This window comes from Copadichromis virginalis, linkage group LG5, assembly GCF_057382275.1.
Source record: "Copadichromis virginalis isolate Kocher_CV1m ecotype Utaka linkage group LG5, C_Virginalis_male_GT1.1, whole genome shotgun sequence".
Classification (NCBI taxonomy): Eukaryota; Metazoa; Chordata; class Actinopteri; order Cichliformes; family Cichlidae; genus Copadichromis; species Copadichromis virginalis.
The window spans coordinates 8,378,382-8,484,987 of NC_140622.1; the positions used below are offsets into that span (position 1 = coordinate 8,378,382).

General features: G+C 42.2%; 7 protein-coding genes across 12 annotated transcripts; 5 read left to right on the forward strand and 2 right to left on the reverse strand.

The window, feature by feature from the left end:
• Window positions 1–4,922: 4,922 nt before the first annotated feature.
• Window positions 4,923–65,101, reverse strand: phactr3b (phosphatase and actin regulator 3b). Of its 3 annotated transcripts, none has more exons than XM_085455725.1 (13): window positions 64,820–65,101; window positions 35,834–35,992; window positions 35,628–35,702; window positions 35,348–35,488; window positions 34,181–34,411; window positions 33,900–34,107; window positions 31,115–31,305; window positions 29,299–29,452; window positions 7,702–7,757; window positions 6,499–6,560; window positions 6,211–6,351; window positions 5,937–6,013; window positions 4,923–5,529 (listed from the first exon to the last, which is right to left on the reverse strand). In XM_085455725.1, the coding sequence occupies exons 1-13, from the start codon at window positions 64,926–64,928 to the stop codon at window positions 5,514–5,516; spliced, it is 1,620 nt and encodes a 539-aa protein (XP_085311851.1). In that variant the 5' UTR covers window positions 64,929–65,101; the 3' UTR covers window positions 4,923–5,513. The 3 variants fall into 3 exon arrangements, with proteins under 3 accessions (XP_085311851.1, XP_085311852.1, XP_085311853.1); XM_085455726.1 differs by lacking the exon at window positions 64,820–65,101 and adding an exon at window positions 39,703–39,790 and having other exon boundaries at window positions 4,924–5,529; XM_085455727.1 differs by lacking the exon at window positions 64,820–65,101 and adding an exon at window positions 40,884–41,146 and having other exon boundaries at window positions 4,925–5,529.
• Window positions 65,102–67,347: 2,246 nt separating this feature from the next.
• On the forward strand, window positions 67,348–71,175 carry acot8 (acyl-CoA thioesterase 8). Its single transcript, XM_085455730.1, has 6 exons — window positions 67,348–67,585; window positions 68,490–68,626; window positions 68,833–69,058; window positions 69,870–70,027; window positions 70,118–70,309; window positions 70,883–71,175. The coding sequence occupies exons 1-6, from the start codon at window positions 67,386–67,388 to the stop codon at window positions 70,999–71,001; spliced, it is 1,032 nt and encodes a 343-aa protein (XP_085311856.1). The 5' UTR covers window positions 67,348–67,385; the 3' UTR covers window positions 71,002–71,175.
• A 228-nt stretch (window positions 71,176–71,403) lies between these two features.
• On the forward strand, window positions 71,404–75,838 carry srsf6b (serine and arginine rich splicing factor 6b). 2 transcript variants are annotated; one of them, XM_085455731.1, is made up of 6 exons: window positions 71,404–71,616; window positions 72,332–72,474; window positions 73,758–73,879; window positions 74,188–74,390; window positions 74,562–74,624; window positions 74,995–75,838. In XM_085455731.1, exons 1-6 carry the CDS (start codon window positions 71,510–71,512, stop codon window positions 75,371–75,373), a joined length of 1,017 nt encoding a protein of 338 aa, XP_085311857.1. In that variant the 5' UTR covers window positions 71,404–71,509; the 3' UTR covers window positions 75,374–75,838. The 2 variants fall into 2 exon arrangements, with proteins under 2 accessions (XP_085311857.1, XP_085311858.1); XM_085455732.1 differs by having other exon boundaries at window positions 73,761–73,879.
• A 1,642-nt stretch (window positions 75,839–77,480) lies between these two features.
• ift52 (intraflagellar transport 52 homolog (Chlamydomonas)) lies at window positions 77,481–82,228 on the forward strand. 2 transcript variants are annotated; one of them, XM_085455729.1, is made up of 14 exons: window positions 77,481–77,540; window positions 78,065–78,232; window positions 78,571–78,658; window positions 78,809–78,938; window positions 79,035–79,110; window positions 79,264–79,335; window positions 79,418–79,544; window positions 79,633–79,716; window positions 79,815–79,883; window positions 80,120–80,274; window positions 80,354–80,441; window positions 80,563–80,671; window positions 81,782–81,927; window positions 82,002–82,228. In XM_085455729.1, the coding sequence occupies exons 2-14, from the start codon at window positions 78,114–78,116 to the stop codon at window positions 82,041–82,043; spliced, it is 1,305 nt and encodes a 434-aa protein (XP_085311855.1). In that variant the 5' UTR covers window positions 77,481–77,540; window positions 78,065–78,113; the 3' UTR covers window positions 82,044–82,228. The 2 variants fall into 2 exon arrangements, with proteins under 2 accessions (XP_085311855.1, XP_085311854.1); XM_085455728.1 differs by lacking the exon at window positions 77,481–77,540 and adding an exon at window positions 77,583–77,781.
• A 53-nt stretch (window positions 82,229–82,281) lies between these two features.
• LOC146708872 (uncharacterized) lies at window positions 82,282–83,074 on the reverse strand. Its single transcript, XM_085455734.1, has 2 exons — window positions 83,040–83,074; window positions 82,282–82,951 (listed from the first exon to the last, which is right to left on the reverse strand). The coding sequence occupies exons 1-2, from the start codon at window positions 83,071–83,073 to the stop codon at window positions 82,464–82,466; spliced, it is 522 nt and encodes a 173-aa protein (XP_085311860.1). The 5' UTR covers window position 83,074; the 3' UTR covers window positions 82,282–82,463.
• A 783-nt stretch (window positions 83,075–83,857) lies between these two features.
• mybl2b (MYB proto-oncogene like 2b) lies at window positions 83,858–92,641 on the forward strand. The gene is made up of 15 exons (XM_085455735.1): window positions 83,858–84,134; window positions 84,570–84,666; window positions 84,802–84,873; window positions 84,957–85,049; window positions 85,147–85,367; window positions 85,903–86,035; window positions 86,130–86,189; window positions 86,292–86,492; window positions 86,666–86,938; window positions 87,014–87,153; window positions 88,120–88,216; window positions 88,305–88,412; window positions 91,302–91,406; window positions 91,496–91,627; window positions 91,725–92,641. Exons 1-15 carry the CDS (start codon window positions 84,115–84,117, stop codon window positions 91,851–91,853), a joined length of 1,881 nt encoding a protein of 626 aa, XP_085311861.1. The 5' UTR covers window positions 83,858–84,114; the 3' UTR covers window positions 91,854–92,641.
• A 1,130-nt stretch (window positions 92,642–93,771) lies between these two features.
• On the forward strand, window positions 93,772–105,348 carry rpn2 (ribophorin II). Of its 2 annotated transcripts, XM_085455736.1 has the most exons (18): window positions 93,772–93,852; window positions 94,191–94,381; window positions 94,482–94,577; window positions 94,696–94,871; window positions 94,977–95,052; window positions 95,542–95,676; window positions 95,763–95,939; window positions 96,038–96,156; window positions 96,393–96,498; window positions 100,331–100,422; window positions 100,542–100,656; window positions 100,874–101,068; window positions 101,148–101,234; window positions 101,325–101,420; window positions 101,907–101,982; window positions 103,473–103,602; window positions 104,165–104,264; window positions 104,752–105,348. In XM_085455736.1, the coding sequence occupies exons 1-17, from the start codon at window positions 93,840–93,842 to the stop codon at window positions 104,214–104,216; spliced, it is 1,932 nt and encodes a 643-aa protein (XP_085311862.1). In that variant the 5' UTR covers window positions 93,772–93,839; the 3' UTR covers window positions 104,217–104,264; window positions 104,752–105,348. The 2 variants fall into 2 exon arrangements, with proteins under 2 accessions (XP_085311862.1, XP_085311863.1); XM_085455737.1 differs by lacking the exon at window positions 104,165–104,264.
• The last annotated feature ends 1,258 nt before the right edge of the window (window positions 105,349–106,606 follow it).

The window sequence follows — 106,606 nt, forward strand, 5'->3', positions numbered from 1 at the left end:
TAATGCTGTGAAGAAATATAAAATTATGATTTCATTTATTAAGGGATGAAAGCCATCCAAGCCTACCTGGCTCTATGTGAAAAACTAATTGTTCCCACTTATTAAATCATGAATCAACTTTGATCGACCACATTTTTGAAAACCTCAGTTCAGTGTCCCCGAGTACTGCCAATCAAGAAATCACTTAAATAGAAGCTGTCTGACAAAGAGAAGTAGGCTGAAAGATCTCAGTCAATCATGCCACAATAGAAAGAAACAGCTGAGAAACAAAGTCATTGACATCCATCAGCCTGGAAGGGTTACAAAGCTATTTCTTAGGCTTGGAGAGACGTTGGGACAGTGGCGGGCCTTCCCAGGAGTTGCCGGACTACCAGTTACTCCAAGAGCACATCGACGACATGGGGTGGGAAGTTGTAAGAATTTCTCCATTATTATTCCTTTATCAATATTACTTATTGATTACATTCCTTACCAATTTTCTTACCAGTTGCCGTTGGGTTCTCATTGACAATCACCACCAGAAGCAACATTTCAAAGACGTTTCATTCATCCAAATTGACTGCATGCTGTGTAGTTCAATGTTTGTACATGTTGTGATCAGTGTCGGGGTTGTTACTCAAAAAAACTGAAGTTTTACACATATTATACAGAACACTTTTTGTAAAAGTAATGCAGTATTATTTCCAGGAGAAAATCATTTTTATACTATTCAATACGTTACTTTCATGTTTCTCCTTAAAACAATGTGAAAACATTGTCTCATAATTTCCATTTAACAATATAAACTTGAAGGCTCCAGTCTACATAAAAAAAACATAAAACCATAAATTTCACACCCGAGCCTCAACTCTCGCGGCCCGCTACCAAACTGGTCCGTGGCTCGGGGGTTGGGGACCGCTGCTCTATGTTACCACTTTTTCATCGCTTTCCCCTTTCTCATTTATAGTCCATTAGCCGAAACCAGAGCACATCTTCATCCTGTCTTCATCTATTTATGCCCTCACCCCAACCAGTCAGGGCAGATGGCCACCCCTTCCTAAGCCTGGTTCTGCTGGAGGTTCCTTCCTGTTAAAAGGGAGTTTTTCCTTCCCACTGTCACCAAAGGGCTTGCTCATAGGGTCATATAATTGTTGGTTTTTTTTCTCTGTTTTCTTTGTTTACTGTAGGGGATTTACCTTACAGTATAAAGCGCCTTGAGGTGACAGTTGTGATTTAGCACTAAATAAATAAATTGAATTGAACTGAATTGAATAGCTGTTGTGCCAGTGTGGTGTTGCTGTTGTTGAGACACACTTGAATGCAGCCTTCCAGCGCTCTGGCTTTATTTTTGGGCCGTCATCTTGCGCTTGTTGTCGGTAGTTATATAAGAAGACACCATATTAGGAGCCTGCATGATGATCGGTGCTGACGTTCGCTTTGTAGACTGGCTTTGACTGAAATGTAAAAATTTATGGATTCGTTAGGATTCAAATAATTAATGTAACATCAAAAAGTCAGGAAGAAATGTATGTTTTCCGAGATAAAGGAGTTGTGTAACTTGTAATAGCAGTTTATTTTTAGTGTTCATCATGTGATTGATTTCCTCAGATTGCTTCTACAGACGCAACTGCGTGGTTGAAAATAGCAGCTTCCGGGTAAGCGAGCTCCAACACATGACAACATTTGACTGTTTCAGGAGCAGATAGTCGTCACGCTTACCCTTGGCTACAAGCTGCAAAGCATATGTTCACCATGTGTGTTTGCCGCTGGACTTCAGCCATCTGAGGGACACTCCGGAAGTCAGGATATCCCCACATGCCTACGAGAGCATCCCTTACTCCTCCCACGCACCTCCACAGGTTTGGACCGGACTGCACCACCATCAGTGTTTCATTACTACACACAGCGAGAGGTCCTTGAGTATAGTGCACCTGCCATCTGCTCCTCCCAGGAAAAAGCCGGTGACTCATAACGTGTATGTTTATGTCAGAGAGGTGAAAGACACGGATCACGGTGTGTATGAAAAATGTGCCCATAGCCACTGCTCGTGTTTTGAAGCCTCAGCGGAAACAATAAAGGAAAAAAAAGAAGGGAAAAACATTTTCTATGTCACAGTGACAGTGTTTTGATGCCGACATCTTGGCTTTTTGGAACCGGAAGTGTACCAGAAAAGCCCCAAGAGCCACAGCTTAAGTTAGCAAACTATATTTAGCTAGCTATATCTGTAAACTATAGGTGTGGGGTAAGTAACAGAAAATTGTGAAATAGAAATTCACTCACCTAAACTGCAGCAGAAACTTTGAGCTGGCGGACTGACCTCAGTAGTTCATAGGCTCCAGTTAGCAGACAGATTAGCACATCTGTCAGTCAAACTAGCCACGCCTCTAACGTTAACATTAAAGTTAGAAATTCATTACATTTAAAAATGGAGGGTATATCCAAAATAAAGTAAATACAGGGCCAGCGCTCTAAATACCGGTACCAATACTTTTACACTGTAAAGGCAGTTTAAGGGGAGAGCAGTGTCACGACTCATGACTTATGAGATGAATCATCATCAATTTGCAATTTCTTCACACGTTTAAATAACGACTAAATCGCTGGGATTTTTACTTTCTGCAACAATTAGTTAACACAACAAGCACATCTTTCAGCTCATCATTTATTCTTAAACTGGGTTTTGTTTTTGAGACCTGGGTCGTAAACATGCCTGTCTCTAAAGGACTGGGTCAGCTTCTGTTGTTTAAATGTACTATAGGCTAGGGCTGTTCATATATATCGGATGATGATATAAAAACATCTATCGTTTCATTTTATGCTATCGTTTCGTGGTGTCGCAAAATAAACTGTTTACGGCAATATTTTTTCATTATTTTGATGGTCACTGTAGTGGCTATATTAATTTCTTTAAGTTCTCTCTTTCTCTTATATTTAATATAACCACACTACAGACAGACAAGTGCTTGTTTTTATGTGTTGTCGTTAGCAACAAGGACGGTAACAGCATCGCGTTTCCGCTTGTTTATTTTCCACTTAAACCTTTCAAATTAAAGCTCAAGATCCTGTTGAGACTTTTCAAAATAAACTGAATCACGTGAAAGATGCAGAGTGTTTACGGATGAGAAGTAAAAAAGAGCCGCCAGGTGCTAAAAAATAAACCTTAGACTCAAACGTTAGAACAGGCTTTTCCCCGCAGCACGCCGTGTAATAAATACTCACAAAGAAAACTGTGGCCGTTACAACTTATGTCTAAAAATGTATCGTTTCATGCATCGGTTAAAACACTCGACTCCACGCAAGTCGAGCTGCCCGAGATTCACAGAATTTACAGAAAATGTTACATTTTTGTGATTTATATCGTTATCGGACGATAGATGTCTTATATCGGGATATGAGATTTTGGTCATATCGCACAGCCCTACTATAGGATATAAATTAAATTGACATGGCAGTCAACACAAGAAGATTCAGACATTTTTCATAGTGCATGTTTGTTGTGCGTCTTCTCACCCTCTCCCCGAAAAATAATTTAACACAATTCAGTGGTCTACATATTGACCTTAGATGATAGTAAAAGTATTGATCCTTTCACACTAGTATTGATTGAATATAAATACAAGAGTTGGCTTCGATACTATCGATTTTTGGATTGATCCATCCACCGCTTAAGGAGGGAAACTAACCACAGAGACCAGACATTTTGTGTAGCAGGTTGTGAGGTAGTGATTTAATAGCTGAAGATGGGCCTATGAACATGGTCGTCTGAAGACTTAAGAACCTCTGCTTTATAAACCCCCTGTTACATAAAGTATGTTAGTGAGATAGTTCTAAACGGTGAAAAAACATTTGTTTGGGTAAACCTCTTTCTTCTGGCAGTTCTAGCTCCATTTTTCAACTGTAGTGAAATACCATACTGTAAATATTAGGGACTTCATCGCAGCATCTGCCAGTTTGATTAAAGTCCCCCGATAGTCCCAACCACGGCAACCAGCTCCTAACAATAAATACTTTAACAACGCTTTTAACATCTAGTTTGGAAACGGAAATAGTTGTCATCAAGGGACAGTGTCCTCAAGTAAATCCTTAACTGACCAATCGGCACGCATTGCAGAATGATAGAGTAGAATGGGAAAAATTGGCTTTTGCAAGAAAAACAGCAGGAAATAGGTGGTATTTACATTTCGGACACATTAGCAATAATGTATTTGGGAAGAACTAAAACTCTAGACGCAGGTATAAATAATCGTTTTAGCCATTTAGCTTTTGTCTCTGTTCACTTCTATTACCTGAGAGTCAGTGAGAGGGTCAGCAGGAAGTGCTTTATTTTTCAGCCTCTGATATTTCCACTTGACTGAAATGTGACATTAGGAGGGTTAGTTTATTTTTTATTATTATTTTTTAATATCAGGTAAGAGGCTTCTAATCTCTGAAAGCGGCTTTTCACTCACCTCACTTGCACCTGCTTCGCCTACCATTTTAATGCGTTTGTCATGTAATATTCAGGTTTGACACAACGGTTCGTTCTTATTCCCGTTCCTGTGTCGCCGCATTAAAGCTCATTAGATCAGCAGCTCGCTGCAAATTGGACAAATGCAGTCAGGTGAGCTTGTTTTCACGAGGGAGTTTAAACCCACATGACGTCCCCGGCACAGAGAGCCATTTGTGCGAGGATGACAAAGCGTGAGGATAAGAAACAGGTCACTGCCTGCATTCTGCCAACTAATTGCTGCTTCATCTGATGTGACGAGACGAACTTCACTCAAATGTTATAAATCTAAAACTGACATAAATCTAGGGGATTACAACCCATTCATCAGCCGTAGCCAGCTATCATCCGTCAGCCTAATTCTGACCTCTGTGAGGAAAAAAACAACTTTGAATCACATTTCTAAAATATCCCACATATCTCTTGTGCTTTTTGATATTAAAATATGATCTGAAACACACACAATGTACACACAAGACCAGGAGAGTTTGTTTTTACAAATTTGAAAGCCTGTATTGTGCAGACAATAAATAGTGCTTACAAAGGGATTTTCATCTTGTACACAGACAAGGTTTCTGTTTAAGAACATGTACACTGTCGATATGAAAATCATCATCAACTGAATCAGCTCCGACACAGCTCGGGGATGTGACTACTGATACTGGAGTGGGATTGGTCGACTCGGTCACATGCACGTGCCCCCCCTCCCGTGTCAAAAAAAGAGCGTCTTTTAAAAGAGTCCGTTTACAAAAACAAAAAGAAGTCAATGCTTTGTTTATTATGGCGAATGCGCAACCTCAGCTCTTCCTGCTCCGCTGACGAGGTGAAGTGAGGGTTAAGGAGATGGTCTTCTGAGCAGAAGTGGAGCTTGCTGCATGCCCCCCCCCCTGTCCTTCTGCTGGCAGATCCATTTCTAGAGACATAGCCTCCAAAGGTTCAACGGACCCAAATATCAGGACACCCAGTGGCTGCAGGCCAATGGAAGACTTTGTGCAAGGTCTTCACTAAAGAAACCAGATTTAAGCAACTCTTCACAGAAGAAACCTTGCTAAGGCCGGTGGAACCTGCGAAGCAGAAAAGGGGGGAAAGAGTGAGCATGGTTTCATCAATCAACAGTCCTATTATTACCAAATGGACAGGGCACTTAAAAAAAATGGGGTCTTGCGTAAGCACAACCCCAGCTAATTCTTTTTTTTTTAGCTACAGACAGTCCTGACAGAAGCAAAACGTAAGCTGAATATGTGCGGACATTCATTATAGCCGAGAGGTGGTGCAAATTTTTCCCCCCCATCTCAAGGGCCCCGGCTGCAGCTAAATTTAAGCTCTACTCTGCAGGGTGTGCACTCATTGATGTTGAATAATGCACTTTCCATTCTTTGCACAATGTCAAACCGAACCCCGTCCGCTAACAGTAAAGCTAGCATAAATATAAAGAAAGGAAGCACCGGTGACGCCGTGCTCACACATTGACCTTGTCAGATGCTTGCTCGAAGAATGAACTTCCATCTCGTTGCTTTTGAACTCGTTCAGCTCCTTCCGTATCGCCGCCTGCGAAAACAAAAGCAACATCAAGCGTGAGCCCAGGTGTGCCCTCCCTCGAAACCCAAACGCGGTTGCTAAATCATCTTTTTTATAAATACCCTCCAAAAAAGGAGACAACACAACAATTAAACAACAACAAAAAAAAGAGACGTTTAAAGACTATGTGCTTTAAAAAAAAACAACAGTGAAGAAGTTTCAGCTACCTTGTCAGCAGCTGACAGTCTGGTCCAGGGCTTGTCGGCTCTCCTGTCATAGTCCTGAGCTTTGGCCACTTCCACATAGTCGCTGAAACGAATTAGGATCTTTCTGTCCCGCAACTCATCTACCGTCGGCCGCTGGTTCAACTGGAAAACAAAACAAAACAACCAAATGGTTTCAGCTTATTCATGCAATCAATGGAATTGGTGATAGAAGCTAAATATTTTTTATAAAGCAACAGTGAGTGTGCTGTTGGGGTTCCTGCGGTGAACCCAAACATGGGAAATTCTTACCTTTCTGTTCAGCCGCTGTTTGATCTCCCTCCTCTCCTCCTGCTCAGTCTGGTCATTTCTCTCTGTTGACACATGAAAGGACAAACATTAGATGTGAAAAATGAGGCAAAATGATAGACGCTCAGGTAATCTGTCTGTGATTAACAGAGCCAGTGTGTCTGATCCTCCTTGCAATCAATATCCCCTAGTGAGCCAGCGTGCAGCAGCGCTCAGGAGAAGGAATGCAAGTCAGTCAGAGAGCGAGACTGGAGCAGATTAGGTCTCTAATAGGATTGATCTTTATTATACAGCCCAGAGATCCCTCAATGTCACTTCATTTATTTTTAATCTCGTTTCATTTGAAATTTTGGTCAACTAGTCTGGCAGCTTAAAGCAGGGCTGGCACCTGAGCGCATTTCTTTCTTTTTCATTCAACAGGAAAACACGATTCCAAATATTAAAATTTTTTGAATGTTCTGTGCTAGACAGTGCGTGTCATGCCAAAGGGCTAGCTGTTTGGCTTAAACACATGCCCCTGTGTGGAGAGAGAAAGGGGCAGCTGTTGAGGGCTCACAGGTGGCTCAGAGACACACAGATGTACAAAATCTAGGTCTCCTCACACACTCTTTCATAAGCGTTCTGTTCTTTCAGGGCAGCGGGACTAATTCCACTGCTTGGAGCGCTACAATCAAACAATTTCTTGCTGCAAAAATGCAGTTAGAACCACAGTGAAGTATGTTCTTATTACTGGGACTGCACGGGAACAATTTCCACATAATACGTGGACACTGTGTAATCAGAGGGGGACCGTTATCTGCTGAAAAAAGAGAATTTGGCCATGATAACTACAGCCTCCTACAAACAAAAAGCAGAGCTGCCATTCTCAATTCAATTCAATTCAAAACTTTATTGATCCTGAAGGTTGACCCCGAAGGAAATTGGGTAATGACTGATTATGAAGCTTTCCGTCATTATCCACTTATTTAAAAATATTATCTATTTGTCCATGTGGCATGAGAGTCCAAAGTAACTTATTAAAGTAGTATTAAAGATATATGAAACGACCAAAGTCTGAAATAAATAAGAAGTGGACCATTAAGTCAATGTAAACTCCGGGAGCACCTGACTGTAATATTACAATTAGGATCAGAAACTTCGTTTTTTAAGACGCAGGCCTGCCATGAAGTGGGAGTGGAAAGCTCCGTGGATGCTCGCTTTACTTACGCTTCAAAATGTTCCGGCTCTCCAGCTCCTCCACTGCCGGCCTCTGGCTCAGTCTCCTGCGGAAAAACACCAGAATTACGTTCTGGACCATGTTTTCCTCCCACAGCACCCGTCAATAGTCTTTTCAGTCCTTTCACTGCTACTAGCACTTGGCGCGCTTGTGCCGGTGCGCAGAGCGCCGAGAGCTGCGCATCCAAAACGCGTTCCACCTCGAGTCCGACGCGCTGCTCGTTTTGGTCTTTGAAGTATTACAACTCCACATCGGGAACTCAAAGTCAGGCCCCGCGTTTCGCAGCTCCGTGGAAAGGAAATAATGTGAGATTGTCCCTGACTCTGCTCCGTTTGGAGGCTGCTCGAGCAGACGCTTAGTTTAGAGAGCGAGGAGCGCTGGTTGGCTGCTCGGTGGAGTCCCCGCGGACGTTCGGGGGATGAGGAGAGAGCTCTGCGATGCGCGCTGAGTGGACTGAGAGTGGTGCAGCACCGCCTGCCTCCTTTTTAGCTCACTACTAATGTGAAGGGGTGGGACTGAGGAGGAGATTCCCTGTGTACCCACTCACACGCAACACACGCACACACACAGACGGCTGCGATGAAGCGAGCTGTTCTGTATTGAAACACGTTTACAGGATCAGGGGCTTTTCCAGGAATTTAACATGGGGTGGTAGAGGAGCATCAACGAAAGAGGGGGATTAGAAGAAATATATAACAAAAGGGGAAAAAGAAAATTACTGCCTAAAATTTAGTGGACAATTTAGCAACTAACAATGCGGTTTTTTCTTTTATGGACAGACCAAATACGCGTTAGTAACGACATTTTAACGACAAAAAAAGCTATAAAATGCAGATCTGTTAGTTTATTCTCATTAACTGTTTTATTTTTTGTAAGGTAAAGATGCTACAGCCATACAGAGAAAATCCCTCTGAGCAATCACTTGGGAAGGAAAAACTCCCTTTTAGCAGGAAGAAACTTCCGGAACCAAATTCAGAGAGCGGTTGGGAGCGCAGGACAGGCCAGAAACATTTATTTAGCGCAAGAATTTCAGAAAACCGTGAAAGCTTAACCCCATTTGAAATCCTAAAATTATGCGTTCTGCCCACTTCTTAAGACTTTTTCATTTTCAGCAAAGAAATGTAAGACAAAGGAAACATCCCCACTGTTGACAACCTCCAAGCAATACATTTTTTGGCATTTTCTTTCCAATAAATTAATTAAATAAGTAACTGTTCTGCAATTGACTGGCCTAATCAGTCCAGCACTAACAATGCAGTCATGTGGGCAGATGCTCAGCCCTACATACAAGCTGTACTCATGTGTTAATTCCTTGCAGCTTTTGAGCGGTTTGACAGACTCAGATTTCTACACCATTCAACATCATCTGATGTTTATGATTCCCTTCTATCATACATTTCCGCCCTGCCACCTATACATATACAGATTCATAGAAAATGTTCATTTTTTATGATTCTGTTTACATTTAGTTCTTTCAAAATAGGCTCAAGGTATTAAAAAGAAATCCTTGTTGGCTTCTACTGCTCTTTGCATATGTAGGACAGCATTAACAGACTGTCCAGCTGCTCAGAGGGGAAAGATTCCAGCTGTAACAGCAGTTACAGCCACTAATGTGATGCAAAGTGATCCTGAACACTGCGCGGAGAAAAAGCACCTTCCCTCATTTAGCAAAAGGTTAAACTCTGCTGTCCCAACTTGTGTACAAAATAGTCCATCGCTGACCAAAGATTGTCTGAGGGAAGATAAGTCACCGTGTGGCACAGTCATAGCAAGCATTTACATACTGTACTCCTATCACCTCCAACAGACACATCGAAATCTAGCTGATGCAGTCAGTTTTCACGTCTCCTTAATCCAGTTCAACTGTCATTCATATCATATAACGATTAAAAGCAGCCAACTTAAGTCAAAGTTCAGTAAATACCAGGGATCTCTGGCATAAACATGAATCAGTGATTACTTTCAAATTCTGTTTTGAGTGCGTTGGGTAGCTGTTACTGTATCATGGTAAATGCATCATGTATGTATCAGAGTAGGACTGTGCAAAAATCCTTGTACTTGACCATTTTCAGAGGTTTTGTTTGTTTACCAACTTAACACTAACCTATGAGTCATTCAACCATAAAAAAAAGGCATCAGACTCAAGGAATGAATCGATGTTTGTCTACACATAACAGACAACTTAGCAAAGAATCAGTTTTAAACAGTATCTTTAGACACTTTGTAACCATCAGTCTGTCTCAAAAACATCATTCATTCTGTATTTCTGTACCTGAATCTATGGAAAATGCCGCAGATAACACAGTCTGACAGGCATAAACTAGTATTTTTTAACCCAATGAGATATTAGCTGAAAATGTGGTATATCTTAGCATGGTGTGCATTGAGTCTTTAAAAAATGTGAGGAAACTGGAAAAGTGGAGGCCAAAAAATGCACCGAGCAAATAACAGAAAAATTTCACAAGCTGCAGCATTTGTAGCGCAGGCCTAAAATAAGCCCGTCCTGTGATGGCGTCAGCTGTAACTGGGATCTCAGACGACTAGCAATACAGGACCACAGACGCGGCGGCACTGGAGGCCTGCAAGGAGTCAGCGTGCTAAATGGAGCGGAGCTGTACTTGGATGTGTGGCGTGCGGCACAAAACCGTTCAGGTCAGCAGCACTTCCCTTGGTTCGCGGAGCAAGTCATATGACTTGCAGGCGAAAGGGTATCAGATGTATTTTGCGTTAGAAAATTTAGGTGCAGTGGATTAAAATCAAATACTTAATGCAAGCTGCATAAAAGCACGAGTGAGTCAGCCTGTTTTTGTATTTTGCCAAAAAATCCTAATGGGCTATTAGTCACAGACTCCTGCAGCGATGTGCGCTTCACAAGTGCTCGCCCACTCTGTTTGGGCAGAGGTAAAAGTTCCTTGTTTGTTGAAGAACTCACAAGCATGCCAAAGCGATGTGCCGCCTGTAAGAGCAGGGGCTGATTAGAATGTCAGCCCATAAAAAGTGGAGGAGAATGGGATGAGTCAGGCGCCACGGGCCAGGCGGCGGCCTGCTACTGCCCACTGAGGTGTGTCCTAATCCCTCGCTCCTTCCCCTCAGTGAGAGAGCCCGAGGACAGCGGTGCCACGCTCGGATGTGGAGTCTGAGTGAGCCCAGGATGGCCCTGGGGACCGAGGAGGTGGGGGCTTGTTGCTAAAGGAACCTTCTTTGTACCAGAAGCTCAATATTTATGTAACGTGGTTGTGGAGGACTCTGTTGTGTTTAAATGTTGACCTGGATAACTCTCTCTCTGTTGCTAGGTCCATCAAATATGAACGACTTTGAGGTCGGTCCTAGTTTGGTCAACAGTATATTCCATTACTGAGATCACTTCAAACTGAAACTCTATAACCTCTTAATTCACGTTAGAGCAAAGCTCCAGTAAATAATTCAAACATCCACCAACTAGCTTGTAAAGTTATTTTTCTCCTCAAAGCCTTGCTGTGCTATTGATGATCTATGAATGGGAGGCATTCAAACACTCCAAGACCAAGAATCAATTCTTTATCTAGACAGTTGTTGATCTCCAAGGCTTTGCCCTTTTCTTCAGGTCCACAGATCAAGTGAAGGATGATTTCTCGCTTTTGAACAACCTGCTGGGAGCACAGTGTGCAAGAAACCATTTTATAATAGCTCAGTCTCTCTACAGGTTACTGTACATTGGCTATACACTTTTCACAATGAAGGCAGAACAGCATGAAATCAACCAAACCCTTCCAAACTAAATTCATTCTCAATCATTTCACTATCCCAGATCAGGTCCCGGGTGTGTAAACATGAAAACAAAGAGCCTTGTGATTCACACGGGACAAACTGATCCTTGTAGCAAAGCTTCCGTGTTGATACCAAAACTGATGGTGACAGGTACGCAACAACTTCTGTAGGTGTTCTTGATGATATTTTAGAGCTTGTCATTTCCTGTAAAATGACTAATCATCCTGCAGGATGTGTTGCATCCTGATTTGACACGAAACACATATGAACATGTGTCAGCAGATAGCCTTTACTTGTTTAAATTGTTGTACTCTGTTTGCAATAAACAACTCGTGGTAAATGCAGGAAGCTGCCATGACAATAGAAACATGAGCTTTTTTTGGTGGCATTCTGTGACCTGGTGTTGGCACAACAGATAAACTGACCATATATAGTAAAGTGTAATGTAGATGTTATGTAAAAGGGCAAAGAAATTAGGGTTAAACTAAGTGACTGAAGTGATTATCAGTTGAAGGAAAGAATACACTAGCTGACATGACCTTCTTAAGCCTGGAAAGTCCACATGTGATCAAAAGTTAATGCAGTTAATGTCGGCAAGTGAACATGCTCACAAAGCATGTTTAATGTTTACTTTGGTTTAAGACCAGATATCTGCAAAATCACATTCAAATCTGTGTTTTTCACTAATTAGCAAAGTTTAGCATGCTAAAATTAACAAAGTCCAGCCAATCAAAGACAAAGGTAAATATTGACATGAATGTGGTGCTAGATGAAAAGTTAAATAAGGCAAACACATTTAACCAACTTAAAAAGAAACATTTAAACATCACAGTTTAGACAATATAAATGTCTTTGCCAAGTTTTCACTGTCCATGAGACAAAATAATACTGACACAGCCATAGCAAGCCATGAAATAAGTGTAAAGGAACATCGAGACGAGTGGTGATAGAAAAACTAGCGCACCAACATCTTAACTACAAGCATGGTTAAAATTCTTTATCTGGTTTTCTTTAGCAATGGATATCCATTAGTCAACATAGCAGATGTAAAAATCTATTTCTGATTCTGTTTGCATATTGACCAGTCTAACGGTCAACTTGAGGACCACAATCAGTCCTAGATACTGCATGTACAAAGGCCAGACTGTAACAAAGCAACTACACTCTATTCTCTATGGCTGCAGTTGTAGCAGTGGGTGACAGGCAAATAAAAATAGCTGTATGTTACATCTTTGATCGTCAGCGATCTAACCCTAATTTGGCGTGAGGCTGAAAAGAAAATCAACCAGTGATCAGAGTGGGTGCAAAGGCTTTCAGACTTTTGGCATTTCAATGAGAGGGTTCTCACAGCTAGAACTCTAGAGGGGGGAAAAGCCATTGTATAACGTTAATTACTGCTTGTGGGACAGGGACGGTCTACAGTGGTGACAACATGTAATTTGAGGATTTCGCTTTATGCCATATATGTGCAGGCTGTGTCATCCGGTGCTTACGTCTACCCAACTGTTTTACAGTATCTGCCAACTCCAGCCCTGTAACTGGAGTGATGCCCGGCTGTGATGCTGCTCACTATAAAGACACAAATAGAAACCGGAGGGGCACATTCTGAGAAAAGAGTCCCTCGTGTGAAACCACAAAAACGAGAACTACACACTGGCTTCATTTTTTAACACCTCAGCTGACTACAAAACTAAAGCGATGGCTCCAGGAGGGTGGGTCAGCTGGCTTTTTACTCTGTAAAGTTGACCAGGGTTCTTTATTTTCAAACCATACACTGTGGTGTAATGTGGTAATGGGGTCTGATTTCTGGAGTTTGAGGAGAGGTCAAGTAGTCTGATTATGGGAGCGATGGTAGGAAGTGTTAATTATCACTGGCCAATTCACTAATCAACCTCCTCCAAATTTTTCATATTTTCCACAGCACTGATAAAAGTTGACGAGAGGGTTCCCGATGCTATAAACGGACCAAACTTCAGTCAGGAGAACAACTGAGATAATCCATCCACAATAAGAGGTTAGTCACTAATTTACTGCTGACAGACTGACAGTGATCACTGCCTTTAAAAAAAACAAAACAAAAAAAAATGTAATTAATTAATTTTTTTAGGGGGCTTGTTCAGATGAAATAGCATTAAAACATGTTAAAAAGACAACAACCTTAATAAACGCAGAGTAGTTTGGACCCAGAAGCAGAGTTCATACATCATCACTTAAACACCGGGTTGGCATCTCTGTCGCTGCTCTCAAACGGTTTTTACTCTACTGACATTCAGAAGCCATATTAATAAATATGTCGTCTTCTGCTCCTCTTGTATATGGGGTCCCTCATGTGTCGTTCTTTGGACCACTGCTTTTTTCATTTTATGTATTACTGCTGTCTTGTGTATTTATTCATATTATTTGTATAACTGGAGGGCCCTTACAATATAAAGCGCCTTGAGGCAACCACTGTTGTGATTTGGCGCTATATAAATAAAATTGAATTGAACTAAGAGCTTCGAAAGCATCTCCCACCATTGCTATGCTGAGGATACACAGCTCTATTTGTCTGTTAGGCCTAACAACACTTAGCAGCCTCTCCTACCTTAGAGAATGCTTTATTGCTATTACTAAATGAATGCCGTAAAATGGCCTCATTCTCAATCCTGTCAAAAATGAAGATCTTGTGTTTACTCCTGCTGTCGCGTCTACAGAGGTCAGTTATTACATCAAACTCCTTGCAATCAAGATAAATTCATCTGCTGTGAACCCAGGCTGCTGCTGAGATCTTATTCTACACCTTATTCATCTCCAGCCATCAGATCTGAGTCTGTGGATTGTTCTACGCCGTGAGGCTGTTGCATCTATATTTTAGAACAGCCTTCCTCAGTGCTTTCTTTAAACAGGTTCATGTTTCCCACATTATTTGCTGGCTAGAGTTCACATCTAATGTATGTATGGAAGTATGCACGTAGAAACAAATGTAAGGTACACTCCATGTATGTTTTCATCTAAACTGTGAAGCACTTGATAACTGTGTGCTTTAAAAACTGCTACACAAATAAAGTTATTATTATTGTCATCAGGAAACCCTGAGTTTCTGTGTGCTTCACCACGCAGGCCAACCTCCGGTAGATCACACGGGTTCTTGTTTAGTTTGTCATTTCTCCGTGCAGTGTAGAAATACGGCTGTTTGTCGTCTAAATTCCTTGAGCACTCTGTGCTGACTGGACGCATGGGCACCATAACACCTGCTACAATATTCTCTGCACGCACAACTGATGAAACAGGCAGGGTTATTCCTGCATAGAGGAATTTCTGGAACTCCACCATAACAGGTTGTAGCCAATATCCAAAAGTTACAGACTTCGGCCAAACAAAGAGACGTAGAGTCATTGAATCAATCGAGTGACTCAAGAATGCAACGTCCATTTTGGCCCAACGTCCACATGTTGCTGCAGAGTCTGAATTCTATGCAAATTCACTTTTTTAAGAAGCTGTTTTGTAAATTGAAAGTTTTTGGTATAACATTTGCACTCCCTTCATTTTGCTTCTACACCTTTATCTGCTTTACTATTATAACGATAACATGTGGCTAGCTAATGTTAGACACAGCTCTTTGGTGCCCTCCTGTATTTAGGCTTCGACTGAATCCTTACTTCTACTATCATACATGCAGTCCTGTGTTATGATAATATTAACAAGGAATTCATGTCATGACATAAAAACAGCTTGCTGTTTAAATATGAAACAGCTTGTTACAAAAACAACTATAGCATCATGTGATTTCTATACACCAACAAGGACAGGTCTAGAGGACAAAGGACACTTGATGACATTGTCTGCACAGTTCAGCAGAAAATTTGCTCCAGTGAATAAAACATCTTATCTTTTGCAGGTCAAACAGTCCCAAACGAGATAAGAGCAGATAAAAGAAGAGTGACTGGTCACACTTATTAGCAGTTATTACGTTGATTAGATACTCGTGTTATTTTTCTTTCCTGAGGTTTGGACATTTGGAACTGCTGGAAATGTTTTTTTTGCATCACGTACACTGCACAACAAAGCAGCAGGCCTTGCTTTTGTCGACTGCACTCTCCGCTGCTGTGAAAGTCCTCAAGACTCACACACTTCTGCTTCTGGGAAAGTAATCTTTTTACCAAGCAAACTTTTTTTTTTCTTGCCTGCAGGACAGAAAAAAAAAAAGAATAGGAGTGAGGGGGGAAACCCAAGGAAAGCAATCATTAATATTTCATGTCGGCTGAAACAGATTATAAAACTGAAAGTTTTCTCAGCTGCAAGGAAGAGCAGCCTGCTGCCATCTGACAGCCTCGGTTGCCTGGAAACTGCTATTGTGTCAAATGCAGCACATGGTGATATCATTTGAAAGGAAATCCTTTTATGTCAGTGGAATGATTAAATTAAGCCCAGCTTTCTCAGCTCTGGCACTCGAACGCTTGTCTTTCTTTACTTTGTGGACTCTAGCTCTGTCCGAGTGTAATGATTGCCCACTAAAGTGATCACAGATAGATAATAAATACACTGTGGAAATGAGGTGTACTTGAAACGCCCAGCACTGGGATTCCTGAATGATAACACTGTTGTCTTGCAGTCAGCTGCTGTGTGGCCAGTAGAGCTATTTATAGCAGTTCTGCACAGCAGCTGTGCTTAGTTACTCCATCCTACTTCACACAGTGAGATGTGGTGTCAGCAGAAATTGGTCTCTGTGCCACAAATATCCAATTATTGGTTTCTCTGTGGCTCTGCAGAAGGAGGCAGATACTGAGTGGGCTCCTGTCATCATCACCATTACTGCTACTGCTGTGTCTTCCTTCCTTCTGCCTTCCTCTTCCTTTAGCATAACTCTTAATTTGAAATACCCCAAAGAGAGCAGGCGTGCTGAGTGGAGTTTTATCTCCACAGACATTTTCACTGAGGATGACCCCACAGCAGAAATAATCCTGTTAGCTGAGCTAACGAGCATGGCTGAGGAGGTTAATACTGCTGTGCTAAATTATTTCAGCACAAATTTGAATTGCAAAGACAAGAAGTGTTTTTATAAGAAGCAGTCACGTTCATTGATATAATCTTGTTATGTCAGCTCATCTTGATAGTTTAACTAGTTGTACGCGTGTACACTGAACCCTGGAAGTCAGGAAGGCGAGAGCATCCAACAGTGATGGGGTCAGTCTGTTGTTTCAGATAGTGGTTTGTCTTCTTTGACCTTTGGATCTCGACACAGTAAATGACGTGTTCGAACTCACTGCAGCAGAAAGGCATTTTCTTATTGATTCCAGCTGGAGACACAAATCCCCTCTGAAGTTGCATCCGGTGTAAAACTGTGACAAATCAAACATGCCGCTGTGGCAACCCACCAACCTTCTGATTAATAGACCTGCGATCCCACACAGAGGGTAAAAGAACTTCCAGCCTTTTACGTTTAGAGTGATACAGAGTGCTAAATACATGTTTTTGCTAATAGTAAATCATCCTTATTCATAATCAAACAATATAATCAAAGTGCAAGTCTAATCGATATATTGAATGAATAAGAAAAATGGTTCTAATATCTGGATTGTATTGGAGGTGCCGGGTCAAAGCTCCGCAGAGTAAATAAAGCAGAGTATGGTTTGAAGGTAGGAGCCTGTGATGGGTAAGTTACTACCATATCTGTGCATCTGTGCAGTGGTTCTTAGTGAGATCCACCCCTCTCTTTTCACATCTGGATTAGGCAGATGAACGCAGTCCATCTGTTTATCCCCCATGAACATTATTGTGCACATATACATTACTGCCTTTTCCTGCATGGTCAGCTCCAGGGCCAGTCACATCACAGGTGCACACAAACAAACAATGGATGTAAAAACTCACCCTCCTAAAAGCAGCAAAACACTCCCGCAGGGAATTCAGGTCACTGACGCTTCAGGCACTTTTTACTAAGTCATCAGATGCATGATCACTACCCTCTCATGACCTTACACGGTCTGCAGAAGGGCTGCAGCACAATCTCAGCAGTATGATAAAAGAAGTGTTTACAGAGTCACATTTATGTAAGCAATGATGTCCTCAGCTGAGGGCACAGGCTGAGGGTGCCTGCATAAAAGCCTGCACAGGACACAGGACAGAGGTGCAGGTCATGCAGTAAACTGTGGTCTGCTCTCCAAAAATAGAACAACACAGAGGGCAATGGTGTCAGTTTGATCAGAGAGAAATGACCAGCAGAGAAAGCACAATCTATTTATCTGCGGGGCCCGGGTTAAAGGAAAGCGAAGCTGGGCTCTGACGTAGACAGGCCATTGATTATGGGTGCCGCTGCAGCATTTCGCCACTGAGAGCTAAATTTAGAAAGAGGGTTCCCTTCTGCTATCCTGGGCCAGCCTGCTGCTCTGCATTCTGCTGCAGAGCGCCGTGCTTAAGTAATGCAAATCAATGCAACATGGTCTGTGCGCTTCGGTGAATATCAGTGCATGTGTTGCATCACAGCGCACATGAAAATACAACAATGCTCTCACACATTCTGTGCTGACTGTCTTTAAAGACAACAATCCTGATTCAGGGTTGTCAGTCTGACACTGTTTCGTGACTTAATGAGCCTCCTACGATGCTTAACAGCAATGCAGAGTTTCTTAACTGGATTGAAACCGCCATAATGTAGTTAATGCATTCCTCCAAAAAGCATATGTGTAAAGGAACAGAGCTGTGAAGTGGGAGGAACTATTTCGGGAATCCCCGGGTCTATCCGTTTTCTCCCACAGATAGGTGACTCAAAGTTGCACCACTTCTACTGCTTGGATCTGCTTTACACTCTGCCTGTTTACAAAGCTGGTATGAAAACAATATATCAGTAATGACTTGCATGTTGGTAGGAAACATTCAAACACCAAGCTAGATTACTGACATAAGTTCTGCAGCCTGCTATTTGTTTAATCTTACAACATTTGCCAATGTATATATTTACAAAGCAGCTATAAAATTTTTAGTTATAAAAACAAAAACATTTTGAGGTGGTTTAATGTGACTCCAGTTAGATTAAACTGCATTTCAGCCCTGATGCTCGTGCTACTCAAATCAGATTTGTGCATCTTTTGCATCGGTTGCCAAGAAAAATTCAGCAATGGCGTCACAATCAGAGCAGGAGAATCCAAAGTGCTGCAAGTAAAACCTAAGGAGGGCGACACAGAGAACAGCAGTGTGTGGACAAATGCTAAAAGTATGAAAAGTATATTGTTAACACAGCAATGGCTACAGATAGGTTTCTGATATCTAGACACATTAATCCAACCTGAATATTTCCCAATAACAGTGTGAACAGTGTTTCCTAAAGAATCTGGCATGAGGAATTAGTCTGGTTTTGCCAAAGTGCTCTGAATTTCTTCACTAGGGTGGAAATCTTTAAGTGATAAACAAAGTGTCATGATATGAATGCTATAGCTACATCATGCATTTACATTTCCTAGCACACACAACAACAACAACAACAACACAAACCCAAACAAGTCTTAGAGCAGTGTGTCTGCCTCCAATGGCAATTTATGGTTCTATCACACCAGAGTAAAAATAGAACAGCTATGAAAAAAGAAAGCAAAAAACCTCAATGGTTGCCTGGTGATTGCATTTAATAACTGACAGCAAGTAGCTGCCTTCAACTCCAACTTCTGGGTGACCACTTTTGATCACAAACAGATTGCACAGTTCATGTGGCGAGAAGGAACCCGTCTCCAAACAATTACAATCTGAAGGCAGTCACTGTCAGACAGAGTGGTGAAGGTTTGCAAATACTTGCAGTTTCATTTGTAAACACAGCCTGCCAACAAATCGCAGTCAATCTGAGTCTGTCTGCGCCAATAAGTGCAACTGGTCTGCAACTGTTTGCAGCTGGGGTCTCAACTCAGCTGGTTGCTAACTGACCGCATTCTGGATATATTCCTATATTAAAGCAAAGCTGGCGAGTGCCTAAGTCATTTTGCAGTTAAACTCCGTCACTATTTGAGGAGGAATTTCTGAATTTACGAGGTTTAAATTGAAGATGTTTTGTCTGGACTCTGAATCTGATCTGAATCTACTGATCAACATCTCTGAAGCAACCGAGGGAACATGACTGCAAGTTAACTGCACACTGTTGCAAAACTTCACAGTCTTCAATCGCTGTTGTCCCTCATGTGACTGAAGCATTAGGATCTAAAAAGGGAAAAACTTCAACAGTGTGAAGGTGGTTTAAGTACAAGAGGTCAGGCCTCAAAGAGCAAACTGTTGAGAACAACCAGGCTGTGAAGGAATAAGGAGGTACTGATTTGTGATCCAAATGTAATCAAATTACTCAACAGAACCTCGCTGGAGCACTCGCCATTTTCACGTCATATATCAGGACATATAGTGTGTGGCCTATACGTAACCGCAGAAAAGCAGGGCTGCAATCGACTGGTTAGAAAGTTCGATCCAAGACTCAACGTTCCAGGTAAAAAGAATTTCATGGTTACTTTACTGTGGTTACAATAAAACTATTTCCAGGGAAAACACTAACTAGGCTACTTTTTTTACTAATGTCCTACCTTTGCAGTGTCACTGGATACAATGCTGTGTCCCTGCTATTACACTACAACGATGCTGCTGGAACCTTGTTTCTAAAGAGTCACGTTCATCAGGTAGTCTGTCACATGCAGCTGACTGAAAAGTTGAATCAAAAGATCTTTTATGTTGTTTCATTTTTCACTGTTAGCACTATTAAATGCTGCTGCTTGCACACTGCAGTCATGATAAAATGTTCCAGATTTATTTTTAATATCGTGTGAAATACTGTTATCACAAGTTTCCATGAAATATCGTGACGTAGTTTTAAGGCTATATTGCCGTCCTGGCTGAGCCTCTAGTATTTAGACCACAAACATGCCAAAACTGCAGGATTGCAGATAATTCAAACTTCTGTCTCTGTTGTAAATACTGATGAAACCATTAAATTCTCTCTGCAAACAGCTTAGCACATTGCTATCACCTCGGCTTCATCTATGCATTGCTGAATAATGTTTGCTTCTCAAACCTGTCAAAATGTGTAGTGCAGTTCTGCAGCACCTCCTTACTCCTTACATCCGTACTGTATTGCATTTCTGAAAATGCAGTGTTGACTTCTTGGATACGTCCCTTTTTACACAAGCAAAACCTACTTTATAAAAACAATTTGAAAAAAATATCTAAAAATCACATTTAAATTCGGGACAAAGCCACTTTAAAATGTTGACTGGATCAGCTCAGGGCAACGTGCAGCTGTCTGTCATGTGTGCTGCTGCTCTGCAGATGACTCAAGGTGAGAACAACTGATTGTTCTCTGTCCCTAACGAAGGCTGTTCTGTTCCTGATGTTGCACAAACAGCTGTGCCTCCCAAGGCCCTTCACAGCTTTAACCAGGACACGCAGTGCTCAGCCACCTCCACAAACACAGCTCTGTTTGATTCAGCACGACTCACTCAATGCGACACATTAAGTGTGATTCACTCATCGCGGACAAAATCACCGGTGCAGGATGGGTGTTTCAAGAGCAGGCACGGGAGAGGCCGAATCAGCGTTTGTTTACCGCTGTTGGGAGGGAGAGACTCATCACGTCCTGTGCCAGAAGCCCGTGGTCAGCGGGACGGAGACGCTCGCAGACAAACATACGGTTCTGTTAATCTAAACAATGGCACGCCTCAGCTGCCCGCAGCCCTGACTCAGTTCATGTAGATGAGTCTTGTTGACCAGCCAGTCTGGGTCAGAGCTGAGCGAGGCAGCACCTGTGAGAAAGCCTGCAAACACAGCAAAACTGCAGGCACTTAATGGCTTGGATGGGACACTTGTTACAGTCCATCTGGAATTGAAGATTACCTCAATCAATACATAAAGGGACATTTCAGCCAGGGTGCAGACAGTGCTTCCACTGTTTTTAACACCCAAGTCTCACTTTAGCTAGTTGAATGTTATAACTTCGCTCTCCTGTGAGGCTGGATGACAGAACAACAGCACAACTGAGCGTGGCCCACAGACTGGCTGGAACACTTTCTACACTGCCTCCATCGGCCAACAGAGCTCTCTGCAGGCAGACGGGCAAGCAGAGCGCACTCGACCATGAGTATGACACTGCTTAAGCAAGCAGTATCACCTTTGGGGAAAGTGCTTCTCTTTTTACCATAAAGCAGCTGCCTTTATTGGCTGTTTGTTACTGCAGTTGTGTAAGACCTTCCAGGTTTGTCACTGATAAAAGCTGAGGTTGCATTGGTATGTGTTAAATCACTGTCTGTCTGTCTGTAAATCAGAGGTCAGCCACTGAGATCAGAGAAATCCTCAGTACATAAGCAGACACAACACATGAGTACGTCTCTGAATGCTGCCGTTAGGCTCAGCTAGTCCCAAAAGCAGCAAAATAACATGTAAATTTTATGGAGTCTGGATGGCGGCACCCACATAAAGCTTTCCTCTAATATTCGGCAAATTCCACTTTGTGAGTTGGACTCTCTCTGCTCGACCTCGAGCTGTACATCTTTGGATATTTTCTGAAATTTTGCTGCTTAAGTCTTCTAAAACCTGTGAACTGTGACACATACCACAACAGCTCTACAGACTGGCAGCGAAGTCGCCGTTTTGGTGTCCGTCTTCACAGCTCAAAGGATTTTTCTGTCATCGTCTTGTGCTCTATTTATTTTTCAAGTACACCAGTGGCTTCCCCTTTCTTCTCGATGCGTGCACTTCCTGCGCTTTGACTCTTTTTTTCATGGATGATCTGTTTTGAGGTCACAGCCAGCTCTCTGATCTTCATGTCAGTATAATTCAACTGCAGATTTTTACCCGCAGATAACTTTTGCACATCTGAAAAAGAAGGCTTTACACCCAGCTGGCTCTTTGTTTAAAATGACACGATGTACTTTACTATGCCTGCTTTTGGCTCAATGTCTCATTTGAATCATAAACTGCATATAAAAGATTGATGTAGCCAATTGTGACGTCACCCACTGGTTTTTGCACATTGCAAATTAAAGGTGCAATTTTATTTTCATGGTCATCAACTTGTTAGTTTTGCTCAGCCAGAACTAGCTGAGCTAGATGAGGGTTTCAGCTATCTTGGGTATGCTTCTATTAAGGCCTGACTTGGACTTCTGCAGGGAAGCTTTGTAGATCCTGCTGATGTAACCTACACAAGTGCCAGGTCTCTCTTGGAAATGAGATTTTTAATCTCAATGAGATTTTTTACCTGGATAAATAAAGGATTAATAAAAAAGTGGCTGATGTCATTTAAGGCACTGCCGGTTAATTATGTGTTAATTAGTATGTGGCCGCTCTGAGTGTTTATAGCTATGCCAGCCATGACAGAAATTAATAAAATGCTGGGAGGTTTTTCCCCGGTCTTTCGTACATTCCCTCACATCTATTCCGACTGTTACATTTGTGATTCCTTTCAATTCAATTCAACTTTATTTACATCACAAATCACAACAACAGTTGCCTCAAGGTGCTCATATTGACATTTTATCGATTATTATTCCTTATGCTGAGAGGATGATTGTTATACTGATAAATTTAAAAAAGGTGGTGAAAAAGTATCGAGGGCGCTGAACAGGCGAATCACAGCAGACGCGTGCGGCGTCGACTGAGGTGTAGTTACACTTCGAGGGTTCAGATGTGGGTCACAGTTTGGGGTTTCAGACACCACTCCGGCATAAATTTCCCCACTCCGCAGTCGTGTGTAACTTAAGTCCTAATACAAGTACAACAGGTTAGTTACAATAAAATGTACCTATAAGGAGAAATTATTCCTACGATAAAGAGAAGCATTTTAACAGGACAGTCTATGGAACCGACTCACTTTTGGATGAACTGAACTTGGCCACAGGTTGCTGCTTGTTTCAGAAACATAATTAGTACCTTTGGTGTATGTGGAGGCTTATATACTGTATAGAGCTGCAGTCACAAAACTAATCGCTGCAGTAATGTAGCACACAGTGAACTGGGTTTTATCAGCAGGAACCTTGGCTCACAACAGAGCAGCTGACCTCTGTCCTTACCTAACACAGTGCACACACTGTTCATACCCAGAGCCCCACTGTTACACTGTGCACTTATGACACACAATTGATCGCTTTCTGTTTTCATTATGCAAGAGTGATCAGGAGTTGACTTTATATAAGTGTTGCTTGGGGTCAAGCTGGGTCTCACTGCACTGCCCCCTGCAGAATAAAGATAAGTAAGTTTAGGGAAAAAACCCACGAAGCCTTTTTTTTTTCTATTTTGCAGTTACTTGCTGAAATGTGTCTGTGCACATGGAAGGAGGCGTGCTTGGAACTAGTTTGGATTTGTGATAATTTCGCGTATACTGCATGCAGGCATAGGAACGGTGCCTATCCAGACTAGCACGCAGCTGTGAAATGCCTCTGGTGAAAGCGCAGGAAAAAGGCACATTAAAAAGCATGATGCCTGGTTCAAAGGAGCTCATGAGAAGCATTATGTAGCCTGTCTGAATGTCTCCCTGCTTTACTCATCTCTCACAGTTACAAAGTTACAAAGCGGGGAGCAAAAGGCTTAGCTGTAAATTAATTAGGCTTCATCAAACACTCAGCGCCTTGTTTCCCGTCTCAGTGTGGGGAGACGGGAATGGAAAGCACCTCTCTCTCAGCTCAGACTCTTCATCTCTCTCATTAACTGCTCTGACCTGTGATGTGTTTGGATACGGAAGGAAATTACATCCAGGACATCAAGGGAGTTCACTGACTCCATGTGACGTTTCAGTTGCCAAAGCCTCTTGACTGTTAGTCTAATGACCATTTCTAGAGAAACATTCAGACGGCAGGGTCAGAACTTGGCACAAACAACATGGCAGGATGGATCCAACCTTTCCTGTATCAATGGTTCATGGTTGGTGATGGCGTAATGGCGTAGAGGAAATCTTCTCCACATTACGCTCACACAGTATTGTTGCCATCCATCCCTTTAGCACCACAGTGCAGCCATCTCCTGACACGACAGCGAGTTCTCTGTACTCAAATACCCTCCACAGTCACCAGACGTCAATCCAACAGACCACCTTTAAGCCCCTAAACACATATTATTATACAATAGGATATAATGCAACACATCCAGATCATACTTTACACCCGTGTTTCTCAACCTTTTAGAGCCACTGCACATATTTCACATTAGAAAAGTCACACGGCATGTTCCCGCACACCAGGCTCGTTTGTCCCCAGTTATACCTCTTTTGCTTTCTTCTGACCACTACTCATGCTAGGGCCTTCATCTGGGTCCGAATTTTCTCCAGGACTTCTGTTAAACTGGCAGTTTGCAACCCAATCAATTAGAGCAGGTATGTAATTGTTCTGCGCGTTACTCCAGCCGATCGCTCGAGTACTAATCAGGTGGAACCAGATAACTGATCATTTCTCACGGCACACCTGTGGGCCGCGGCACACCAGTTGGGAAACACTGGTTTAAAGTATGAAGTATTCATATTTAGAAAGCATCTTTATTGTATAAGACTTGAAATGCCCCTCATGTATGACAAACAACATTTTATTGCTTATTCAACATTTTAATCAATGGTGATCTTATCTAACCTAAGATTAAAAAAAAAACGTCTGTGTGAACATGAAAGACCCAATGACGGAAACCACCTGACTCTGGTAAAAAATAGTTCCAACAACACTTTAGACACACTAGAGTCACATTGGTATCCGCCGCTTAACTTCCCATTTATTGTCTGTGGTTTGGTTCACGGGCAGACTCCACAGTGAGAATCACCACAGTGTCTCTCATATCCTCCACAGATGAACCTCCAGTGATTTAGTCTTAGTCTTTCTCATAGAAAGCCAAGAATGTGGCATGGGAACTGAGCAGCCCTTATAGTCAGTCTATAACAGCACAGTGTTACATTCAGTAAAGTAAACAAGTGCTTTTAAGAGAAATTTGTTGGATTGTAGCATTACAAATCAAGCGAAACTGCAACCACAAAGATTCCCGATCATCTCATAGAGGAACATACAACAACTTCGTTATGAAACACAGCAAACACAGAACAGCAGAGGCATTTATCTGAAGTACAATTAAAGCCTCCTTTCAGCAGTTTCTTTGTTCTGCTGAGAAATATGAATAAAATCAAAACAAAAAGCTCAAAGAAGCTAAAACTCTCCATAGAGCTGAGAGGACCTGTAAAGCGGCAGGATCCTCTGCATCATCATCTTCATCATCATCATCATCATCACAATGCATATTGCACATCACACGCAGTGGTCCGACCCACGGTTACTACAAACTGACTGATTACAGCAGTAGACTGCTCTTAAAGGAGCCTGTTCAACAAAAGCAAACAGCATTACAGTATAACGCAGGTGCTTTATTAACTATTGCATTATTTAGAGGCTTTCATATGCACATATAATAAGCTATCACTGAAGAAAATGTCACAGCATTCTGCACTGCAACATGATTTGAAGCTGTTCAGCTGAGAAAACACGTTTACTGTAATTCAGTCTTCAGAGCTGAGAGCCGTAGCGATGCATTTGGAGAAGCTAATTAGAAACTTGCACTTGTTTGTCACTCTCTGAGAACAATAGCTTCTATTTCAGCTCGCTGAAAGCGGGTCAACGTCGAATTACAGCACTTAGCAGCCTCGGAAGCACAAGTGAGGTGTGAACACTTTGCTAACAGGCTATTATCACAGCTGCCCGTATCAACAAAGGTATGAAAAACAACTCAATGTGTTAATAGTCCTCTGAGAGAAAAGTGCAAACAGCTCTAAAATCAGCATCGACTCTGTGTGAGTCCTCAAAGTCGGAGTCGCTCACTGTGGAGAGAGCCTGTGTTACTGTCCAACGCCCACACTTGATCTCACCGTGGTATGAAAGTGTTCCAAAGAACTCATTTATTTTGGGGACTCGGAGAAATATGAACTTTCCTTCTCAATTCTGACGCTGCAGAAGCATACCAGAACACCCTGTCGCTGTGTTATTCACACACACAAAAGAAAATCTAATTTTATAGTCACTATAATCTGAACCCCGATGCATCCACCAGTTAGTGTTTGCTTAGGTATAGGAAAAAACTGCTTGTATGAATGCGGGTCTATAACTGGGTGAATGAGGCTTGTAGCAAAAATCACTTGGTGCTCAATACTCATTAGAAAAGCGCTATAAGAACCAAAACCCACGTTAGCACAGAAACTCTCAAATAACCTAGCATTCATTCTGCCTGCTCACATATACACTCATTGAAAGGTGTCTCCTTCTTTTTTCAAACCTGCATAATACATAATACATTTCCACTGTGTAAAATTCACACAGGTGTGCATTACAACAAAAATGAATGAGCTTTATAAAGGTAGGACTCGACTGCACTATTTACATGGAACTACACGCAACAGAGCAACTTAGGCTACGTTCACACTGCAGGCGAAAGCGCATCAAATCCAACTTTTTTGACCCTCTGCGACCCATATCTGATCATGGTTTGACAGTGTGAACAGCACAAATCCCATATTTTCAAATCCGATCTGGGTCACTTTCGTATGTGGTACTGAATCCGATACATATCTGATGTTTTAGAAAGCGACTGCTGTCTCCGTCTTTTACGTCACTGACACAAGACAGACACCAATTATCAGCGCCGGAGAAGACATCGTGAACACTTGTTGGCCATCCAGTGAAACTGTTGGGAAGACAACGTTGGAGGAATGTGAACATTTTATTTGTACTGTATAATCTGCAGATTCTGACAGAAATCTGCAACTATCCTTTGAAGCACCGCTCCTCTAAAACAGCAATAAGGATCATTATTAGGCCATATGTAAAGAACAAAATAACTTTATAACTTAAAGCAAAATTGGGAAACGTAAAGTCCGAAACAAGTCTTTATATTAAGGCCCATCAGTCAAACAATACTGTTTGCTCTGGGTCTAAACAGAGCGCGTTGTGTGTGACGTCTTCTTTTGCGCATGCTGGCCGCTTTGAGGGTTCACACTAGAGCGCGTTTGCTGTCACATTTTATTTGTAGAGTGAACGAGCAGACAAAAAAAAAAATCGTATTTGATCAAAAAAAAAAATCGGGATTGAGCATTAAGACCTGCAGTGTGAACGTAGCTGTTGTGAGCATGGTTATGGAGGCATTACACCATTTCTTTAGGCGACTGTATCTGTATGATGTGGATGGCTGGTACACTTGACGTGATCTATGTCAAAGTGATCCAAGATCATCACAGATGTATAAAATGAGGAGAAGGCACATGTAGGGAGGTGCAGGAATTTTGGGAAAGGACTCATAAAATTCTAGATCCCACTGCCATTTAGCTCAGATTCATTGTTTTAGGAGACAAGTGGCAACAAACACATTCGACGTCATGTTCAATCAAGTATCATGGCCTATTTTTAATTTTTAGGTTTATTAAGAGTGATGGCGCTTATATGACGATGATGGCTTCTTAGGGGTGTTTAAAGGGGAGAGATGTTTTATATTTTGCATAATAAAAAAAAATATTCAAGAAAACTGGTAATCACTAAAACATGACGTGAAAGTTTAGTACTAGATTAGATTAGACCCCTGCTGTAGACACCTGAAAATAAAAGCGTTAGGTTGACTTGTAGTGTGTTCGGTCACTGCCTGGTTCCAGCAGCAAATACTGGGGTTGAAAAATGCTAATCAAGCTGATAACTCAGCACTCCAACCTCTTGCACAAATACGGTTATTTCTGGGCCAGAAAAAAACAACATGGCACCAGCCAAAGGGCTACATTTGAATGAAATTTGAATGAATGAATAAATAAATATATAAAGGGTGACATCACAGTGGCTAAATCCATCTTTTAAACACAATCTAGGCTCACTGTCACCAACTGTTCTCACCGGCAGCAGCGAATCTCAGTGAACGTTTCACTGACATGCTCTGATAAACACACATGGGATGATTTTCAGAATAAAAGTCTCCTTCTGGATTATATGTCCTGCTTTTAAAATTCTCTGGCTGTGATGGGAAAACGTGTAAAGGACAGAGTGAAGCTACGTCAGAGATACCCGGTGTATTTCAGAAATAAGAGGGAAAACGACCTTTCCTGGAAAGTTTCACAAGGAGCTGAACTGTAACCCACAAAATTAACATTCCTGGGATGTCTGGAACTTTTCATTAAGCTCCATATAGAAAAGGCTCAGTTTTGACACAGGTAGTTACAGTATTTGTGAGCAGAGAACTTCTAGCAGGATCTGCCTGACAACAGCCACCTCAGCCTGATGCTTCTTTTATACACGTTTCTGTTTCAAACAATCGAGCATATATTAGCAGGATTCTAGTAATTATGTGATAACAGCAATGTAACATTAATGTTGTTATACTTCAACTCTGATAAATGGAAATATTGCATTCAATGAAATATTTGCAAAAACCAAGTTGATGTTTGCTTTTTGTCTTGGAGCAGGTATAAATAAATCTTTTAGCTCCATTCCCTCCTTTCATTGACGGCCATCTGCCCTCTTGGTGAACTTTCTGTGCACAGTCATAGGAAGTGCATCTGCTTGTCTGTAAATGGTTTCTGTCTCATTTACCGCATCGGATGTGATTAAAGTGTTGTGTGTAAAAACAATGTTCTGCTGTACTTGTTACACTGTGCAGAGATTTACACATCTCAGTTTGAGGGCACAAACTGAATGTGCATTAAAAGCCTCTGTGTTGCATTCAAGGACATCTATCATTCATATTATTATAATCATTATAATTATTATTTACATATGGGAAATAGACAAGCAGGCAAAGTGCAGTCAACAGCGATGATGAGAGATGAAACGGACATACATGAGACAGAGCACGATGAGGGGGTGGGGGTCAGACAGGGGTGGGATGCTGGTCTGGCTCCACACACAGCGACTCACTTGGCCAGCTTCATCTCTATCTGTTGGCGGATTTCTTGCCGCTCCTGATCGCTGCGGACGGGGAAGATGTTGCGGTCCTCCAGCTCCTGCTTGCTGGGCCTGTTCCGAAGCTTCACAGCCAGCAGCTCCTTCTTCATTCTGCGTGGGAGGGTCCCTGTCGTCGTCGAACACAAGTTAACGTCAGTGGCTGTACAGTGGCTGTACAGTGGCTTTCTAGCTGCTGCACATAGTTTTCCAGCTTAACCTGCTAAACTGATTCTAATCATCTAAGAATTAGCCTGTGAACTTTCACACATTCCTCGCAACAGCTACACATTTGATTAGAGCCCGAGTCTGAGTGGACAGGTCTGAACCCTCGTTCTCTTACATAAAACACCTTCCACAAACTCGGGATTAAGTTCGGGTCTGCTCCGGGGTATTAACGGGTTTTTTTAAGCCAGTGTGAAGCTTTGATTTCATGTTTGCTGAGTTGGCTTGATTAAAAAAATACAGAAAATCTTCACCCAGGCTTGCACGTCTCTTGCAGACTGAAGCATGTTGAAGTATTTCCATAAAATTCCCTCCCTTCACAGATGCCCAGTGCTGTAGTTGTTTCCTGGGAAATTAGCTGGTATTTTTGTCTTTACCAGGAAAACTGATCGGACTGAGCAGATCAGATGTCACACCTTGACTGAGTGCTCGTCTCCATCAAACCTTTCATGTTTTAAATATTTTGAGTTTATGTTCAATTTAAAAGAACACAGACTGCATATAAAAGATGAAAGTATCAACTGTGACATGCCTGCTGTGCACAAACACGGATACCTGCCAATTACTTAGACTAATGTTAGAACTTGGCTGAGGTCACCACAGCAGATGGATCCACATGTTTGATTTGGCACAGATTTTGTGGTGGATGCCCTTCCTGACACAAACATTCATGAGGCAGAGTTTGTGTCTGGAATCATTGGTAAAAGCAAATGCCCATCCCAGCATCCGCATATTTTCTGCCATTCCAGGTCGCAAGGGCAGCGGACCTCCCCTCTCCCCTGACCACCTCCTCCAACACTTCTGAGGGGACACCAAGATGTTCCCAAGCCAGCCAAGATGCCCAGAAGGCATCCTGGGCCTCAACTGGCTCTTTTTGATGCGGAGGAGTGTCAACTAAACCCAACTTTAGGCATCAAAAATATTCAAATTATTACCGAGCCTCGCTCGTCCACTGAAAGAACTGCCATTTTTGGGCTCTAAGTTTTAACACCACATGTTTCTGCTTGACAAAAGAGGCCATTAAAGGCATTCATAGTATCCAAAAATATCTGATTTGTGCAAAGATGCACTGCTACCATTCTTAAATCTGAGCTGTGACTCCCTTTGATTCATTGTTTTTTTTCCTGCTTTCATCCTGTTAGCATCTCCTTCACCACACATTAGCATCACGATCTCTGCGACTAACCCTTTCTGGGTAAGAGTAAACCTTTGTGGCAGTGCTATTTAAGTCTCCAGTGAGCTCCACAGTTCACCCTTTTAACATTTTTTCCCCCAGAATCGCAGACATGCTAACGGCAGGAGTCCGAGCACCACTGACCCAAATGAACAGCTAAGAATTAGGCCACCAGAGCAGATGTTGACAGGCTCTGAAACTTAACACCAGCAAGTATGCCATTCATCATCCATGTAAATCTCCCCGTCAGGCTGCGAGTATAAACAAACATCACCACAGATTATGCAGCTTCATTATCCACTGTCAGGGTGCCCAGATTTGGGCTCTGTACAGAACGTGGGCGATAACAGTAAAGCAAACATCATACCACAAGTCGGCTGTCGGCACACATACCGGAGATCACAGACTCGTTCCAGCTGTCCTGGTCGCTCAAGTATTCATCCAGACGCCAGTTCTCCTTGTTCTCGTCAGACTCCTTCTTGCTCTCGGACTCTCCGGCCGGGTCCTTCTCTGTGCTGGACGTGCGAGACAGGCGGCCCTCCGGACGGCGTTTCGGAGACGAGCGCGCCTCCTTCATCTGAAAACTGAGGTCACATGTCACGAAATGTCTGTCAGTTACAGCTGTGGTGGATTGTTGTGTTTGAGCGACTGAGATGCTGCACGGCTCATCTTTCAGAGAGCAGCTGAAATGTTAGTTTACCACCGAACGTGGTCGAGCAGCAGTCACTGAAGTGATTAAAGAGTTCAGGTTGTGTCTGCAGCCCAGGCAGAAATCGCACAACTAAAGCATCACAATGTAACAATCCTGTGACCAAGACACTGGAACAACAGACTGATTTATCTTCATGAGCTGACTGTAAACTATAAAACAGAGCACTAAACAGTCGTTAAACTGCATAAAGCTTCAGTTTGGGTTCCAAAGGCAAAATAAGAGATGAAAAGCTTTGAATACACCGGGAATCCCTCTCTGTTGTTTTCTGCTTCACTAACAGGTTTACAGATCTAAAAAAAAAAACAACAACAACACTCAAAATACCAATAATACTATAGGTCTGTGAAGCATTTACTTGCACGTCCTTGTTCAAGCTCCAACATCAAAGCAAATCTAGAGAAAACTAAACACAATCAATCGTCCATTCTAGAGATGGACCGATCCGATATTACGTATCGGTATCGGTCCGATACTGACCTAAATTACTGGATCGGATATCGGAGAAAAATAAAAAATGTAATCCGATCCATTAAATATCACGAAAGCACCTCACAAAACTTGCAACACGCCGTAACTCACCTCAGAACGTTAGCACGTCGGAGCAGTATGCATCACGTGATAGAGCGGCTGTGGCATGCGGGACCTGTCGGTGGTCTGGATAGCATGTGGAGCTTCGCTAGAAACCCGGCATTTCATCTCCGACAAAGTTATCCCCGAGAGAAGTAAAGCAAGTGTGTAAGTCCATCTCTGAATGTTTGTAAAGCATTCCCACGTTAAGCTTAACAAACGACTGCCTCTCCTGCTGCTACTTCGATCATGAAACTGCTTAATGATCAGCTGATCGGCTTTTCTGTCGCGAGTCCGTGTCTCTAGTTTGCTTTTGGCCCACTTTGCACCAGAAAGAGGAAACCAGCGGCTGAACAACAGCAGCACGTTTAAGCTTGATCAGCTGTTGTTAGAATGTATTTAATATTACTTTCTACACCAGGATCTTTTTCTACGTAGCTGACGCTGGTAACTGTGCAGGGGCGGATCTAGCAAAGTTTAGCCAGGGGGGCCGATAGGGCATTAACAGGGAAAAGGGGGCACAAAGACATACTTTTCTTTCTTATTCTCATTTAAAATGTCTAGCTTTTAATAAATAATTATCTGACAGCCAAAGTTTTAATTTGATGCAAAATGAATAGAAGTCAATTACTGTATATAGTAACTATTAAGTCTAATATATATACCCTAGTAAGCTATAGTGCTTTTTCCTTTGGGAAGGTACCATCTGTGCAGTCTGCAATTTTGTTGAAGAAAGATGTTGAATCTATTTAATATTTCTTGAAAAATAATTGATTTCTGTGCATTTTTTTTTTCACACTGCATCAAATTAAGGTTGATTACGTCAATTAAGCATCATGAGGTGGAGCGTGAGGGGTGGTTCCCTATTTTTTATTTATTTATTTTTGTTGCTGGGAGTTGGAACCCTATTAGTTAGGTTGCTTAATATTTACGCCAAGTACTCTTTAAAATACCAGAATAGGGAGGATGGTGCAGGTTTAAGTTTATTAGATTGATCAGTATTGCTGAACTATGAAATATTTTTTTTTGCATACAGGTATAACAGAATAGCTTTAGTGTAGTTGTTGTTTTAAACTTGAGTATGAACTTATACAAAATGCAGCAAGATATTTAAAAAACAGTTTTGTTGATTAAAAAAAACACTATATCGGATTCATATCGGTATCGGCAGATATCCAAATTTATGATATCGGTATCAGTATCGGACATAAAAAAGTGGTATCGTGCCATCTCTAGTCCATTCATTCATTTTTTTTAAACACTTGTTCACATTTTGTTGGTTTCTGCACTAGAATACAAAAAAAGTTCATATTTTATCCTCATTTCATTCATTTTTAGCACTTGAAGATTAGCATCTTTGTCCACGTGCACACACTGTCTGGGTCAGCATTAACGGGAGGCAAACTCAAACAGAAGGCTGCTTCTTTAAATCTAATCAACAGCCTGCTGGCCTGCAGCTCCAGTCTGTGAGTAACGCTCACATATGACTCCAACCCTTCCACTATGTCCTTGAAGGACGAGCGTGAAGCATATCCTCACACAGCACAGCTGCCCCTGAAGGTCAGAGGGGGTCAGACGTGGCTGCTCCTTGTTAAAAAGAAACTGTCCCAATATGTTGCTGGTGAGATTAAGCTGATTATAAGTTGGATTCTGTTCTGAAGGGGTCATCATTTAAAACAGGTCTTTAAAATCCATACATGAAATATATTTAGAAATACTTCCTCTTTTTACACGACGCCTGTGGTCTTTTTTTTGGCTCCACATTGGTTACATTTTTGTCGTGGGAGTTTCTGTCTAACAGGACTAATGCAAATCCATTCACTGACCAAAATGCTGTTTGTGTTCTTTGGCAACTACACAAACAGAGACGTGGTGGAAATGCTGCACATCAAGCCTGACCTGTCCTGTCTGTGTTTGGTAGCCAGGGCGCGGTGCAGCTCCTCAATGATGCAGCTGGGGGGCAGCTGTGGGTGCAGCGCCCCGAGGTGAGGGGACCCGGTGGGTGTGGAGATCCTGCCTCTCAACAGAGAGCCATGAGGGTCTTTGGGCAGAGTGAAGTTCCTGGGTAAGGTGGCAGGGGACTTCTTCACCGGCACTGGAGGAGCACCTGGAGAAGCGAAACACATCGAGTCAGATACCGAACGCTGGTTTTACATCAGTGTGAGTCCTGCTGGACGCACCTTCTAAGCTGCCCAGCCTGGTGAGCAGTTTGACAGGCAGGCTGGGTGGAGGAGGGGTGCTGGCTCGTCTCTGAGGCTTGGTCGCCGCCGCCTCCTGCTTCCCCTCGATACCCTCGGCTTTGCCCTGCATCTGCTCTTCGCTGGGGTCACTGATTGAGGTGCTTTCATCTTCTCCATCTTCACTCTGACTCTGATCACCTGCTGTCTTTGCCACTTCAGTCACATCTTGTACTGAAAGCACACAGCGAAGGTAAGCCGAAAGGTTTAGTGAGTTTCTGAAGCCTTTGGCTCCACCTAGTGGACAATCAGAGACATAGCGCAACTGCACTCGGAAAACCCATTTTATAATCAATATCACTTATTTTAAATCAGGTGATGAAAATAGAAACTAAAGTAAGGAAGAGTCTGTATCCATATTTGGCGATTTAAACATTGGCGGATGTTTTTACATTTTCTTTCAGACACGTGAAACACAAACAGATTTCTGACATTTGTTGTGTGTTGTTATTTATGAGCCCTTAAAATAATTGTTGCACTGTTACAACAAGTCATGGATTATTTGTTTATACTCTGACTCGCATCAGGTGGTTGTTTTCTTTGTTTTGTGAACACATGTCAACAAGGAAGTTGCAGAAACTTTTATAACATATTTGAAATGTTTTTCATCTCTTCCTTTCTTTTGAATTTCTATTTAATTTTAATATATATACCAAAATAATGGCAAATATAGCTGGCTGAGATACTGGCGGGGCCAGTATTAGCTAAGCGCTAAGAGCCATACTTTTGGTCAAGTCGTGACCTTTATTTACTCTCCAGTATTTTTTATATTTGTTATAAACCAACTGTTTTGGGAAATTCCCATCTTTACACGATAAATGCTTCCCTGTGTCCCCCAGCGTGGTGTGGGTCTGTTGTTTGCTGTGATGAATTTACATATGTGAGACTATCCAGTAAAAAACAGATGAGCTATAAAATCAAAACAATGAGCTAAAAGATGCTAAAAACAGTTTTCCTAAAGTTTCTTAGAGATGTGACAAATATGTTTAGCAGTTTTGCACAACTGATGCAATAAAGCAGCATTTTTGTGAGGCAGTTACAGGATATGTATAAAAAGAAAATAGTGCTAGCAACAAGGTGAACACAAAGCCTGAGCCTACATCGCTGTACCTGTTGAGCTTTCTAAATCACTGCCCAGGTCTTCATTAGTGTTGGCCAGCGGTGCCACCGGCTCCTCGTCTCTGTCCTCACCGTCAGAGTGAGGGGGGGTGTCCAGGTCCTCACTGTTACCCCCACAAGCAAGATCTGACTCTGCACATAGCACACAGAGGCGACAGGAATGAGTCTGCGTGGCAGTTTAGGCCTCATGCGGCTGAGCAAGTGAACCGTGCAAAGCCTGGAGTCATATGTGTGCTAGTGCGCTAACGTGTGTTCATCTGTGGTTCTGCACCTGTCTCGGTCTCCCCGGGGTTCCTCCTGACGAGGTCATCTCTCTTCTGCCGTACAGCTGCCTTCTTCTCCACCGCTACACGAACACAAACATTAATCAAACCGGTCCTCAGACTGCATAAGGAAATGAGAGCGCGTGGGACTATTTGCATGTTATGGCTTTCAGCGTTTAACGCCACCCGTGGAAGTGCACGGCGTCACACTCACCTCCTGTGGGCTTCAGCTTCTCGTTTTTCTTTTTCCTCCACTTCCAGGGCTTGAAGATGCGTCCCAGACTGGCCAGCTTGCTGTTGCGGCGAACGGGAGGCGTACGGACCCCTGAGACCAGGCAACCTGAATGCAGAGCCCTCTGCTGGTCCATCACATCTGCAATACAGAACACAGCTGCCTTTAACACGGGCTGAGAAAACAAAATCCACCCAGGCGTTCACGACATCCGTCACGAGCACGGTGAGGACTGGAGGAATTTCTTGAATCCCTCGTTTACCGATAACCTCTCATCATCTGAGAGCAGTAAATGTGGGTCACTGGCTGCAAACACCTTATTGATTCCAGCCTCATTTCTGAGGAGAAGCGGTGCTGAGGGGAGAGGACAGAGAATCGCATTGTTGCCATGTGACTCACATGGTTCGACGGCAGCCAGACCTCGCCGGCCCCAAAACACGCACACAATGGAAGGCTTTTAAACGACGTCTTGAAACACACGCAGGAAATAAATAAAATCAGCTTCAGCTCGAATGCCTCTCCTTAGGTCATCAGAGCAGACATCTGCAGCCTGACTTCACACTGATTTTACACCATTTCAGCCTGCACTCTTCTCTCAGTGAAGTAAACATCAGCGTGCGAAACATCGTGCATTAGTGACAGAGTCGTACAAATCCTGCATGCAGCTACTGACAGCCCTTTAGAACCTCCTGCCCGCCTCCGAGCCCCCACTGTTTATTTTCGTTGTCTCTTTTAGTCCGGCGTTTGTTTTTATTTTTGGATACTGATGAGCGCGTGTTGGAAGGCCTGCTTTTGAAAAGAGGTGATTCAAGTTTTTACAATTCATGTTCTGTCAGTGGTTGAATAATTACTCCATTAATGCAAGACTGCAAGGAAACACTGCATATTATTTCCCTTTTCCCCTCAATAAAAGATCAGAAAATAGTTTAAAATAGTTTAGATGCTGACCAAGATTTCCCAGAGCTCAAGCTGACACTGTTAAAAACAAGAAACCTTCATAACACACTATAAAGATGTATGTCTACCATATACGATATTATCACAGAATTTCACTCACGATACGATGTTATTGCAAAATGTTAAAAATCGCAATAAGCTGAGCATTGCAATAACATTACCTTCAGCTGCAGATGATCTCCCCAAAGTTCAGCTTTGTCATTTTTATTTTATCCAATATGCTAAAGTTATCAGTGAAGATGCTCAAGTTTGCAATTATGTACTCTGTCAAGAAAAGTAAGACCAGAGGGTTTTTTTCCTTTAAACTAATTTATTGTCAGTATTTTCATTTATTTATTATTTATTTGTATTAACTGCCCACCAGAGTTAAGTGGCTCCACAAACAAAAAGAAAATCCTCTGATATTGGACAGTTACGAGGGCTGGATTGAAAATGAGTGATAAAGAGAAAAACTTTGAAAGAGCTTCAGAAAGCCTGGAGAAAAATCACAGGACTGTAAATCCTGGACAAACTTGTGTTTGGAAGGAATCCTTATGAGCCGATGTGGTTTCTCTGTTCCTGCGGTTCCTAAATATGTCCACTTTGAATTAACACCACTCACAATTAATGAGGAATATCAGAGTTATTATATTATATTACTTTTTAAAAATGACCAATATAATATCATCGCTGCGTGATGACTAATCACTTGTATTAGTGGCTTCTAGTCTTCACTGAGGGCAAGCAGGGCAAGGAAATCTTTACATCTGCAAAGCAAAAATTAAAAATATTTCACTGCTTCAGAGCAACAATCTAAACAGCTGCAGATTCACATTTTGCATATAGACTAATTTTGCACTGAAGCTTTGATCTCTTGCCACAGACAAACTCAATCAATGGCTCTCCCTCTTAGCAGGTACTCTGACTCCTTCGAGTGCTCTTAAGTCTGCACGCTAAGCTGCATACGAGGGTTCACATTGACAGGCAGAGAAGCAAAGAGGCTGACCGTGCTGACTTCAGTCATGATGCACCGAGTGGCAGAGAGACACACACAGAGAGAGGAGGACAGAAATAGGCACTCCTACACAGTCTGGCTCCGACAACAAGCTGACACCTCGGGGATCTTACAGCTGAGCCGTGGGCTGCGCAGCGACGGATCTATGAACACTTCCATTTTCTGTCAAAGGCGACTAAATCCACAACATCTGCTCACTTATCCCTCCAGAAATGAATTACATATACACTCGAATTACACAGTAAGAGGAAGATATTGAATGTGCCGCTATTTATACAGGGAAATTCCACAGGTGGGCGGGTGTGTGTCTGTGTGGAGGCAAGGCAAGCAAATGTAACACAAAAAAGGTCAAAAATCAGCTGATATTTGAAACTAAGGATGTGCAGAAATATCGACTGAATATCTGCAGCCGGTCCCAGTGACATCAGCGTGAGCAAACACACTGACATTTTAATACAGTTATATGTAGCCGATATTTATCTGCAGTTTTGTGCTAGCTAGATATTAAACACTGTGTGGTCACTTTGCTTATCAGGAATTCTGTGTTTCCCTGGAACAAAGAGGGAATAAATAGTAAAAAAAAAAACTCAATTTAAAAAGCAGGAAAAAGTGTATCTGCCAAACAGGTGCATATCAGGAACATATCTTCCACATCCAACGGAACAATGTTGCTAAAGTTGTTTAGAAATTGGCTGATTCTTCACTCATTTTCAGTCCAGTCCTTGCTACTTAACACTGTGAATCGTGAATCGTTCAAGTAGAAAAAAGGCACCAAGTTCATGGGATGAAACCGAGGTGTGCCAAATTACACAAGACCTGAAAGTTAGTGACAACAGGTCTCATGAAGTGATGAATCCAAATTTGAAAATTGTGGTTAAATCAATAACCACTATGGAAATGAGGAGAGGGGTACAACTGTGAGTGCCTCCTGTCTCTAAAACATGGTGGAAGCTCAGTCATGGTTCGCTCAACATTACTGAAGCAGCGTGAGATCGTGTCCAAAGAAGAGCGTTTAATGTCCTTCAAGAAGCCTGGAGAACTGTTCCTTAAGACAACTTGAAGAAAGGATAAGAAAGATGCACAAGAGACTTCAAGCTGTGTTGAAGAATAAAGGTGCTCGTACCAAATATTGACTTTCAAGCTTGTTAGAAATGAATAAACTCAGTTTTTTTCTTATTTTTTGTATTTGCATATTTTAATAAATCAATGCACCTATGTCCCATTTCCTACCAAAATATGATCAAATGAGGGGTGGCTCACGACTTTTGCACAGTACTGTGCATTTAATTCTGGCGCAGCAGGCAACTACACTAACATTTTCATTTAAAACACTGCCATCTTGTGGTCAAAGTTTTAACTGTAGTTTATAGAAGTTTTTTACAAAAAGTACCTTTAACACAGTCATTTTTGACAAAGATTGCTTTGTTTCCCTGGAATGAAGAGAAGTAAATAGTTAAAAGTAAAAAAAATAAGGACAGAATTTCGTAATAAATTAATTTCTCTCTCTTCCACTTATCCAATTCAGGGTTGCCGGGGTGACAGGCTGCCCCTGTCACAGGGTTTACACAGAGAGACAAACAAGCATTTACACTCAAAATTTGCAGCAAGGGGAATTTAGCATTTAGAATCACCCATTAACCTAACCCCACTAACTGCATGTCTCTGTACTCTGGGAGGAAGCCGGAGTACCCAGAGAGAACCCACGCAAACACAGGAAGAACGTGCAAACTCCACACAGAAACCAGCCAGGTGGTGGATATGAAACCAGGCATGTGACGCAAAAGTGCTAAACAAAAATTAATTTTAGAAAATTTTTAAATATGTAATTAAAAATAATTCATTATTAAGCTCAAATCCTCCAAAACCAAGCAACAAGAAGCCAGAGATCATCTTAACTTACACGGATTAGAAATCATCTTCAGATGTCTTTTTTTCCCCAAGCATTAGTGCACAATCCAAAACGATTAAACCTACTGGCACATTAGATTAATTAAAAAAAAAAAGAAAAAGAAAAGAAAGAAAAGCCAGTCTTCATCCTAGAAAAACTGGCAAAGCACCCGTCTCGTCTCCCAGAACAGCATTACCAAATGTGTTAACATTACAAACACATTACTCAGACACCCAGTGACACAAAGCCAATCACAAGTGAGTTCATTGATTCGTTGAACAAGCAGCGTATCGTCGCCTCTGATCTCACTGCTCGACAGCCAATCAATGTGAGAAGCGGGTCAGTTGCCCAAGTCATGCGCCCCTGCCTGGCATGTAGAGAGAAATCCAGGTCAAGCCTGTAGTAAGCATGCCCAGGGTCAGGCTCCGTTGCCATGGTTACCACGTCGGATGCTGCAGAAAGGGCCCTCAGAGGCAGAGAGACTCACCACAGCATGAGGAATAGGGAGTTGCTGGGTGGATGGGGAAGGCTTGTTGCCACACGGAGAGACGCTGAGCTGCAGCCAATCGCGTCTCAGCGTGCAAGTGTGCATAATGTAAGTCAGGGAGATGCTGCATGTTTCATTTGTACAACTAATGCTAAAATATTTATTGAAGTGGTAAGGGCGTCAGCATGGCTTTCTGCAAATGCAGGACACTTGTTTGGTGGAGGGTTTTGGAGCAAAGGGGGAAAAAAACAAGTGGTGAAAGTCAGATTCTGTAGTGTGTGCACAGTAACCTAGAGAAAAGCTGTGCACATAATGAGGCTGCTGAGGATGGGAAACACAGAGCTCCTGGAAATGTTACAACAGCCTCATCACTTACACTACAAATGATCTGTCATGAGTTTAGTGCTGCAGATAACATAAAAACAGTCAGTCAGCAGGGAGAGGTCGTTTCCAGTAATGTTACACCTAAAGTCCCCAAAGAGTCGTTCATCTGTAGAGTCATAGCAGTGAAAGAACAACAATATTAGGTACAGGCTAGCTGCTGAACGCTACGGGTCACAATAAGATTATCAGAGGAAAATGATATCCACGGTAGGCAAGCAGCGTATGACCCCCGCGCAAAAAAAGGTAAAAGAGCAGCACTATGTTAGGGGTTATTAATCTCCACGAGCCATAAATCCGTGCCGGTGAGGCGTGAAGCACTTACTTAAAGGATGCGCGGTTATCCAGTCCTCCTGCAGCTTCGGTGCTCACATCATATCTTCCCAAAGAGCGGAGCGGCTGAACCAGAGACTGATGGTTTCTCTTCCTCTTCTTTTTCTTTCTTGAATTACCACACAATGATAATAATTTAAAAAATACTTTATGTTCAAATTTCCTCTTCCTAAAAGTTGCGGAAACGTTGTTTAAACAGCGACGGGAACGCCGGGAGTGAGCTGAAAGTGGAGAAAGTGTGAGCGACCGAGTTGCGTCTGCAGCTAGCCGTGAGTGTTGATGTGCAATCATATGGACCCCGCCCCTCCGCCGGGAGGAGGAGGGCAAATACACCAATACACTCTGACACACTGTACTGTGCATGTAGTACAGTAGCAAACATACACGCTGCTAACAGCTGCTTAGCCGCGACTACAGGTTTAACATTAACAGGGTTTAATGTATAATATACGTCATATATGCATTACTATATATAATAATTAATGTAAAGGGATTTTAATGCTTTTTGTACATGTTTTTTTTTGTATCCTAAAATAGCCTTTAATAACCCGCCCAAATACATGAGATATCAATGGAAAGTCCAGGATGTTCTCTATTAAGGTCATTTGGACTAGCTCAAATAAGTCAAAAGATATAGACCAAAAACAAATGTCCATTAGAGAGGACATAAAGGAATAGGCTGCTTTAAATGAATGGGATTAAATTGTATGGGTTTAAATTTGCTCTTGGGGATTTAAAAATGAATTGAAAACGGACTGTAAATGGTAAATGGCCTGTATTTATATAGCGCTTTACTAGTCCCTAAGGACCCCAAAGCGCTTTACATATCCAGTCATCCACCCATTCACACACTGGTGATGGCAGCTACATTGTAGCCACAGCCACCCTGGGGCGCACTGACAGAGGCGAGGCTGCCGGACACTGGCACCACTGCGCCCTCTGACCACCACCAGTAGGCAACAGGTGAAGTGTCTTGCCCAAGGACACAACGACCGAGACTGTCCAAGCCGGGCTCAAACCGGCAACCTTCCGATTACAAGGCGAACTCACAACTCTTGAGCCACGATCGCCCCTGTAGATAAAGACCACATATAAAGACTGCATATAAAAGATGGACAAAGCCACCATGACATCACTTATTGGTGTTGGACTCTATAGCAGCAGAGCAGCTTAGTGTCTTTTTTAGTAGACCAGAAGCTGAAGTGCTGAGCAAGCTGCATCCACAACTTAGACACTAACATGAACTTCTGAGTCTTTCTCACAATAAAAAGAAGCCAATGGAAATGCCTTAAACCAGGGGTGTCTAACTCCAGGCCTCGAGGGCCGGTGTCCTGCAGATTTTAGATCTCACCCTGGGTCAACACACCTGAATAAAATGATTAGTTCATTACCAGGTCTCTGGAGAACTTCAAGACATGTTGAGGTGGTAATTTAACCATTTAAATCAGCTGCGTTGGATCAAGGACACATCTAAAACCTGCAGGACACCCCTGCCTTAAACCTTTACTGTTTCAAAACAAAGACTGGAAACACTCATTTCAAGGCTTCAAAATGGGATGTCACAGTAGCTACTCCTATCTTTCATGTAGGGATCCAAAGAATACACCTCTGCTAATTAACAGACTGATAACATTTTAGAATTTAATTCACCAAAAATGAAGCACAAACCTCTTAGACGGGGTGTTCTTGGAACCAAAGAGCAAGCAATACTCTTAAACCCATTAAAATACTCCAAAAAGAGGTGAGGTGTAATAATTGAGGCCTAGCAGACCGTAATGGGCAACAGCTGTCTGGGTAAACCAACCTGTCAAGCCAAACAACCACACCCCTAACTTTGAACCTCACCAGTATCCATGTAAATGAGTTTTTTCCCCCTTTTAAAACTTGTTTATCATTATAAGGGGACACTTATGTTTAAGTAACCACAGACGCCCAAACTATCTTGTACAATGCTGCAAAAATGCTTGATAAAAGAATTAAAATGGGCGCGTTTTCGTGGACTGACTCACCATTGGAAGCAGCCTCAAGGGGCCATTTGAGGAACTGCAATCTTTTAAAATCACTTTCATATTTGTTTGATTTTTCAGCTCTTGAGGTTGGTGCTTTGTTTCAGCTAACCATTATGATTATCATGAAAGCTAATATCTCAGTTTCATTAACCACAAAGTCTATATGATGTATAAAAATAGTAAAAATTCCCATCACCAAATGTTTAAGTGCTCAGTTAAGTTTAAAGAGGTGCTTTAATGCTTAATGGTCATAAATTACACAATTTGTTAAATGGCCACAATGATGCTAGACAAAGAGTCAAGAAGTCACCAAAGTTCAACCTAATGTGAACATGTGTTGAAAAAGTTAAGTGACGTCACTCAAAGCCCTCAAAGTCAGCCTGGTGTTTGGGCTAGAGGAAAGAAAATCACCGGTTCACAAGTTTGTCCTTTAGTCAAACAGACAATAGCAAGTAAATATAAAAAGATCAGGCACCTACTTGAGGACAGATATTTATACCACAGGAAAAATGACTGGTGATAAAGAGATAAATATGTCCACACTAGTAACTGCAAGCCTCTTGTTCAGACAGTACAGCTGCCACTGCAAGAACACAGGGTTACCACTTTCAATTTTTCCTGTGCATATTTTTAAATAGGCAACCTTTCTTGTTAGATCTATTCTTAAAGATACGTTTCCTCGACTTCCGTAAAGTCTGCTTGAAACACAGATGATTTAATAATTTATCAAACAACATCACTTATGTGTAAATAAAGTCTTTTGTGATTTCTCATCGATCCTTCAGAGGGCCCCTCATACATTAACAGCAGGAAGAGCCGAGTTACATCAGAGATGATGAAAGTCCGTGGCTGGATATCTCCTTAGGGACACACTAGCAGTCAGCGAAGAATATAAACAAGGATGTAGGGTACTCACCGAATAGCGTCTCATTCAATATTTACAAGGCTTCATTTAATATGGCCAAAAGGTTGCGCGAGCACATTTTGACCAGTTAATAAGGAACTGACACATGACCTCAAGCTGGCTAACTTGAAGATGAAAAAACAAGACTATACCCCATTATGTAAGCGCACATGTAGAAATATTAAAGGCACTGCTTCAGTAGTTACAGCTAAAGATTATTATTATTATTATTATTACTAAAGACAATTTTTAGCATTCATATTAAACAAATCGCTTGTTGTCACAGCTGGAAAAAGTCACGACGTGTCATTAATAGTTTCAGTGATGGCTGCTTCCCACTGTGGAGTGTCAGTGTGGGCTCTGATATCGTGCACGGGGACATTTTAATAGGAAATTGCACCTTTGTACATTTATAGATACAAACTGTCCAATTTTAAAGCCAGAGACATAAAGAGAAAGACAGCACTGGGAGAACACTGAATTTAAATCTGTGGTGCAGAAAGATTTCTTATAATCTTGTTTTAAGGGAAAGTCATCAGATTTGACTTATGATTCTATATGTTGTCTTTATCTCAGTTTCATGAAGATATGCTTCAACATAACCACTTAAGTGCATGTAGGTATTTTTCAAGATGGGTGTCAGGTGACAGAATTTCCTCTAGAAGGACTTTAATATATTACTGTACATCTTGTGTGCAGTTAAATATTGTTGATTATACTGCAAGACGTCGCACTAATGCTTTGTATTTTTGGAGTCTACAGCTTGTTATTATATTCAGGGGCCCATGCAGCCGTGTGAGGTGATGACATAATCAGAGTCATATTTTTGATAGAATTACCAATAGTTCATTTTAATTTAATAGGCTCTATATGTTGTATAAAGTACTATTATTTGTCAGAATTGCACATCTGTCAGGGTTGTGTTAGTACTTTAGTTGAAAAGGGGAAGTCAGACCTACACAAAGAAGAGAATGCAAAGAAATGCAGTGTGTACTTTGTAGTAGAGGCTCAAACAGGCCTATCTCCACCTACCACCACTTCCCCTGCCGGTGGCGGACTCCCTCAGGTGTCGGTGCGTTGGTGGTTCTTTGTGTCTGGGGGTGGGCGCCCAGGTACACACCAGCTCACTCCTTGGCGGCCGCTTATCGGGGCCTGGAGCCTGGGGCTCGCTCGGGCCCCTTCGGGGGTGGGGTGCCCCCGGCCTCTCGGCCTGGGGCTCGGTCACTCAGGCACAGCTGGCGGCCGGCGGAGCTCACGGGCGCGTCACTGCAACTCCCCCTGGCTTCTGCTCCGCGGCTGCTGAGTGAGCCCTCATCTGGGACTCTCCTCAGCTCTTACTGGAACAGTGGCGCGGCTGCCCCTCTGTTGGTCTTCCATGGTTTCTTGTGTTCTGGGGGCCTCTGGATGTCTGGAGTTTTGATCTCCTCCATACCTGCTTCACACCCTGGAGGACGGGGCTGTGGCCCCCCCACACTCCCTAGCAGATCGTTACATGGAGAAACCTTTGGAATACAAGCGCGCTGATCCACACAGGTATGCACACGGGTGTTCACTGCTCGTAGACCCAAATTACACCTTTCTTGGCTGCTACTTCGAAGCACATCTGTCCTGCGTGCTGCACAACAACATTGAATATTTAGTATTTACTGCTGTTTACACTTAGCTAGATTAATGCGATGGTGTTGTGTTTAGTATGTTGCTTTGTTTCTTTTTTTTTTTTTTGTCTTTTTTTGCTTGTTTTCTATTCTTCTCTCAACAGGTGATCCAGGAGATTTTTTTTCTCCCCCCCTTTCTCACTGTCCCTCTCCCCTTCTGTTTTTCCTTTCCTTCCTCTTTCTTTCTCCCTTTCCTATCTCTCACTCATGTCTGTCCCGTCTGTAACATCTGAAAATAAAATATAATAAATAATAAAAACAAAGATCGACCAAATGGACCAATACGGCAATGCCACGATGATCCATTTGGCAAAGTAAATCCATTGGGTATCCTTGTTGGTCTTCAGACAACAATTCTGATGGCTAAAGAACCAAATGGGACAGGCGGGAAAAAAAAAAAAAATGGAAAAAAAAAAAATGAAAAGGGGAAGTCAGACCTACACAAAGAAGAGAATGAAAAGAAATGCAGTGTGTACTTTGTAGTAGAGGCTCAAACAGGCAACATAGAGCACATTAAAACCTACTTTGCATGGGCATATGCATAAACTTCCTGTTTTATGATGATAGAAAGCCTGATCGTAACCGCCCTTCAGTGGAAACAAAGTCATTTGTATGTCTGCTTCTCCAGGATTCATAAACACCAGCCCTCTTTCCCAAATCATAGTTATGAGCGATACCTCTGCTGTAATCGCTGTGCACCTCCCAGAGGTTTCAACAAACTGCTAGTAACACGGCTGCAGAGCAGCTATCACTGGCAGTTAAAGCAACATTAAATCCAATATCAACACAGTTGAATTAATTCTGGTGAAAGGAAAGGGGGCTAAACACGGCTGCTGTGTTTCTGATTTCAACTGTAATGATTTTTAATGAATCACTTCAGATAAACTAAATTAAGCAATTTAAATTGTGTGACTACAAGGTCAGCAGTGGGTCTACCCATCTAGGAATAGACAAGAGAGTTAATATCCGCCTTAAAATATCTGTACCATGGGCCCTGAACTGGAGATGCCCAAAGGAAAAACAGCTATAATTACTTTGTTCATTCATTTCAAACCACAGGTCTTGAAGGAAGTTTCACACTGGGATATCACGAAGATGAATTTGCTAATTAGGTAACACAATTTGCAATAAGAGTGAGACAAGCACGAGTCGCATGTATGCAAACTGCTCCATTGTAAAGTTCAGTGTCAATTTTAACTCGTTTATGATATTTAAACTTTCCCTCAGTGCCAAAGTGAGCCTGTGTCAGTTGTCTGTTCACAAACAGGAGGAGCAAATATTTCTAATAATTCTGCATTTATTTAATGGTGTCATTTTACTGTTCAGTTAAATTTATGCTCAGCTCTGCAATGACACTGCCGTCATATCATGATAAAGACATAGCACCAACACGTGTTGACGTTCCTTTGCACGATCAATCTGCTGCTGCAGATGATGTAAAACTGCATAACATAAGATGTCACATCATTAGGGCACTTTTGCATTTTTACTGTTGATGACTGTAAATGATCACTGGCAGCGACGTGTAGATGTATGCACTTTTTTATGTTTGTGTGTATCTGTAGAGTGAATTTAACTGTGGTGCAGTCACAGGGGGGATGAGGGAGATGGAGAAACGTGCTGTACATCAGCAGTATAAATGCTCAAACCTGCAGTTATGGACTGTCCATTTGTGGAGCAATTTGCACCAAAGCACTTTAAAATTGATTGCAAGCCTCAGCAGCAGCATGGTCACATTCTCTTTGGAGTGAGAGCTTCTGAGCATCAGAGATAAGCCACAAAGTAACCGAATCAGAAGGCACATGAGGGTTAACGAAAAGTAATGTTGAATAATCAAATTAGTCTGATATTCGTATTCAGATTTCTCATTTCTATTTAAACTACACATTTAACTACACTTTTTTTTATTATTTTTTTTTAAAGCTGCGTATCATTCAAATATGTGCTCACAAAGACACAAATGATACATGAACTGCTTACAAACTCTACATTAAGGCAGCGATTCACGAGGCAAACCATGCCAGGCTGGAAGCAGCTCCACAGGCCGTAGGAGACTGACTCTGTGGCATTTCACTCCAAAGCAGGCTTTGCACCGTGGCAGTGCAGCCACATTTAAAAGGTAAGTGCTCCTAAAGGCCTCTGCTGCTGCTACTCCACTTCTGCCCTGGCCCCCTTTAAATCTGCTTAATCATTCATCAGGTACAACCACAGCCTGCGTAGCCTTGGAGCCAGTGCAGTGTCACAGTGACAGATGGGGGGACTGTAGCAGTGGGGAAGACACAGTCTTGAGTGCGTAGAGTGTGTGAGCTGCAAACAAAACAGTCTCTGGGATTCCTCTGAAGGAGAGGTTTCAAGGTTGGGAGGAGGCCAGGATGCTGCCTGGGCAGAGCAAGAGCGTACTTTATCGATTTTTTACATTTTATTTTAATTTATTGGTTTAATCGTCTTCCCAGAACACTAGCTGATGTCTTCAAAACTGGTCTTGGGGTTTTTTTTGTCTGATCAACACATTTTCCCGTTAGAGAGCTCTATGGCAGGAGGCCATTAATCAGTGCCGTCTTCAATTATTGCTTAATATTGTTATGCAACCAAACAATTAACATTAGGTGACCACTTTTATTACTATGTTTCATCTGCCTCTGCTGTGATTAAAGTTTAATAAGGCTGGAGCACAAAAGCAGTGGTGTAGCACAGATATCCGTGGCCTCTAATTAGCAATATCAGTGGGCCCCCTTTCCCCATTCAATAAACTGTAAAGCATGCACAAATACTTAAAACAGGACTACATTAGATCCACAAGCCTGTCTGTATAAGTGTAAAGTAGATTTTAAAATTAGAAGCATCAAGATTTACTTACATGTTATACCATCGGGGTCACACACTATTTTGGCCAGTTCAGTAAACCTGCATGTTTTTAAAAGACAATATTAGTGTCCTTTTGGCTTGTTTAGAATGAAAATGCCTGTATTATACACCTTTTGGAGATCAGTTCATCTTACGAAGCCTTTCACAGCAGCCCGAGCTTCTGCATACAAGGGTAAGACAAAAGAGCTTATTTGTATAGCGCTTTTACTAGTCCCCCCTTAGGGACCCCAAAGCGCTTTACACATCCAGTCATCCACCCATTCACACACTGGTGGAGGCAAGCTACAGTTGTAGCCACAGCTGCAGACTGACAGAAGCGAGGCTGCCATATCACGCCATCGGCCCTTCTGGCCAACACCAGTAGGCGGCAGGTGAAGTGTCTTGCCCAAGGACACAATGACCGAGACTTTCCGAGCCGGGGCTCGAACCAGCAACCTTCCGATTACAAGGTGAACTCCCAACTCTTGAGCCACGATCGCAGGTATCAAACCTCACATCCTTCCAGTAAGGGTTTTTTACTATTGTACTGTTAGAAAAGAGAGGCCACTACATCAGAACAATGATCCTAAACAAACCTGAACATCTAACGGACTACCGTCGGAAGCTTCCTCAGTTGTACAGCTGAAAGTTTTGTTGTGGTCCTCAGTGCCTCCTGGCACGACAATCATTGAAAAGATTGATGAAACCAAAAGACCCTTCTATCAAACCTGACATGCTCCCTACAAGGCCTTTGCATTTCTTACTACAAGGATCATAAATGTGATGTCTGCTTCCAGTTAGGTGAACGTAAACACAAACTGAATTTGCTCATTTACTTGTGAAGACAGCCTCCGGTATCGCGTCCATCAGTGATGCGACTAATTGCTCTCGCGGTAGTCTGGCAAGCTCATGAAATCAAACAGGTTTGTCACTGTAATCACATAACGTGACACATCTGTGTTTTGAGACGACTCTGAGCAGCCACACTTTTTCCCTGCATGAATTTCTTTGGGTTAGCTCTCGTCACATTGGAACAGCAGTTTGATTTTACTTAATTCTAGATGGAGTTCAGCAACAGCACCCACACTGATTTCTGCAGCTGCAGCACCCCCTCCTCCCCCTCCTCTTCCTGATCCTCGTCCTTGTTTAACACTGCTGAAACATTCAAGTCTGTCAGAGTGATCAGTCTCTTAACTCTAGGCTTAAGCGCGCGGTTTAATTACACGTAAGGCGGAGAGCAAAGTACAGTATCTGCTTGTGTGTCTGTTTTATTCCCCATCTCTGTGGGATGCAGTGTAGATTTTGTAGAAACAAATGGCTGAAAATAACTCTGCCGGGGCGGTCTACAGCCTCTATTCTCGACTTTCACATCGCAGCTCTGTTTCCATTTGGCCGACCCTTCCTATCCCCTCGTCGTGGGCCGAGGATGTCAAAAGGATCAGCTGGATGCTCTGGTGTCTTCTCATGTGCAACATATTGCTTTTACGCGGCTCTGAAAGGAATTAGGTCAGCACATGAAACATTCATAAAAGATACATTATGTGTAAATGGCTGACAGCTTAACTCGAATCGCTTCCCCCAGCATGTCTGGCCCAGTCGCAGGGTACATCTCTGTCTCCGTTACACATATAGCAAACGGTAAGCTCACGTTAAGACACGAGATGCATAAACTATTACTACAAACATGCAGTAAAGCCAGGGTTGCTCCATTGCAGTGCAGATCAGAGGCAGAGAGATCACAGTAAGGCACAAAAGTGAAGCTCTGTTTGGTGTGAAAACATTAAGCTTACTGTGGGCAGCATGCAGAGCAATAAATACAAGCCACAAGCCATTCATCTCTCTGGGCACGGCTTCACCGCCACTCTGTTTTTAATTTTGCAGATACTGTCGAGGACTCAAACGCACCAGAGAAGCATGTTAAAGTCCCAGTGTACGGGAGACATCCTTGTTTTTGTAGAGATTTTGTTTTGTAGCTGGGGGGAGGGGAGACAGTAGCGTGTGTGTGCGTGCAGCGGGGAGGGGATGGTACATCCATACCAGTCGTGTTTGTGCTGCCGTTCAATCAAGTGTGTACTCGGAGACAAAGAGACAAAGACTATCAGCCTATTTATATTCATCTTTTCTATGAGAGGGGAAAAACCTGCCCTGAAAAAGAATTAGCACATCATCACATGTTATTGCTTTGATGTTAATTACATCCTTATGCCAGACAGCTCCCGCTTCATTCACCGAGATGGTCAAATTGCTCGGGAAGTTTCTCGGGTTTCAGTTTCAAAGTCAGAAGCCTTACCAGTCCACTGTGTCAGTTTGCTAAAGCTTTTTAACCTTAACCACTCTGATTAGGAAATTATGTTTCTGCCCTGAAGTTTAAAAACAGCAAATTGTGAGGACAAAACATAGAATTATCACCAGCTCTGCAGTCCTTCCTTTCCATTCGTTATCAAATAGGCCCTAAGTACTTTGTACGTGGTGATAGTACGGAGAGCATAATTCACATTTCTGAGAATTTAAGCTGATTACCTTTTACTGTTTAAGTCCACATTGCATATTTTATAAAACACTATGCTCCAAAAACTGCACAAGAAATCCAAGTCCAGGCACTTTAGATAGGTTTGAAAAAGTAATCAGAGGATTTTATTTTGAAGACATTAACAATATACATTGATGTATTTTTTTCTAAACCTTCCCAAGTGCCTGAACTGATATTTTAAGCATAATATTTCGATTTCTCTATTGTTTTGCAATCATTTCAAACCATGAAATGATTGTGGTGTTTGAGGGGCTCCAGTAGCACTTCTTTTATTTACTCATATTGCTTATTTTATGTTTGTAATGCCTAATTTTGATATTTTGTAACTAATATAAACAAAAAAAACTCAGTGTTTTGATTTTTGAATGCGATGCAGCGTATCAGCAATACATACAGCACATTACGGGAAGAACTGGTCCACTCACTTAACAGCACAGGGCCAGGTCTGGGGATAAAATTGAGGAGACAGCTGCTGGCTACCTTGAACCTTAAGCCTGAGCCCAAACAAAAGCTAAACATGTGAGCTATAAACAAAAATATATATAATGGTAAATAGTTATAGAGCCCAAAACTGCTCCTTGTACAGACTCTAAACGTGTTTATTTGTGCTCTTAAATTGTGTCTGTGAAGACTGACTCAAGTCGCCACACAAGGAACTGCAGATTTTGGAACTTCTCCCATTGGCTTAAATTTTCAGGCCGCAAGGTTGTTGCTCAAAACCAGAACCAGAGACCTTTTCTTATTTCTTATTTGTTTCCGTTGACAAACCCAAGTGCTTACATCACCCATTATGCAACGTACACATTTTATAGCCCCTAACAGTTTAACCCCGCTGTGTTATGCTAAAATGACTTGAAGTACTCGGGAATACTATACACCTCTTTTTAAAATTTGAACTTGTAGCCTTCAGACCCAACTGACTCTTCTAAAGCGCTTTATAAAGTGCTTTTCAAATATGCACGGGTACTCACCACTAGAGCAGGGCGATATGACCAAAAATATTTATCACGATATACATTTGAAAATTTGCGATAACGATATAACTGACGATATAATTGACACTAGACAAAATACTTTACAACTCCACAACTTTATTAGTGCAAAAAAACCATCAATGTATTTTCACTTAAACAAGCAGCTGTTTTTTATGTGCATTAAAGTTATATAAAAACGTAACAGTGCAAATGCAAATTCCTTGCTGACAGTTTAACCAAAAGGCATTTCCAGTGGAAACTGGCTGACATATCCTCAGCATGTATAATACCCACAAAACTTAAAAAGAGGTTATACACACACAATACGGTAATATTATGTTGAAGCACAGTACGTATCACTCCGCGAGGCGCCTGCCTACGATAGCCGTAATGCTCCGACAATCCATCAAGCGGTGCGGGTTTGTAGCTTAGCAAAGTCGTACTAAAACATTTGACAGATTTTCGAGCGCCGTGTACCACATAAAATCGTTTCAAGGTCAGTAAACAACCAGAATTCATACATAAGGCGCACGGGATTATAAGGGGCACTCTCGATTTTCAGAAAAATCAAAGGATTGATTTTAAGTGTGCCGTATTTTCCAAACAACACGGTAATAACGACGGCCCGCTAGCATGCGCTACCAAAAATAGTGCTTTGTTGTGTATATGACGGACGAAAGCTAAACCAGTTCCACACCACTGAAGTTGCAGCATTTTTACAAACCAATTCTGGTTCACCCGTTTCATTCAACGATCCGCTTTAGCCCTTCTCATTCTCTGTCGCTGTCATGCTTTTTCCGCCATGTGCGTATGAAAACAAAGCTACCGTGCATGCGCATTTTACCCATATTCTATCGTGATATTTCATTTTCTTATCGTTGCCCAACATTATACCGATATTACCATGAACGGTATGATATGGCCCAGCCCTACTCACCAAGACCTTGATGTTTATTTATTCATATATATACACACATATACACATACACATATACATATATATACATATATATATATATACACATATATATATATATATATATATATATACACATATATATATATATATATATATATATACATATATATATATATATACACACACATATACACATACATATCTATATATATATATATATCTATATTTATTAGGGGTGCAACGATACTCGTATCGATATTGAACCGTTCGATACAGTGCTTTCGGTTCGGTACGCATACGTATCGAACAATACAAAATTTTTCATTTATTTTATCAACTTTCCTTCTGACGATGCTGTCTGTGTTGAGCACTCAGTGGATCTGCGTTCGACTACTCCGCCTAGGCTGCACTGTCGAGCGCAGATCCACTGAGCGCAGCGCAAGCTAGCGAGACAGAAGCTAAGCTCGTTGCAACATGGCAAACTGAACCTCCCCCACCCTCATTCAGATCTGGCCTTTGGAACTATTTTGGTCTTCATGTGACGTATGACCCTGAAGGTAAGCGCGTCATGGACTAAAGTAAAACAGTATGTCGGATGTGCCACGCAATGCTCAATTACATGGGTGGGAACTAGTGTGTTAGCGCAGTTAGCTCGTTAACGTGTTGACGCTGTCCAGCCCCATGCACGGGGCGATCCGCGGTAACTTGTTAACGGAGATTTGCCGCGTTATGGCGTTTACGTCATTTTAACGAGATTAACGCCGACAGCACTAGTGGGAACAAAATGAATATGACTGCACATTTACGCTGACATCATTCTAGTGCAAAGACAAGTGGAAGCAGACAAAAACAACAAGCATGCATGCTACAAACTTTACCCGAGTCATTTAGACAGTGTTAGCACATGATTCTCCTTATGGGGACCTGATATGTTTAATGTGCTGCTGAGAATATAGCCCAGAAGAAGCGTATAGTATAGCTTTTATTTTAGAAAGAGCCATTTCTCTATAATAAACTCTTTTCCAAAGATGAGTGATTTCTCGATCAGATAGATTTATTTTTTTATTATTTTGTTGTTTCAGCAACATTACATTTAAAAACTGTACTTTTGAGTTAAAATATATATTTATAATTTTAATAAATGACAAATTAAAAAGGCATGAACATTTTCTTTGTATCGAAAAAATATCGAGCCGTGACACCAAAGTATCGAACCAAACCGAACCGCCAAATTGATCACTTCCTTTATATTATTTTGGACTGGTGACTTCAGTTTTTTTAATGACCTAGCTACAGCATTCTGCATAACAGTGTTTTGTCCTCTCATGGCATTGGCCAACAGTGACGTCATGTTTTTCCCTGCTTGCTGCGTTGCTCCCCAGGGCCCTGTAGTCAGTGGAACCCAGCGATGTCTCTGCATAGTGCACAAGGGTATGAGAGATGAGTTGGCACAAAAAAAACAGGGAGGGGAAAAAAGCGAAGTGCTTTTGAATTAGCCACTGTACTACTGAGCCTTGGCCAACCAATAAAAAAGAATCAATGCTGCACCAAAGACTCAAGGGTAACATTCACTCTGAACAACCCATTACTGTCTCAGCAAAGCCACATTTCATTTATAGTCCTACATTACAGTCACATCACTTCTGGAATGCTCCGCATTAATCATGGCCAAGCTGTCCATGTTAAATCCTTCATCACTGCTTTCAAGATGTTCCTCTTTTGAAACAGACATGAGATCACAAAAAAAGAGCTTGAGAGGAATTGCATCAGCTCTGAAAATAGAGGGGTGTGAAGATGAGCAAAGTTTCATTTCCCGTGTGCAGTTGTAACCACCTCTAATTGAATTTCAAAAGATTTCGAAACTTATTCTAATATTGCCTTCACTGCGCTCATCCCTGCGGTCTTTGACATGAAGTGAATATTGAGTTGAAGTGCCCCTCACTTCAATACCAGTTCAGACTCCTCTTAAAACATGGAGAGTAATGCTGATTAATCCTAGGAAGGAGTCTGCCCGCTCTCACCGTATGCAGCATGACCTTGAACAAACCATGTGCTGTCCCTCTTTTTTGAGAGAGACCTGGTGACTGCAGTGCTGGACTTGCCGTGACAGTGACTGCTCACTGCACTTATGCAACATTAAGCCATCTGCCGAGTAGAGCCCTCTTGTGGCTGTGTTTCACCTTTCAACTGCTCTTGAACCCACTTAGAAGCATATTCAGGGCTCTGCCACTATGTAAGTTATTAACAAGTCTTTCAAAATGTCTCAAATCTCATATCTACTCCAGCTGTAGATGTCACATTTTAGTGGTGGAAATGCATTTCTAAGCACATGTTAGGGAACCCCTTGGTTAATTATATAGTGAGTTTAGATTTTAAAAGAAGCAAATAAAACCCTGGAAGTATTTTTGCCTGTTAGCATGAAAATGAACCAAAGGAACTTTCTTCTGATAAAACGATGCAACAAATGATGACAGGACAGGACTGCCTTAAGGAGTCAGTAGCATCCGTGTAGTCTGTCCTAAAGTAGAACCTTTCAGGCTGAAAAATTAAGGTAACACTTAAAGCCTTTTTCCACTAGTACCTACTTGACACAGCTCGACTTGCCTCAACTGGATTTCACATGTTTTCCATTACAATTGAGTACCACCTAATGTGCGTGGGGTTGTTATAGCGTGATGGTATACCTGCTGCTGTGCATAAGGCTTTTTGTCAGAATTGGGGAATGCAGTGTGTTTTTTGTGTAGGGTGGAATGTCCACTCCGGGTCAGGGATAAGTTCCTGCACCAAGTGGAAGAGTTTAAGAATCTCGGGGTCTTGTTCACGAGTGACGGGAGAAGGGAGCGAGAGATCGACAGACGGATTGGTGCTCCGGCTGCAGTGATGTGGATGCTGTACCGGTCTGTTGCGGTGAAGCTCTCAGTTTACCGGTCGATCTACGTCCCTACCCTCACCTATGGTCACGAGCTGTGGTAGTGACCAAAAGAACGAGATCGCGGATACAAGCGGCGGAAATGGGCTTCCTCTGAAGCTCTCTCTGGGTGAAAAGGGTGAGAAGTTCGGCCATCTGGGAGGGGCTCAGAGTAGAGCTGCTGCTCCTTCACATCGAAAGGAGCTAGTTGAGGTGGTTTGGGCATCTGACAAGGATGCCTCCCTGGTGTTCTGAGCATGTCCCACCAGAAGGGAGACCCAGGACACACAGGAGAGATTATATCTCTCAGCTGGCCTGGGAACGCATCGGTGTTCCCCCGGACAAGCTGGAGGAGGAGGCTGGGGTCTAGGCTTCTCTGCTAGGGCTGCTGTCCCGGGTACCCGACCCCGGATAAGCGGAAGAAAATGAATGGATGGATGGATTTCCCTCTTTACTGGGTTTAAAAAAATGGCGGTTTAGATTTTTGTGAATGAGACACTCATGGAGTGATGCAACTGACTAGCCAATGCAGTCTGTTGATGTCACATTTTTGGATCGCCTCAGATCGCCTGAAACCCCAGCCAAATAGGCACTAAAAAGGTCTGGGTACCATGTACTACCACCTGTTGGAAAACCATAAACCTAATGTTGAGTTGAACTGAGAAGTTGAACTTCTCACAAAACAATCAAAATCAAGAAGCAGTCAAAATTCAGCACGGTAAAAAAATAATAGCAGATATTAGATGCTCTGAAAATGAGGTTTACGCCATGTAGACACAGGTCTACATGGCGTAAACCTGTATAGACATAGACTGGAAATACTGCTTTGCCAGCTAAGCCACCAGCTGTCTGTTTGCGTCCACTAATTCACTGAACTGGACCTTTCAATCATGTTTGTGGTGTTACCAGCATTTTATTTGCAACCTGTGGTTATTACTAATTAGATGGAAGGAAAGTACTGATTTCTGTTCAGCGCATCTTTCCAGCTAAGCTTACCGGCATTAGCTCTTAACTGAGCACGCCAACCTCTAAACCAAATGCAATCAGTACTAGTTTAAAGCAAAAGAAAAAAAGCCCAACATGGTGGTAGTCAATACATCAGCACTTTACAAACGTGTTATTAGGTGGTAGCTATGTCCATCTATTGATCTGCTAGCCTGTGCCACTTTTTCATATTCTTCCTTCCATATTTTGTGGTGAGTTGGAGATACAAATTTTGGTGACCACTAAGCCTAATAAGCACTGAACATTGCACGTGAATTGTGATTTATAATAAATCCTTTTTTTAAAACAACTAGATGGTAACAATCACTGTGTGTGACAAAGTTTCATTCATATATTATATTAGAATCATATTAGTGAAATAACATAAGGTAAGATACTGAGAATCTAAGTATCCTTTAACTAGCTGATAGACCTAGGGTAAACAGTCTGCAGCTGCATGCTTCTCTGTATCTCATGTTAAAATCTAAGCCGCATACCCATGGGTAATTCACACAGACTGTGAGAGGGGAAATTTAAGTATGCAGTGAAGACAAGAAAACGTCTTCCAGGTTCACAACATGGATTTCAGAAACCCAAAAACTTTATGACAAGGCTCTTGCCAAATGCTGTTACAGCTGACATTTCCACAGACACACATGAGGACAATGGAAGTGACATTGCTTTATTGTTTTCTATTTCCAGCTATGCACACCTTTTATTCTGTCTCATCTCCAACTGCAGCTGCTGTGCAGTGACTCATGTGGAGACATTTAGCACTCGTTCCTCGCTGAGCTCAACATGCATGTAGGAGTGAGCTGCCAGGTGCCAGGCTTGCTATTCTGTCCTCTCAATCACAGCAGTGAATATGGAATGAGACAAACCGGCTTATGTAAAGGCTTCCTGATTAATAAAACATGAGGAATTCAAATAAAAAGAATCCTAATCTTCTCATCAGGCTGCCGCCATCGCCTCTGACTGAATGCGAGGACTAAACTGAGGCCCATCAGTAACCGAGGGTTGCGGCGGTGTGATGGTGGTGGGGTGCAGTGTACGAGAACAGCAGAGGAGTCCAGGGAGAAAGCCTTTGATGTCGGAGCAGCATGTCAGATTAGTACAACAGCAGAGACTCAAATAGGGAGATGAGGGGAGCAAGGGAAGAGGCTCCTGCAGGCTAAAGGCAACAGCAGGGAGGGACAGGGCAATGTTACAGTGTCAGCAAGCTTCACATCACATTTGGCATAAATGAATACTTCGTTTAACTTAAAGAATTTTCTGTCTTAATACAGTTAATAAGATACGTTCAATTCTAACATTTAATGATAATACTGTATCATATATATTATCATTATCAATGTTGACATTATGTGTGTGTACTTGCTTGCAGCTTGCTTCATAATATTACAAAAATAAACCCTGTTGAGCAAAAAGCTTCAGCTGTTAGACTGCAGGTAGTAAATCTGGTAAACTGTAAAACACTGCTGACAATTGATCACAGCATTGGAAAACTATATGAGAACACTCTGTATTATTTTATTTATTGTTTTTCAGCCTGCATTTTGAACAATGCTACCTGCTTTAAGCTAGGCAGCTAGCAAACCTTTTCTTATCTATACACATTGCAAGTTTTGTCTCACTAAACTATTTTAGTTTTGTATTTCAAGGTTCAAGGTTCTTTATTTGTCACATGCATAGTTATACAAGTATAACACACAGTGAAATGTGGCCTGACACGCTCCTCGACATGTGCAAAAATTGGGGGGGGTGTAGAGGAAGAACATTATATATATATATATATATATATATATATATATATACATACATATAGTATATACACTGGGTGAATGTGCAGTAGTAGCAGCAAGCAGGTGAATTCTGTACATTAATATGAATAGCCTATTGTATGTAAGTCTGCATTATTTTATTTTAATTTACTGACTACCTTTTGAAATATGCAACATTTCGTGAGCTAGTCGGTTAGCAAGATTAGTTAAAAGCAATATAAACTGTAAAATGAAAATGTAGAGCTAAAGGGAAATTGAGAATTGCTAAAACTTTTAATGCATCCCCAAATGCAGTCGCAAAAACCATCAAGCGCTACGATGAAACTGGCTCACATGAGGACCGCACCAGGAAAGCAAGACCAAGAGCCACCTCTGCTGCTGAGGATACATTCATCCGAGTCATCACGTGGCACGAATGAGAACCCACACACACAGTGTTGCACGTTGCTATGCGTTTTCTTGTGTATACGTTTAGGCACTTTCTGTCTGAGCAGCTTACCAGCTGCCACACCGCTCTCCCCTCCTGTCTGGCAACATCCTTTAAAGAGGAGTCATGATTCGATGATGGAGGTCAGGTGTGCAAGTCAGCCTCCCCCCTAACACCACACTGGGACCTCACTCCACACGTCCTCTGCAGCCGAGCCACAAACCACACCCCTCCACACACCAGCCTCAGGAACCGCATCTCAGATTAGAGCACAGATAAATGCCACACAGAGTTCCAGTAGCAGACACATCCCTACATCAACTGTTCAGAGGAGACTGTGAATCAGGCCTTTATAGTCAAATAGCTGCTAAGAAACCACTACTAAGAAAAAAACACAAGCAGAAGAGATTTGTTTGGGTCAAGAAACAAAGAGTGGACACCACCAGTGGAAATCTGTGCTTTGGTCTGATGAGTCCAAATTTGAGATCTTTGGTTCCACCTGCCGTGTCTTTGTGCGACGCAGAAAAGGTGAACGGATGGTCTCCACATGCATGGATCCCACCGTGAAGCATGGTGGAGGAGGTGTGATGGTGTGGGGTGCTTTGCTGGTGACACTGTTGGGGATTTATTCAAAACTGAAGGCACACTGAACCAGCATGGCTACCACAGCATCCTGCATTTAGTTAGACCATCATTAATTTTTCAACAGGACAACGACCCCAAACACACCTCCAGGCTGTGTAAGGGCTATCTGACCAAGAAGAAGAGTGATGGAGTGCTGCACCAGATGGCCTGGCCTCCACAGTCACCTGACCTTAACCCAATATAGATGGTTTGGGATGAGATGGAGCGCAGAGTGAAGGCAAAAGAACCAACAAGTGCTGACCATCTCTGGGAACTCCTTCAAGACTGTTGGAAAACCATTTCAGATGACGACCTCATGAAGTTCATCGAGAGAATGCCGAGTGTCCAAAGCAGGAATCAAAGCTAAGGGTGGCTGTTTTACTACATAATTCCATATGTGTTCATTCATAGTTTTGATGCCTTCAGTGAGAATCTACAATATGGAATAAAGAAAAAACATTAAATGAGAAGGTATGTCCAAACTTTTGACTCTTAGTGTAAATGCCAAAATGTGAATTTCAAATCAAATCAAATCAAATCACTTTTATTGTCACATCACATGTGTAGGCACACTGGCACAGCACATGCGAGTGAAATTCTTGTGTGCGAGCCCCACAAGCAACAGAGATGTGCAAACACAACAACACAAACGAGCAAAATACAAGAATGGCCAACCTGAAACTAATAAATATATGTACAATATATAATAGTGTATGCATTTCTGGATGTGTATACTAAATATTTTCCTACGTGTGTGTGTGTGTGTGTGTGTATACACATTTTTACAAATTAAATAGTAAAAAAAAAAAAATAATAATAATAATAATAATAATAATAATAATAATAAAATATATAAAATATACAGAGTTGAATATGTGCAAAACAAGTGGCATTTATATACAGTGTGGAGTGCATAATGTTGAAGTTCCAGTAGTGAAGCTGAGGTGTCTATGACATGTTCAGCAGTCTGATGGCCTGATGGAAGAAGCTGTCTCTCAGTCTGCTGGTACGGGACCGGATGCTGCAGAACCTCCTTCCTGATGGAAGCAGTCTGAACAGTTTATGGCTGGGGTGACTGGAGTCCTTGATGATCCTCCCCGCTTTCCTCAGGCACCGCTTCCTGTAGATGTCTTGGAGGGAGGGAAGCTCACCTCCAATTATCCGTTCAGAGCACCGCACTACTCGCTGGAGAGCTTTGCAGTTGTAGGCGGTGCTGTTGCCATACCAGGTGGTGATGCATCCAGTGAGGATGCTCTCAATAGCACAGTGATAGAAGGTCCTGAGGATGCGGGGGCTCATGCCGAATCTTTTCAGTCTCCTGAGAAAGAAGAGGCGCTGCTGCGCCTTCTTCACTGTTTTGTTTGTGTGTACTGACCACGTAAGATCCTCAGCCAGATGTACTCCAAGGAACCGGAAGCTGCTCACTCTCTCCACAGCAGCGCCGTTGATGGTGATGGGGGTGTGTACTTCTCTGCACCTCCGGAAGTCCACTATCAACTCCTTTGTCTTTGCGACGTTGAGGGTGAGATGGTTGTCTTGACACCAGTGGGTCAGGGCGCTGACCTCCTCCCTGTAAGCAGTCTCATCACCGTTGGTGATAAGACCCACCACTGTAGTGTCGTCCGCAAACTTCACAATGATGTTGGAGCTGTTAGTGGCCGTGCAGTCGTAGGTGTAGAGTGAGTATAGGAGAGGGCTCAGTACACACCCCTGTGGAGCACCAGTGTTCAGTGTGATGGGGGATGAGGTGATGCTGCCCAGTCTGACCACCTGGCGTCTGTCAGACAGGAAGCTAAGGATCCAGCTGCAGAGGGAGCTGCTCAGTCCTAGATCCTGCAGTTTCCTGTCCAGCTTCGAGGGAACGATGGTATTGAATGCTGAGCTGTAATCTACAAACAGCATCCTCACATACGTGTCTCTCTTCTCCAGGTGTGACAGGGCAGTGTGTAGTGTCAGGGCTATGGCATCATCAGTGGACCTGTTGTGGCGGTATGCAAACTGTAGAGGGTCCAGTGAGTCGGGTAGTGCAGAGCAGATGAAGTCCCTGACCAGCTTCTCGAAGCATTTGCTTACGATGGGGGTCAGGGCTACAGGTCGCCAGTCGTTCAATGAGGAGATGGTGGAGGATTTGGGTACAGGGACGATGGTGGCCATTTTGAAGCAGGCTGGGACTACAGACAGAGAGAGGGAAAGGTTGAAGATGTGTGTGAACACTCCAGCCAGCTGAGCCGCGCATGACCTGAGGACGCGGCCGGGAATCCCGTCCGGACCAGTAGCTTTGCGTGCGTTCACCTTCCCGAAGCACTTCCACACATCCTCCTCAGACACAGTGTGCGCACTGACGTCATCCGCGGTGCGCACACTGTCCGGTCTCATGGTGTTCGCTGTGTCGAATCTAGCGTAGAATACGTTTAGATCCTCACACAGAGAGGCCGTGGTCTGCGGTGTGCTGGTTTTCCCTCTAAAGTCTGTGATCGTGTTTAGTCCCTGCCACATACTCCGAGGGTTGTCAAACTGTTGCTCCACCCTGTCCCTGTACACCCTGAATTTGAATCCACCTTTGGGCTACAATGTTTTTGGCGGCACATATTGTTCTGCACCATCTCTAGCAGAGACAATGATGTAACCTCTATGGGCTGATCAAGGCGGCTGCTTATCACCACTTAACGAAGTCCATAGGGAGAGATTTTAATACATGGCATGCTGTTCTGTTCTCAGCCTGCTGACTAGTTGGTAAAGCAAAGACCTGTCTGACAACCTTTAAACTTCAGGGTAACAAGTATTTGGGTTAAATCAGTCTTCAGTGCTTAGCAGATGCTAAAAGCACTGAGTGAGGACTAAGCACAAATGGCAAGTGATTTTCCATTTCTGGTTACAACCTTGTAATTCAGAGGAAATGTTTACATTGTAAGAAGTCATTTGTATTAAGTCCGGTCGATTGTGCAGCTGATTCAGTTTGACATTGCCCAGCTGGGTGCTGTGATAATACCACCATCAGTGATCTGTCACTCCCCTTTCCCTCCCCTCTAATGGATAGGATTCTTCAAGTAGAAGGATCAAAGCCGCAGTAGGGGGCTCGGAAAGGGTTAGCACCGATCTGAGGGGATGGAGAAGTGGGGGAGGAACAGGACAGGCAGGTTTGCACTTGCTGCATTGCCTGAGCTCTGTCTGTCTAATGCTGCACTGGAAATGTCCAGCTTTTGGGGAGAAATCTGCCACAGTGCTTCAGAGATGAGATGAAATGAGATCTGAGCCTATTTGACATTTAGATAAAAATGGTAATAAGCGGCATATGACAGGACAACCCTGCCAGTGATGCCTTAGAGTTTCACATATACACCAACGCTGTTACGTAACTATAACAACCACAACAACGTGACAAGCAGTAGAAACCGAAGGCATGAACACAACGGTATTCGCCGCCAGCGAGAGAACTTGAACATCCTTTTCTGCAGCATTGCTGTGGCTCTCCTTCTCTAAAGACAGCCAGCTGAAGGAGTCCAATGTTCAAACAGACTGTAACATCACACACTGGTGAAAATGAAAGTGTGGCATGCATGCCACAAGATGAATGAATCCTGTCATGTGCATTATACTGCAACCCCCACACTTGTGATTCAGTAACTGAGCCTCTTATTTGTAGAGATACAGCAGCATCAATGCCTGCACTCATCACTTTGGCTGTGAAACCATGGACCGTATATAAAAGATGGGTGTATGTAGGCACGCATTGCTTTTGGAATTTGTATTTCCAAGTCCCAACATTGCCATTTTGAATGATGCCATGCAATATTTCTGGATTTTTGGAGCCGCTGAGCAACAGCCTCTGGAATGAAGCCAACGCAGAACATACAAAGACAGCATTTCATCTAATGGCAACTTGATGCTGACTCCAAAAGCAAGTCAAACCCCAAGGACTCCCTCATTGAAATGCCCAACTTCACAGCATTAAAAGCCATGTTCATGGCCTGGTGCAGGAAAAAAATGGTTTAAACCTCTATGCATAATCACTGTGGAGTGGTGGAGGGGTTAGGGGCAAGGTACCACCATAAATATGGCCAAGAGTTCATTTCAGTAACCAGCTAGCTGCCCATGTTAGCAAACAATCAAAATGGCCACACCCTTAACTTTAAGCATTAACAGTATCGAGATGGATGACTCTTTTTTTTTTTAAAGAAAAATCACCCTCCACACAGCTGTTACAAAGGGGAAATATTCATAACGGCCAAAAGCTTTTAAGTGTGAGGCTGTAAACATGTAAAGTTGTACATTTTATCATCTGAGGATTGACTCATTCCAGAAGCCAGCCTCTAGTGGCCATTAGAGGAAGTGTAGTGTTTGGCACTTCCGTGTTGGCTTCAGTTTTCGGACCTTGAGGTTGCCGTTTACCTGAAACCAGTTGAATGTACTGCTGGCAAACAAACAGCATTGTGCTTCCAGCCTGCAAATAATCATCCAACACACTTTCACATGAGTCTGTCGCTCAGTACCTTTGAAAGCAGAACATTTTTATGACTCCTGCTTCACATCTACACAGCAACAGTGAACGCCTTCCCACAGACTCCCGGTGGAACTGCGAATCCCACCTCACGAATAAGCACAACTCACGGCCTAAGTGGCATTTCGCTTTGAATTGCTGGCTGCTGTACATCACCAGTGTGGAGCAGACAGACAAACACCATGTCGTCTCACAGTTGGAGAGCCAAGCGCTGCCTTCTGCCATTTAGATCACCATGGAAACAGCCAAATACACAACCAGCACTCTCGTCAGCTTCGGCTCAACACACTGCAGTCCATGTGTGATAGCAACTTGTGTGCCCCCATGCTGCAAGCACACACCTCGTTCACAAATGCAGAAATAAGAGAGCGAGAATAGTGAGGGGGAGGACAGAGAGAACACCCAGTTCTACATCATGACATCGTGTTTATTCAAAGATGTCACAGCCTGATGATGTGAAGGAGATTTGGGCAATGAGGAGCTGATGTTACAAGTCTGGATGCCATTATTGGGATAAAATCAGTGCAATGCTTAAAAAGGGGGACTCTACATATGACCTGCATGACACTAGTGGGGGAAAAAACCCATCATAGCCTGCTTCATTACGGTGTGGTTGATATTTTAAAGGCAGCCACACAGAAGGCCTACTTCTCACAGCCAGAGCGAGCACTGGGTAGTAAATGACGCACGTTTACAACACAAGCACACAAATGAAGTGGGACCACCACGGGTGCAGTCTGCGTGACTGGATGCGGGCGAGCCCGGACTCCGTGATGTCACGCCTACCCAGTCGACCGCGTGAAGCAGCAGTAAATGAGACAGCTGACACATGTCCAACAAGCAGTCGGATTACCGCCCCCCCTCCTCTTACCTGCTCTGTGCGCTTCACCCAGGCGGACCTCGGTGATGCTGCTCGGGTCACTCTGAGATCTTCCCCGCTGCAACACACAGTCCTCCTCCAGCCCATCCGATGATGCCATGGTGAAAACAAGACGGCGACACGAGACTGAAAGGGGCGATCTCCGTCAGCCAAGGTCACCGGCATCAAGAGGTGGTGCGGATTAAATGTGGTCGGAGTGCTGCAGCTGCAGCTCCTGGTCCCCGAAAAGCAGCAGCGCTGGGGAAATCCATTACGCGCGCAGCATCATGGCGCCTTCAGGTGTTGCTCGCAAAATCAGCAACGTTAACAGGTAGTAAGTGAATTTGAGTGGTAAATAAAACTAGGAAAGCGCAATATTGATTCAAATTCATATAATAAAGAACTCCATTTAAATCTGTCCTCTGTTGCAGTCCCGGTTTGTGCAATTTGGTAAGAAAGGCTTGTGCCTTTTAGTGTTTTTTCTTTGCCCTTTAATGTCTTAAATATCAGGCCACATTTGAAAGCAATAGATCCTACAGCCTCTGAAGGCAGCATCAGAGTCATGGCCTGCTTGGTATCAGCTGAAAATGGGCAGCCTCTTAATGGAGTCTTCGTCTGAATCCATGCTTTGGTTTCAGCCTTCTGTCCAGTTCATGCAAACCATGTCAATGTTGGTTAAATTCATAGTTTGTGCTGCTCGATCCCTCTGAAGTCTGCTGCGCTGTTCTCTCCTTAATACTTCAGATCAACGCTTGAATCACTTTAAGCACCAAATACATCTGAATATAAGGAGGAGAGGCAGTGCATAGCAGTCAGAATTTGACATCAGTGCCAGAGACATCGTTTTCAGTTCACTGCCATGGCCAAAGTCATTAACACAGACGTAACACTATTACATGTGAGATACTTCAGCTTTGGGTTTGAAATGGCAGTTATCACTGGTGATTATGTATTAAAAAGGTTGGTCTTATGAGTATAACATGTTATCAACACATTTCCATCAACAAAGCAAAGTAAAAAAAAAACAAAAACATAACATGCAGGTATAATGTAAAGTACATTTGGGAAAATGTTTCTCCCAAATGACACACTGAAAACTGTAGTTTATAGACTTGACTCAGTCATGGTTCCTGCAGTGAACAAATTTTTTTTTTTCAACAAAAACAGTCAACCTTAAACAATCAGTCACTTTAAAGTCAAAGTCAACAGCAACATAAAAAAAAATCAGTTTCAACTCAAGATTGCAACAGTGCACAAAGTCTTCACATTTAGCAAGAACCTTTTTGTTTTTTACAAATCGTTTTTGAAAAGATTAAATATCAGGTTAACTGCACACACACAGAAAATTGTTCTTTTGGTACAGCTTTTGAAGAGTTGTGGATACATGTCGCTGACTCAACACAGATGATGCACATTTCCTGATAGTCATCTCTGCGTCTCTGGCCTGCTGCTCGATTTCTGTATATACGATATTTAATTAATGATGACAGTTTTATGGAATTTCTAAACTAAAATTTAACTAATAATTTAATTTTAATTTAAAACCACAAACAGACGACAAATTTTAATAAAAAGCTGATAGTTGGATTTATTGAGTTGATGAAAGGTACAAAGACACTGCACACTGTAAAATGTAAATAAAAACAATGCAATAATTTGCAAATCTTAAAAACTCATATTTTATTCACAATACAAAGTATGTCAAGTGTTTAAATAATTTTTGTTAAAGACTATTTGGAATTTGATGGCAGTCTCAAATCCCTCTAGAGAGGGTAACACTGTGTAGTCTCTCATTTATCTAATTTTCTTTAACAACAGTCTGTAAAGGTCTGGAAACTGTTTGCGAATGTATACTAAAACCTACTATCTTGTGACTGCTTACCAAATTTAGAAATGAAAACAGTAAACCAACTGTAAATACTTTAAACTGTCCACGAGTGTCCCTAACGCCATCCCTGTAAATGCCATAATATGACCAGAATGACTGGTAAAGGAAAATCATTATTCTGCTCTGACTGTTTCAAGCACAGCTAAGAAGACTGATAACTCCTCGACAAGTAAGAGACGTATTGTTTCCTCCTTATTAAGACGTTCCCTTCAAAATGCCGTCAGAGTAAAACTCAAATCAATAAACATGTTGTTCTCAGACACTCATTTACATATTTTGCCATATGCCAATGATAACACACTACAACATTAACAATGTAAAGGAAGACCTGCTATATAAACGCTGCACAAATATGCAGTGAACCAGTCAGGTGGTTAATTTTCTAATCACAATATAGACACCTTAGTGTTGATACGACAGCACACCTTCAGGGGTCTAGAGGAGTCCATGCCTCGATGGGTCAGGGCAAAAAGAGGGAACCAACACAATATTAGTCAGGCGTTCATAATGTTATACCCGATCCGTGTCTTTGCAAAAGTGCAAAATAAATGGATCCAATTCAAGTGCTGAGAAACTTTGGTACTTTAATGGTAGTAGTAAATGTCTGTGTTTTGTCCCAACGCTAGGTGGCAGTTATGAACTTTTCACCATTTTTTCCTTTTACAGTGTAGAAGAAGTTTCCAAACAAACATGGCGGAGAAAGAACTCGGCGGATGTCATGAAAATAGCGGTTTAATCGATAAAAACAAAATTCTGGAAGCTAATGAGGCACTGAAATCAGAACAAGATGAAGTTTCGCAGAGCCGTAACTCTCAGTATCAGCAGGACCTGAAAAGCGTCCTCCTCACCAGCGTTTTAAACCTGGAGAAGCTGGATGTCGACCTGTACCGGTAAGTTTCCACTGCAGCTCGCTGTTTGATGTGCACTGGTCCCCGCTCGGTATACAACAGGAAGGTAATATTTAAAACACGTCATTGTAGGCAGCGACCTCCCAAACCTTCTCTATCTGCTGCTGACTCTTTTTGAGCTTCTGGTACCACAGGTGTTGACAACCAGGGACCTGATTGGCTCCTGATTAGCAAGCAGCACCTGTGAGCATGGACCCTCCTACAGCGGTCAGCAGGTGTCTGCTCTAAGCACGCCACGTTTGACTGATTAGGAATCAATGGAATAGGCATTTGTTGTCATTGTACATGTACAACGAAATTATGGCCTTTATTGAAAGTATGCATAGGACAACTTCAAGCCTGTTTTCCACAAAACCAAGCTGCCGCATTATCTGGATGGAGCCCTAGTACCAACTCCAAATTTAAGGCCAAATATTCCATATAACAGGGGATGCGCGCCCTGTTATGTGGAATATTTGGCTCTCATGCCGACGATTTGGCACATTGCGTCGGTATGTTAGACATTGGGATGAGAACGTGTTGGGAGGAAAGTTATGTTCAGCAATGAGTTCATATTCTGCGACAGCAACGGGATCATAGGGTCAAAGTGTGGAGAAGATGTAGAGAACACTACACTGATTGCTGCACCAGCTTTTGGTGGAGGCAGTATGATGGTGTGGGGCAGCGTCTCCCTCACTGGAAAAGCTAGGCTTGTCATCAACGGAGGCGAAAGATGATAGATCCAAATGTGGCACCATTTAAGGGGAAATAAACAGGATTTCAAATGGTATATAAATAAAATAATCCACCAAACACAAATTTTCTTTACGTCCTGTGGTAAGTTCAGTTCACCTTTTATAAGCATTTGCCTGATTACCTTTCAGCAGTGTATCCTCTGTTCCCACAGGGGGACCCACCACTGGGTGCCCCGCACTCAGCGTCTGTTTGGAGGTCAGATAGTTGGCCAGGCCCTGGTGGCTGCGGCCAAGTCTGTGAGCGACAGCCTGTACGCCCACTCCCTGCACTGCTACTTTGTCCGAGCAGGTAAGATGAGCTGAACTTCCTCGGTGATGAAAGAATAACATTACAAAGAATCCATTTGGAAGTCAGCAAAGACAGAGAGAAAGAGACAGCATACAGATGGGCTTAAATAGCTTCATCTCCTCTTCTTTTCCTGTACAAGCAAATGTGCACCTGTTTTCATTTTCAGTCAGTTATGATAGCACTTTACTGTTCTTGGTGTTTTCCAGGTGATCCAAAGGTTCCGGTGCTTTACCAGGTGGACCGCACGCGAGACGGCCGCAGCTTCACCGTGCGCTCTGTGAAGGCCATCCAGCATGGACAGCCCATACTAATCTGCCAAGCCTCCTTCCAAACACTGCAGCCCAGCCCCCTGCAGCACCAGTTCCCCATGCCAGTGGTCCCTCCGCCTGAAGACCTCCTCACCGTGGAGGAACTTATTCACCATTACCTCAGGTAGCATTGACTTTATTTATTATTGTGGATTAGACTGTGCCTTCGTCTGATCCACATTGTGCTTAAAGTTATATAAAATAACATTCCAAGTCACTGTTTTCTGTAAATTTTAGGCACCTTTGAGGCTTCCTCAGGCAGAATGGCCTCTAAAGTCACACTGACCAAAACTTTGTGTCAAGGAGCAGTCTTGTAAACGACACTATTGCAGATCGCTTTAGTTTCTATTTTTTTTTTTTTTAACTTATATAATCATCTATAATCATGTTTCCAGCTTCACTGTTTTCTTTCTGCATTGTGTCTTTGTTTGCAGGTGTATACAGTAAGGAGCTGAGAGGAAGTGCTAACAAGAGCTTTTTCGCTTGGACAAGTCCAGATTGTGTTGTTTCTCCTACGACACATATCAGCTGATTAAAACTTAGATTTAACTGTTGGTTAAGCTGTTGTTTACAACACTAATATCTCAGTCCAGCTATAAAGTCTGCTAAATTTGTCATTATCCATCTGTCTAGTTTCAGGTACCCTGTGGGGTTTTTTGTATTCACTTTAGTTATAATCATATAAAACTTCACTTTATTTATTATGCAAACTTCATGGATTAGGATCATTAATCAGGAGAAACCACACTAGCATTTTATTTTTGAAGTCAAAAATCTTGAAGTTCATAGACATCAAAAAATGTAAAACTTATTATTATTGTTTAAAACAACAGTTTTGCTAACACTGCTATTATGCATTACTAAAGAACTGCAGTTAGAATAAATAAAGCAAACATATAACTGTGTTTTCTCTCTGTCTGTGGGTTGTTTTGCAGTAAACCTGACCTGGCAGAGGAGGCAAAGAAAGGCCTGAAAAAACTGCTGGCTAATGAAGTCCCCATTGAGATAAAACCAGTCAACCCAGCACACTTTTACAGACTGGGTCCAGAGCAACCAAGAAGGCTGTTTTGGGGGCGAGCACGAGGACATATTGGTAAAATATCATTGTCATCCTGCCTCGTGTTTGAGATCAGAGTAAGACGTATGGTACATGCTAAGCTGTTTTTGTTGTGTGTTTGCGTAGGGGAAGGTAACATGAAGCTACACTGCTGTGTTGCTGCTTATGTGTCAGACTTTGCTCTGCTGGGCACAGTGCTGCTGCCTTACCCAGAGTACAGGGCCAAGTTCGCCGCCTCGCTCGACCACTCCATGTGGTTCCACAGCACGTTCCGCAGTGATGAGTGGATGCTGTACGAGTGTGAGAGCCCATGGGCAGGTCAGTATGTTGGTCACATCTCAAGAACGAATGCAGAACACAGTAAAGCATATGTTTTTAACATCAGAATATGACCGGTCATGTTTCCAGCTTCACTGTTTTCTTAGGTAAGCACTTTGTTTTTATTTTGAAACAAAGTCCACAAGTAATGTCCTGCATTATTCAAACTAGTAGCTTGAACTCGTTTGAAAAGCAGTCTTTGTTTTTCTGTCCCTGGGAACACATGGTATGTGTTTCATTTTTATTAGATTAAATATTGTTTTTAGCTTTTCTTTGTTATAATTTGTTGTCATGGGAGATAGATAGATAGTTCATCAGTGCATGATTATTGTTACACCCCATAACTATGCATGTGACGAATAAAGAACCTTGAACCTTGAAATTTCCCCGTTGTGGAACCAATAAAATCTTATCTTAAGTAGTATTAATGTAACAGTAGTATTTTTGAGTACCATCATCAGTGATGATGATTGTTGTGTATTTGGTTCTAACTTTCAAAGACTTTGTATTTGTTTATGCTTTGCTTGTCCTTTTGTCCATTCCTGAAATGACTTTCTGTTTTGTGCCCTACAGGGAGCAGCAGGGGACTGGTGCAGGGCCGAATGTGGAGAAGAGATGGGATGCTGGCTGCCTCATGTTCCCAGGAGGGTGTCCTGAGAGTGAAACCAGTCACTGAGCCCAGCAAATTATAGGGATACTTTATGTGTTTCCTTTTGAAACCCTAATTTATTTGTATAATCTAATTATATGATTAGCAAAAGAATTCTAAACGTTTAAAAATTAATATATGAAAGCATGATTTTTTTTTTTTTTTTTTTTAATAAATGTATTTTCCGTCAATAAAGACTAAAATAGTTGTAATGGATGCACGCTTGTCATTTGTTTGAGAAATGCCTTCATTCTCACACATAAACATGATTCAATCCTTCATTCATATTCCTACAGGAAATTCTCCTTATCAAGGCAAAGACTTGAATATTCACATAAGTCAAAAGAGACATGTACAGTGTGAAGGTACCGCACAGGTCTTATGTACAAGCTTCACACACACAAAACTGAAGTGTGTACTTTGTGCCTACATTTTCGTCAGCTTTTATTCTGAAGTTGTTTTTTCCGGAAGTCTAACCTCGAGCGTCGCCTAGGCCTGTGTGTAGCTCCAAACAAGTTGTGTTTAACTTGTTCTGCCCAATATTTTCAGGCATGCCTCGGGTCTATGTTGGCAAACTTAGCTACCATGTTCGAGAGAAAGATATTCAAAGGTTTTTTAGTGGCTATGGCAAATTATTAGAGATCGACCTGAAAAATGGGTAAGACCGTCTCATCTTTCTTAGCTGCTAGCTAGTGAGCTAGCTTGATGTTATTTTAATGTTAACCCCGAGAGTTGATGCCCTAGTAGGGACAGTGTGCGGTGCTAACCGCGCTAATGTCAGCTAAAAGTTGAATTTGCGGTACAGTGTCCTGTCTTTTGTCATTTAAGTTTTACAAAGCTCTGCTTTTGGTACTTTTAGCTAATTTTTCTTCGCTAACATTACACTAGCTGCTTGGGAAACGCTACAGGGTCAATCATCAGTTTAAATGAGAATTTGTCAGTGAGCGCAAACAAGGGGACTCTATCAGCTGGCTGCCAGCTGGTTGTATTCTGGTTATATGCCTACAAAACAGAAAGGCTGCTGAGCACAAATATAATAGTTAAGTGTAAGTTTTAGATAATTGCTGTATTAGAGAAATAGATTGCATATAATTACCAAATCAGATCAGATAGAGTCAGAGTCTATGATAAACTTTACAGAAATATTCCTAGATTAATTGCCATAGCTTCCCAAATCCCTTTATTCCCATGCTTGTAAAGTTTGACAGGAGCACCAGGATTTTTAAATTGGAAAGCAGTTCTCTTAGCCGCTGATTAAAAGTTTACCATATTAGACAGTCTTTAGAGTTAATTATGAATCATTTGCATTAATTGGTAATGATATTAATGGCTAGTGTTTGCCATTGTTTTGACTCCTGCACACTGATTCTTAGGTACGGCTTTGTCGAGTTTGAGGACATGCGAGATGCTGATGATGCTGTGTATGAGCTGAATGGAAAGGAACTTTGTGGAGAGCGGGTCGTTATCGAGCATGCCCGTGGACCCAGGAGAGACGGATATGGCTATGGGGGACGTAGTAAGTTGAACACGTCTGATTGAGAGCAAAGCATGATTGTCATACAGACGTGGGGTTCTTACACGTTTGTGCTAACTAACGTGAGCTACACTTGCACTGACTCTTGAAGCAAAGAATTAAATGAGTTTCACTGAAGCTGCCTGTACACATGTGACATGCCCTGCCATACACATTGCTAATTTACACGTCTATTCCCATTAGCACTCAAATCCATTGTGCCTTTGTGTAAAGAGAACTGTATTAAAATCCAATGAGTAACAGTGATTAAAGAAAAGGTAAGACTTGTGAAGCTACGATGTATTCAATTTGAAGTCGACATTAACACAGTGCTTGATGTTTCAATTTGAAAGAGTCCACTGCGGGCTGGGTCCGAGTCCAATGAGGGTAACGATGACTGCCTGACCTGTTTGGCCTGGGTTTTCTCCCTTGAAATGTGTGTGTGACCTTTGCCCTTTGACCATTGGTTGACATAACCGGAAGCCGTGATGACAGCACCCTTTTCCAATAGACCAGGGTGATGGTGAGGAATCCTGTTGGTTTTACTGACGCAAGACATGTCGCAGAGGATCGAGCCAACACGCGTTTGAGCCTGTGAATTGGCTCCCTGTACTCTGTAGTAAAAGAGTTTGGTAGGTTTCATGTTTGTGTCATTGAGTTTCAAGTGGATAGAGTTCAGAACAAGGCATATTTTATTGTACAGTAAGACTAGAAAATAAGAAATTTAGAAAGAGCCTTACCTTATATTTAAACTGTAGACTCTAAAACAGCTTCAACAGCAAGAATCAAGCATCACATTATTCCCAGTATATAAAGAGAAAAAAAGAGGCGTTAGATGTGTCTTATAAGGACAGAATAAAAAATCCTTTTTTTTGTATATTTAGGCAAATCTGTAGCTGTTTAATAAATACAACTAAAGGAGAAGAACTGCTGTGTAATTCTTAATAAAGTGGTTTTTATTCCTTGTCCACAGGGCATAGGGTGCTGCACATTTTCTCTGTTCTTTAAATGCTAAATTAAGCGATCCCTGTCTACATATAAAACAATCAATAGGACTCTGGGATTTATACTAAAAACCACTGGCATCTTTAATCCCCTTCACTTACACAATTAAGACAGGTTCACAGGTATTAGTTGATGGTATAATTAATAGTTGAAGGAGGTTTAAGAACAAAAACAAGAGAGGTTCAGTCTGCAGTGATCTAGTAAATCTTTTTAGGCCAGTTTGGTCCTTTTTTTGAGGTTTTCTGGCCTTGAATGAAATGTTAGTCTCTCTGTCTTTGTTGAAGGTGGAGGCTACAGCAGTTGGAATCGCACCGGCAGGGATAAGTACGGGCCACCTGTTCGCACTGAACACCGCCTCATTGTGGAGAACCTGTCCAGCAGGTGCAGCTGGCAGGACCTTAAGGTGAGACTTTGTATCTCCTGTCTCCTTTTCCTGACCACCTCTGCATGTCAGCAGAGGATGGCAGTTGCCCTTGCAAGAAAGAAAAATTAGCCTGGACCTAACCACCTACAGGATGAATCTGTTTTGAGATTTGATTGGCTGCTACACGAACAACCAAACTTCAGTTTCAAATCGATGTGCAACAAGCAAATTGCTTCCTGTGTGGGAACAGCTTAATAATGTCCAGTGGTAGATAGAGCTAACGTGCCACATGTCATCCACAACTAGCCACAGTCATTTTCAGAGTCATGTTTTTATTTGTGTCATAGGACTTTATGAGGCAGGCGGGTGAAGTAACCTATGCTGACGCTCATAAAGGACGGGCCAACGAGGGCGTCATCGAATTTCGTTCCCGTTCAGACATGAAACGAGCTCTGGAAAAACTGGACGGCACTGATATTAATGGAAGGAAGATTCGTCTGGTGGAAGACAAACCTCGCCGCCGACGCTCATATTCTGGCAGCAGATCCAGGTAAGTGAGGCTTATATTTTTTTCATGCTTATTGTTTGTTCACTTTTCTTATGTTTTATCTGTAATTGCTGTACAGCATAATTAAGGATTATTTTAAACTTAACACGTAATGTTGGTGGTGAGCAGATTTCCACGTCCACTTTAAAGTTATTTTTACTTTCGAACCCACAGGTCTCGTAGCAGACGGCGCTCTCACAGCCGCAGAAGTAGAAGCTCGTCCAGGTCCCGCTCACGGTCAGTTACGTTTGAATGGCTTTGTCTCATGCTTTAAGCATATTTAGCTTTTTGTCTTTTCAGCAGCCGTTTTAATTTTAGTGGTTCCACTTTGACGAAGACGGCAAACCCATTTGTCATTTTCATGTGGACTGCTTCTTCATCTGTTCAGTTTTTTTAACTTTTCAGCAGCAGGAAGTCATGTTTTTGTCATGTTATTAAGGAAATATGGTGTCAGAGAAAGCCAAAGTACCCAGTTACTGTGATTGTTTACTACATCTCAGTCCTGAAACCTGGTAGTTGATGGTGTGCAGGGACCAGACCAAGTTGGTGATGAATTATTCCTCTCCCTCTCTCTGTGTGTGTGTGTGTGTGTGTGTGTGTGTTGCAGGTCTCGGTCACGCAGCAAAGGGCGATCTCGCTCCAGGTCAGAGGGGAAGTCGCATTCCAGATCCAAGAGGAACTCCCGTTCTAAATCTCCAGAGAAGTCTCGCACTCGCAAATCTCACAGTCCCTCCAAGAGCAGCACTCGGAAGTCTCGCTCCAAGAGCTCATCCAAAGTCAAAGCCACGCGCAAATCCCGGAGTCGTTCCAAGGAGAAGTCGTCCAGTAAGAAGTCACGAAGCCGATCAAGGTCCCGTTCAGAGAGTAGGGGAGAGAAACATACCTCCAAATCACCCCCGAGCAAGGAGGCATCCAAGTCCCCTGCCAAGCACTCCGCCTCCCGCTCCAAGTCTCGCTCTCGATCCAGATCGGCCTCGCAGGATTGATTGGATCTCTGACAATCTCAGGCCTGTCTGAGGTGTTTACAGAAGCAGAAAGGTTTCAATCTTCTGGCACAAACTGGGAGGCTGTGGAATCTATAAATCTGTCTTTTCTTGACAGTCTTTTTTTTTTTTTTTTTTTTTTGTTTCTTCGTTTGTATTTTCTGTTAAATTAAATAGTTATTAGATGAAACTCTTTACGTGACAGTATTTCTCTCTTTAGTGAAGTCCAAATGTACAATTTGAGTCGAACCGCTGACAGCAGCAGCGAAAGTTGCTTCATATTTTTTCAGTCCCAACTAATACTTTTGTAATGAATACATTTGCATGGTTTGTGATGGTTGTTTTTTTTTAGCTGTTTGCCTTTTAAAGTCCCCAGTCCTTTTTAAACAGTCTACATCATTTATTTGTAATGTTATATTGTAATAAAATAACAGAATAAAAAGAACAAGCTCTGCTGTTTTTTGTTAATGTTTAACAATATTTATTTAATTTTTTTATTTACTAATATTCATTCATTTGAAGCTAGTTTGTGTAAAAAAAAAAAAAAAAAAAAAAAGAGAAATCCTCACAGATAAATCTGTCTCTTGTTTTACCACGAATAAGGCACCTGGAGTCTACCTCCAAATCTGCTAGAGGCTATCACATAGCAATAAGCAACTGCTTTATAAAATGAACTTTTATATAGCACTTTTCTACTCATGCACTCAAAGCACTTTATACAACATGCGTCATTCACACACATTCATACAAGCACCCTTCCTACATCTAAGGGCTTTCTATCTAACGTTTTCCTTCTCTAACTTTCTTTCCCACATTCAACTTGTGTTCAGTATTGTGCCCAAGGATACTTTGGGATACAGACTGGAGCAGCCAGGGATGGAACGGCCAACATTTCCATCAGTAGATGATTTGTATGAAATGTATTCATTACTTAGGGGCGAATGTGACTCACCTCATAGGCCACAACCACCCAGTAACACAGTTGTTCCCAAAGTGTGTGTGTGTGTGGGGGGGCTCCCACAAACGCAAAGCAGAAGATGAAGTAACGCCAAATATGTTTCCAAGCCAAAGACTAGAAAATATGATGAAGCCTATCTTGTCTTTGGCTTCACCTGCACAACAGTGATGCCAAGGTAAGTATCCACGGCAGAATTTGTTTCCCCAGCGTCGGGAGCACGCTCTGGGCTTTCCAAATCATGGACAAACAGCACCCCACATTCTTGATTTTTAGTTCATAAACACTTCTTATAATGACTAACTACTCCTGAAATTTTGGAGATGTTAGCTCTTTATACAGTAAAGTTACAGTGGGATACAAATAATATCAGGCTGATCCTGCTACAGTTTGTTCCCCCTGTCCAAGTCACGAACAGACAGTATCCCACAGTTGTGTGATGTTCGTACGTCAGATTTTCATCACAAACTTGAGGAACCATCCTTTAAACAGCAGCCATTTGGACTCTATGAACAATCTATTCCTCTCCCTTTACCCTGACCTGGTTACGGGGTCCAAGGAGTTTCCTCATATCGCAGTCAGGGGATTGTTTCACTCAGAGCAGCTGATGACACCTTTTTTTACCCCTGTGCAGCAGAGTCCGAGGGGGAACACCACTCCATCTCCTCCTACAGACTCACCAGCTGGCCTCCAGGGTCCCACACACATTCTCAGATCCTGACTCCAGTTCTTCCAGAAAAGGCAGATATTTTTGTGCTGAAGGCAGACTGGAGGAACAGATATCATAACTACGATCGTGGCTCAAGAGTTGGGAGTTCGCCTTGTAATCGGAAGGTTGCCGGTTCGAGCCCCGGCTTGGACAGTCTCGGTCGTTGTGTCCTTGGGCAAGACACTTCACCCGTTGCCTACTGGTGGTGGTCAGAGGGCCCGGTGGCGCCAGTGTCCGGCAGCCTCGCCTCTGTCAGTGCGCCCCAGGGTGGCTGTGGCTACAATGTAGCTGCCATCACCAGTGTGTGAATGGGTGGATGACTGGATATGTAAAGCGCTTTGGGGTCCTTAGGGACTAGAAAAGCGCTATATAAATACAGGCCATTTACCACACCTCATCTGAACCACATACTTGGTTGGTTATTGGGATCAGCCGCACTAGTGTATGCACCGTGATGGCACTAATAGACAGGGATGAAATAATACCTTTAAAGTTTTGACTTGTTTGTAAGTTTTTCTGTTTATAAAAACCATCGTTAAACCACAGAACATTCCTTTAACTTTATCTAGCACTTCAAAGTGCAAATATTTTGACCTTGGAGTGATGCTTACTGAACAAACGCGCTGAAAAGCTGTTTTAACCGTACGTTGCTTTGACACAATGCTCTGCGCTATCCAGTTGCTATGCTGTTAGCGCCCTTGGTTACCATTATTTCCCATAATGCACCGCTTCTAAGAGCGCTTTGAGGTAATTAACATTTAATAATGTAAACCTGGGCTTTAACATAAGGGGAAAACAGAGTGCTACAGTTGACAGGTTACCATAGCAGTCTTTAGTGAAACGAAGCGAAAACACCTCGCTATTAGCTTCACGGCTAACCATAATGTTAGCGAGCTTCTTGGCTGTTTTTTGCTAACACCATTTTAGCACACGACGGTGGATGCAAACCCAAAACTATGCTAATTACAGCTGGCGAATAGCAGCCCTGGACTAATGGTAAAGTCTGACTTGGGCTTTTAACGTCTTTTAGGTGTGTGGATGATAAGAGCACTAACTTTGGTGACTGAAGCTGGTAAATAATGGAGAAGGAACAGTGCAACAGCGTGGTCTTCAATGCTTCAAAAAGAGAGCTTTTTACTACGAACAATGGCTACAAATCCATGCAGAAGAGACTAAAAGCTCAGTGGAAAATCCAAAGGTAAGGTGTTTGGGGACGATTAAATACAAGAGAGAAATAGTACCAAGTCCTCTAGTTATCAGCTAAGACATGCTCTTAAATGTAAATGTGATACAGTGGACCTGGTAAACAAAGCAAGCATATAGACATAGGAGGCTAGAATATTCGTCTCTGTAAGTAAGTATAGTAAAGTAAAATAATAAAATGGGACGTATTGGTAATAATCTTAATAAAGCACTTTAGTATGTTTACTGAGTTATATTTTACTTTGTCATTTTTCTCAAGCTTAACCAACATTTTCGCATAGTTCCGCAGCAATTTCAAAACCTCAAATGCAAAATCTGTGCTGTCTCCTGTAGCATAAAAGAAGAGCTGTCCTTGGATAAGCTGAAGAGTGTCAAGTTGTGGATAACTGCAGGTCCAAGGGAGAGGTTCACAGGGTCAGAGGTGATGTATGGGTGAAAAGATGTTATTTGAAGGCTAATTTCCAAGCAGTCTAAAATTCTACAAGGCTTAGGGCCACCCAAAATATTTAAGCTTCTTTCATTTGTTCAACCGCAAACACATTTTCACATTAGTTATTTCCTTTTATTTCAGATGGAGGCGCTGAAAGTCTACCTGGATGGAGGAGGGAATATCTTGGTCATGCTCGGTGAAGGAGGAGAAATGAAGTATGACACAAACATCAATTTTCTCCTGGAGGACTTCGGAGTAATGGTCAACAATGGTGCGTATTGAAACCTTGTTGGGAAAACAGCTATGCAAACATTGCCCATGCTGTTTTTAAAATGCTTTGTATTTGTTTTCATCTTGTTTATCCAAGATGCTGTGGTGAGGAATGTGTACTACAAATACTTCCATCCTAAGGAGGCGCTTGTGTCCAATGGTGTACTGAACAGGTTCACCAGTGTTTTTCTCTTTTTATGTATATTTCACAGAGTCCCAGATTGTTCTAGCCTAAATTTATGCTGGCATAATCTAAGACTTATCTAATTTCATCTGTATGCTGATACATGCCAAACTATCAATTCAGTTGCCTGTTTCCTGTGCAGGGAGATCAGCCGTGCTGCTGGAAAAGTGGTCACGGGAATCATTGAAGATGAAAATGTTGGAAACAATGCACAGTGAGTCTCAATCTTGTACACCTCCATCTTCTGTATTAAAGAGAAAGACTTCACATTTGAGCTGTTGTCTTTCTTTGTGCAGGGCGCTCACATTTGTGTACCCATACGGTGCCACACTGACCGTGATGAAGCCGGCCGTGGCTGTTCTTTCAACGGGCTCCGTCTGCTTCCCCCTCAACAGGCCTGTCGTGGCTTTCTATCATGGCAAGGTCAGAGGCACAGTGTAGTAACAACTTTGTTTTTCTAACCATATGGTCAGAAATGTGGTAAGATGGAGATTACTTTTTTTTAATGTAGAATTCTGGCAAACTGGCTGTCTTGGGTTCCTGCCACATGTTCAGTGATCAATACATAGACAAAGAGGAGAACAGTAAAATCATGGTAAGTCCACTTTTTTTGTGTAATTTATTATGTAAAGGTAGAAGCATGATCCTTCTAGAATAAAGCTCCTTTAAATGAAACTTTTTCTTTTATCACAGGACGTTGTGCTTCAGTGGCTCATGACCGATAACATTCAGCTGAATCAGATTGATGCCGAAGACCCAGAGGTGAGGAAGAAGAGTGCATGGCAGAATGGCTTTCCTAGCCATTCCTATTCTTAGTTAGCGTATTGTCTGTCTTGTCTTAATGTTGGTTTATAATGGAGCACTGTAACAAAAAAATAATTTCCCCCAGGGATCAATAAAGTATTCTGATTCTAATTGTGTTCTCTCCCTCTCTCTTTTTTTTTTTTTTAATGAGCCAAGGTTCTTCTTTTCTTCTTGTCCTTTTTTTTGTCCCCCAGATCACAGATTACACGATGCTGCCAGACACTGGCTGTTTGTCTGAACAGCTCAGAGTGTGCTTACAAGAAGGAGACGAAAACCCACGGGACTTCACCTCTCTCTTTGATATGTCTTTGTTCAATCTGTCGACTGACACCTTACCCCAAGTCATCAGGTGAGAAATCGGTCACCCTCCCCTGAGTCCAAACGCTGTTGTTTCCCTTCGAAGCTAAAAACAGATCTTTGGTTTGCAGTGCTTACAAGCAGCTTAATGTGAAAGCTGAGCCGCTGCAGCTGATTGCACCGCAGTTTGAAACTCCTCTGCCTCAGCTTCAGCCTGCTGTGAGTTTATTTTCCCCTGGGGTTTTTCTGTACAAAGGATTTCACTGAAATCTTAAGATAACATTTTTGCTTAAAGTCCCACAAGTTTGAAGCCAAAAGTAGGTGCTGCCCTGTCTTTCAGGTCTTTCCGCCTGCCTTAAACGATTTGCCTCCACCCATGCTGGATCTGTTCGATCTAGACGAAACATTCTCGTCAGAGAAAGTGCGTCTGGCACAGCTCACCAATAAGTGTAAGTTCAGAATTGCTAATGGAGCATTCAAACATGCACTGCAGCCCTCTAGATATCATTTGATGGAGGCGTATGTGAGGACTTACATGTCCAGGGCAGTGAGATTCCACATTAAACTGACTTTCATTTGCTACTTATCACGTATAAGACTAATGATGTGTGATAAGCTAATGTGAGAAGCTTGGTGGTTATTTTCACAGCAGTTCAGTAGTCATCCTGTATCTCATATAGGTTGATCAGGTGTCCCTCTTTACGTGGGACTGCACAGCAGTTTCAGCTCTTGCATCACATATTAAGACTTAACCTATGTCTTATCTTTTAATTGGACCTAGTTTTAAAAGTCAACATATATATTATATATAAGACAGGACACTTAAAAAGTCAGCCAATTCCTCCACAGTTGTTATCTTTAGTGTCATGTGGCAACACGAAGCAGAGCAGCTACCTAACTCTACTTCCACAGTGTCCTCCCCTCACCCCATCTAATCGTGGCAGATGGCTGCCCCTCCGTGAGCCTGGTTCTGTTGGCTTCTTCCTGTTAAAAGGGAGTTTTTCCTTCCCACTGTCACCAGTTGCTTGCTCATAGGGAGCATCTGATTGCTGGGGTTTTGTCTCTATTATTGTAGGGTATTTACAATAAAATATAGGGGACTGTGAATTGGCACTATATAAATAAAATTTAATCGAATTATTGAATGTCTGAAGAATGTTGTCATAATTCTCCTGCAGGTTAGCATTTCATGATATTTTTCTGTTTACTTAAAGTTTAAATTTACAAATCACCAAAAGTGAATGAAATGTTCATGGAATATGAATAAAAGTACTACAAATAACAGGAAATGCAGTGTTTTGTTTTTGTTTTTGTAAACAAGTCTAAAAAGGCCTGTTGATACCTCCCGTCAGGTAGGATGCAACTTTCAATCCTCCTGCTACAGATATTCTTTACATGTTAAATGTTTGCTCATGAGTCTAAATCTGATCATCCTAGTCCCACCTCTTGTACACTTTACCCAGACATCTCCCTTAAACTAAGTTTATTTCTGAACTTGCCGGTTTTGAAGCAGGCAGTTAATCGTACTCATCCTGATATTAAACTGGTTGTGTTCACAGGTACAGACGATGACCTTGAATTCTACGTCCGGAAATGTGGTGAAATTCTCGGAGTGACTTCTAAGTTGGATAAAGAGCAGAGGGATGCCAAGCACATCTTGGAACACATTTTCTTCCAGGTTGTAGAGTTCAAGAAACTAAATCAGGTGAGTGTGTTCATAACTACATCTTCCTGTATCTAAAGGCTTTGTCCAATAATGACTTTCCTCACTTTTGGCAGGAACACGATGTGGACCCGGAGGCCCGGTTCACTCCGCTGTGATTGGATTCAAGAAACCTGAACATTCGATACGTCCCTGTTGAAATTAGAAAGCTTATGAGCACACAGTTACAATGGAGGGACTGCGGTAACCACACTTTTCAGAACATGTACAGCTACATTTTATAACTTTGTATTGTCTTTCATTGTAAGAATATACCAGAGCAAATAAAGTTCTATACCCTTTATTTAACAGTGCTTTGAAAATATTTTTGTAGTTAAAACATTGATATGATTATTAAAAAGGCAAACTGTTCTGCATCAGTCCTCACATGGATCCCTTAAAAACAGAACATGATGTCAAACTACAGATTTGAGGGCGGGGCAGGGGGTAACTTGGACATAGTGTGTTAAGAGGCTGGGAGTACACATCACACTTGACATCTAACGTTTTTCCCTTGTAAAGTGTTAATTTTAGCCACATCAGGGCGAAACATCAGCTAGTGACTCTTGTTGTGAGGGTTTTGGACTCCACGTTTGCTCCAGAGTGCAGGACTCCACGTAGAATCTGGGGCTATTGCTCTCCGACTTGATCACAGACACGTCCCATGACATTTGCGAGGCGGTGAGATCGTTGTATGACTGATCAAAACAAGCTGGCTGCTTTGGCTTCTGAAGGAGCATATGGGGAGTGGAGGACTTCCCCAGTAATGGGACGGCCAGGTAGCAGCCGTCAGCTTCATGAGTGTTCATGGTGTTCACTGAAAACCCTGAATAGGGGGAGGCGGTGTCAGAGGACAGGCAGAGAGAGGCTCCAACAGACGGCCTGGTGTCCAATCCATCAGCTGTCGTGTCATTCAACACCCTCGATGTGGACAGTTGTTCCACTGACAGTGCAGACAGCAGACTCTGTTCCCCATAAAACTTCCTGTCAAGCTCTGATGGAGATGAGCACTCAAAGCTTTTCATATCTAAAAGGTAAAACATGTTGGACAGAATTCAGAAACAAATCACCTGATGAGGCAAATGAACACGTCTAATTCAGTCCAGTTTTCTTACCTTTGACCACAAACACTTTCTCCATTGTCTCCATGTTTAATCAGCTGAGCTCCAGCTGGCTTTTAAGCTGTTGGAGCTACTTGCTAATTGACCCAGCTGCAGATCATCAGTGGGAGAAGGAGGTGGACCTGTCAGCCCTGTACAGATTCAGGCCCTTTAATTTACTTGTGGTTTATTGAGCACTAATCTGTTAGGTTATATCTAAGGCTGTAATTTTAACAAAATCACTAAACTTTTTAAAAACTATTTTTTTTGTATGCTGTTTAAAAAAATCTTTTAGCATAAAAATATAATTTTTATTAAAGAGCTCACACATACTGGTGGCCTAACCAATACAGAAACATAAAAAAATACTTTTTGAATACTAGTACTATCAATTTAAGGCAGCTGTGGCATAAACCTTACACTGGGTGGTGGTCTAATAAGCACTGTATTATTTAAAAGCTGTTCACAAACATACTATAGATTTTCTGGGAAGGAAATGGTAGAAAGTATATTTAGTTAAAAGTGTAAATATGAAAAAACAAACAAAAAATAAATTAAAATGACTTCATAAGTAAAAATATTTATGTGAAAGTGTCTGAAATTTTCTAGTAGAAAAATCGTGTTTTTTCAAACTAAATTTACTGTTTTACTGTTTTATTATGTAACAATATCTAAACATCTCCTCTGAGCAATTGGGTGTTTACAGTGTTTGACTAGGACACACAAATGACAGCAAAAAACATTATTTTACGATAATAAAACAAAATTTACACCGCTGGGACAAACCGGAAGCGTTCTTTGTGGCTACGCGCAGCTCCAATGCGCAGCTACGTCACTATCCGGTTCCTACGACAGAGAAGAGCGCGAGATAGAAATCCAAGAGCGCGGACAACTCTGGCGCTCCGCACCAGCTGGTTGTATAGGCTGTAACATTAGAAAAGTGCCGAGCCTCCATCACCAACACTGGCTACAGCATAGAGACATTAATCACGGGTATTACGACGACATAATACCGAGTACGTATGTACATGACGTGCAACGGCCGCCGGAGAAATCGCTTTCGGACCGTAAACAACAGAAATAGAGGGAAATGTCCCGGTGGCCGCGCGGGTAAGATGTTAATATTTATTACCTAAATTAGCTGTGCTTATTTTATTTTTTTTAACACGGGGGATAATGTGAGTATTTAACGTCTTCTGTTTAATACAGTCAGTTGGAAACTGCAGTCTTTACTGTTTGACCTAACCCTGCTATGCCTGGGAGCTCGCTTGTGTCTGTGCCGCCCTTTTTCCGGACACGGAAAACAGGCTTAGGGTTAAACTTGAGGCCAAACACGGTTTCTCTTAGATCTCACTAGATAAATAAATCACTGCTCAACACAGACATAATTGGCAAACAGTATGTTATTTCTGCGAGCTGTTGTCCGCGCAGTTGCTAGAAAAATAAGAACGATAATCTAGCTGTCTTCCGGACATCACCAGGGCCGGTCAGTAGTGAGTTGTCTGTCAGCTATGTTCGTCCACATCACAGTTGTTTGTCTCTCAGTGAGGATGGAGAGGAGGCCATGCATCAGGACACTGATTCTGATGTGGCAGAGCAGAGGGATGGAGGGAAAGTGAAGGTGAAATGGACTCAAGAGGAGGTATTTGTTTATTTTTATTTTTTGATATATATAATGTAAACCAGACCTTCATTTAAACATTGAAGTAAACCGACTATTTAGATGGCTTTAGAGGACAGGGATCATAAAAATGCTCATTTTTGGGTGTGTATACAGGATGAGAAGCTTAAAACGCTGGTTCAGAAACTGGGACCAAATGACTGGAAAACCATAGCCAGCTACATACCTGTGAGTCTGAACATCTTTTCTGTAAGAATGTATGTCAACAGAAATCTTTTTCAGTATTTTGAGTTTGCTTTTTTGTTTTTTAGAATCATACTGAACATCAGTGTCAGCACCGCTGGTTTAAAGTCTTGGACCCAGAATTAGTGAAAGGCCCCTGGACTAAAGAGGAAGATGAGAAGGTAGGTAGTTTAGAGGTGTTAACGGAGTAAATATGTTGTGAATAAAAGCATGCTGGTGATCTTCTTTTTTTTTAAACTTTTCTTTTTTGTCCTCTAGGTTATAGAGCTTGTCAATCTTTATGGCAACAAACAGTGGGCACTGGTAGCCAAGCACCTGAAAGGCAGACTGGGGAAGCAGTGCAGAGAGCGCTGGCACAACCACCTCAATCCCAGTGTCAAGAAGTCTTCATGGACGGCTGAGGAGGACCTCATCATCTATAAGGCTCACTGCCTGCTTGGCAATCGCTGGGCTGAGATCGCAAAACTGCTCCCTGGAAGGCAAGTAGCTACTCTGCCAGAAACAGAATTTGGCTGATACGAGCTTTTACATGCAAACTCCTGCTCTTTTCTGAATTGAATTCTTAAATTTTTAACTTAGAAAAGTTTGATACTTTGCTGTGCTTGTCAGATACTTTGTAACAACTGATGAACAATTTAATCAGCTGCCTATCTGGTGGGTCACTTGTCCTGCAATGGACTGCATGGACTCCTACACCACAGTCTTAAACTTAAACAGTAGTCCTTGTTCTGTTCTCAGCCACAAGGGACTTGTTCCAGCTAGACTGAGCCTGTAGGTCACAGCAGATCTTCGCAGCAGAGTATTGTCTACTGTTGTTTGTTGGAATCCTTTCATCCACAGGGTGTGAGACACACTTAAGAGGTAGTGTATTACATTGTTGGATGTCTCAGGAGAAGGGCCAGGTTGTTAGCAATAAGTCAACTTTCAAAACAAGTGCAAGGATTACTTTGTGTTGCCAAATAAAGTCAGTATGTGGGGAAACACTGCAATTCATGTCCTGATATATATTGACAGGACGGACAATGCAGTGAAGAATCACTGGAATTCGACCATCAAACGGAAGTTAGAGATGGGCTTCTACTCCGGGGAGGTCTTCAGGCCCAATGAGCTGGAGGAGCTGTGGGCTCGTGTTAACAAGGATGGTCAGGTGGGCTGTGTTTCCATGATGTCCTCCTCTATGATACAAGATACAAAAGATATGTATGGTGAGATACAGAAATTGGGTTCTTCTCATTACACAGGTGCCCAGTTGCTCTCAAGACAGTTCAGACAAGGACTCTGAGCAGAAGATCCCTCCTTCAGTAAGTGACTGTTCGCATTCATTAAAGAAAATAACACAGTTATCTTAAGTATCAGAAACTAGTCTATGCTAGTGTTGTTATAGAATCTCCTTTTTCCAATAGCTGCAAGAAACGTCAGCTAAAGCTGGCACCAGCAAAGCTGGGCCGTCAAAGTCTGTTCCCTCTCCAACCAACAGTCTGAGTCCCAAGAGTGAGGTGGACAGCACAGGAGCGCTGAACAGCACCAGCTGGGTGGTGGACAGCTCCGGATTTCTGTCTCCCACTGGCCCAGCTCTGAAGGAAGTGTTAGACATGGTGGATGGGGTGAATATCTACAATACTACGGGGTTATTTAAAAAAAAAAAAAAAACTGTCCTGGTTTTATATTGTCTATAATGTATTCTCTATACAGTTTGTCCTGCACCTGTTCAGTCTTGGCTATTTCACAGTCGTGGTTGCATGCTGACCTAACAAATAAATGTCTCTTCTGCACTAAGGATCTTGATGGCTGGTGCAACCTCGCAGCCTTTGACCTCCCCGAGGACAGTCCCAGCCCAGAGCGACATCAGTTTCGTCTGGAAGGCAGCGCCCTGCAGGAACTAAGCAAAGGCAGCAAAGGAGAACTCATCCCCATCTCTCCTGGGGGCGTCACACCCCCCTCCATACTGAGCCACCGGAGCCGAAGGTGCATCGCTTTGTCTCCCGACGCCAACAAGTCCATGACTCCTAAGAGCACCCCTGTCAAAATCTTGCCCTTTTCTCCATCTCAAGTAAGTCCCTTGTTCAGTGGTACTCGCAGTCATGTCCTATTAATGCACTCTACTGACAAATGTGTGTTTTTGCAGTTTCTCAACATGTGGACTAAGCAGGACACTCATGACTTAGAGTCGCCTCTCACATCCACACCCGTGTGCAGCCAGAAAGCCATAGTTACCACTCCACTGCAGCGAGACAAGACGCCTCTCACTCAAAAGGAAAACTCAGTGTAAGAGTCCTCTAATTGGTGGAGGCATCTGATGGCTTCGTTTTTCATGGGTTCATCTAAAAACAGACAAATTTCTGAAGATCTGATGCCATCAAAGCATCTCCACCAACTTATAATAATGATTCTTGCACATTTTAATCTCATGTAATGTTCTTAGAATTATTAGAGTGCGTTTTTCTACAAGTACAAAGGGTTGTGGATTGAATATGTCAGATTCAATGGATTAACATTTATTACTAGTATTTTTTACATCAATTCAGTTTATTCATTTATTATATAGAACCAAATCACAACAAAAGTCACCTAAGGCACTTTATATTGTAAGGTAAAGACACTACAACAATAGAGAGAAAACCCCAACAATCAGGCGACCCCCCCCCCCCCCCCCCCCCCCCCATGAGCAAGCACTTGGCAGCAGTGGGAAGGAAAAACTCCCTTTTAACAGGAAGAAGCCTCAGGCAGAGGTTTGGAAACAGGACAAAAGAGACACTGTGAAAGAGAGTGAGAGATTAATAATAACTAATCATTAATTGTAAAGTGGTGTAAAAATCAGATATCGGTTTGATGCTGATTCAAGTTTGGAGAGATTAGATATTGGTGACGATGGGCTAATCGAGTCCTATGTTCAGTGTTTAATGCAGCACTTGCACTAACATAATATCTCGCCAGCACCTCGATTACTGTAACTATTCAGCCTGCTTGTGTCTTATCTGCTCAAAGCCACACGTATTAGTGAGGCGGTACACCCACCAGTGAGGGTGATCATAAGTGACGTAACACTGAGCTGAAATGAGTGGATAAAATTGGAAGTAGGATTTTTATTTTTGTCATTAACATAGTTTAAGCAGGGCCTGATGTTAATCTGAACAATGACTTCTAGTGTCTTTCTCACAGTAAGAATTATACGTTGTTAATCTAACACAGTGTATATGAACTTCTCTGTGTTCTCCTTTTTGTTTTCTCTAGTTTTGTTACACCCAACCACAAGTCTGAGCTGTGTACCCCACGAACTCCAACACCGTTTAAAAATGCCATGGAGAAGTACGGGCCTCTGCAGCCTCTGGTGAGCATCAGCATGTGCTGTCTGGGAAAACATGCTAGCTCTCGTCTTTCTCCTGTGCTGTTAACAGCCTTTTCTGCTCTTTTGTCAGCCTCAGACTCCCAACCTCGAGGACGACATAAATGAGGTCATCTTGAGAGATGCGGGGATCGACTTAATGATGCGCTTAACTCCACCCGAACAGAGGCGCAAAACTGTGGTAACTAAAAGCCGATTTTAATACATTGCACAGATTTTTAGTCATTTCAGTCAGAGGCTGGTGTCAGACTCACTTTCTGCCCAACATTTGATTCCAAGTAGGCCAGACTGGTAGATTTACTAACCTAATACACCTGCATATTGTTCCCCTTTCTTTTAGTATAAAGAAATATAATAAGATAAGATAAGATAGAACTTTATTAATCCCTCGGGTGGGTTCCTCTGGGAAATTCGACTTCCAAAAAGCACAGCAACGACCGAAGTTACAGTTACAGAATTGTTATATATATATATATAAAATACAGAGACAAATATAAATAAAATATACAAAGGGGATAAATAGAATAAATAGGAATAAAAAATAAAAATACAAGTGAATTGCACATTTCAAGTATTGAGTCTATTGCACTGTTGACTATTTACAAAAAGTATTGCACAAGGTATTGTACAGTGAGGTAAAGAGGCACTACAGCTTAGTTGTTCCCCCCTCCTTTGTCCACCTGTTTCCCCTCCCTCTCCCCTCCAGAGAGGAGTTAAACAGTTTGATGGCGTGTGGGACAAAGGAGTTTTTAAGTCTGTTAGTTCTTGTCTTGGGGAGAAGCAACCTGTCACTGAACAGACTCTTCTGGTTGTTAATGGCCGTGTGCAGAGGATGCCCAGCATTGTCCATAATGTCCAGCAGTTTTTTTTAGTGTGCTTTTCTCTGCCACTGTCACCAGAGTGTCCAGCTTCATGCCGACCACAGAGCTAGCCTTCCTGATCAGTTTCTCCAGCCTGCATGAGTCCCTCTTTGCTGTGCTGCTCCCCCAGCACACCACAGCATAGAAAAGTACTCCAGCAACCACCGACTGGTAAAACATCCTCAGGAGCTTCCTGCAGATGTTAAAAGACCTCAGCCTCCTGAGGAAGTACAGTCGGCTTTGGGCTTTTTTATACAGGTGCTCTGTGTTGCATGACCAGTCCAGTTTATTGTCCACCCACAGCCCGAGGTACTTGTACTTGTTGACCACCTCCACCTCCTCCCCCTCTATCTGAACCGGCAGTGGACCTTCTCTGGACCTCCCGAAGTCCACAACCAGTTCCTTAGTCTTTGAGGTGTTGAGTTGCAGGTGGTTTGTGTGACTCCATGCGACAAAGTTCCTCACCAGACTTCTGTACTCCTCTTCCTGATCATCCCAGATACACCCCATGATGGCTGTGTCATCTGCAAACTTCTGAATATGGCATAGTTCAGAGTTGTAGCAGAAGTCAGAGGTGTACAGGGTGAAGAGAAGAGGGGACAGCACAGTTCCCTGTGGTGCTCCTGTGCTGCTGACCACAGTGTCAGACGTGATGTCCTTCAGCCTGACGTACTGTGGCCTGTCGGTGAGGTAGTCGGAGATCCAAGCCACCAGGCAGGGGTCCACCTCCATCCTGTTCAGTTTTTCCTGAAGCATACAGGGCCGGATGGTATTAAAGGCACTGGAAAAGTCAAGAAACAGGATCCTGACCGTGCCTTTTCCCCCATCCAGGTGTGAGTGGGCTCTATGCAGGAGGTACAGGATGGCATCCTCCACTCCGACACCCGCCTTGTATGCAAACTGTAGTGGGTCCTGGGCATGTTGTACCTGTGGTCGGAGGAGGTTGAGGAAGAGCCGCTCTAGAGTCTTCATAAGATGTGACGTCAGTGCCACCGGTCGGATACCCCATCCATTAATATGAGGCTGAGATGTATTATAAAAATAAACACAATTTTGAGTTTGTCCACTTTAGGAAGATGCTACTACAGTAAATTAAAGAAAGTCGTCATCATCATGGCTCATTAGGCTTACACTGGAAAAAATAAATAAAATAACATCATAAAATTAAAAAAATTCTGGCTAGCAGCTCAATATCTAGAATTTAATTTAAAAATCATTAGTGTTCTCTTAATTCACAAAAACTGTCTCTTTTTTTTTCATCCCCATGGACCCGCTATACTAATATAGTAGTAGTGCGGGTGCTCTGACATCTTGATACTCCTGATCATAACATCCATAGTATACATATTGTGCACTAAATATCTAAAACCTGGAGTGAAACTGATCCTAGGAAAACTACTAAAAGTCTCACTAGCAGTTGTAAGTAGATGTAAGTTGCTAAAATCATCAAACTTTACAGTTCAGTTACATGTGCTGTCATGCTCTGTCAGTGATAGCAGTGTGTTTCTGCTCACATGCATCAGGTCCCTTCACTTTTGTACACTTATACTGTGGGCAGTATAACACAGTGCTAATCCTACACTGAATATTCGAGTTTAAGACACAAATGCCAAAAAACACTAATACCTGGGGCAGGGAAAGGATCTACCGCTGTTTATGACATATCCTTCCCCTACTGGCTGAATAGTCTTAGGTGGTCTTCTTTCCACTATATAGGCTGCACGGTTTTGCACTCTTTTTGTTCTGCTATGTTCCACATAATTTAAAGAAAAAATCATTCTGAGTGCAACATGTATGAGTATAATACACCTAGAGCCGTAGCTGCAAACTGACAAATGTTAGTACGGAGGAATTCTGTTTAAAAGGGTTTTTGTAATGGTGCATGCAGGGGATGCTATTTTATTCTGTTAATGACCTTCAGCTACACAAACACTGAGCCTTTTGTAACTTGTAAAGTTTTGGAACATAGCACCTCCTTTCTTCACACTCAGGAGTTCCCACCTCGGGGCTGTCAATCACAGTTGTCACACACAGAAAGCAGCCTTGTTCAGTCGCTGTACCCAAAGCAGGCTCTTACTGCCACCACTCTGTGAGAATGCTTTGAGCTAAGAGCTGCTGACAGCTCATTGCTACCTTCCTTCCATTCTTCACTCAGATATTTTTAACAGACCTTGTTTCTCTTTGCCGATTTGATCGTCTTTTATTGCCAGCATCGCCCTCCTATGAAGAAAGTGCGTAAGTCGTTGGCACTGGATGTAATGGACTGCCAGGTGATGCCTACATCCAAACGTAAATCAGCCAAACACAACATCAAGGTAAAGTGTGTGGAAACGCTTTATTAGCCTGCGTGTGGTTTAGTCATATCCTAATTCTTGATATTTGGTCCTTACTTTTTTGGCCACAGGAAGAACCGATGTTGATTTCTGTCAGCTCTTCACCACTTAGCAGCAAGCGGCACGAAAACATTTTGGATCAGGGCTTCCTTTTGGGACCAAGTGACAGTGCCATATTTCCCAGCACAGTCCCCCCAGTTCCAGTATGTTCCACCTTTTTGCTCTTTTGAGAGGAGTTATAAGTGTAATCAGAGTGTGAAGTCATTTACATCTGTTTATGGGTTTTTTTTTCCTCCACAGATGTCAAAGGAATGGGAAATGGTTGTTTGCGGACAAACTAAAGACCAGTTAATAATGACAGAAAAAGCCCGGCGCTACCTTCGCTCACTAAAATCCCACGCTCCTAGCCGGGCTCTGATCCTGTCCTGAGATGGCTCGTGTTTTTACGCCAAAATGTTACTTATCCAGAACTTACAGTTGCTATTTTCCCATTTCTCCTGAGGGCCTGGTGTACTTTGTGGCGGAGAAAGAGTCACGTCTTGTAAGGTTAGCGCCATGTTTGAACAACACGTTAGCGATCAGGTTATTGACAGTGTTAGGCCTGTCTGAAAGAGAATGTTGCTTTTAGATGTAGAGTCAGGCTGCCAGGCATGTTTAATTCCATAGTTGTTATTTCAGTGTTTGAAAAGAACGAATGAATGTTGAGGGGGAAGAAGAAGAATGTGTAAATGAAAAATCAAGGCTGTATAGTTTTGCCATCACTGGGGAAAAAAAAAAGGTTTTACATGTGATTAAACAGTTTTTTTAACATTGTGTTTTGTACAAAGGTTGCCCCTCCATATCCATGTTCTGTGTTATAGAGGATTTACAGGTTGAACAGTAATGCATGAAGGGAACACTTATTGTAGGATCTATTTAGCATGTATAGATTCGTTTTATGATGCATTTCGGTACACACAAATTGTAGCTTCCCACACATTGGAGAGAAATTGACACTAATCATATCTCTAAAGATGAGGAGCTACCCATCAAGATGCGTACATCTCAAGTTTTAATCTGTAATAGTCATTTATGTGAGATGTAGTGAAGGTGTAAAAGTGTTCCAACTGTTGGTGTGAAGGGGATTATAAATAATGTGACACTGTAAATAGAGTTGACTGTTTGCTCTGTCATACAAGAATGTTGCAGAATTGAATAAAATACTGATATGTTCAATACACTTGCTGTTTGATTATGCTGCTGCAACTTTGTGATGCAGTCCTGACAAATTAAGGTGTATAAAGTAGGCTTTGTTTTAGTTGGAATGTGCTGAAAGTGTGGTCTAATAATTGGAGCCTGTCTTAGTTTATGCAACATTTTGTTCAATTATGTTTATATGGCACCAATTCACAACATTTGAATCGGGTCACATTATATTACAAGGCAAAGACCCAACAATCAGGAAGCCTCAGCAGGTTAAAGGTTAGAGGTTAAAGTTCTTTCCTAGCTTGAGTTGGAGTTGTCCAGGTAACTTAAATTAAGATATTAACTTTCAGAATTTTCCAATCACATTTTCTTAATGCAAGATCTAAATTTCTGAGTACACAGGAATGTGAAAAAACAATTTCCTAAGGCTCTATGTAAGCCTGTGAAAAATTCAAAAACAAACTGTTTCCATTGAAAGTATCAGTGTAAGTGGAGTACACTTAATGTACTCACCATCAGCACAAGAAACCACCTTGATAAAAACAGGTTTTGGCAGTTGACTCACGTGGTGTACTTTAGGGTGACCATATTTTGATTTCCACACAAGAGGACACTTGGCCCGGTCATGAAGAACTTTAATAATACCGTTTGCTTCAAGAAAACTTTAACATTATTAAACGACGAAAACTTCTCTATGCGGTTAATGAATGGTGAAATAAAAAAAAAAAGTCATATAGGCTTTTACAAGTCAAGTGCAAAAAAAGAGCACAGTTGGTCACATTAGTGTACTTTTAAAATTAGTTGTAAAATGCTTACAATTTAAATGCGGTTTTTATAAATGAAAAACAAAAACTAAACAAGTCCGATTTGCAAATACTACTTTACAGTGATATCGGTAGCTGTATAGGTACAAAAATCTAGAAATTTCCTGAAAGCATCCAGAATCCTGTTGCAGTATGGCGACGGCACAGCTGATATTTGCGAACATGATCTACAGTTTGCATTCGATGTCAAAGAATGTAAATATAGACCATTATTTTATTTACAGTGCGTCTTACACGTATACAAAGTATTTATATATTAAAATAATAATAATAAAAATGATAATTTTAGTGGGCATTTATTTTTAAATGCAACGTGTACAGCCGGATATCCCCCTACTGACAGGTCGCGCTCTGAGACACCGGAAGTAATCGTCGCTTTTGGTGACGCTGCATTAGACCTCAAGACATGGACCGGTCTAGTGAGTACATTCCTTTACAAAACGCCGAATTGAATGTCATTTATGTGCATCTTTGGTTTTATTCATGTCGTGTAAGCTTTTGTTGAAATGCAGGTTTTATCGTCGGTGGAAAAATACCGCTCTGTGCTCGCAGTGTGCCGTTTCCTGCTGACGTTAGCTTGCTGGCTCGTAGCTAGACCTGCACGAGCGAGCGTTACATGAATGAATGAATTGTATGTTGAGAAGCTATTATAGAAATGTATTATTCTGTTTATTATATATTTAATTTTGTGTTTATGAATTCACCTTTCGAGCAGCAGCCGGCGTCAGATTACTTAGTCCATGCTGTGTGTCCGCAGGGCTGTTCGGGTTGTTCTTTCTCAGCCTGGCTCTTTCCGGAGCTCAGGCGCTCACACCGTCACATTACCTCTCCCTGTCTGATGTGGCCCGACTGCAGAACCTCCTGAGCCAGCAGTTCACTGACCTGGAGTCCGCATACTACTCAGTTGTAGGTCTGACCAAGCTGGGAGCGACAGTTCCCGATCACGAAGTGAGAAAAACAGTCCTTCATTATTTGCATATGTAATATATGGACTCTAGACTCCCATCGGTCTTCACTATGTGGCTGTTTTGCATTTGTTTGTTTTTAGGATGTGTGCCAGTTTGTGAAATCTCAGCTTGATTCCACTAGTGTTGATTCACTCTTCTTTGCTGCTGAGATCAGTCGTGCCATTTCAGGATGTGAGGTATAAAAATATTTTATGGTGTCTCTCTGTCTGTTATCCCTTCTTTCTGTTAGAGATAAGTGTAACAGAAATGCATGAATTACATTTGTGTGCATTGTTTTTGTTTTTAACTCTTTAGATCCCTGTATCCAACGAAACCCGCGACCTCCTCCTGGCTGCAGTCAGTGAAGATTCGACCATGACTCAGATTCATCGGGCTGTGACTGCTCTCAGCTCTCTTGGGCTTCCTCTTGCTTCCCAGGAAGTTGTAGGTTCCTTGACAGCCCGGATCAACAAAGAGGATAATGTTATGGCGTAAGTGTTAGATGCTTTTCAGTTGTCATTACCAAAAAAATACAATAAAAATAAAGAGAGTCTATGCATCTTATTTTACAATAAATGGGTGTTCTCTTTGGACAGCATCACCATGGCTCTGCAAACAGCATCCCAGCTTTCCCAGCAGGCAGAGCTCGGAGGAATACTGGAAGAAATTGAGGTGAACTTTAAAACTACCACCAGATGGTGCTGTCTCACTATTTTTTGATTTATAGCAAGAAATCCTATATCTTCAAAATGGGCCCTATTGTATTTACTTATGGTTTTATATTTTTATTCTTTGACCCTAAAAGGATTGCTTTGCATGATGTAAAGCTGCAAATGATCCACATTTGTGTTGCACTAGGCCTTGGGACAGCCTCTTTGTTCAAATGAGGCATTTTAGTTTCCTTCTGGTTGGCTTCTTTTTACCAGTCACAAGGTGTGAACAACAGATGAGCTGAGCAAGTCAGTGATATCCTCTCTCAGTGACAGTAAGGAGTCGGGAGTAAAAAAAAACCTCTGAAGTCTGAACTTTTGACTCGGAGGTGTTACTTGTACATATGCTGACCTTGGCTTTGTTTAATAAGAGTATCTATCACTGCAACAATATGCACGACAGAAATTAAGGTAAATTCTAACTCCCCTTCTGATGGCTTTTCCCTTCCAGGATCTGACAGCTCGCTTGGATGACCTCGGTGGCCTCTACCTCCAGTTTGAAGAGGGACTCGAAGCAACCGCCATGTTTGTGACCGCTGCTTATTCCCTGTCAGATCACATGGACATGGAGCCTCCTATCAAAGAGGTCTGATATCTGTTTGTGAGGTGCTGTACCAGCTGAAGTTATATCGATTTGGCTTGGTATTGATGGCAAATGTTCTCTTCACACAGGATCAGGTCATCCAGCTGGTGAATTCTATCTTCAGCAAGAAATCCTGGGACTCTCTGGCTGAGGCTTTCAGCGTGGCAAGCGCCGCCGCTGCTCTGTCCGGCAACCGCTTCCACGTACCGGTAGTCGTCACTGCCCAGGGCCCAGCTACTGTTTCCCACAGCCAGCCAACCCTGCAGGTACACATGATGGATCGTGTTCTATCTACAGCCCTCAGTGTGGTTTTTAATCACCTCACAGTCACATCACCCTGTCTCTCTCTCTTTCTGATTCACAGCTCCTTGTCACTGATGTCATGTCTCAACCACTAGACTCAGCCAACGTGGTGGTGGAATCTGCATACGCTGTGGCCTCGAAGGCTGCTATTCTCAACCAAGCACCATTCACAATTAATGAGTATGTATAAGAATCCAGATGTGTTAGCTGTACAGTCGTCTCTCAAGTTCCCCAGAAGTTGAGATTTATCCCCAACGACAGGGTAAACTCCAGTATTAAAGCAGACAGTTGTCATTGGCTGTAGATTGTGTTTCTAATCCTCTTTACATAATATCCCAACGTACTTTCATTTTACAGTAAATTGTGACTGCAACCCCAGCTGTTATACTGAGTTCTTCTTATTTTCTCCTTTTCAGCGGCATCTTTGAACTGAACTTCATGTCCAGCCAGCCAGCCAGCGGATATTACCAGTTCACCATTGCAGTGACCGGGGACAGCCGGCTGGTTGCCAATCATGTCGAGGTACGTTTTTTTTCTTGCTGCATTTAGCTGGAATTGGCATGCACAATAATAGTCATTGTTATTTTTCCAATCAGTGGTTCTTTATTTAGGTTTACAGTGACTCCTTTTCCCTTTTGTCAGGGGTATATGTAAAATAAATCATTGTAATAACACACAATCAGAACAATAAGAAAAGTAGTCTTAGACCCCCCCTTAACTAATATGAAATATTTGCCTGAGGCCTGTAGTCTGCACCTAAGGTCACTTTTAATTGCTGCTGTTTTGAAGCAAATATGTGACTCGTTAGTGTTTGCAGAGCAAAGCAACAAGCAAATATGAAAAAGTCAAAAAAAAATTTTTTCATTTTTTCTTTAACTAAAAAGCTTAAAATACACACAGCTCTCTGTTAGTCACATGTTATGTTACGTTAGGGCAGTGGTTCCCAAACTTTATTTTGCTGGGCCCCCCTTTGTTTTACAAGAAAAATGTTCGCGCCCTGCGCGCGCACAAACACATCCTCCAACCACACACACCCATATTTTGCTCCATTGCGGTTTATTTCACACCTCAAACATTTAGTAAACAATTAAGCAAATACAAGTAATCTGCAATAAATTACAGGTAATAATAAAATAAACTACTAACTCTTGTACGGTACGTCCACACCTACACGGGTATTTTTGAAAACGCAGCTGTTTCTATGTGCTTGGGCCTTTCGTCCGCACCTAAACGGCGTTTCAAATCACCGAAAACTGAGATTTTTTTTAAAACTCCTTTTTTATGTTTACGTGTGGACGAGGAATACAGAGTTCGTAACACAACGTCAAAGGTGTGTGCCTTTTTTTCACGTCACGCTGTGCGCCACGTTATTGTTTACGTGAGATGAATTGCAGAATGGCAGATAGAGACAAAATACTGTTAATCTTCAGGTTTTACATGTTTACATATACACACGCAGTTACTGTCCCTCCATTTACAAAGGCAGAGGCGTCACAGTGGGATTATTTTACGTGTAGTTGTTTTTTTTCCTGTGTAATAATATTCAACATTACTATCAATCCATTTTTCAAAAAATGCCTCTCTGTGCAAAATGGGTTTAAAAACAAACAGCTGTGGGATCCTGTTTGTCCGTGATTTGAACAGCCCAGCGCTGCTCCCGACGCAGGGAAAACCAATCCTGCAGGGGAGACCTACCTCGGCACTTGTGCAGGTGAAGCCAAAGGGCAGACATGCTTCACCATATTTTCTAGTCTTTGGCTTAGAATGAAGTTGGTTTGGAAACATATTCCGCGATGCTTCATCTCCTGCTTTGCGTTTGTGTGGGCGCCCCGTGCTAGCAGTGTCCAAGCCTCCCCCCCCCCTTTTCATACCGCGCCCCCCCTGCAATGGCTCTGCGCCCCCACTTTGGGAAGGTCTGCGTTAGGGCATGTCGCGTCTCTTTCTTCATCCTCGTCTTTATATGTAGCCACAAACATCCTCCCAGCTGTTGTACTGTTATTCTACCTTGAAAGATGACATTACCCAGAATACCATTCTGTAAATATGAAAGATTTGGAAAGTGTTCATATTTCAAACACTGTTACGTGCTTTGATTTCAGGAAGCTGTTGATTATTAAAGCAAAACTTATGTGAATAGGTGGAGATGTTTGGCCATAATGTACATCTACCATGTTTGGGAAAAACCAAACACGGCACATCAGCACAAACTCTTCTTCTTTCTGGCAGTAAAGTTTGGAATGGCTGAAAGAGAAAAGAATCAACATGTCGTAAAGGTCCAGTCAAAGTCTAGAACTCAACCTGATCAATATGCTGTTGATCTTAAGAGAGCTGTGCTTAAATTAATGCCTTAATCAAATATAGTCAAACCTCAATGAGCTGACGCAGTTTTGTAAAGAAGGGTGGGGTCAGAATTCCTCTACAACGATGTGAGAGACGGATAAAATCGTACACAAAACAGTGACGGTGGTTCTGCTAGCTGTTGAATGTTGGGGTGTGCTTAGTTTTGAACAGCGCTGCATAGACTGCATAGAAAACTTTCCTTTTAATGAATATACTACAAGTGTAGCTTGAGCTTCAACTTCTTAAACTGTGTCCACACAAAATGATTCCCTTTGAAGCTGACAGCTCATCGCTTGCACACGTTCCAGGCTCCAGTTGCCTAGGTAACCCTTTAATGCATTTACTACTAGGTCATATCTCAATCGAAAGTATCCTGCACTCGCATTGGTACTCGCTTTCCGCCAACTTTGCATCCCAGTGATTATTTTACTCGATCACTTTCTGTGGGCTCTGGTCGCTACGTGTGGATGCAGCTCTAACTCCTGTAAAATCCACAATAGGCATTTTGGTTTATTGAGTGCTGTTTGACTTATTATTGACTTAATATTCATATAATTAAAGAAATTACTGCATGTATGCTGATACATCTGGTGTACTGCCCATCCCACTAACCAGCAGGCTGTTTGTATTAATGACAAAGGGCCTGCTGTTGGGCTTGTGGAAACGGTGGTCCTCTACAGCTTCAGGAGCTTTCTTTCACTGCTGATGTTCAGTTATGGCAGAAATCAGAATAGTTTTGGTCAGTAATGAGTTTGCAATTATTAACACGAGTGCTCTACAATCTTTATGTATTTCCTAACTTAAAAACATGTTTGTTTTTTTCAGCAGATTGAACTTTAGCTACAATCTAACTGAAAACCAAATAAATAAAACTTGATCAGGGAGATGTGGTTATGCAGATGATCTTGTTTTCTATATAATTAAAAACAAAAATTAGAAGAACATATTTGTGCAGCTCTTGTTCATTCATATTGAGACATGACAAAGCTGGAGGGTGGGGTATAACAGGATACTGTGCAGTATGTGGGAACAATGGTGCACGTCATCAGACAGTCTCTCCATGGAGACTGTCAGGATATTTCACCTGGTTGTTCGCAGGAGAAGTGCCGTAAAATGCTCTGTGTCCAATGGAAAAGGGAACACGAGAGAGAGAAGTACAAAATCAGGCTGCTTTCTTGGCTCCTCGCAGCTGGCCAGTCACGACATGAAGTGGATGTGAACCCAGTTACAGAAATCGTTGGACAGACCACTCTAACGTGGTGCTGGTGTGTGTGTGTGTGTGTGTGTGTGTGAAGTACCTGCTGCACCAGTTTAAAATTTGTGTTCATTCAAGTCCAGCAGCTTGGAGAAGGAAAGCAGAAGAAGGAAAGGAGAAGGAAAAACAGGGATCCATCATTTCTTAAATGAATAAAGAAATAATTATGTTTATAAGGTTCTCATCAGCAAGTATTTTATTTGCCATGTACTTTGTGGGGAAAAAAAAAAAAAGTAAAATCATATGTCAGTCCAGCAAACCTCTGATCCGAGGGATGATGGCACCGTCTTGAAGTTGGCACTTGTAGTTCTCATTTTGCTCTTTTGCAGTCTCGGTGTAGTCACGTATGGACCAGCTCTCCATCTGCTACACGTTTTGGTTGGAGTGGCCCTCCGGGGCTGCTGATGCAAGCTTTGGTCCAGCTACTGTTGAGTTGGATTCTGCGATCCTCTCTGGGGAAGCAGCTGAATGCTGTTGAGTTTTTCCACAGTAGCATATTAAACCATATTAAGGAGACATTTGAGCAGTGATTAAACTTTGAAAACAAGAGTAAAGGGATTGTCCACTCCTTTTAGATCCATCACAGATGTGTAGAATGTGATTTGCATCCAGGATAATCTGTTCAGGCTTTAATATACCCGGGCTGCCTGCCCGTGTGCAGGCTGTGTGGGGAACCACTGAATTCTCATTGCATTGTTTGTGCACACACTTTGACTACTGTACTCATGACTCTGCTTTGTACTCTGTCTCCACCTGTAGCTTAAAGTGAAGGTGTCCACAGAGGTGGCTGTGACCAACATGGACCTCTCTGTGGTGGATAAGGACCAGAGCATCGGCACAAAGACCACCAGGTTGGAAATCAAATTTAAAAAGTGGTGCCAGCTTTTGTTGATCCACCGTAAGAGGAAAGTAAAATACTAAAAGATTTTCATCTGTTTTTGTCTTTTCTTTTTGGTAAATACACATGCAGGGTGGACTATCCTTCCAAAGCTAAGAGCTCCTTCACAGCAGACAGCCACCAGAACTTTGCCATGTCCTTCCAGCTGGTTGACATTAACACTGGAGTGGAGCTCACACCTCACCAGGTGTGTAATCAGAGTGTGACAGGAACACATGTCTACAGCAAACTGCTGACAGAACACTTGTTTCTGACTTCGTCTGCTTTTATAGTCTCGTTTGTGACCATACGGCCCTCATAGTGAACGTCTAGTCAAACGCAAGAAGACACACACTGGTTATGGCAGGAGGGTGAGCTCAAACCCTCACCTGATGTCAAAAACCTGTTTCTTGTCCATGTTGCAGACCTTTGTACGGCTGCACAATCAGAAAACTGGCCAGGAGGTCGTGTTTGTGGCCGAACCCGACAGCAAGAACCTGTACAAGTTTGAGTTGGACACAGCCGAGCGGAAATCGGAATTCGACTCCATCTCTGGCACCTATTCTCTCTACCTCATCGTTGGAGACGCCACTTTAGAGAATCCCATCCTGTGGAACGTGGTGAGTGTCTGAGGCCTGTTGGCGATAGCGAGTCCTCGCTGACGTAAACCCTGCTCACCCACTTTTAATCTTTTGAAAGGCCGACGTCATTCTGAAGTTCGTGGATGAGGAGGCCCCGGCAACAATTCAACCTAAGACTCTTTATGTACCCAAACCAGAGATTCAGGTACTAGTTATGCTCTCTTAACATCTCATTTACTGGCTGATGATAGAATGAAACCAGCTTGATTTTAACAATCTCCTCATGTTTGTGCAGCATCTGTTCAGGGAACCTGAGAAGAAGCCCTCCACAGTGGTTTCCAACACCTTCACTGCACTCATCCTGTCTCCCTTCCTGCTGCTGCTCATTCTGGTAGTAATAATAATAATAATAATAATAATATGTTTGTACAAAATGTTTCCCTTTTTTTTTTTTTTTTTCCACTCTCCATCTAGCTGTGGTTTCGTATACGTATGGAAGTAATTTGCTATTTAAAGAGACACACCTACAAACAAACCTATTTCATTATCAGTCCAAGCTTTCCCTGATAGCTCGTCCGCCTGTGCTATTGCTCTGTGCAGTGATCTTTTTTTCCCCTGTTGAAAAGCTCTTCAGTACGAAGCCTTCACAGACAGTGAATGAGACTCTAGTCCACTATGACTATAATACTTGTTTTAATTTGAAATCACAAAAGCTATAGTGTATTTTTCCCCTGGCATTTTCAGTGATGAATAATAGTCATTGTTGCCGTGGATCAGTTCATTGTGCGTTAGGTGGTAAACAATTTTTTTGGCTCTTTTGTCCTCTTGCAGAGGACGAAAAATCACATTGTGTTTTATTCCCCTCTCTCCTCTGTAGTGGGTCAAGCTCGGCGCCAACATCTCCAGCTTCAGCTTCTCTCCGAGCACCATCCTGTTCCATCTGGGACACGCAGGTTAGTCCCCGTGTTTGAAATGAAATCTTTGCCACAGACTCGACTTTTTTCCAGCTTCTCTGCCTGCTGTTTGCCCGCTGTTGTTCTACACGATGAGCGAATTGCTGTAAGAACAGCTGACATTACGCAGAATGATTATTCTAAGTATGCATTATTCATGAAATTCCCCAAACACCTCTGTGACATTAAGTCAGTTTTCCATGTGCGGAATTTAGCAGCCAAAAGAAGCAAAAATTTAAACCCAGAAAAGCACGACAACAGGAAATGCAAATTTCTGCTCATTTCCATCATCACTATTGTTGTGCAAATTGCTCTCCAAAGTAAACATCTGGTGGGGCTACATCTCCCATGAAGTGTCAAAACCACTGAAATCGAGGGCACTTCATGATGACACAAAAGTGCGACAGGCAATTGTGACAGGAAAACAATGCAGAATTCTAGCAGACTTAGCTCTGTGCGTTTTTTATCACCACAGAGTTCAGTGTTCTCATCACGCCACACAGATCCGATGCTTCACCTGCCACAGTGCTCTCTTTAAAGGGAGGTTTGTGTTTTAGGCATAAAAAATTTCCTTCGAAGTGCCGTGTCTCCCGATGTCTCTGTGCACACGTGGCAAAACCTTCATGGCTCTGTAACAGTTTAATGTAATTTTTAACGCAACTTAAAACATTTTCGTGGAACATTTGTGCTTTCTTAGTGGCCGCTTCCCAGAATATAAAGGGAAAAATGTGTGTTCCCCAACCAGTTAGCAAATGTTGGCTGGTTACTGCTGGGTGAAACCAGTTGCACAGGGTAGTGTTTTTAGAACCAGAATGGGATAGGAAACCTATCTCATGTTAGTGACTGGCAGCAACCTGCCACAACTACTTGCTAACTGGGTCGGGTTCAGTTTTTCTTAGACCAGCGGCTCCCTGGGGATCACTAAACAGTCACTAGGCTGAGGGAATCTTAGAAGTTTAAATATTTAAATATTGGACTCATTTAGTGTGACCCGTAACAAGTGACTGAGCCCATAAACTCATCAGCAACGTGTTTGCAGATGTCAGGACAGAGCGTGGTTTCTGTAAGCTTTGTAGGATGAGCCATTAGGAAGAAGCCACTTGTTAAATGCTAGTTGAGTTGGCATGTTAATTAACCAGCTAATGTGATCCATGATACTAACACATGTAGGCTATAGTGTAAGTTTTAGAGTGAATGACGTGACAGCACAATGGCTACTACAGCGCAACAGGATGGTGGCTGCAGTTCTGTTAATGGCTGTTGCTGGCTGTCCAAACCACAGGACCACTGTAATACTTCCAGTAAAAATATTAAAGGTTTTATTCTATAATTATTTCCTTTTGTTACCATGAAGATATATGTCAAATTCAAAGGACTATGGCTCAGTATATCATAGCATTGGAGCATTCTATATGTTGTGAAGGAGTGGAGATGGGGAACTTGGCTGGGTGGTCATTAATGTTCAAATCTATTTGGCTGTTTCATTTCAGCCATGCTGGGCCTGATGTACGTCTACTGGACCCACCTGAACATGTTCCAGACTCTGAAGTACCTGGCAATCATCGGCGGTGTAACTTTCCTTGCCGGAAACCGCATGCTGGCCCAGAAAGCAGTGAAGAGGTACGCCTGCCAAATGCGACTGGCACAAATGGCTCCTAGAGAGTCCTTAATGGTAGAGAGAAAGCCTAGCCCTTTTCCAGATAACAAGGACTTCAGTGCTGTGAGGCTTCTAGGTAGTTCTTATCTCCAAACTTGAGGGAAAGTGCCTATTCTATATTCGTAGCTGTTCAGTGGGCCTGCAGAGGCTAATTTCGATATCAGGCTCTCTGCCAGTAGAAGAGCTTGTGCATACTTGGAAAAGGAGAGAAGAACAGCAGCAAGATCTAAAGGAGTGAAAGCAGTGATGATATCAGGGGCAATTTCTTCACCGTGATTATGTAGAGCTCTTTGAGGGCCAGAGTGAGCAATTTGTCTCTGACTCGAGAGCTCGCTTTGTAATTGTCCGCCTTTACCTCTTGATCTCACAACAGCCCATTTAACAACGTAGAAGATTTCAATTAACGATTTCACCAATGTCATTCTCCAACTGAGGACTTTGTCCCTTCTTCCAGGCTAGTTTTTGTCTCGTGAAGCTCTTTTCTTTTCTTTAACCCTTCTATCCACACCTCGCTGTGTCTTACAGGATTGCTGCAGAGCAAAGTAGTAGATTGGCAAAGTATAGAAGCCTTCGATAAAGCCTCCCCCATATGTAACAAATGAGTCGGTTCTGCTTCCAGGCTGAAGTAAGGGCATCCTCACAGACTGCATCCACTGCGCATTTCCATAATGTCTCGCAGCGTGCATGGCTGTGTGGTGCTCATTCTAACTCCGAGTGTTCACATGTACTTGCTGCCACCCCCCCACCCCCCCTCTGGTTTGCCTCTTCACTCATCCCACCACGATCACTGCAACCATAGCCATGCAGCCACTTGGACAGTCCCTCCATTGTGTTGTCTAACACTCGTGGTTCTGGTTGTACCATTACATTTGAGAGATGTGTTTTGTGTCCATGTCCGTGCATCGTCCACGACTTGAGAGATTTTGGTCATGATGGTTGCTCTGTGTTTTTGCCTACTTACACTGTGTTTTTGTGGTAGGGTGCACAATCAGAATGCATGATCCATGATTTGTCAGTGATCAGGTGCTCAGTGAGAACCCAGAGAGGTTCTCATTCATTCATTCATTGTCATGTCTGTAATAACTAATGCTTGTTTTTGTATCTCTCCACAGAAATCAGAAAAAATAGGGGCAAGAAAAAAGAAGATGATTGTTTTGTTGTTTCCATCAAAACCTTGTTTTGTTTTTTGTTTGGGTTTTTTTTGTTTTTTTTTTAAGAGAAAATGGGACGAAAAGTTGAAAACTTCAAAGCATGCAGTTTGTCTGTGTTGCCAAATGGAAGAAATTGAAATATCACCACGTCTCTGGGAGTCTGGAATAACACTCAGTGCAGAGGACTGTGGAGCTACTGATCATTGCACTTCATCTTCCTGTGAGATTTGTTTTCTTATTGCGAGCTGTTTTTGTTGGTTTCTTTTTTTTTGTTTGTTTGTTTTTTTAAACCTGGGTTTGTCCCGCCCCCCTCCTTATTTTATTTTATTTTTTTTGGTACATTCCTCTTTTTTGTCCCTCAGCTCACCTCGTAACATTTTTCAACTGTTAATGAACCATATTGGCAGTAATACTGACACATGGAACATTTCTGTGGCTGTTTCCTATTTGATACAGAGTCGATGTCTCTGAGAAAGTCTGTTAATAAGTAAAAAAAGAGGGCAATTTGAGGATGTTTTTGTAAAGAAGAACAGGAAATAAAGGTGCTGGGGAGGTCAAGTCTCACGTGTTTCTTTCTTTTTCTTATTATAGAGAAGAATATGAGCTCAGTGGGTTTTTTGTGTATGTCAAATTGATTATATATATATCTCTTATATATTTTATTTTTTGTCATCACAGTAGGGGAGAAAGAAATGATATTTGCTTGGGTAAAAACATTCTTCTTTTTCCAGCTACAATCTAAAGGTGTCTCCTAAACACATTAGATAAATGATAAATGTACTTGCACTGCCATAGTACTTTCTTAATCAAAGTCACACTGCTGCTTTTAAAAGCTACACCTTTAGTGATCCCACAGACTCCACTGAATGCATCAGAGGCCATTCAGGGTTCAGTATCTCACCTAAGGACTCTAAGGTGCTTGAACTGGAATAGCCAGAGATTGAACTACTAACCCTCTGATTGGTAGATGACCTGCTCTATCTCCTGAGCCACAGCAGCCTCGAATTTATTGCAGGTCTGAGTGGAGGGCGGCTACATGTACTGAATGCAAATGAGCAGATTGTGGGAATAAAAATAAAAAGCACAGCATAGGGAAAAAAAAGTGGAGAGTTCGCTATTTTGTAGTGCAGTCAGAATATAACCTATTACTATAGCTTATATAAGATAAAAGATGAATACTTTTATCTCCAAAAGTTAGGAATTTATTGTGAAAAATGCTTCGTCTGATAAAAATATATCACAGAATAAAATTATTAGTATTTTAAAAAAATTCTCTAAGCAAGGAGCTGAAAGAAAACGAAACCAGCAGTGTGGCACTAAACAAAGTATTTTATAGTTATCTGAAAACTGCTTTACATCTGTATTTACAAATGGACGCCAGCATTAAGTGAAGTAGCTGTCATCATTTTGTGATGTTTTCAGTAAGTCTTGTAATCATTGATGCAGAGAAAATGACCTGAGGGAGATTTATTGTCCTTTACGTAGAAGGCATCAGTGTGTTCACAAAGAGCCAAACATGTTTGGCTCTTCTCCTGCACACAGTGGAGCAGGCTGGAGGAAGCATTAGGAACAGAGAGCAACTTTTATCCTAAACATTAAGAATCACTCATAGAAATCACATCAAAAGCTCGTCACTTGGACTCACGTGGATTGTGGATAACACACCCTGATTAATTCAAAGTCAGATCAAATGACAGGTTGCGAAGATTATTAATCCATAGAACCGATTCATGGATGATTCAAATGTCGGGTACTGGTGTTTGTGCATTATGGATCAATGGCAGAGCTTAATGAGAGTTCTAAACGGAGCAGAGCT

Excerpts from the sequence above, each read along its gene's own strand:
- phactr3b (XM_085455725.1), bottom strand. The coding sequence starts at position 64,928 with ATGGCATCATCGGATGGGCTGGAGGAGGACTGTGTGTTGCAGCGGGGA. Across the intron at positions 31,306-33,899 it reads ACCAAACACAGACAGGACAG|TTTTCAGATGAAGGAGGCGC; the intron begins GTCAGGCTTGAT and ends ATGTGACCTCAG. Across the intron at positions 6,561-7,701 it reads GAGCCGGAACATTTTGAAGC|AGAGAAATGACCAGACTGAG; the intron begins GTAAGTAAAGCG and ends ATGTGTCAACAG.
- acot8 (XM_085455730.1), top strand. The coding sequence starts at position 67,386 with ATGGCGGAGAAAGAACTCGGCGGATGTCATGAAAATAGCGGTTTAATC. Across the intron at positions 68,627-68,832 it reads CTGCTACTTTGTCCGAGCAG|GTGATCCAAAGGTTCCGGTG; the intron begins GTAAGATGAGCT and ends GGTGTTTTCCAG. Across the intron at positions 70,028-70,117 it reads GCGAGCACGAGGACATATTG|GGGAAGGTAACATGAAGCTA; the intron begins GTAAAATATCAT and ends GTGTTTGCGTAG.
- srsf6b (XM_085455731.1), top strand. The coding sequence starts at position 71,510 with ATGCCTCGGGTCTATGTTGGCAAACTTAGCTACCATGTTCGAGAGAAA. Across the intron at positions 71,617-72,331 it reads GAGATCGACCTGAAAAATGG|GTACGGCTTTGTCGAGTTTG; the intron begins GTAAGACCGTCT and ends ACTGATTCTTAG. Across the intron at positions 74,625-74,994 it reads TCGTCCAGGTCCCGCTCACG|GTCTCGGTCACGCAGCAAAG; the intron begins GTCAGTTACGTT and ends TGTGTGTTGCAG.
- ift52 (XM_085455729.1), top strand. The coding sequence starts at position 78,114 with ATGGAGAAGGAACAGTGCAACAGCGTGGTCTTCAATGCTTCAAAAAGA. Across the intron at positions 78,233-78,570 it reads GCTCAGTGGAAAATCCAAAG|CATAAAAGAAGAGCTGTCCT; the intron begins GTAAGGTGTTTG and ends TGTCTCCTGTAG. Across the intron at positions 80,672-81,781 it reads GGCACAGCTCACCAATAAGT|GTACAGACGATGACCTTGAA; the intron begins GTAAGTTCAGAA and ends TTGTGTTCACAG.
- LOC146708872 (XM_085455734.1), bottom strand. The coding sequence starts at position 83,073 with ATGGAGACAATGGAGAAAGTGTTTGTGGTCAAAG. Across the intron at positions 82,952-83,039 it reads GAAAGTGTTTGTGGTCAAAG|ATATGAAAAGCTTTGAGTGC; the intron begins GTAAGAAAACTG and ends TTTACCTTTTAG.
- mybl2b (XM_085455735.1), top strand. The coding sequence starts at position 84,115 with ATGTCCCGGTGGCCGCGCGG. Across the intron at positions 86,036-86,129 it reads GTGTTAACAAGGATGGTCAG|GTGCCCAGTTGCTCTCAAGA; the intron begins GTGGGCTGTGTT and ends CTCATTACACAG. Across the intron at positions 91,407-91,495 it reads CAGCCAAACACAACATCAAG|GAAGAACCGATGTTGATTTC; the intron begins GTAAAGTGTGTG and ends TTTTGGCCACAG.
- rpn2 (XM_085455736.1), top strand. Across the intron at positions 100,423-100,541 it reads ATCGGCACAAAGACCACCAG|GGTGGACTATCCTTCCAAAG; the intron begins GTTGGAAATCAA and ends ATACACATGCAG. Across the intron at positions 101,983-103,472 it reads GTTCCATCTGGGACACGCAG|CCATGCTGGGCCTGATGTAC; the intron begins GTTAGTCCCCGT and ends GTTTCATTTCAG.